Source organism: Papio anubis, chromosome 5 (assembly GCF_008728515.1).
Source record: "Papio anubis isolate 15944 chromosome 5, Panubis1.0, whole genome shotgun sequence".
NCBI classification, from domain to species: Eukaryota; Metazoa; Chordata; class Mammalia; order Primates; family Cercopithecidae; genus Papio; species Papio anubis.
In genome coordinates, this window is record NC_044980.1 from 150839326 (window position 1) to 150983504 (window position 144179).

The window sequence follows — 144179 nt, forward strand, 5'->3', positions numbered from 1 at the left end:
GCTTTCAAAGGATTGAAATAAGCCAAAAACAGAAACAAAGGTATATGGCAGAGCTGGTATGTGGTCTGCAAAGCCTAAACTATGTACTCTTTAGCCGTTTACTGAGTTACCTCACCCCCCTGGTCTGGCCCCGGGACTCAGAAGACTCTGCCCCGGAAACAGAGAAGTCTGGAGGGATTTTGGACAGAGTGCAGTGTCCCCCAGAAAATCAGAGTGATGGGACTAGCGCCGGAGCAGGATTGTATGAATAATACATCAGTTTAAGAGTCACCTATTCATCCTGAAAATAGTTTTTGAGTGCGAGCTGGGGAGACAGATCCGGTGTGACTTCTGACTACTCATGATGCTGGCCAAGTTATCAACCTCTGTGGGTCTTGGTTTCCCCACTTGTAAAATCGAGATGATAACAATACTTACCCCCTGGATTTTTTTTTTTCCGGTGGGGGAGAGGAGAATTAAATTCAATATGACATGTAAAGCTTTTAAACAGTGGCTGTCACACACCTGCAATAAACATGAGCTTTTACTGTTGTGGAGGACCTAGAAGCCCAGAGCTAGAAATAAACATGGGCATTTGCAAACCTGTAGTAAAAGACGGATTGGTCTGGGAAATAACAGTAAGCAAGTATCAGTTGCCATTATCATCATCATCAATAGGATTACTCCTTTGCTGTTGTTAGAAATTCGGAGACTTGTCTTGGGACCCCACTGACCTCATCTGTAAAGCACTTGGCTTGTTTAGATTCCTTCCAACTCTGTCTTTTAATTTTTTTAAATCAATTCCCTTCTTCTGCATTTGCCTCCCTCCCTTCTCTCTGCAGTTACAGGCAGGCTTAATTCTCTTTGCCATTTCTGACAGCCGAGTCATCTCACCCCCATCCTCTTAAACCCCAATTTTGTTAAGGACTGTGTCTATTTTTACCCTTCCCATTCCTGGTGCCTTCGTTGCCTTTTGCGGCCCCTCCCCTTCTGGGCCACACTTCCCAACAAAAGGGTGGCTCATTTTTCATGCGCTATCAGCCAACGTCACCCTCCCAGGCGTTTGTCCTTGTTTCTCTGAGTGTCGGAAGTTCTCCGTCTTCCCGCTAGGACTTCCTGAGAGCGTGGAGCGGGTCCCAGAATTTCTAATCCTCCCTGTTGCAGCTGAGCCCCTTCCCACACTCAGCTTAAGAAAAAAGGAAAAAAAAAAGAGATAAAAGGCCCATGGGGAGCGAGGCACGCAGGCAGGCCGGGTGGCTGGGCTGTGTCAGTGCTGGTCGTGTACTGCATGCTGCCGGACCTTGCACTTTCCTCGCTTTCCTCGAGGGGCCAGGGGTGGGAGAGAGATTACGGCCATCAAGATAAGGCAGAGCATATTCAAACTGGAAGCAAAAATGGGCTGTTTTTCCAATAGTAAGTAATCAGGGAACAGGAGGATGTAATTTGCAGATTAGGAAAGTGAACAAAGAACATAAAATTAACTTTATAGCAAAGAGGAGCGTGGTTTGTTTGAAGAAATAAACCTCCCTAAAGCATTATTGTTGATAAAATCGGACTGTTGATTTAAACTAAGTAGGAAATATGACCAAATCAGTGAGAAGAGCAGGACTCGGTGGAAGTTGAGGTTGAAACTTTAAGCAGGCATGGAAGGCTGGGATGGGCCTGAGAGAGCTGACCGCCTGGTGTGTGTGTGTGTGGCCAAAGTGAGGATACCTGTGCCAAGGGCACAGATAGGAGGGCTGTGCCTTACCAGGATGCCTAAATTGCCTTTGCGTAGGGATTGTCTTTCTTTTAAAAGTGGCCTTCACTTCTAAGAACTGGTAAAAGGCAAATATGCTCTTGCACAGATGCAATCACCCTCTTGCTTTCTCCTCCTATTTTTACTTCTCAAATACTCACAAACGCACATCAGAAACACCAGTGACTCTCCCCTCAAACACCAGCATTGACCTGGGTTCCAAAGCAAGAGTCCCTGAGCGATGCCTTTGATGCCGAGGTGATTGGAGCTGGGCTTCTGCCCGCTTTTATCACAGACAGGTTGACCGGATTAGGATAATACCTCTGCAGTGGGCAGTGAGCAATCCAGCTCTATGCTGTGAGAAACGCTTTATTACCTAAAGCAAAGTCTTCTTGGCCTCACATTGACCGGGATGTGAGACTTTTGTTGTTTTTGTTGTCTTTGACCTGCTGAGGCCAGACTCTTCCCAAGGACTGAAGTTCAGAGAAGCCTCCCTGCCTAGCAGTGTGCCTCAAAGTCTTTATTTACCACTCCAGGCATTCTCTCCTCTTTTTTCCATCTTGCTCTGGGCCCCTGGAAACTGCATCATGGGAATCCCTCACCTTCTGGCTTTCTATAGGGTTCAGCTGATGGGAGGCACCAGTAAAAGACCATGAGCACAAGGAGAGGGAGAAGTCAGTGTATTCATTCCGTTCTTGCCAGGCTGTGGGCTGGCAGTGGCTTTCTCTACCCAAATTCAGACCTCCCTTTCAGCTACAGCTACAGCCCCAGCTAGAGTGCTCTCTGGGTTTAGGGGCCTGACTTTGTCCCTTCAGGCATTGGGTTGTCATGAACCCACTGATGCTGCTGCGCCTCGGATGCTTCACCATCCTTTATTGCTTCCTTTAAATGTGCCCTCGCATCAAAACAGTTCCTTTGTTAAACTCTCCTCTAGTGCCCCCATTTGAGTGTGTCTTCCCTGAAGAGTCCTGGTGGATATAAGTGATGAGAGCTCCTATGTGGAAACCAGAAGGCCTGGGCTGCAGCTGAATACCTGTCACAAGTTCACCGTGTGACTTTGGGCAAGTTGCTTCTCCTTTCTGGACTCAGTTTCTTTACCTGTGAAATGGGGATGGTGATTAGGTGACTTTTCAGCTGGAACATGCAATGATTCTGTTTTCACTCGTGGTATAGTGAGCAGAGCTTTGAAAGAAAATAAACATGGATTTGAATCCTGGCTCTGACACTGACTAGGTGTGTGACCTTCACCCAGGTACTTACCCTCTCTGAATCTTGGTTGGCATTATTAGTAAAACAGAGACAATAACCTGTTCCTTGCAAGTTTCAGGAGTGGATTGAATGAAATGACATGTGTGAAAGCAGCTAGAGCAGTTCCCATAAAACAGGCATCATCCAGTCCACTTGGGAGCCTTTCTCTTCTTTCCCGGCTTTCCTGGTGGGAACATGCCAGCATGAGGGACGAGAAGTTTGTTGGCTCCAGAGGTTCCCATTTGTCCCATCTCTAATACTGCTTATTTGTTTTGCTGACAGCTCAGCCCGCAGACTCCCTTTCCTTTATCCTTTCCAATCTGTTTGGTCCTTGTAGACTTCTCACTGGAGTCATTCCTTTAAAGGGAGAGCGGGACTGTGGTTCACTGAGGGAGAAAGCCAGAATGTGGTGCTGCTTGGCTGGCCTGCTATTCCGACCAGCACAGGGGTCTTTTTCAGCTCAGTTCCCTGGGACAATTTCTCAGTTCCCTGATACATTTCAGGGACCTTAACCTTTGTGCTTTAGGCGGATATCACTTTTATAACAGAGGTAGGGCCCATATTTTTCATGGTAATTACTTGGCCCTAGATTTTAGGCCAAAAAGAACTCTAACCCAACTAGTCCTGCCCGGCCCCAAACTTGTCAGAAGTGATTGTATATAGAGATTTTTTTTTTTTTTTTTAAATATATATAGAGGGAGCTAGGCATGGTGGCTCACTCCTGTAATCCCAGCACTTTGGGAGGCCGAGGCTGGCAGATCACTTGAGGTCAGGAGTTCAAGACCAGCCTGGCTAACATTGTGAAACCCCATTTCCACTAAAAATACAAAATTAGCCAGGTACGGTGGTAGGCACCATAATCCCAGCTACTTCCAAGGCTGAAGCTAGAGAATCCCTTGAACTCAGGAGGCGGAGCTTGCAATGAGCCGAGATCATGTCATTACATTCTAGCCTAGGTGACAGAGAAAAACTCTATTTCAAAAAAAATCTTTTTAACACTTCAAAAAATATACTTTATATACTTTTTGTATATGAAGTGGGACTCTTGAAATGTTTGCTTAAAGTTTCAAAATTTAAGTGTGTGACCTGCTGATAGGCCCAGGTGTGGACAAAGCCATGAGTGAAAGGAAATTTGTCAATAATATTCTTCCATTCATACGCAGTGTCTTCTTTTTTCATTTCAGCATCTCAGTCTGCAGAGGCTCAACATCTGTAGCTGCCCATAGTTGGCTAGAGACCCCTTGCAGTGACTTTCAGGGTCAAGGTGGGGACCCGTAATTCTGTCCCCATTGAATATCAACATATCTGCCTATGTTTGTCAGTACCCACTGAATACTCCCAAGTATATCCATCTTCTTCTATCCATCTAGCCATCCTCCTATGCACAAAATGTTGTAGGCTTTCTATAGTAATTTCAGAAAAAGTGTCAGTCACAACTCCAGGCTTAAAAAAAGTAAAGTGTATTTGCATACTCCAAACAAAGACAAAATGTTCCCTCAAAATATCAGGTCAAGCAAGAACTAAGTGCCCAGTAGTGGTAATAGGCATTGTTGAAGTTCACAGGAATCAGAAAGCACAACGTGGCAGATAATAAAGACTGACTTTAAAGAAGAAATGGAGAAATTTCTTCAGTCTCCTTTAAGCTCTGAAAAATAATCAGGCCTTAAAGAATGAGTAGGGTTTATGTGCATAGAAAGAAGGAGGAAAACCTACGAGAGAAGGCATGGGGGATAGGAGAAATGACAAAGGCTAGGAAATAGAAATCTGAAAGTAGACTGGTTTGGCTAAAGTGGAGTGTTTGAGAAAGTAGCTAAGGTAAGATTGGAAAGATTGGTTGATGCTGATTTATGGAAAAAAGGCTGGAGCATGAAACTGAGGAACATAAGATTTCCCTGCAGGTAATGAAGGATTCTTGAAGGTTTTTCTAGCTGGGGAGAAGCATCTAGCAGAAGTATGCAGAATGACTTAGGCTATGGGTGTTTGCCTTATCTGTCAACTAATTCATAGATTCATTCAACACGAGTTGCATGAGCTTTCCTGTGTGCTTAATTCACTGGTCATGACTTGGCACTGCTTATTATTGTTATTTATTTTTTAAGACAGAGTCTCGTTTTTTTGCCAGGCTAGAGTGCAATGGCACGATCTTGGCTCACTGCAACCTCTGCTTCCCAGATTCAAGTGATTCTCCTGCCTCAGCCTCCCAAGTAGCTGGGACTACAGGCACCCACCACCTCACCTGGCTAATTTTTGTGTTTTTAGTAGACATGGGGTTTCGCCATGTTGGCCAGGATGGTCTCCATCTCTTGACCTCGTGATCCACCTGTCTCAGTCTCCCAAAGTGCTAGGATTACAGACGTGAGCCAGAGCACGTGGCTGGCACTGATTATTATGTCCTAGTTCTTTCTGAAGCCAAAGGAGACTTAGCCCTTGCTTTGGGGAGAGCTGCTTCTTCATCAAGACCAAATAATTAAGATGAAGAACAAGAGAGTAACCATTGCAGTTAACTTTTTTTCAAGAAAATATTTTTATTGTAAAATTAAACCCAGCTATAGAAAACCAAGCAAAACAAATATTTAGCTTATTGAATTATATAGTGAATACCATTGTTAACTACCACCCACATCAAGAAATAGAATCGCTGGCTACTTGTGTAACACCTTTACATGTCCCAGGCCAACACAATCCCTCCCTCCCTCTGAAAGTAACCATTATCTTGACTTTTATAGTAATCACTTTTTTTTTTTTAAACTTTAACAGTCTCTTATTACCAAACTCCGTGCAACTGATAACTCTAACCCAGCTAAGAGCAAAAATGGCATTGCTAACAAGATCAAGGATGGAGGGGCAGACCCAATAAAGATTGTCTCTTAAAACAAGGATTGGGAAAAATATATATATATATCTGCATAAGTGTTTCTTAAAAACTAAAACTTCCCAATGTTGCAGAAAAAATATCCCAAAGTGATTTCAATTCATTAAAATCAGCATTTGGCAGCTTGTGCTGCCTTAGAAATCTGAACTCAGGATAACTCTAGGAGAAAATCATCCCCTCCCATTAAAAGAATTCCCATTTTTCCTCTTCCTTGTTTAAATATCACTGCGTATTCCACAAAACACCCGAAGAGTAACAACAAGAGCCAGCTCACTTCTCTCAGCCCCTGTCTCTCTGTTCAGGCTCACCCCAAATATCCCTTAGAAACCTTCACCTCTACTACAATCAGGAAATTAAGCCCTAATTTCAGGGCTGGATTTCTAGAAACTTGTTTAACATCCTCATGCTTTCTTCACTCCTTGAAAGATCAAGGGAGCAGTGTACCTGGCAGAGACTGGAATGGCTGCTGGGCTGGCCAAAGGGGGCCTTTCTTTTCTTTTTTTTTTTTGAGACCAAGTCTTGTTCTGTCACCAGGCTGCAGTGCAATGGCGAGATCTCAGCTCACTGCAACCTCTGCCTCCTGGGTTCAAGCGATTCTCCTGCCTCAGCCTCCCGAGTAGCTGGGACTACAGGCGTGCGCCACCGCGCCCAGCTAATTTTTGTATTTTTAGTAGAGATGGGGTTTCACCATGTTGGCCAGGATGATCGCGATCGCTTGACCTCCTGATCCGCTCGCCTCGGCCTCCCAAAGTGTTGGGATTACAGGCGTGAGCCACTACGCCTGTCTGGAAAAGGAGGCCTTTCTAAGCAAACATGCCCCAATATCTTGTAACTGAAAGTCTAACCAGGCAAAACCAGGGAGCATCCGGCACCGAACTATGGCTGTACCTAAAGGTGCACATCTCCCCACTTTAGCCATACGGGTAAGGGAGGTAAAGAGAGGCAAGTGAGTATTTGACCTCACATGTCTTCTGAGAAAATTGTGTATTTTAGGCCAAAGCTGTGTTGCAGAGAAAGTCATTTGGTCAAGTGATAGCCTTTGCTGTGTCTGCCTGGACAAAGTTGCCATTCCTGGGCAGCCTGTTTCGTGGCTGCTTTACAGAAGCTTTTCATCCTCATGCAGAATACTTAAAATTAACAGGGAAAATTTCAATTAGACTTCACACCTGACAAATACTTTAACAGCAGTTTCTCAATAACTGTTAATGGAGACAGACTACCTCTCAGTTGAGGATCACAGCTCCTTCCGGTCAGTAGGCTTCTTGTCTGACCTCTCTAGCAGCTCATTGGTCTTAGAAAAGTATCTACATCCAAAGAAACCTCTATACACTGATAACAGGGAAGAATGAGCTGTTTGCAGTACATGGTACCGCTTCCTCTCCATGGCACTGTCCTCTTCTGAGCATAAGAACCCCAGAGCAAGAAGGCAAGGCCTTTGGAGTTCTGGTTTAGCCAGGACACAGCTGCATTAGCAGAGATTGCTCCCAGCCTCTCTCCTTATGAGAATTGGCTTGATGGGCTTGGTACAGTGAGGACAGCATTGAGTAAAACATCTTGTTTGACCCACCCAGATAAATCTCCATGGCTGGGATGAACAAAGCCGTCTATGTCTTTAGACAGCTCTTTATAAATGTTTTCCAAACTGGGCAGAGGTGGAACAGGTCTTTGAACACAAAAGGAGATCCATGAGCTTGGTGGGGTCCATGATGTGGATCCTGTCTTGGAATGACATCCTTCATATCTCTTATGTCACACATCTGGGTCCAGGTGAAGATTTGGTGTGGGAGAGGCTAAACAGTGTAATGCTTGCTTTCTACTGCAGCAGATCACATGAGCTTTATAAAATATGGTTTCCCAAATTCTTTGCTGAGGTGCTTCTTCCAATCTCACCAAAGCCCACGACCATGTTGTAGGTGTGAGTCTGAGCAGGGCTGTGGCCATGTTTCTCTGGACACAGATTAACTACTCTGCTCAGTGGTGAGGAGGGCAGTGTCCCAGGCTCACCTTGCCCAGCCTGGTCCTTCTTGGCAGGGCTGGCTACCACATGCCCACTATCCTCAGCTATGACAGCCACACCGGTCCCCAGGTCGGTGGGCTTGGGACTCTGGGAATGTCACTTCCTGGAGGCTAGGGGAGAAGAAGTAGAAAGTCTCCTGGCCGAGCCCAGGAGGGGACCCATGAGGCTCATCCTGGCTGTGGCAGTCAGCAGTTGGCCTACTTTCTTGCATTTATTTATGATTTTGTTATTCAAGTATGCATCCCTAAACTGTATAGTTTAGTCTTGCCCATATATATATTATTATATATAATATATAAATATATATTATATATAAGTATATATAGTATATAATATATTTATATGTATATATTTTTTAATGTGATTTTCAGGTCTCTCTTAATCTATGGTTTTCCACTCCACCTCTTTCTCTTTCCTATAATTTATGTTGACAAACCTGGGCTATTTGACTTGTCAGGTTTCCTGCAGTCTGGATATTTGACTGCTCATTCATGGTTCGGTTCAACCGCTTTTGTATTTCTTGCGAATTGAGACCTGGATTGAGAGGTACGATCTGACACTGGTTGGATCCCTTAATGAGGTTGTAAGTGGTGTTGGGTCTTGTGTCTTCACCAGAAGGTATATAATGTCTGTTTTTTGCTCTTTTCTGGTATTAGTTGAGGTAGATGCTCAGCATCTACATTCATTAATTCATTGGGAGTTGAAAAATAGTAAAATAGTAAAATTTTACTTCTATCTTTTGTTTTAATTTATTATCTGAGATACTTTTATAGAAAGACTCCTCCTTTCATCTATTTTCTTTCCCAGTACTACAGTTCATATAGAGTAAGTAGAATAAATATTTATTTCCTTTTATTTACCTAGTTTTAAAATAACAAACTGGATTATTGTTTCTTTGGAAGATGACCAATTAAAAAATGTATATATGCTATTATGAACTCTTGGTTTTATACATATTTGATGGGTTGCAATCTATTGCAAAGCTCAAGTCTTTGGCCAATGGAATCCTCTTCAAGGTACCTTCTGACTCTTTTGAGATGGAGTCATGTTTGACATGACCCATGTAGTTTTTGACAGTTTCATCATGGACACACTCCATAAGCTCATTATGGACACACTTTGCCTCAGACTTGAAATCAGTCATTTGTTCAAGAAATCCTGGTTTAGCTCAATGGGAAATGTCATGTGAAGACCAAATCTGATATAGAGAAACTCATTGCTATTGGATTGGCCTTTGTTTCTAAGTCTCTTTAATCGAAAGAGCTGGAGTTACACAAATACTTCGTGAGGTTGTACTGATACTTCCAATTAAGATTTGGATCTGCATGATATTAACATCTTCTATATTATCTCAGTAGCTCCTCAAAATCTTTGAAGGCACAGTTCTTAAGGACAATAGGGGATGATAGAATATCCCATAATTAGCGTTTGCATTTTTTTCTACTTTAGATATAAAATATTCTCAGAATACTAGTACTAGTACTGTAACAGGCATTTTTATTACTGAAAGCAGATAAAACTTTTTTCCATATGCTAATCATTTCCTCATTTTTATAAGTGTACTATAGTTTCATTCTGAATCATACAGGCAGTGCATACTACAGTCTCTTCCTTTTAACTCCTAATTACATATATAGTTATATTTACCAGCAGTACCTATCTGAGACTTGTTCTTTAGTAGATTCCTTAGGAGGGGCTCATGGGAACAATATTTTCTGAGTCTTTGCAGGTTAGTAGCTGTTTGTGACTTTCTGGATATAAAATCCTTAGTTCACATTTTCTCTCTTTGAATATCTTAAATATACTACTCTAATGTCTCCTGGCATAATGAATTGCTGTCAAAAAATTTGAGGATAATTAATTTTCCTTATTGAGTATATGCTCTGTTTGCCTAGATGGCCAAATAACTTTTTCTTTTAAATACAATAATTTTTCTAGACTATGTCTTGGTTTTGGTCTTTCTGGGTCAATATTCCCAGGTACATGGTATGTTCTTTCAATATACAGTTTAAACCACTTTTTTGTGGTATCAGAAAAACTATTTTGAACTACAATTTGTAATACTGTCTGTTTCCCTGAGGATCTCCTCTTCTCTTGTTTTCTTCTTCAGGGTCTCCTACTAGTGGTATATTGGATCCTCTTTGCCTATTTTCCAGTTAACTCTTTAATGTAAGTTCCAGTTGTTTCACTTTTTTGATAATTCATCAGAGATCTGAGCAAATGTATGCCTATTTTAAAACTGATTTATAATTTGGGGTAATGATTGAGAGTGGTTTTTACATATAATTTTCATTTTATTGGGGGCCACTAGAGAAGCAGAACTAAAATCCCCAGTGAACAGTATGCATTTATAGTACAACAGGAGGCCATTAGAAAAGACAGCTTGGTGCCCCTGAGATCATACAGTTTAAAAATCTAAGACTGGCACTGGAGGTAAAATCTCCCACTTTTATGGGGTTAGAAATCTTTTCTTTGCTCTTTCTAATTACTAAAACTTATCAGGGACAGAAAATCTAACTCTCATCAAGCATCTCAATTGATGGAGATTTTATTTATTGGTTTTACCATAATACCTAAAGTAGTGAGGATAAGGATGGCTTTCTAGGCAGGGGAAATTATATGAGCAAGTGTTTCAGAGGAAAACATGCCTTGTGGCTTAATGGAATACTTTTAAATGGAGAGGAGATAAAATAATTATCTCCAAATATCCTATGTTCTTTGTGGTTCAAAGTAAAACCATTCGTAATAATAGTGTAAGTTGCTGAACTCAGTGACCTGCGCTCTTATTTCTGAAGTATATTAGTTTTTGGATGCTGCTATAATGAATTATCACAAATTTAGTGGCTTAAAACAATACAGATTTCTTCTCTTATAGTACGGGTCAGAAGTCCAAAATGGGTTTTCCTGAGCTATCTAGAGTCAAAGTGTTGGCAGGGTTCCTCTGAGATTCTGGGAATAGAACTTCTTTTCTTGCTTTTTTCAGTTACTAATGGCCATCTGTATCTCTTTGCTTATGGCCCCTTCTTCCATCTTCAGATTGTATCACTCCACTCTCTACCTCCATTACCACCTCACCTCCTTTCTGTAGTCAAAACTCTGCCTGCATTTTGCTTATAAGGATACTTATGATCACATGTAAGGTCTATCTAGATAATCCAGGATAATCTTTCATCTCAATGTCTTATTTTTTTTAAATTTATTTTTTATTTTAGATTCAAGAATACACGTACAGGTTTGTTACATAGGTATATTGTATGATGCTGAGGTTTGGCCTTCTAATGATCCTGTCACTCAAGTAGTGAACATAGTACCTGATAGGTAGGTTTTCAAACCTTTCCCCAGCTCCCTGCCTCCCCTCTTCTGGAGCCTTCACTGTCTACTGTTCCCATGTTTGTGTCCATATGTACCCAGTGTTTAGCTGTCATGTATTAGTAAGAACGGGCTGTATTTGATTTTCTGTTTTTGTGTTAATTCTCTCAGGATAATGGCCTCTAGCAGCATCCATGTTGCTGCAAAAGACATAATTTCATTCTTTTTTATGGCTGCATAGTATTCCATGGTGTACATGTACCACATTTTCTTTATCCAGTCCACCATTGATGGGTAGCTGGGTTTATTCCATGTCTTTGCTGTGGTGAATAGTGCTGTGATAAGCATATGCCATCTCAAAATCTTTAGTCACACCTGCAAAATCCTTTTTGCCATATAAAGCAAGATTCACAGGTTCTGGGGAGTAGGACCTGGATATCTTTAGAGATCACTATTTAGGCCTACCAAAGCATAAGCTCTTTTTTTTTTTTTTTTTTTTTAAATCCAAGAATCCCTTATGATGGAAGGGAGTAAATTCATTTTCAGGGAGGTAATAGGGCTAAGCTCAAAATAGTCCCTGGAAACCTATAATTTCTTTGAAGACTAATGTTTCATCTTAAAAATCTGTTTGAATTTTCTGATTTACATTTGTGCTTGCTTTCTAATAAGAATAATCTCCCTGCCCCACTTTTAGGCACTGAAAGAAAAATTGGTCTGGGAAGGTGTATTATGATTTTGTTTCGTGGCTATGATGACACTGAGTACACCTTAGAGGTAACTGTGTCTAATTTGGATGGCACAGCATCATGTCATAGGAAAGAGTGCAAATTAAGAGGTGTCATTGGCCCTAACTCTGGCTGACTCAGGCCTAGCTCAATAACTTGGGGGTGAGGGAGAGTCCCATTGGATCTTTTTCACATTCTGATTGCCTCTTGCTCAGAATTCCCCATTCATGCCTGAGTCCCATGAGTGGAGCAAGGGGTCTCAGTAGGGTGGGAGGTAAAGGCAACCAGTAGGACTTGCTCTTTAATTAGAAAGTGAGTCCCTAGAGATTTTGAATACCATTTCCTCCACAGTGTTAAGAGCTAATCCTCAGAACACTCATCTATGGACAGAGTCTCAGAATGGACCTTCCCTGGCTTTCCTGACCCAGGATTTGTGGATGAGCTCTCTTTCCCATTAGAGGGCTTGCTGGGTACAGAATCAGCATCCTGGGCTTGGTTTCTACTGAAGGAGTGAGGAGCCCTTATTTCTGCCCTGCGGCTCTTTGCATGATAGGTCATGCATTGTTATTGTGCACGCTTTCTCTGAATCCCCCTTTCTCTCCCTCCCTCCAGCCCCTTCTGCTCTGTAACTGCTCAGAGTCCCAGGACAGTTGAAATCTGACCAGCCACAGTGCTATATTTAACTTCTCTGTGCATCACAGCTGAGGACTTGGCCCATACACACAGGTGCATCCACAGCCGCTGTTTCTTCCTCTCTGAGGATGCAGGCAAAAAACCAATGCCCCTGTCTGGAGTGGAGGAGCGTGGGAGAGGAGAGGCCGAGTCGTTCCTCAACCTTGTGGTCTGCCCAGCCCTGCTCACTGCAGCGTGTAGTGAGACAATATGGCAATTCATAAAATGTGACATTCGTGTGTGAGGCACACCGCTGTGAGTCTGTTTTATTCCATGATAAAGACTACATCTGTCAGACCCTATCTGCTCATGTTCAGGCCAGGAGGAGAATTGTATTGCCTAGATTTGCTCTCTCCTTCCTGTTACTAGGGGCAGCTTCTTCCTGTCTCCCACCAGAGCCAGCTGAGGGGCGCCCTGTCACGGGAGAAATCCATGGTGGACCTCTGCGTGTCAGAAGACTTCAAATTATTTCTCTCCTTAAGGGTCTTGCTCTAGAATGGCAGAGAATTTCTGTGACAGATTAAAAAAAAGGACACGTTTGACATATGTACATATAGATAAATTATGACACAGACATTTATGTAATATACCTATATATTTGAAAAAATTTTAAAAACTGACTTTGGGTTTGAAAGTTTTCAGTAGGCATTTTTGTTTCAGTTAATCACGTTTCTATTGCAGCCTGGGGACTTTTTAAAACATTCGTAGAACCCCCTATCTTGTTCCCAAAGGCTTAAGCATTATTTGATAATTAGCCTTCACAATTATGTTATACGTTTTGGAGAGAAGTGTGGGCTGGGGAGGGTGGGAGGAGAAAACTTGTGTGTGTTACTTAATGTGGGAGGAATGAGGGGTATTATCTGGGGATTGGAGGAATGCTTAGGAGAGAAAGAAGTTCACTCTGTCAAAATCGTGTTGGTTGCCAGTTCTCTGTGAAGCCCTCATTTAGGATACAGGGAAGGGGGTTGGGGGACGTTGGAAACTTTCTCACCTTTCCTAATTAAAATGATGTCAGAAAACAGGATCCAAGTAGAGGCCAGCTATATGCCATTTAAAAAGATACGCTTTATTACACTTTCTCTCCCTTTCCCGGAACTCACTATGGGAACAAGAGAAAGGAAGAATCCTTGTTAAAATTTTGGAGATAGTATTTTGGTCTTTACCCAACTGTGACCTTGATAGCACAATGAAGTGATCCTTGCTAAGATGACAGTTTTCCTTTCCTTCTCTCTGCCTGTGTTCATACACCGCCTGCTTCTCAATGTCCACACACTCACATCAGCAAACTGCAGCATCTCGTGTTCTTGGTTCATGCTCTCTCTGACTTGCTGGAGAAAACAGTGATCTTTTCACCTTCAAATAGGTATATTTGCTCTGTGTTTTTATTTTGTGAAAATTATTTCCTTTTCTTCTTCTTTTTTTTTTTTTTTTTTTTTTCCGAGATGAGTCTCGCTCAGTCGCCCAGGCTGGAGTGCAGTGGTGCGATCTCGGCTCCCTGCAAGCTCCGCCTCCTAGGTTCACGCCATTCTCCTGCCTCAGCCTCCTGAATAGCTGGGACTACAGGCACCCGCCACCGTGTCCAGCTAATTTTTAGTATTTTTAGTAGAGACAGGGTTTCACCATGTTAGCCAGGATGGGCTCAATCTCCTGACCTCGTCATCTGCCCGCCTTGGCCTCCCAAAGTGCTGGGATTACAGGCATGAGCCACCGCGCCCGGCGTTCCTTTTGTTCTTTAAGGAGAAATGTTTGTTTTTGTTTATTTAATCAGATTCCAATAAAGTTGAGTATATGGCTTATTTAGAGAGAGAGAGAATGAGAGAGGGGGGTGTGTATTGTGTTTTGTTGTGTTTGGAGTGTGTGTGTATGTGTGTGTGCGCACACACAGAGGACATCTGAAGGTTCCTACCACAAAAAACGATCCTCAGTCAAAATGTTAAAGTAAGTGATGGTGTGTGCCGGGGCCATTTCTTCTGTACCACTTTTCTTTCAAATCCAAGATGTTAGAGGACCACAGTACTTCTCCAAGATACAATGGTATTTCAGGCAGTGCCAGACGGTGGGAAAGCCTTTTTGCTTTGGTTTGTTTGCCTGCTGTTTATTACTATTATTATTAGCTTTTGATGGAGAGGGGATGGGAATTTCTGGTTTTGGGTACTTCTAGAATCCAATCATATAGAGAGCTGCCTGAGGTTAGTTGTGCTACATGGTTTAATGTGGCTTTTGTTGGGTTGCTTTTTTTGTTTGTTTTGGCCAGGAGTAGGAAACCGGCTGTAGAGCAGGATGGTTTGGTTTGGATGTCTGTCCCCTCCAAATGTCATGTTGAAATGTAATCCCCAGTAGTTGGAGTCAGAGCCTAGTGGGAGGTATTGGACCATGGTGGGTAGATCACTAATGAAAGGCTTAGCACCATCCCCTTGGCACTGAGTGGGTTCTTACTGAGTTCATGCAAGAGCTGATAGTTTAAAAATGTGGCACCTCCCCTAGCCTCTTGTTCCTGTTCTAGCCATGTGACACATTGGCCCCGCCGGCTTTGCTTTCCGCCATGATTGGAAGCTTCCTGAAGCCTCACCAGAAGCAGATGTTGGTGCCACGTTTCCTGAACAGCATGCAGAACTCTGAGCTAATTAAACCTCTTTTTTTTTTTTTTTGTTTGAGATGGAGTCTCGCTCTGTCGCCCAGACTGGAGTGCAGTGGCCAGTCTCAGCTCACTGCAAGTTCCGCCTCCTGGGTTCATGCCATTCTCCTGCCTCAGCCTCCCGAGTAGCTGGGACTACAGGTGCCCGCCACCACACCCGGCTAATTTTTTGTATTTTTAGTAGAGACGGGGTTTCACTGTGTTAGCCAGGATGGTCTCGATCTTCTGACCTCCTGATCCGCCTGCCTCGGCCTCCCAAAGTGCTGGGATTACAGGCGTGAGCCACCACGCCCGGCCAAGCCTCATTTCTTTATAAACTACCCAGCCTCAGGTATTCCTCTACAGTGATGCAAAAATGGACTAACACACAGGAGTTACAGTTTAAAGGCCTGTAGGGGCCATGACTGTGATGGAGATGATTGAACCCATCTGGGTGTGAGGCGGCTGGGACAGAAGGGGACTGTGCATACGGGAGACGGAGCTACCCCACTCCAGCCCACTGCTGCTGGGCAGGGATGCAAGCCCGGTGTTGGCAGACCTTTGATTTTTTTCTGGATTCTAGTGTAAAGTTTCATGACTTTAAAATGTTTATCATGCATTCAAATTAGGAGGGAAAAAACTCTACTCACGTCCTGCACAACCTTGGAAAGTTCCGTTTACTCCTTTATGAAACAAAAGCATTAGACTGGATGAGCTCAAAAATTTCTACTTGCCCAGACCCTTTAGGATTCTATGATTCCCGAATCCTGAGTTCCGACCTTCAAAATCCCTTCATTTCCTGTTTTTTTTTTTTTTTCCCCCACAAAGAGGTGGGCAGATGTTCAATAGGAGAAAAGAGGAAACAAGACAGATGTAAAGAAGGATCAGGAAGGTCTAGACAGTGGGAGGTGGTGCCTGCTCAGTGCCACTCTGTTTTTCGGAGAAAAGCTTCTTTCTCTGAATTCTTTATGAAAGCTACCTTTCCCTCCCCTGAACCATAATAGTCCTTTTCCAATCCTCTTTTCAACAGATATACTTATTTAATATATTTATTAATTGCCTGCCTTGGGGCAGGCATACTTTTATGACTTCTGTAATTTTTCCACTTGTATTATAGTTATTTGAGTAAAAGGATGGAGAGAACTTTATTTTCCAAATTTCTCGGATACCAGGAAAGGGGGCTGGTCTGTTGCAAGTGCACACTGTGAGAGAAGCAGGGTGAGAAGAGGCGGAGCAGGCAGGGCTTACGCTTTACAGAAAAGCGTGCATAGTGAGGTGGAGAGCCTGCGAGGTGGGTCACCTTTTGGAGAGCCCGTGCTTTGGGAGCCAGCAGAGTGAGGTGGAGAGCCATCAAGACAGCTGATGGCTATGTGGTATGAGATGCAATTGCCCTCCACTGTCCTCAGTGCTTCCACAAAGTTACCCAAGTTGTGAGGTGCTGGCGTGTGATCAAGGTAACAGGCACAGGTGTCGCAGCAGAGCAAAAAGGCCAGGAGTTTGCAGATGTCATGGGGAGAACTGTGGATTCAGACAAGCCTTGAAATTGTCTGAGCCAATTCCTGAGATGCAGTGAGGTCCCCAGGTAACATTTGGGTACATTTGGGCACATCTGGGCCCATTATTGCCTGAGCCAGATTGCGAGCAGTTTGAGAGCAGGATCCTTGTCAAAGTTGTCTCTGGAGGATATATGGGGACAACACAGTGCTTTTGCATGGAACGGATGTCAGTAAATACTTACTTAATGAATGATTGAAGAAAGGAAGGCAGGCAAGAAGGAACGAGATAACTGTTAACTGACAGTCCGTTGACATGGAATGCAGGCTTTACCTGGAAAGACAGACTAAATAAACCAGTTTGGAGAGAGTTAATTTCTGCCTTCAGCATTCACAGGAAGGATAATGTATGCTGGGGCAGAAAAGCATTAGTTTTTCCCTTTCTGAAACCCCTAAAAGATTTGTCTGAAGCATGTATTTAAATGGCAGCATACAGGTGTTTTCAGAGCTGCTCCAGCCCCAGAGAAGGCCTCAGGGCAAACCAGAGAAGACGGTACTTGGTAAGGAGAAACACTCCTCAGCTACTCTGCATGCTTCAGTGGGAAAATGCAAATCAACTCATTCCCGCTTTTGAGGACAACTTCAGATAAAGGGTTCCCCAGGCAAAGTAACCCCTTCAATGTGCCTGTCTTTCCCCATTGCTGTCTTTTCCTGCACTACCTGTAGTGTGAGCTGTTGGGGGTGGGGAGGGGTTGTGGATGGGCTGCACAGGAGATGGGAAAGGAGTTGCATAGCAATGAGGAGGTGGAGGAGGAGAGAGAAGGAAGGGGCTTGGGCTTTCATGTGTGAGTACAACTTTGTGGAAAAGGCCTTGAACTAGGAGACAGGATTACCTCTAGTTCTGCCTCTGTCAGCTACCAGCTGTGGGTGACCTTGGGCAAGAAGTGGGATTTATAGGCAATCAGAGCTGAAGTGAATAATGTTGGAAATCATATCAATTTCACCAACTAGTTTTTTGTTTTTGTTTTTTAACAGCTGGGAAACTAAGATTGAACAAGATATTAATGGAGAGTAAGTGGGAGGCTAAGTTTAGAATTCAGGTCCTCCAGCTTTCGGGAACAGAGCCCTTTCCACCATCCCAAGTATCACACTGAGAGGTATCAGTACCAGCAGACATGGGTTTCCAGATTTCATAATTTGAATATGAAAGTTGGGGTGTGTCTAGGGGCTCAATTAAGACTTTCAAAACCTGAATATCTAAAAAAATTATGGTGACTTTCCCCAACCCCCAGTGTAGGTAAAGTTGATCCTTGAACAACATGGGTTGGAACTGCACGTGTCTACTGATTTGTGGATTTTATTCTGCCTCTGCTGTGCCTGAGACAGCAAGACCAACCCTTCCCACTCCTCCTTCTCCTCAGCCTAGTCAGTGTGAAGACAAGGATGAAGACTTTTTTGATGATCCACTTCCACTTGATGAAGAGTAAATGTATTTTCTCTTCCTTATGCTTTTCTGAAAACATTTTCACATCTAAAATAGGTGTTAATTGACTATATTATTGATAAGGCTTCTGTTCAGTAGGCTATGAGTAGTTAAGGTTTTGGTAGTTAAGTCAAAAGTTATATGAGGAATTTTGACTGTAGGGGAGAGGAGGTTGGCTCCCCTAATCCCCGCCTTGTTCAAGGGTTAACTGCAATTGAAAATAAAAGCAATGCTAAATTGTTACACAAGTATAAGCAACTAGAATAATTGTTTTTTCTCATGATGACTACTCTGATGGTTTTCAAATAATAAATTCAATAAAAAATTTTTATTTTGGGTGCCCTTGTTTTAATGGTGATTTGGGCACATGTTTTTCGGCATATTGGGAAATCCATTTGATGATCCTGAATGTCATTATGTACTTATTTTTGAGTGAGTGCATGAGCGAGTTGTGTGAACACATGTTTGGGCAATTATCTTTTGTTATTTTTGTGTTCATGTGATTTTCAATGATTTTAAGTACTTTTTTTTGGTGCAAATATGTATGTGTATAAATGCAGATTTCTGTTCTCTTTTTTGTAAAGAGTGAGGCAATCAAACGATGGCTAAAATTGTCAGGCTTTAGTTTGCTAAGTGAGACAATGTATGTTACAAGAGCCTTTCACATGGCATGAAGGCCACTTTTTCTTAACAAGTAAAAGGTACGATCACTCCAGATGCATCTCAGTCTCAACTTGAAATGTAGAAAAGCATCTGGGATCTGAATTTCTAGAGAAAGTGATTGTGTCAAAGGAGTCAAAGAATGGGCAGGTTTGCTTTAGGCTTTATTGATTTTCATACTTTGCTTTTTAGAGGTTTGGTCTCAGTAACTTTCAATGTTTCCTTGATCGGCAAGGAGTTTACTGTAGTTTTTCCATGTTTATTTATGTGAGACTTGTGTGTATGGTATGCATATATTAAAAACATGACATAATATATGTTTTGATACATAAACACATAATATTTCATATTGGTGGCTCTTTTGGTTTTGGCTTGGCTTGTCTCTCCAGGGGCCTGAGCTTGGGGCTGGATGTGAGATGAGTGCTACATATCTTGGATATAATCCATAACCTGGTGTCATTTTAGCCTCAGGCAAATGCTCCCTGCCTGCCAGTAAGACTTTGGCCCTGTCTACAGAAGAGCTCCCGCATGTCATTGGGAGATCCCCCTCAAACTGAAATCTGGACTTATTCCCTGTAATGATAACAAGAGTTGGAGGAATTCACTGTAGAACACCCTGCATTCTTTTTCCCGAGTGGCTTCTCATCTGTGTTGCCAGTTCATTCGCAGAAAAGATTACCGTAATACTAGGATCGTGTTTGTTGAGTGTTAGTGTGGGCCAGTGTTCTCAGGAGTAGCAATGGTGTCTGCTATACCTCCTCTAGCCACCAAAGGATATTTGGTAATGTCTGTAGACAGTTCTGGCTGGTAATATCTGGAGACAATTTTGGCTGTTCTGGACAGGGGAAGACTGCTACAGGCACCTAGTGGCTGGAGGCAGGGATACTGCAAAACAGATTATAGTGCACAGTGCAACAACTCTGTCCCCAACAAATAATTATCTGCCCCCAAAAGTCACTACTGCTGAGGTTGAGAAACCTCGGTGTGTGCTCTGTGTTCCTTTGTTACAGGTGTGTAGGTACTAATGTCTGCTGCCCATGCTAGAAATAAAAGGCACTATGGCTTGGAGTTAAGAAAGTACATGACCAAGGTGTAGACTTGCATGGGAGCCAGGTCTGTCTGCTTCTGGATCCGCAGCTTGAAGCACCACTCTTGTTGCAAACATCCTCAGGCCTGTCTGAGCAGTATCCCAGAAAATGAGCTAGGATTTGCACTCAGTGCACCAGCACCCTTTACAGATAGAGGTGAACTGTTATTATACCGGAGAAACCATGTCTACCTTTTTCATCCTGACTCGCGGGATAGTGGGTACTGTGCAGTAAGTTTCCTGTAGTATAAAATTTGTCCTTGTTTAGCCGCCTCCTCTTCTCTCTTTCCTTCATCTTATCCTTTTGATTTTGCTTGTGTTGCCTCACGATAATCTTATTCTCCTTCAAAACTACAGCCCCTTCCTGAAAGGGATCTCCAGTAGCTCACGGGTCAACTTCATTCATTGCCTAATTGGATGTTGTCTGTGGGGGTGAGGTTGTTGATTGCTGACACCAGACAGACCAGAGAAAAGGACAGAGGACAGTTTCATCTGGAACTGGACATTCAGTTTTAAATTCTTGTGATGAAAAATTCTCTGGTTGTTCAGAAGCTAAGGAAACTAACAAATAAACCTGAATTTAGGTTTCAGATTGTGCCAGGATTTCATGGGAAAGCTTTTCCTCCCACAAAAGCCTCCTGAGGAATTCCTTTATCAGGAGAGATTCCTGGAGATCTCATTAGGTAAATTACTCTCAGATTAACATATTTTATTAATTACCTATTATGAGATCCCAAAGCTAAACAATCATAAAAACAACAGAAAGAAGTACATATAGTTCTCAGTGACTAATAGATGCCATGAAAGACATAATCAGTAAAATCAATTATATACATTATTATAATGAAAGGTACAGTTAGTGCTTTAAAATAATAATTAGGTTATTGGCTAAGAGGAAACTAGCCCCCCTCCATTACCCTGAAGCAAGCCCCGGAGGCTTCACTCAGAGGCTTTTAGTATAGAAATCATTGGTTTTATTGGCCAGGCAAATTAGTGACTCCATTAGCTTCACCAGTGGGGGACCCTGGTGTTCCTAAGTCACCAGGTGCTTTTGATCTGGTTGTGCATTTTCTCAAATGGAAAAATATAAGGTTGGAACAATGCATCAAAATGTGTACGAAATATATGTCAAGCTACGTGGATGGTGAAGGTAGGAGCTGAGGCAGAAGCAGTAAAATAGGTGGTGAAGGTTTGGCTGTGTGTGAGTGGAGTGTGTGCCGCCCGTGTGTCCCACCCAGTCCACACGCATGTGTCACTGGAGGGCTGATCAACAACATTTCCAAATCCCTTTCCAGAACTCAACTTGCCCATCTTGCTTTGTATGTAAAAATATTCCACTTGAACCTGTAGCAAAGCCACCTCCAAAGTGCTAATAAATAATATATGCAAAGCTTTTTTTTTTTTTTTCCTTATCAACATAAAGAAATGTGGAGTTGTGAGGCTGGTGAAAACTCGCATTAGACAATGTAATGAAGTAGGAATTAGAACAGCGTAGTTCCTCTGGCCATTATAAATGAGGACGGCAGCTACCTGGAGAATGGGAAAACTGATGAGTACAGTCTGTTGGGGAGAGCAGGAGGAAAATTTCCCTCAGGAACACATTTCAAATTACTTATTTATGAACTGATGAACTGGGAGACCACCTATCGAGACATCGGTGTAAGCAGTCTGCTGAAGACAGCTACAGAACTCCAGCTAATTTGTGCGGCTGTTTTCTGTTAGAACCCCTGCTCTCCAGCTGGGCTTTGGAGGCAAGAGATTTAGGCTCTGACTAGAAGTTACACTTTTCCTCTTTCTTGTCCGTGTACATATATACATACATATTTTAATACACTTGAATCATTTGGTGAGAGCCTGGGACAAGGCTCCTGCCATTGGCCTGGGAAGGGCTGGCATAGACAGGAGGTTGTGGTGTTAAGGGTCCTGCAGTCTGTGCCTTGTGGTCGGGGTGTGGGAGATGGAGTTTTGGGCTCCTGCGTCAGCTCCCCAAGGCAATTGGATCAGGCCATGGAGGGCCACACCACCTGCCTCCCCTTTTTGGTCAGCATCTTCCTCCCCATCGCCATGGTGACAGGGCATTGTGTGCTTCCTCTTCGCTGGGCTCTCTTCCATGATTTACATGAATGATCTCATTTTATCCTCATGAGAACCTTGTGAAGGTAGGCACTGTCATTATCCCCATTATATAGGTGAATAAACTGATTCAGAGAAGTGAAGTGACTGCCAAGGCCATGAGCCCAAGTCCTTCTGATGATGGGCCTCAGACCCCGAATCATCTCCCAGAAGATGGTACATGTTCACTGGGAAGGAAGTAGCCTCTCCCACAGAGGTGGGCCATGGACTTATTCTCTCTGCTGCAGGAGTGTGCTGAGCAGAAGAGGACCAGCAATCAGGAGACTTAAGTGTTGTGGGGAGACAGCGTAGCTGATGGTTAAGAGCTATGTCTCTCATTATTATCTTCGCTTTAGAGATGAGGTGACAGGGCTCATCAAAGCGAGGCAAACTTGCCCTAAGTCACACATGCAAGTGGAAGAGCCAGGGTGTGAACTGAGCCTGGGCTGTGAGCTTCTCACCGGGTAGGGAACTTCTTGAGGGTGGTGTCTGAATCTTATTCACCCTTTAATTCCCATTACCTGGCAATATACTTATAGACATGGATCTTCAAAATGTGTTTGCTGAATTAATTCTTTTTTTTTTTTTTTTTGAGATGGAGTCTCACTCTGTTGCCCAGGCTGGAGTGCAGTGGCATAATCTCAGCTCACTGCAGCCTCTACCTCCCAAGTTCTAGCGATTCTCCTGCCTCAGGCTCCCAGGTAACTGGGATTACAGGCACACACTACCACATCTGGCTAATTTTTGTATTTTTAGTAGAGATGAGGTTTTACCATGTTGGCCAGACTGGTCTCGAACTCCTGACCTCCAGGTAATCTGCCTGCCTCGGCCTCCCAAAGTGCTAGGATTACCGGCGTGAGCCACTGCACCCGGCCTGAATTAAATTTTCAACCCCAAATTCGGGGAGCTTGTGGAGCTCTTGCAAAGGTCCCCATTCCTTGGCAGGCACTGCAATAATAACAGCATGTAATATTGATTGCCCATCTAACTGCCGGTTCCTACTCCACTCCAGTACACGATCATCTTCTTCAGTCCCTACAGCCTGATGAAGCAGGGATGTTTATCATAATCCCCAGATTATAGGTTTAGGGCATTGATGCTCAGAGAGGTTAAGTCAGTGGTTATCAACTAGGATCAAATTGCTGCTCCCTGCCTCCCTTCCCAAGGGCCAACTGGCAATGTCTGAAGACATTTTTGGTTGTCACAGCTGGGGGTGGGGTGCTCCTGGCATCTCGTGGGTAGAGGTTAGGGTCACTGCTAAACATCTCACAATTCACAGGATGTCTCCTCACACCAAAGTATGACCCAACCCCAAATATTAATATTGTCCAGGTTGAGATAATCTGAGTTAAGTGCTTTCTCAAGCTATTAAGTGGCAGAGTCAGATTCAGACTTCCTTGTCCTATTCCAGAGCCTGGGTGCTAATCATACACTACGTGATTTTCTCAGTCTCTCCCTCCTCGGGTAGCCTAGAGTTTGCTCAGAAGACAGTTACATTAGAATGTGAGTCACGGGGCAGTAAGTGACTTGGGGGAATGAATAGGGAGCCTCCAATGTGGATCTCTATGCAAAGTAAGTCCTCAATCTCATCTTGAGAGTTGGGTCCTGACTATATCAAATAAGTAAATTTGCCTGCGTGGCAATTCTATTAGGGCCAGAGGTAGCTGGAGCCGGGAGGACTTGGTGGAAAGACAACAGGGCTCAGTATCCCAGGTTCCAGGCTGATGTCAGTAATTCCTGGTGTGTAGACTCTGGAAGGCCATGACACTCTCTGAGCCATCATTTCTTTAGCTATGGGACCAAGAAGCCTCTGCTCTGCCCGCATTGCAGAGCTCTTTGTGAAAAACCACGTGAGAAAATGGCCATCTAAGCCTTTTGAAAAGGTTAAAGGGCTTCATGTCGGCTGAGTTTCCCTTCATTACTTCAACAAATAGATGATAATAACAGTGACAGTTCGCACCACTGCTGTTGAGCATTTACTGTTTCCCAGATACTGCTTTGAGGACTGAAATGCTCCTCTCATTTAATCTTCAAAACAATTCCATGAGGAAGGCACTAAATTATAAGGACTCTAAGCCCTTTTCAGTGTTCGGATGTTAAACGTTTTAAAATTCTTAACAATATTTGAACAAGGGGCCCAGTAGTTTCATTTTACATGGGACCCTTAAAATTATGTGGTTGGTTCTTCCTTTAGAATGTCTGCTTCTAGCCCAGGAATGCAATAACCACTCCGTAGTGAAGCTATCAGACCTGGCCCGTGCCTTCACTGGATTCAGCAGAACAAAGGTTATTGAAGTTGTTCTGAACGTTTTCTAAGTTTTTTGCTTTCCCTATGAAAAGAAGCAGTGCCATTTGCCATACTTGTCAACCAGTTCCATCTACACATGGATCAGGTAGAAAGGAATGAGAAACTAGACCAAAACAACAAAATAACAAAGAACTGGTGAAGTAGTCAGGCTCTGGGGTCAGATGGCATCACAACAGCCATGATAAAAATAACAGAAATAGTACTGTCCACAGCAAATCTTCTTGAGGTCTCCATGTGCAGAGCCCTGTGGCAAGCGTTTGACATGTATGATCTCATTTACTCCTCACAATAATTCACGTGGTACCCATTATTATTATTCCTATCTTTCAGATGCAGAAGCCATGGCTGACTGGAGTTAAGTGACTTACCTGCCATATCATATACCCTAAGGGGGAATCCCAGCTTCATTGGCTGGCTGTAATGCCTTGGGCGAGTAATGCAACCATTCTATGCTTCACTTTCCTTGTGTATAATTGGGAATATAGCATACTCTATAGAGGTGCTACAAATTTCGAGTTAGGTATTGTAACCAGGAATTTAAGAGTAAGGGTCTTGTCCATTTTGTTTGCTGCTATATATACTATATTTTAAAACAGTGCTTGGCACACAGTTGGCGTATCAGTTATCTAGCTGCTATAATACTGTATGACAATCACTCACAAAACTGTAATAGTATATAATAATTAGTAATAAAATGTGGGTTTCTCTCCTACATGCCAGGAGTCATTTGGGCATTGGCTAGGTCTGCTGATCTTGTCTGGCTTGCTTATGGGTCTGAGGGTCAGCTGGTTCTTGTCTGGGTGCCTGGGACAACTTAGATCTGTTCCACGTATCTTTCACCCTGCAGAGGGCTAGGCTGGCATCGTCTCATGGTAAGGGCAGGGGTACCAGAATGCACATGGAAATGCACAAATGCTTTTTCAAGCCTCTACTTGTTTCACATCTGCTAACATCTCACTTGCCAAAGGAAATCGCCTGGCCAAACCCAGAATCAAGCGGAGGGACACGTCACCTTGCCCAAGGTGGAAGAGTGAAGAATAGGGGCCAATTTCGCAATCCATCTGACACAGTCGACTCAAAACAGATGTTTGCAGAAAGGATTTGAAAGTGTTTAGCACATGATAAAAGACAAAAAAAAAAAAAAAAGAAAGCTCACAACTTTAATAATAATAATAATTATTATTCTCAGATAAGGTATGGTGTTTGTAAAAGGGTTAACCCAAAGGAAGGATTTGACCATACATGCCTTTGGCCCAATCATTTCTTTGTGTTGTTATTTTTCTTTAAAGCTTCCAAAATATTTTGGGATGACAACTGGATACTGTTTCACTTTTTCTTTTAAAAAGGAATAGAATTTCACAGGTCATAAAAGTAACAGAAAAAACAGATTCTCCAGAAGCAAGGTGACAACAGGGCTCTTTGAATTTGTCAAAATGAATCCCATTTTCAGCAAATTTCCCCTGATGCTTTTTCATATTATGGCTCCATTCCTTTGTTTTAATCCAACAGGGAAGGGACCTGGGCTTTGAGAATAGTGATTGTTTAAACCTTCCTTTCAATGACTCCTGACAGCCCCCAGGGTGGAAGCCACTCACCTCCAGCCTGATTTGGCCTGGTACTTCTCGGCATGCCCTGTCTGTCTGCCCCTGGGTGCTGGTTTACAGTGATAGGCCCCCCACTTGTAATTTCTTGCAATGGGTTGAAGAGCCTGGCTCTCATTGAGCGTGTGTGTGTCTCTCTGTGAGCTGCCACTGCGTGCAGCGACGACGATGACAGGTTGGTTTAATGCAGCTCTTGCCAAGATTAAGGGGTTGTCAGACAAGTATCACGGGAGACTGAGGGATTGCTCTGAAAAGTCATTCTGAATTGCTAACTATCAGAGAACTGGCACTTGGATGGGGGTGGGTGCCTTGTATTTGAGGAGCTTCAGAGAGGCCCTTAGCAGAGCTGACTTCTCTCCTCACTCCAATGACAGTTTAGGTGGGCCACTGAGATGCCTCCATCCTGGATTTATGGGCCCCAGGGAGGTCCAGGATTGGACAACAGAGGACCCATCGACCTTGTAAAAGCATGGAAAAGTGTATGCTCATAAACGTGTGACCACATTTTTCTGAAGAGATAGGCCATAGCCTTCATCAGAATCTTAAGAGTCTATGACCCCAAAGAGTGGTCTGTCTTGTTCAGCCGTTTCCTAGTCAGAGCTACTGGCAGGGCTCTATAGGCAAGTTTAAGGGGTTTTGTCTGGACACCAAAAGTAATGAATAGTCATTAAAGAGCTTAAAGAAGTAAAGTGATATAGGTAGGTCTGATTTTCAGAAAACTTAATGCTAGCTATAGAATCTAGCTCTAGAATTGGGACAAAAATGGCATAGCTATAGCTATTTTCCTCTCATTTATATATTCCATAAATAGATATGCTGAGTGTCTACCCTGTGCAATGGGCAGTGAAGAGGATACTCAGAGATTATGGCAGTTAGAGTGCCTGCCCTCATGGAGAAAAAGTAAGCCTCGGGGGACTGCTGAATAATTTTAATACAGCCAGACATCCTAGCACAGCTTGAGAAATGCTATTTGATCACCCGTTCATTCATTCATTTAATAAATACTATGTGCCAGGCTCTGTGCTAGGCCTTGTGTATATCAGAGAGAGAATATACAAAGGCAGTGAGGACATAGGAGTAATGCACCCAGCGTAACCTCCCAGACTCAGGGACGGTGAAGGCTCTCACACCATTCCAAATAGGGACAGAGGGGACACACTTATTGGGAGAAGTCCTAGCCTCTCTAAGAGCATTCCCTACTTCGTAGAAATCTGAATATCTTGGACTCATTGTCTTCTTGTTTACCAATAGGGACAGGGACTTGCTGAGGACAGAGTGGAGAGGGCTGTGTAGGGTTAATAGTCCAGCTCCTGCACCATGAATTGGATGTCAGAAGCCTTAGGTTTAATCCTGTTCGTACTTCTTACTGGCTGTGTGACCTTGGGCAAGTCACCTCATCTCTGTGAAACCTCCAGAGGGGCCATAGCTTTCGTCAGACCACTATTTGGGGGTCAATCCCCCAACTTCATCTGAGAAACAGGGTTGATAATATCTGCCATGCCGATGTCAAAGGAATATTATGAGTATCCCTGTCCTACCCACACAAAGGCTGCTATTGCTCCACAAAAAAGGGTCTGTGGCTCTATTGTCATAGCTGAGGAACTCCTCCAGGCTCTGCCTTCTAACCTCCACTTTGTCTCTCCTTATCAGGTTAAATGTGCACTTCATTTCTCTCACCCTCTCTGACTTCTTTAGATTGGTGAACAGTTTTACTTTCACTCTGGCATGCTGCATTCCAGAACACCCACCTTAGTTTTACGTGCCGTTGTTGACACCTGACCCCATAGCCCAGGTAGGCTTCTGGGACCCGAACAGTCCAACTGGAGTCCATATTCCTGGGCTTCTGCCTGTCTGGTAGGAGGACTGGACACAACAAATAAAAGGAGATGTGGAAAGATCATGCCACATTCACCAGACTGTTTCCTCTTTGTGGGCATGCAGAAAGATTACATTTCCTAGCCTGCCTTGCAGTAAGTTGGGGCCATGTGGTTGAGTCTGTCCAGAAGAATGTGGGCTGGAGTAATGTACACTAGTTCTGGGACTGGACCTTTAAATCCTTATGGGTAATACTCCAACCCTCTCCTTCCCTGCTGTGGGGACCAGAGGAGGGCTGCCTAAGTCTTGTGGACTGTGATGTGAACAAGAAATAAACCTTTGTGTGCTAAGCTTTTAGGGCTAATCTGTTGTGGCAGTTTGTGTTAATAACCTAATGCAGGTTATAACATACAAAAGTATCTTTAAACTTTAAAACAACTTACATTTTAATGTTTTAATTCTTATGCATATTCTCTCACTGACAAATGATGTCAGATGTTTGTCACATTTTCCTAATTGCTCCCATTTTACCTCTTTCAGTTGCAAGTGACAGAATCCCACTTAAATGAGCTTTAGCAAAAGAAGGATTTTTTTTTTTTTTTTTTTTTTTTTGTGGGAGAGGATGCATATGGAGTTTAGTTTCTAAATATTATCATGAGACTTGATTTCCTCCCGTCTCTTAGCTCTCCTTCCTTCTGATTGACTTTATCTGCATGTATACCTTCTCCTCATGGTGGTTGGTCCCTGGCTGCTCTAAGCTCATGTTCTACCAACTAGGAAGGATAACAGAAATCTGAGACAACTTTTTCATCAGTGGTTCCAGCAAATTTCTGGGGAGTACTTTTCTGAGTTAGTGTGGGTCACCTGACCATCCTCGAACTGGTCAGTCACCGTGTAGTTACTTGATCAGGCCTGAATCATGGACTCATCCCTGAAGACTGAGTAGTAATGGCCTACCGAGATTGATGTGGAAATGTTCCTCAAAAGAAAACTGGAGTGTTAGTATCCAAAAGGGTAATAGATGTCCACTAGCATCAGATTATAATAATGAAAGGTAATTGTATTAGTCTGATTCTTCTGAGAGACAACCAAAAAGATAGACAGACAGACAGACACATAGACAGACAGATAAATAGATAGTTAGATAAATAAATAGATAAATAGGACAGAGAGATAAGCAGGGATTTCTTACAAAAATTGGCTCATATGATTATGGAGGCTGGGAAGTCCTATGACCGGCTGGTGGTGAGCCACTGGTGTGGCTCAGTCCAAGTCCAAAGGCCTCAGAACCAGGGAAGCTGATGGTGTAACTCTCAGTCTGAGGCAGAAGGTTTGAGAACTAGGGGGCTGCTGCTGCTGCAAGTTTTGGAGTCCAAAGGCAGAAGAACCTGTAGTTATGATGTCTAAGGGCAGGAGGAGAAGATTATCCCGGCCGCGCAAGAGACAGAATAAATCTTCTGCCTTTTGTTCTCTCCAGGCCCTCAGCTGATTGGATGGTGCTGGCCCACGCTGAGTGAGGGTGGATCTTCCTTTCTCAGTCCACTGATTCAAGTGCTGATCTCTTCCAGAAACACCTTCACAGACACACCCAGAAATAATGCTTTACCAGCTTTGCCTTAATACAGTCAGGTTGACACCTAAAATTAACCAGCATAATAATAATATTTAATAAGTGCTTGATGGGTGTTAGAGATGGTGATGGGCACTTTCTGTATATTATCTCACTTTTACCTCCCAACCTCCCTAGGAGGTAGATTCTGTTATCTTTGGAGTAATAGCAATGGAATCATTGGTCACTTTCCATAATATGAATTTGATATGTATTAATACATATATTTGAGTACAAACATGATTGCAGGGGTGACTGTACCCATTGGTAATCTAGTTTCTCTTGCAATAGGAGAACAATGGAATTCCAAGGGGAAGAATTGTTTGGTGTAGAAACGTTCTTGCTTTACAGGAAACCATCATTCTGAGCAAACTATCGCAAGGACAGAAAACAAACAGCGCATGTTCTCACTCATAGATGGGAATTGAACAATGAGAACACTTGGACACAGGAAGGGGAACATCACACACTGGGGCCTGTCGTGGGGTGGGGGGAGTGGGGAGGGATAGCATTAGGAGATATACCTAATATAAATGACGAGTTAATCTGTGCAGCACACCAATATGGCACATGTATACATATGTAACAAACCTGCACGTTGTGCACAGGTACCCTAGAACTTAAAGTATAATAAAATAAAATAAAATTAAAAATTAAAAAAAAGAAATGTTCTTGCTTTAGTGGTTTAGGCCATTCTAATGAACAAGAAATATGGGGCTTACACTGTATTTATTCGTGGAGAGATATTAATATAACACTGTTCCAGTGTCATCAATACAACAGTAATTCATGACTCTGACAACAGAGCAGTGTATTCTGTGTTGTCTCACCACTGGGGAAACCTGACTTTGAAGCTGAAGCTACCAAAATAAGAGTCACAAACCACTGATACTCAAATTCTCCTTATTCTGACAGGTACAATCTTAACATTTCAGGACAAAGGAGGTGGAAGGAACTAACACCTCCTAAATTCTCCCCTCTAATTGCATATCAGATGGTCTGGCACACTTTGAAGCTGGTCATGGTGGGCAGAGAGAGATGGGGAAAGGGTCAAAGCTGGGCTGCTCAGCAAAGTTACTGTGAGATGGAGACGGTTGGAGGGTGTGGAGACAGAAGTGACTCCATCTTGAATGCTAATCTGCCGTGTTGACTTCTGATTAACCCCAGTCCTGTGAATGCCTCTGTGTTTCTACGTTATTTACTTCCCTAGTGTGAGAACATGTCAGCCTTGATGTTATTGTACTAATTATAGGCTATGATGCATGTAGCATTCTTGCCTGACCTGGAGGGTTGCCTTTAACTGTCCATATAATTACCCCCTTTCCTTATGGTCTATAAGCCCTGGGTCTGGGAGTAACAGGTTGGAGAACTACCTGTCTTGTGGCTGCCCAAGACCATGCTTCTGTCTGTAAGTTTCCCTAACACTCTTTGCCGAAAAACTGGATTTGTCTGTCTCTTTTTTTGGTTTCTCGGCTCCTTGGCCATGTGGGGGTCATTTTGCATATATGGCCCTTTCATGGAAGAGAGTGCCCCTTCACAAATGCATGAGAAGAAACAGCGCAAACAAGGCAGCTTTCTCTCATCTACAGGCAAGGCGACATTCATTCTCTCCTTGGCAATGAAGGGCACGCTGTCCTTAGATGTTTGCCACAAATTTTCCCTCTGAATTCCTGTTTGGAGAATTGAGTTTAGTGACACTTTGATTAATGTTATTACTATTTTCTCTGAAAGAGCAGTAACTTTTACTTGGGGCCATGTATTATGTGCTTTCCCCAGCTCAACTTCAGAATTCTGGCAGGGGGCAAACGCTGGTTGTGGCAAAGATGGATAGTAGTCCACCAGAAATATGTTATCCTTTTTCCATCCTGTGCACCTAGCTAGCACTAAGCGGCAGTTGCCTGGCCGTGGACTACATTTCCCAGCACCACTTGCATCCATGTGTGGGCACGTGACTAGTTCTCCAGTGGAATGTGAGTGTAGCCCTTTTTAGCTGAGTTTCCCAAGAAGTCAGTGTATCATTTCTGCTTTTTCTCTTCTCATCTACTGTTCAAACATAAACGCCTTCAAGGCCCTGTAAGATGCTGTGGGGCTATAAAATTGAAGTTGCCTCGGTCCTGAATCACCACATGGAGAAAAAAATGCACTCCAACTAGGAAAAACCACCTTGGATTGTTACATGAAAAACAAATTTGTATCTTGTAAAGCCACTGAAATGTTAGGGTTTGTTGGTTATAGTAGCTAAGTTACCCTAATTAATACATTGGCTGATCAATGAACTAGTAGATAATCCTTATGATTATTTTTTCACTAGCAAAAGAAGATATTTAACTGATAGTTGTTATCCAATCATGATCTCTTTGAAATTCAGTGCTATAGAGAAATAGTCCTGAGCCTGTTATAAAATAAACAGAAACAGTTAAGCATAAATTTAATATTCTTTTGATAAAACAGACACCAGCCACTAATGAAGACAGTTAAGTAAATAGTTTTAGCCCGGAGCACAATTGTACAGTTCCTGTTTTCAAATATGTTGATCCTTGATAAAGTATCTGGACATTAACCTTAAGTCTTGACACTTACAAACATAATTAAAATCTTTTACAGTGAATTCCAAAGACAGTTGTAATTATTTTGCTATGCTGAATTTGATTGTATAATATACAAGTGAAAACATCTATTAAATATTTACGGAGTACCTACCATGTACAAATCACTGTGTTTGATTCCCTTCTCATTCATTCAACAATTTTTAACCACGTATAACATGCCAGTCACTGTATTTTCTCCCTCTGTCTCTTTCTTCAACAGACATTTACTTGTCACCTCCCATAGGCCAGAGAAAAATGCTAAGTGAGCACTGGAAAGATGAGGAAGTCCTCAGGCCACCATATTAAAAAACACTATGACAACAAAAACATTTTAAAATTGTGATAACGTAACATGCATATTAGGGGAGTGAGTGTGCTTATAGGCCCATTTTATCATCCCTTTCCTACATGGATAGGTCTTCCAGCTCTTTCCAGACATGTTTGAGGAACTGTGTCCTGCTGGGATCCCATAGGCCTTTCCTTCGTTACCGCTATATATGTTTGAGGAACTGTGTTCTGCTGGAATCTCATAGGCCTTTCCTTCGTTACCACTATATGATATAGTTTCTTTTTCTCTGGCCTTTCTTTATTGATCACTTATATAAATTGCTATCAACAATTTTGAAAACCTATTCTCTGATCTGCTTTTATTCCTCTTCTGTAAAACCAGTCATAATGCAAACTTTTAGGACACAGAAAACATTCTGGGGTTTTGGGCATTTGAACCCTAGCCCCCTGAATTCTATAGTCTCTTATCAAGACTTGTGCAACCTGGAAACAATACTCATTCAAGACTTGCACTCTTCAGTATGGTAGCCATTGGCTACATGTAGTTACTTAGATTTAAATTTAAATTAATTAAATGTAACAACTCAGTTCCTTGGTTGCACTAACCACATTTTAACTGTTTAGTAGCCATATGTGTCAAGTATATGGGTACCGTATTTGATAGCACACAAATATGAAACATTTCATCATTGCGGAAAGTTCTATTGGACAGTTCTGCTCTAGATCATTGGGAATCTAGAGGTTGAATTTATTTAGAAGAAATAACAGGGAAGCCTGTGAATAGTAATAGGGCCTCAGCATCTGGGCTACGATGTATTTATTTTTTACTTGTCTCTCTTCTTGCTAGAAACCGTCAGGGTTTTAGAGCAGGAAGTACCTCATGCACCTTTATATTGCTAGTATTTAATATATAGGAGACACTCAGGAATGTTTATTGAACAAATGAAGGAAGCCTAGTTATCAGGATAATTCGGCAGAGATGATGGGGGAAGTACAAAAAGTTGGTTGCTGACATTACTGAAGACCTTGCTGTACATGCATCATGAGGATTCATCCTAGAGAGAGAGCCAAATCGAATGGTTTTAGGCCAGACAGGGGAGAGAGAGACCAGACACTAGACAGCATTTGACATGATTCCAATTTCCTCAAGTTTATTAGGTCACTGGCTGCTAATCTGATAAATTATTTGAAATGACCCCCTGGGTAAACTATCTTAGGATCTATGTTGAATTTCTAAACAGTAGGTGCTTGGTATTTGTTGAATGAAGACACTTCATCAATATCATATTTATTTCTTTGCTTCTTATCTCCCAGCCCTGCCATCCACCCTTCTACTCCTCAAGAGATTATAAGTTTCATGAGGGAAAGGTCTATGTCTATTTTGCCTATTGTTGCATAGTTAACACCTAGAATAGTGCCTAATACATCATAGCTCAATAGATATTTCTGGAATAAATGAAGAAAGAACCTTTAATAACTTAACCCAAAGGACTACACAAAGGTGGAAATTTCAGAGATTGTGGCAAGGGGGGGGGGGAATATTTTGGGGACAGGAGAGACAGTTTTGGGGACTCTCAACCTCTGTAAAGATTCGCTGCCTCTGCCTCTGCACAGGACTAGACCAACCCTCAAAAATGATGGGCCTCAATTTGAAATTTAAATCCCCACAGGACTCTAGGTGCATACAAGGCATAATACTAAATGGTTGATAACTCATGACATTTATTTCCCCACATGAAGAACCACAGGACAGCATCTCTTGTCAGAAGGGAAACAGATTTGTCAGAACGGAAACCAGCCGTCCTATGCTCTTTGTATTTTTATGATTTATGTATTTATTGGATGCACCTACCACTTAACAACCTCTGGGTGCTTTTATACATTTCATAGACAAAAGGCAGACACTGCTATTGTGGATTATGAGGTGGAGAGGAACCAACAAAATAACATCTATAAATCCCAAAGCACATCATAAAATCATCAAATGCTACAGAAGCTGTACTTAGACTCCCTAAGTAATCAGACACCTAAATGGAAAACTCTGAAGTCCTGAGCTTTAGTCCTGGCTCTGGCACCTATTAGATTTCACAGCCTTGAGTATGTTTCTTCATCTCTATAGGTTCATTTTGTTCATCTCTAAAATGGACATAATAACAATAATTGCCTGGTTTACCTTGTACAGTTGGAAGATCTAATGCTCACGACTGCTTGTGAATCACAGAGAATAACCAAATGTAATAGATCAGCATTTAAAAATTTTATTTTTTATTTTACTTTAAGTTCTGGGATACATGTGCTAAACGTGCAGGTTCGTTACATAGGTATATTTGTGTTATGCTGGTTTACTGCACCTGTCAACCCATCATCTAGGTTTTAAGCCCCAAATGCATTAGGTATTTGTCCTAATGCTCTCCCTCCCCTTGCCCTTCTCCCCACAACAGGCCCCAGTGTGTGATGTTCCCCTCCCTGTGTCCATGTGTTCTCATTGTTCAACTCCCAGTTAGGAATGAGAACATGAGGTGTTTGGTTTTCTGTTCCTGTGTGTTTGCTGAGGATGATGGTTTCCAGTTTCGTCCATGTCCCTGCAAAGGACATGAACTCATTCTTTTTTATGGCTGCATAGTATTCCATGGTGTGTATGTGCCACAGTTTCTTATCTAGTAATAGACCTGCATTAAAAAATAGTAACTCCACGTCTGTGTGAATTTGAATTTCCTTGCTGCTGTCCGTGATGTAAGCCTCCAAATGATGTTTCGCTATTACTCTGTGTTGCGATCTTCCTAAGATGTGATCCCTGGTACCACTTTGAGAACATTGGTTATTATCTTTCACTTGGAATTTCTTTTCCTGATAATTCTCAATTGCTAAGATCTTCCAGAGAAATTTGAGTTTAGCCTCTGGGTTCATACCTGAACTAAAAGAGATAAAACATAAATAATCATACAAATAGCTATCATTTATTAAGTCCTAACTGTATGTCTGGCATCTTGATTTTATGTACATCAACTTAGGTAATCCTGACAAAAACTGTATGAGTGGATACTATTAGTATTTTCATTTTATGAGTGAAGAAACTGAGGTTTAGAGATGGAAAGTAACTTGACCAAAGTAACATAGATAATGACTGGCCAAGTCAGAAGTGGAGCCTAAAACCTGTGTTTTTCACCTTTACTTTAAAATGCCTGCTTCAATGAAACAAAAGTTGAATGAGGTTTTGATGTGGGATAGTATTACACATAAGGAACACAGGTGGTATAACGTGATAGTACAAAATTGAGCATTCTAGTTTCTAATTTTGTTTCTACACAGATGTTTTCTGTCTTTGGTTACATAATTTAATCTCCATAGTCTTAGTTTCTCTATCTGGAAAATGGCAGCTCAGTTGCAATTGAAGTTGATTAGATAATATTGTGGTCTTCTTTATTTCTAATACTCTTAATCCTGTCTTTAAAGAAAAGCAAAACACAAACACTCAATTCTTTTATTATGCCAGAATATTGGCAACATGAGTATTAATTTTTTAGGTTTCAGTGGAATTGGATAAACAAACCTCTTTTATCTGAGAGATTAACTTGTTCTATCACTTGGACAATTTTAATAGCCTCCAACAGGTCTTCCTGCTTCTACTCTTGTTCCTCATGGATAATTCACCACCCACATAGCTGCTCCCCTTTATACCAAACATCTCAGAAGAGTTTCCTGTATTGTACCCACCATGCTCTTCTTTCTCTCTAATCATACTTTAATCTCCCCTTCTCTCCGTGGAGACTTTCTTGTCAAGGGCACAGTGGCTACCATCTTGTTGTAATCAAGGACTGGTAATCAGACCCCATCCTACTCTACCTGTTAGCAGCATTAGTCACAGTTGACTTCTCTTTCTTCTTGAAATACTTTTTTCACAGAGCTTCTGCTATGCTGCAATCTCCTAGTGTCCCTCCTATCTCACTCCCTGTCCTTTCATAGTCTCATGAGCTGGCTCTGGGAGTCTTTCTTTAGCCCTCTTTTTTTTTCCTTCCATTCTCACTCCCTAGGTAGATGGATCTAGTCTCATGGCTTTAAATGTCGTCTCTATACTAATGATTGACACATTTCTATTTCTAAACTTAATATTTCTTTTGAGTTCCAGACTCATACAATTGCTCTCGTCATAGGTCCATTTGGATATCTATTAGGCACCTCTAATTTCACATGGCCAGAACTCTTGATTTCCCCTTCACCTCCAACAAAATTCCCATATCTCCCTCAGTGTGTCCTGCCTCAGAATAGATGACCGCCATTCCCTCAGTTTTTAATCCCCAAATCTAGGAATCACCCTTGATCACTTCTTTTTTTCACAGCCCCAAATTTCTCATCTCTATCAATACATACTATTGCCTCTGCTTTTAAAGCTTTTACCCTCCATCAGAGATAAAGAAATAATCCTTATTTTAATACCCTTCAATTTTATCATGTTAGGACCAGTAGTTACATGACTGGAAAGCAGATATCAGCCTCTGGTGTAAATAATTTAGGAAATTTGGAGGTGAAATGCTTTTAAAGCTTTGGATGATGTGAAGCAGCCATGTCATTTCATGCAGATCCAGGTATGATGGCGATGGCAGGAGAAGCTGGACCTCATTTTTCTCTTTGCCACATTCAGGGTGTTGTGCTAGTATTATAATATCATTTTTGTTGGGGAGGTCTGGGAAGTTTTGAAACACTCACCAGTTCACAGGTTGGATTACAGAAGAGGCGTGTGCTTAGGGTAGTCAGGGAAAGCTTCATGGGAAGAGTGGGAATTGAATTAGCCATCGTATATGGATTAGAATCAGTTCTCTCTCTGAGAGGGAGAGTATTACAGTGAGAGGGCAGTTCTGGGGACAAAAGTACAAAATGTGGGGATACCCAAGTAATATTTGGGTAGCCCATGGGAGAAACAGGAAGGCTAGAGTGAAAGGTTTAAACAAGTTATAGGCGAAAAGATTCACATTGTAGATTTGATTTTTTTAACCTAATATTTATGGAAAATGTGCTACATAGGTAAGCACTGTATGTATTAAGTGTTTATATGTGCTACTTTATTTAATTATCACAACTATCCTATGATATGGGCGCTATTTTTAATCTCATTTGCACAAGAGGAGACAGTGGCTCAGGGAGGTAAAGAGACTTCTATAAGATTATGTAGCAAGGACTAGAACTGGGGCACAAACCCGGGCATTTGGATCCTAGAGGCCCTGCTCATGATCGCTATGAAGTCTCTTGAAGCCATTTTAATGCAAAATGGTAAAGGTGTAGAGGGAGTGGAGCTTTGAGATATGCAGAAGGTGCTTTTTTGGTCTTTAATATTACTACAAAGAGACAAGCTTAGATTATCTTCAGCAATAGAGTTTATTGTAAAGGTTACTGACCCTCAGTGAACAAGATATCCTGGGTTCTAGTACTTTCAAAACTGGGATATATTCCATGCTCCATGGCTAGCTCAAGATGCCTCACTCATGAGTCATACCTTCCAAGAGACAGGATCTAAATAAGCCATTTGTCACTACTCAGCATGAGGTATCTGTTGGGTGGGGTTTCATATCAAGCCAATGGAGGCATTTTTTGTTTCTTTTTTACTTTGTTTGCATTCAACCTATAACATAGATTCTTAGTCAATTGGTCCCTGTCTACACAGGCACCAGAGTAACCTCATGACAGCAGTTGCAGAGACAGTGCCTACATGGGGCCAACAGTTTACATCAGCGTGTCAAGGAGGCCAATGGAGACCTTGGGGACTGAGGAGGTGGCTGTCGCTCCACTCTAGCTGATTTCCATGTGAAAATAGAGGGTCAAGTGATCTTCAAGAGATGTAAAATCCCTAGGAAATTTCAATACTGACAACAGACTAAAATAAAAACAGTAGCAGCACGCTTTGGGTCAAAGAAAATGTTTCAGTTTGCTACTGCTGACTTGAGTATGCCTCTTTGGTATTGGGAGATACTTGGCTTTTCAGAAATGGCTTTGGGATTAGTTTTTCTGGGAGACTTCTTAATGGAACATTGAAGAGTGACTGAGAGATCAGCTTGGCTTGCCCTTGGAGACCAGATCAGATGTATCCAAAGCCTTCCTGGTCTTAAAGGTCACCAATTCTCCTGCATCCTTCAGCCCACCTGAACTCCTGAATACCTCTCTGTATCTGAGGGTGTTTGGGGAGTCTGGAATCGATGATCCAGCAGTGGGTTTCAGGAACATCACATTTGAGTGAATCACCTTCACTTGCTTTAACAGATCCGTCTTCAGGGGAAGCTGATTGCTCCCCTATCCATATCATACTTTGATTCATTTATACTTAAGTGATGAAAGTGGTCTTTTCTCCTCTCTCTTTAAATGGATACTAACCCAGGAGGGGCTTGGGGAGTTGTAAAGGGGAGTGCTGACTCCTTGGACATATTCTTGGTTGCATTCTCAAATGGCCCACTCAATTAGGGGTAATATTTCATTGACTTGTGTGCCTGATGGCTCCCTAGCCAGCAGTGTTTTCTAAATGGTCCTGAGGCAAGACTTTGGGCTTCAAAATCAGCCCTTCATCACCTTTATGTCTGGGGCTGCATTGGCATAGGCCGGATTGAAGCAGTTATTTCCATCCGGGAAGCAGCCACAGTCTCAGACTGGGAGGTCTTGACTTGGACTGGCCTCACTTGTCAAAAGAATGGGTATTCTGACACTTTCTGGGGCTGGACTCATACAGCTTCCTTATCTGCATGTTGAATCTGACCACTATGGTGCCTGTCTGGATTTTCTATAAGGGAAAGAGATGGTTGGATTGGAAAACAAATCAGGCTGTTTACATGTTTTCCTGGGTCGGCATAGAAAGTGTAAATGTGTTCAGATAAACAGTCTTATTTTTCCAGAAAGCTCCACGTCAGGGAATGCTACAAATTAGTCTTAGCTTCAAGGGTGAAACAAATAGTTGCTTTGCTTGATATTTGCATCAATAGCACAACTTTTGTTAAAGAAATTTAACACAATGGCAGGAGATGTGTGTGTGTATGTGTGTGTATCTGTGTACTGTAGTCCCTAGGTGCTATAGGCACTGGTGGAAATTTTCCTAGTGACTGGAAGAATACATGATGTAGATGACCTTTTACTCTAATTATAAAACTGGCTTGATCTGAATCTTTGGAAGTAATTGATTTGGCTCAGTGATGAAATATTCTCAGTAGATCAACCTCAAACTTCCTTATACGATTACACCTTTGGCTTTAAATTAGTGGCTGGGTATAATTTGTAGCAAATACAAAGTTTGGAAACTAGTTGTCTATTTGAAAAATGTGGAAGACTATATGGCAGCCTGGTAAGGACAGGAACTACAGCAATAATTGCTAAAATAAATTGAGGATACCAGGTACAGTCACCTTTCTGATGACATTGATACAGTTTATCTCTGTGAACTCATTGGATTCTCACAACAACCCTATGAGGTGGTTGCCATTATTATCCCTATTTTAGGGATGAGAAAACTGAGGCATGGAAAGACAAACCACTAGCTCAAGGCCGCAACATTAGAAGAAATAGAAAAGCTTAGATTTGAAAATGGGTGACTTAGTTTCAGAGTTTATTTTCCTGCCTACCTTGCAATCATGCGTTTCTCATTCTATAGTTGAATACCTCGGTCTTGCACAGTACTTAGCACCCAGTAGGTATGTTAGATAAATTCTAATGCTTAGATAAAACCCATTAATAGACATGAATTTCTTTATAAATGTCAGTTTTTATTGTTACTGTTGATTCTACTACTATTAGTAATTGCAATAGCTGCTATTTATTGGATACTTTCTCTGTACCAGGCTGCACTTTGCATGCATTATTTCATTTCTTCCTCATAACAATTCCATATTGTAGATAGGAATACTGAGGCATTGAGTAGGTAATTATTTACATTTATAAGTCATTCTGCTAGAAAAGAGCAGTGTCAGATAGAAGTCTGTTCTTACTCCAGAGCTGGTTGCCTTGACTATCAAGGCAATAAAATGTCATCGCTATGAAAGCCTCCATTTTCTTCTTCTTTCAAAAAATATTCTTATTGGGGTTTTCTCAGGATAAAACAAAGCAAAACCACAATGATGATAATAAGCCAAAAATAGAATTTGAGATATACTCAAACGACAATATTTACTGGATAATGAAGGAAGTCTTCATTATCTAGGGCAGTGCTTTCCAACACTTCAGTCCTTGCACATGGTCTTTATGATTTTTGCCATATCTAAATTCCACATTAAGTTTTAATATTTTTCTATATTAATTAACTTTTGGAAACTAAAGTATATTGATATTTAATAGTTTTTTTTTTCTTTTTGTTTGTTTGTTTTTTTTGAGATGGAGTTGCGTTCTGTCACCCAGGCTGGAGTGCAGTGGTGCGATCTCAGCTCACTGCAACCTCCACCTCCCAGGTTCAAGCATTTCTTCTGCCTCAGCCTCCTGAGTAGCTGGGACTACAGGCATGTACCACCATGCCCAGCTAATTTTTTTAATTTTTAATTTTAGTAGAGATGCGTTTCACCATGTTGGCCAGGCTGGTCTCGAACTCCTGGCCTCAAGTGACCCTCCTGCCTTGGCCTCCCAAAGTACTGGGATTACAGGTGTGAACCACTGCACCCAGCCTTAATAGTCATATTTTGAGAGTTCGTGTGTGTGTGTGTATATATATATATTTTTCTAGAATACATAAAATAACATCATTGCTACTAAATAGAAAATCCTTTCTATATAATAGACAGTAATGTTTGCTATTTAGTACTGATTTCTCTTTAGAAAATATCTGTACTACCTCCTAAAGTCATCTTTCACACCTCCTCTAGTTCAGTTACTACTCCATGGGATACAAAGGTGTACAAACACTCTACAGGCAAATAAACCAACCTCAGGCTCATCTATGAAGCAAGAAATAGTTTGGGACCATTTCCAGTCAGGAAAGGGGACCATGTATGCTCTAAATGGTGCCACCCAACTGTCCCCACTCTGAGAAGGCAAGACATGTGACACAATGATGGTCCAATTAGCAAGGAGGGAGTTCAGAGCAGGCAGACGACTCTGTGGGCTGGATAGGAGAGCTTACTGCAGGAACTTTCTTTGAAAGGATGCACAGGATTAGCGTGGAGAGGTGAAGTGGGCACATCCAAGCGCCTGTAGGGGCCCAGCTCTCTGCTGTCTAGTTACCAACTTCCAGGTCACACCCGACCCCTTCAGGGTATGCAACTGTGAGCCAGCATCACAAATCAGATCTGAATAGGGGTCTTCATGGCCAACGGGGCGGGGGGGGGGGGGGTCAGGTTTCAGGTCCTCTCACCTCCAAGTTACACTGAAGCTGACCTTTTTCCACTTTTGCTGTGTTTTCTTAAGTCTATAGCGCATACCATCTGTTTTCAATTTTGTGAAGAGTAATAAAAAAATCTAATCCAGTTTTTCAAAACACTTAATTTTTTAAGGACAAATAGTCTCTTCTTTCATTTTAGTACTTCAGCGCTTAACAAATGGTATTTACTTACCAACACAATCTATGCAATTTCCCACCCTGATAATGCGTCTGTTTTTCTCCCGTCCATTTTAACACTTACTGTCTTCTTGTGTTAGCTATTAAAGACTGAGAGGAGTTAAAGATGTAAGCCAAAGCAGGTAATTTCCTGAAGAGAAGAAATGTACTTTAAATGATTTCTCTTTGTTAGACCTTTTTGTTCTCCTTTCATTTGGCTCTTTCTGAAAAAAATAAAATAAAATAATAAAGGTGGGGTTGTTGAGGGTGGGGGAATTAGCAACAACTGTCTTTTGGATCCAAAGAGGTGACAGGAAGCCTCTGAAAGCAAGAACAAACCCTAATTTCCTGGAAGCAGAGTTGGAGCTGGCCTTTTAGCACTGTTGCACATTAATGCAGCTTCCCCTCCCATTGGGAAGCTAAGGCTCAAGTGGCAGTCATTACTGCCAATAGCACGGTTACCCAGTGGATTCCCGGAAGGGCTCACTTGCAAGATTCAGTCAGATCATCTCCAGGGGCTTCCAGTTCCCATCATCTCAGGAATGAAATATTCAGTATCATCTTTCTGCACCTGAGGCTGCCATGGATTAAATTCTTGCTGCCTCCATTACTGGGGAAGCCAGGAGGTTGGGCTGTAGTGATTGGATATGAAGTACTTAATGACTGCACTTGGCTAAGAAAAGGCAAGAAAAAGAACTGGCCAGAACCATAGTCTCTACTGGTGGTTATGGGCTGGAGAACAGACCCTCCAGAGATGCTGTAGCTCAAGAATAATTTAGTTGAAAGACCTCCCCAACCTGCCCCAGACACATATTTTGAAATCACATGCCCCATGACCTGTAGTAACCCACAATGACAAACAAAACTGTACAAATGGTGTTAGTCTTAACCTGGACAACTTCACATTGGTTCCTCTTTTCCTGTCTGCTCCTCATAGTTTCCCCAAACTGCTGGGTTCAGTCTTCTGCTTTTCACGCTCTATGCCCTCTTTTTACATAAACTCTCATCAACTATGAGCTATGACCATGAGTCCCAAATCAACTGCTTTGGTGCAGTTGTCTTCTTGGGACATATTAACTGCTTAATAAACAATTATTGAATGGTTGAATGAATGAGTGAATTGAACTCATGGATTCAATTCACTTACTGACTTACGAATGTCATTCCCACCAAGTTCTAGATTTACATTTTCTTTCTTTCTTTTTTTGTTTTAGACAGAGTCTCACTCTGTCACCCAGGATGGAGTGCAGTGGTACCATCTTGGCTCACTGCAACCTCCGCCTCCCAGGTTCAAGCAATTATCCTGCCTCAGCCTCCCGAGTAGTTGTGATTACAGGCGTCCGCCACCATGACCGGCTAATTTTTAAATTGTTTATATTTTTAGTAGAGATGGGGTTTCACCATGTTGGCCAGGCTGGTCTCAAACTCCTGACCTCAAGTGATCCACCCACTTCGGCCTCCCAAAGTGCTGGGATTACAGGTGTGAGCCACTGCACCCAGCCTAGATTTACATTTTCAACTGCCTATAGAACATCTCTTCCTGAATGTCTATGGTAGGCTGAATAATGACTCCCCCAAATATGTCCATCTCTTAATTCCTGGAAGCTGTGACTTTTACCTTATATGGCCAAAAGTACTTTGCCTGGATGATTGTGTTAAAGATCTTGAGATGGGGAAAATTATCCAGGCTTAACTGGGCAGGACTGATGTAATCACAAGTATCCTTGTAAGAAAGACACAAGAGGTGTTAGGGACTGAAAATAACCATGTGATGATGGAAGCAGAGGCTGGAGTGATGCAGTCCAAACCCAGAAATCCCTGCAGCCTCTAGAATCTGGAAGAGGCAAGACATGGATTCTCCCATGGAGCCTTCAGAAGGAACTAGCCCTGCCAGTACTTCGATTTTATCCCCTTAAGACTCATTTTGGACTTTTCATCTCCAGAACTATAAGAAAGCAAATTTGGGTTGTGTAAAGCCATAGATTTGTAGTAATTTGTTACAGCAGCAATAGGAAGCTCATACAATGTCTTATGACAACTCTAACAACAAATTCGCTATCCTCTTTCCCAAATCCCAGCCTTCAGCCTCAGCTAATGGCTGGCTCATCCTCAGTGTCCCGGACTAGGCACATCTGAGTCTCCTTCAGTTTTTCCCTGTCCCTTTCCCTTTCAGTCAGGACTGCCAGATTCTGTTCATTCTGTACCTGGAATGTTTGGCAAGCCTATTCCTTTTGTTTGTGTCTGTAGCAATGTTGCTAGTAGCTAGAACACTGCCTGGTATGTTGTAGGCTCTCACTAAATGTTGAATGAATGTGAGTTGCTACTCTCCTCTTCTGATTCCTTTTAGATGTTCTTTCCATGGTGTATAATTTCTATTATGGAATCTCTGAGGGTGGGGCAGCATCTTTTCCCAGCATTCCATCCGGGTCTGGAACATACAGTCATCTGTGCATGGTGAATGAATACATGGACTTACTCCTTGTCACCACCCAATTATTGAAAAATGTCAGCAGTGGTGACAAGCACCAGGTAGGGAGTCAGAGGGCAGTGACTTTAGAGCTGTGCTCTGTAATTATCTCTCGCTTTCTCTCTCTCTCTCTCTGTGTGTGTGTGTATATATATATATATATATATTTTTTTTTTTTTTTTTTCTGGCAAGATGCAAATCTTTTCAAACCATAGTTTGCTCCACTATAAAATGGGGACTCACTTTTTGGGGTGTTGTGAGGAATACACCGAGGTCTGGCTCAGGGTATCAGATAGCTGATAGTTCACATCATTATTTTCCTGTTGACAGGGAGTACCCAGGTTAAGTTCTCTGTATTAGCCAATGGCTGGAGTGTGGCTGCAAATGCACATGGAGGGGATGCAGGGGCACTGGCAGAAAAGGAGGGCAAAGAATGGGGATGGGGAAGGCAGAGAGGCAGGCGTTTTGCATTCTATAATCGAGTACAATTTGGAAACACTTGCCTTGTGTAGCCCTCAGCTGCCTGTGAAATTCATCTGAATCTTGTTCCGTTGGCCTATGGGGTATTTTCAAATACAAATTAGGTTGGCCAGAATTCCTTTTCTGCACCAACTCTCCTGGGTGCAACTTAGAGGTTATTAAGATGCCTAATAAAAGGAGAGAGCACATTTAATAACATTACCATCAGCTCGACGGAGCTGAGCTATGTGGGCCCACAGTGCCCCAGAGCCCGCAGCCTCCCCCCACTGGTGCACTTGCTTAGAAGAGGCCCTATAATTATCCACATTTAAAAAGCACCATTAAATCCATCGAGGCAGTCATGTCCCATTTGCAGGGCCTTTCTGCCCACGTTACTCGGGAGACCCAGGCCCTGGCTTTTTTTGGCGGGAGGAAAAGGGGGAATAGATGGAGGTTCTTGGGCTAAAGTGATGGCTGGTTAAATTCACAAAATGGCAGTCTGCTAAGTGCCCTTGTCATTCTTGCAGGAGCTTTTCCTCCCTTTATTTTGTGGATTTATTTAGCAAATCTTTCATGAACGCTTGCTGGGTTTCAGCACCGTACCGCCCCTTCTCATGCGGGACTCCATTGAATCCTCCCAAGGACTCCTGTAGTAGATCAGTGGTTCTGAACTGGAGGTGTGCTGGGAAGCATTTGGCAATGTCTAGAGATGTTTTTGGTTGTTACAGCCTGGGTGAGGAGGTGCTACCAGCATCTAGTGGGCAGAGGCTGGGGATGCTGCTAAACACCCTACCGCGCACAGGCAGGCCCTTACAGCGGTGAATTGTCTGGCCTGAACGTCAGTGGTGGTGAGGCTGAACAACACTGCAGTTGATGCTGCGCTTTTCCTCCTTTGCAAATGAGGAAACCAAGGCCCCAGAGAGGTTAGGAGATTTCTGTGGTGTCACACAGCCGGTGAGTGGTAGATCCATCAGAACCCGAGCTCTTAACATTGTACTAGACTGCCTCCTGGTGTCTCACTCCGCACCCATTCTTTGCAACTAAGCTCCCTCCCTGCCCCTGCTCTAGACTGGCTGTGAGCCCTCAGGAGCCACTCACAGTTATACTTACTGGGAGTAATATGATGTTTGCTCTGGTGGGAGATATTTCCTATAAAGAAGATTCCTTTGAGGAATGTAAAATTGTCACATATTTTGAATAAATCAATAACCTATGCAAGAGCGGAGTCTACATGTAGCTTAGATCTACGTGAAATGTGAATAAAGTGCTCTTTTCCAAGCACATGTCCACGTGCAGTTTCACTTTAAATAAAGAGCCTCTAGTGGTTTTAGAAGTAGTGATCTGTGGGAGGAGCAGTTGGTGGCCTGGAGCACAGAAGGTGTGGTGTGCTGGAAATGATGGGGATCTGGAATCAGGAGCCCTGCCCTGTTCAACCTCAGGGCCTTTGCACAACTGCTCCCTCCCTCAGGAAGACTGTTCTTTCCTCTCTTCTCCTGGCTCTTTCCTTTTACTCCTACAGGTCTCATCATTAAAAATCATCTACTATTGGGAGGCTTTGCTCAGATCTTGGTTAGGCACCTCCTGTGTGCTTCCTGACACGCTAGCTCTTTCAGATCGGTTCTGTCCAAAAGGAATATAATGAACTGTATATGTAATTTTAAATCTTCTAATGGCCATATCATAAAAAATTAAATAAGGGCTAGGAAAAATTAATCTTAATAATCTATTTTATTTAACCCATCTGTCCACAATATGAACTTTTCAATATATAATCAAATTATACAAAAACTGTGAGTGAGATATTTTACATTGTTTTTTAACAAGGTCTCTGAAATCTGGTTTGTGTTTTACACTTACAGTTCATCTCAGTTGAGATGCTTAATTTTCAATGATTACAGTGAAATATATAGTCCTCATAAAACAACAAAGCTACATTTAGTAGAAAAATACTTTATACTGTTATAATTTTTAAGTTTAAATATTAATGAGTTAAAATTAAATTTAAAAATTCAGTTCCTCAGTGTCACAAGTCACATTTGAAGTACTCAATAACCACACTAAGCACTAAGTTCTAGATTAAAAACTATGTTAAATTGAAGCTGCCTGTTAATTTGTCTTTTACTCCCACTAGATCATAATCTCATTGAGGTCAAGGATTATGTCATGTTCACCAAATTTGTCAGTGTCTGGCACAGATTTTGGCATATATCAAGCACTCAATAAATACCTGTTTGATGGCATGCGAGAATACTTCTAATCCTGGTGCCTTTGTAACCTTGATAGTTCAGGTTCTCCTCTAATAAAGTGACATATTTGGAATTTTTGAAAATCTGTTCCACTGTATGGTAATAAATGTTATGTGGTCAAAGGCATTTGTGGTCCAACAAGTGTGAGAAAAGCAGAGCTCGAAACAAGTAGCAGGTTCCTTTATTGCAGAACTTCTCAGAGCCTTGTTTGTTTCAATGCATTGTGACTCACCAAAAGGAGGCTCCTGGATGTCCTATTCCCTCAGTGTATGTGATCTCAGAGCATTTGTGGGACTGGTGGTCCCTGGAACACAATCCAGGAATGGTGAGGTGGCCATAGGTGCTTTCAGCTCTGACATTCCTCTAGATTTAGTTCATGTTTTGGGAGATGGTCTAAAGGACTAGTGACAATGAACACCAATTTCCTTTCAGTTTTATTAGATTTATCCCTTGACAAAGAAGGATGGTTGTATTAGTTCGTTTTCACACTGCTGATAAAGACATACCTGAGACTGGGTAATTATAAAGGAAAGAGATTTAACTGACTGATAGTTCCACATGGCTGGGGAGTCCTCACAATCATGGTGGAAGGCAAGGAGGAGCAAGTCACATCTTACATGGTGGCAGGGAAGAGAGAGAATAAGAACAAAGCGAAAAGGGTTCCCCTTATAAAACCATCAGATCTCCTGAGACTTATTCACTACCATGAGGACAGTATGGGGCAAACCGCCCCCATGATTAAATTATCTCCCACTGGGTCTCCTCCACAACACGTGGGAAATGTGGGAGCTACAATTCAAGATGAGATTTGAGTGGGGACACAGCCAAACCATATCAATGATAGAGAAACAACTCATTCTTGGCCATCAAGTGACTCAAACTCAGTGTATTATCTTATTCAAGAACAAGTTGTTTCCAGATTAGACAGTAGAATTTCTTCAAATACTTTCTCATTTTCAAAGGGAAGCCACCTCCCATTCTGCCTATTTCCACCTCCCGTTCTACCTAAAAAGGCACACAATGCAAATATGTGAATTGCCCTTTTCTGAACAGCCAACACAGTATTTGAAGTGGAAAGGCAATATTTGGCTCATATTAGGGATCAATTATTAGACTGAACTATATGAATTTACTGACATTCAACTGTTTTTGACCTACAAATATGACAACTTCATGTGGTTCGAACTACTAGTCATCATACATCTCTCTACCCTCATACGAATTAGAGGGAATCCAAAGTAAAATTACCTTTCTGGAGAATAACAGTTTGGAAGCATATAGTAAAGGTTTAAATGTGCTTATCTCTGACATTATTATTATTATTATTTTTTTGAGACGGAGTCTTGCTCTGTCACCCAGGCTGGAGTGCAGTGGCCGGATCTCAGCTCACTGCAAGCTCCGCCTCCTGGGTTCACGCCATTCTCCTGCCTCAGCCTCCCGAGTAGCTGGGACTACAGGCGTCCGCCACATCGCCCGGCTAGTTTTTTGTTATTATTTTTTTAGTAGAGACGGGGTTTCACCATGTTAGCCAGGATGGTCTCGATCTCCTGACCTCGTGATCCACCCGTCTCGGCCTCCCAAAGTGCTGGGATTACAGGCTTGAGCCACCGCGCCCGGCCTATCTTTGACATTATAATCCATATCCAGGAATTTATCCTAAGACCTTAATGGAAAAGTATACACAGATGGATGTACAGAGATGTCTGTTGCAGTGTTGCTTATAATAGCAAAAACTGGAAGCCATCTAAACTTCCAATTGGTTAATAATAGTATATTTATACAGTGGAATTTTATGAAGGCATTAAAATGATAATGTGTATTTACACTTACTGACATAGAATGATGCCGAAGGCATATTTTAAAGGAGAAAGTAAATTTCAATTTGAACATGAGTAATATGATCTCATTAAATCAATATTTTTGAGTATATGTATGTATAGAAATATATTTAAAAGGATATATATAACATATTAATAAAAATTTTACCTGGATAAGTATAAAAAGATTAGTTTCCCCAAGGAGTAATACTTAAATTATTTTTCATATGTAATGCCCTGTCATGTAATAGATATTTCCTATTGTAGGAATTTTAAGGCTTTTGACTCAGAAAAGTTGGGTGAAAGGGTGATGGAAATACGTTTGTTTAACACTATGGACTTTTGACTTCTGTTCTCTGAGTGTTTAACTTATGGAAGAAAACTCTGGGTTGACTTTATAATCTTGGAAGGAATTCTGCGTTACTCCAATATATAATAATACTTTACATGAATTCTAATGTCTTACTTTTCAGCTAACTTTTCAGCGCACTACCACGCATGTTATATCACTTCCATTTACTGAGTGATTGTTAGGTAGTCATGCATAGATATCTATTTTTACGTAATCTCTACAAGGTAGGAATAATTTTCCCCATTTTGCTGGTAAGAAGACTGAGCCTCAAGGAGGGCAAGAGGCACAAGGTCCCACTGCTAGTGAGGACAAACCTAGGCTGATGTTCTTTGCCATGTTTTGTCTTTGCATTCGTTTATTCGAAATTACCATGTACATCTGACTCTCCTACCTCTGAGTCCTCTGAGAGGCCTCCAAACTTTTCAGCCAAGCATAGAGAAGTAAAATTAACACAGTGTTGCAATGAAAAGCCTTACCTGTGGGGTCAGACTTCCTGAGACTGAAGCCCACTCCACCACTTTTTTGCTATGTAACATTTAACCGTTCCAGCAACATTTTGCCTCAGGTTTTCCTTCTGCAAAATGTGGATAATGATAGTCATACCTACCTTGCAGGCTTGTGTGAAGACTGATTGAGACCATTTAGGTAGTCACATAGCTCAGTGTCTGGCTCACTGTAAGCGAGGGATAAATGTTAGCAAGTGTTGACTTCCTCTTCTTTATCATTATCCTTACAACAACTTCACGTGGGCCAGGGAACTGAGACAGAGGTCACGTGCCTTGGCTAAGGTTGTACAGCGAGATGGAGTAGCTGTTTTTAAATCTTCCCATTCTGCAGAGGACACATATAGATTGGCCTGGAGGGTAGAAGATATGAGAGGGGGTATCAAGGTAGAAGTGTGTTTCGCCTCCTGCTACATGCAGTGGGTGAATGGGATGAAACAGCAACTAATCCAACCCAGCCCCAATCCACAAATGTCAACAGATATTTTATAGTGGGGTAGGTGCCAATGAACATGTGACATGCTCTTTTGAAAATAAATGAAGCCACATAGGGACTCTAAAGTAAAAAATAAGAACTGGGCTGTTTATGGATCTCCTCTGGCTCCAGTTTATGGTATTCTAAATGCCATGGCAGGAAAAGGCACCGTAGAAGGAGCCTTGGGACGCAGTCGAGAGGTCAGGGGATTGCATTGTTGTCTAATTGCGTCACTATGAGCGAGTCATTCAGAGCCTCTGCTGCATCATTACCAGCGAGGGTAATACAGTGCCTGCTCTTGGGTGTGCTAGGACGATTTCAGGATTGGAGAGTTGGTTTTACTCCCTTCGAAGCTGCATCTCAAGAATGTACTTGAATTTTATTTTATTTTTTTCCCCTTGTTTCACTTTCAGACAAGAACGGGACCTACTTTTCTTGATTTGATTCACACCTGTCACCTTCTCAAATAAAATAAATGTGGTGGTCAGTTCCCCAGAGGTTTTGACACCTGCTTCTCTTTGGAAGCCATGCAGGAGGAGGTGCAGTGTGTAATCAGAACAGTAAGCCTCCTTAGAGATTATCTAGTGTCCCCAGTCCGCTGGTTTTCAACTTTTTTTTCTCGGTGGTAGAGCTCTTTCTGCAGAGGAAATTTCATATAGAGCCTCAATATATAAAGCATCTTGTTCTAGTCGAAACAAGAGTGCCACCTACTTCAACTTTGTCCTCCTCCAGAGGCCATCCCTGTGGTCCTCGAGAGAACGAAGTGCCCCGAAAGGCATAATTTGAAAATGTGCTCTTAAGGTTTGGTGGGCACAGCCTCACTGCTGGTTACAAAGCAGATGTCTGGGCCCCACCCTAAAACACCTCAGTCGGAATCTAGGTTTTCAACAAGATCCCTAGCTCCTCCCTGAAATCTGAGAACCATTGGCCTCTCCCAATGCTTTCATTTAACAGGTGAAACTGATACCCACAGTAGAGAGGTTCCTTGGCCACGGTCACATAACCAGTGTGAGGGGGCCAAGCCCAATGAACAGGGCTCCTGGCCCCTGCTATCCTGCTTGCATAGGCTCCTAAGTTGGAATCAGCAGAACCCTTGGCTAAGCTAAGCAGGAGAACTTATTGGAAGGCTATTTCATGGTTCATAAAATGGGAGAAAAAGCTTAAGAATCAAGAGCCAGGGCAGCTCCCCTGGAGTTGATGGCAGAAACTAACAGAGGGTCTCTTCAGAGTACCACTGCTGGGATAAGTTAGTTTCCACCATTTTTCATCCTCACGACACTTTGTTAATAGTCAAAATCTTGGGAGAGAGCGTCTGATTGGCTCAGCTTGTACAAGGAGCCTTCCTTGGCCTGGGATCACAAAGAACCTTGACCAGTGGCCTCATGAAGACCTCACCCAGTGGGTGTGCAGGAGTTCACTGAGGTGATGCTTTCAGTAGAAAGTAGAAATAGACATTAGGAGACAAAAGCTGACATACGCCTGTGAACTCTGCCACCTTTTCCACCAGTGTGGACACTGTTCTATCTTCCTGTTAGGGTCCATGCTTCACAGGTAAAAATCCAATTGAGACGAAGGAGTTAAGGTAAATTCTGTGGCTTAACTATCAGCCAAATGACATTTTAACAGCCTTTTTAGCATAGCCTGGCTGGGCTGAGACCTTCCTTGCAAAATGCCTTAATCCTTGGCCTCTAAATAGAGAGTTATTTTCAATTTCTCCAGTTCCTAGCGTTTTAAATGGAAGTACTGTTCCCCTTAGAGCACCCAGTGGCTGGCTGGAGACCTTTATTGATATATATATAAATTACTCCAATCCCCTCTGCTGCCTACAGATCCAATCATATTGAACTAATGCGCATATAAATAAAAACCTGGAAGTGTGGTTTATGGCAATAAGTAGTGCAGCCGAAGTTTATACCATTCTGCAAAGACACCTTGATACATTGCTGATAATCTTCATAATGTGTTTAAAGAGGCAGTGTGTCAGCTCAGGCCAGAGCACCCTTGGAACTGAATGGGAAATCTGATTCCCAAGTTTTTGATTGACCAAGAGAAGAATCTGCCCTGCCACCAGGAGGCCCACCCCAGGCTGTAAAGGGCTGAATGGCTAGAAATCTTTTCCCAAAGTCACCAGGCTGTAAAGAAATGGGCTTTTTCTTGCAATCTACAATGTGTGGTTAATTCTGATGGCAGCCTGGCTGCAGGGGATTCACAGAAGGCCTCAGAATACTGAGGAATAGGCTAGGAATGTTCTTTAGAGCAGAGACATTTTGCCCTGTGAAGATGTTCCAGGCAACAATCTGGCAATGCTTCCACTCCCAGAGGAAAGTGCCCAGGTAATGTAACCTCCCTTATCTGCCTTCCTACATTGCCCTCTGCACACTACAGCCAAGCCATCTTTCTAGAAAGTGAATCTGATCATGGCTATTCTGCACACTGTCTGCCTCAATGACTCAATTCACCCTGTAAGCTTTGCAGGGTTTGGGCCATTACCATTGCTACAGCCCTATTAAGTTCTACACTCCTTAGACTGCCTGCTGCAGCCACTGTGGCTATTCTATCTTTCACTTTTATTGTAAGTGTTGTTCTCTCTGTCAGGAATGCACAGTCCATGTACCAACTCTCACCTGTTGACTCTTATCTTGCCCATATTTTTTGTCCTCTTTAGGAAGTTCCCCCATCTCTTTGCCTTTGCTCCTCAGTACTCTCTGGGCCTGAGGTGCATCTCCTGCTTTTTCTGAGTTCTGCCACTGCCCTGGATTCAGCCTCCTTATTCATACACCTTCCCCTGAGCCTTCTAGCTGGAAATAATCTCTCCCACACCTCTCTTAGTGACCTAATCACTTTCAACTTAACAACATATTGGTTAATATATATGAGTTAATTCCCTTCCTAGTGTGGGTATGCCTGGGACTGATTTATCTTTGGATTCTCGGTCCTGCCTATAACAAGTGCTTAGTGTTCTGTTCATTGGTTGTATGAATGAATGAATGAATGCACGGGCATTAGCCACAGCAGGAGATGCCAGTCCTGGACAAGGACTCAAAGCGGGGACTTTAGGTAGTAGGTATGAAAAACCCTAAAGGTATGGGTATGCCTGGGAGCTTGGGGAAGTGGGGTGTAGTGGGCAGGGGCTGGGGGGTAAGGATGGGAATGGGATGAAGGTAGGGGTGGGGTTGAAGGTAGGTAGGGAAGGGTGTCCCGTTCCTGGACATTTTGCCTAGGAAAAATCCTGAAGCTGAGCCCAGAGAGGAAACAGAAGGAAAGAAAATAAGCAAAACACATTGTTCTCACTTGGGGTTATTGAAAGTGGCTGTGTCTCAGCGATTGAACACAACAATCCCACTGGAGTTTGGGGAGATATATTCGACTTTGTATTTATATATAGTTCTCATTAAAAGTTTTCATTTTTCGATGTTTTAATATCTAATAGTGTTGTGATATATGTATGAAATTTGAAAATAAATACATACATTAAGCTATTTATAGATTGGATTGGATGACACAATTTTTAAAAAACTAATGGAGCGTATAATCCAAAAAGTTTACAGGCTGTAGCTTTAGAGGTTCAATCCCTGTGCTAAGCCAGAGACGGCCGACAATCTTCCAACCTCAAGCTGATGTTGAACAATTTCATCTATTATTTAGGAAAAACATAAGAAGGGTCCTTTGGTTTACTTTTATTTGTATGCTGTCTTAGGAACAGCTAAAGTTCAGTGTATTGTCATAATAAAGTACACTGCCTTGGGATCGCTAAGCCCTTGTTTTTAAATTCTGGCTTTGCCACACAGTAGATCTTGGGCAAGGCAGCTTCTCTGGGTCTCAGTTTCCTCATCAGTAAAATGGGTTTAATATTGGTACCTGCCTCATAAATGAGATAATGCTTGTGAAACCCTTAGTAAAATACCTGGTATTCAATGGGTGCTTATACATTGTAGCTACAAAAGGAGTCCAGAAATATCAATCAGCTAGTGATCACTTCTCCATCCTGTGACCATAGCAGACGTCACTAATTGATCCCAGCTTTTTTGCTTTCTGGACCTAGACTAGACCTCAGAATTAGGTCAAATAATAAAAATTTTTTCCCGGGGGCAGTTGCAGTCTCTGCAAAGCATTTTTTCCAAAGCTGCTAATGTACAGAAGCAACCTTGTGGCCCTTTCCAGCAGCAGGAGAGATCCCAGTGAGACTTGAAGAAGAGCTTTTCCTATTTAGGATCCCAGTGGGATGTTATCAGGAAGGTCTTTGAAAACTTTTCTCTAGGGATTTTTTTGGGCTATGGCAACAACAATGAGGATAATGCCACACATTTTGAACAGTGCTTTATAGTTTTCAAAGCACTTTCATGCACATTTTTTTTAACTTCATCTTCATAGCAACCCTGCCTGACAAAGCAGAGCAACCATTAGAATCAGACAAATAGCATTTTTTTAAAAAGTGAAAAGAACCCTAGAGACTGTCCAACCTCCTCATTTTATAGACAAAGAAATTGAGGCCTAACAGGATGACTTGTTCCAGGCAAGATTCTTGAAGTCCAGACACTGATATTCTACTCCTTGGTATCACTCAATGTGCTTAGTACATGCTTAGTAAAGATTAGTTGCAAAAGGAATGAATGAATGAACAAGTAGATAAATGACTCTGTGAATGAATGTAGTCTCTTAGTGGCCAAATCAAGACCACTAGAACCTTCTTTCTGTGATGGGGAAATAATTTTTTTTTCAAGAAGCCTTCTATAGCAAGAATTCCTATTGCCTGTATTTTCACCTGGGAGTCCCTGCAGGTTCCAACTATGAGAAATGGTCTAACTCAGATTTTGGCTTTGACCGGAAGCTGTAAGCTTTTGGGGAAGGGAAACACTACCCCTTTGGGAAAAAGTGCAGATGGGGAGACTTAAAACTCCATGGTATCTGAGTCTTGGATGAAGAAGGAACATTTGGTGGTGACTATTTTAAAATGTTAGGCTCGGCCGGGCGCGGTGGCTCAAGCCTGTAATCCCAGCACTTTGGGAGGCTGAGATGGGCGGATCACGAGGTCAGGAGATCGAGACCATCCTGGCGAACACCGTGAAACCCCATCTCTACTAAAAAATACAAAAAACTAGCCGGGCGAGGTGGCGGGTGCCTGTAGTCCCAGCTACTCGGGAGGCTGAGGCAGGAGAATGGCGTGAACCCGGGAGGCGGAGCTTGCAGTGAGCTGAGATCCGGCCACTGTACTCCAGCCCAGGCGACAGAGCGAGACTCCGTCTCAAAAAAAAAAAATGTTAGGCTCTTGAAATTTTAATAATCCTGTAAGATTGAAGTTTGCTTTACCTAGGGTTATAGCAGTGCCTTCGTCCTCCTCTTTAAGGCTTACCCCAGCCCTTCCCCACCCCCAGGTCACAGGACATCCCCACCTGATCCACTTGGTGTTTTCATAAGTTCCTCTTTTGGGGGGAAGTGAGCCCACATAAGTCTGGCTTTGAGGGAAAGCCTCACTTGGGTTGGCTCTATGGTATTAAAGGGTCACATGGAAATAATGAGTGTGGTTTCTTTGGTGTTTGAGGAGATGGCCTGACCCGTATTTTTCCTGGGAGCTAATTTGAGTGAATTTCTTCCTTTCTTTGATATTGAATGCAGACTGTCTCCTTGGCCTTATGGGTACAGAATTTATAGACAGTCAGGAAATGATTGGGAAGTGAGGTAGGACATCCACAGGTAAGATAATTAACTGAAAATTTGTAGATTTGACTGAAGTTATTAGAAAATGAGTCACAGTTATAGCAGTAGGAGGTTAGTAAAGGAGTCACTGGGCTATAGCATGGAACTTGAACTGGATGCAAAAAAGTTTTATACGTATATGTTTATATTATTTAACAGATGTTATAATAGCACTTACTACATGCCAAGCCCTATTCTTGGTAATTTATAAGTATTGATTTATTTAATTGTTGTAACAAGCTTATAAAGTAGGCACTATGGTCATCATTTTGTAGGTGAGGACATCACGGTAAAGAGAGGTTCAGTAACTTACAAAAAGTAGAGGTAGAATTTGCATCTAGGCAACCCAGTGTCCATAATCCTATGCACTGTGCTGTGCTACCTCTCTGCGTATGTGATATTTGGAACACAGAAGAGAGAGGCAAGGTGTGGACAGTATATGAGGAAAGAGTTGGTATTGACAGTGTGCCTTGGTCTGTTTGTGCTACTATAAGAAAACACAGACTGAGTATGGTAAAGAATAGAAATTTATTTTCTGGAGGCTGGGAAGGCCAAGGCACCAGCAGGTTTGGTTGTCTGTTGAAGGCTGCTCTCTGTCTCCAAGATGGCACCTTGCTGCTGTATCTTTCAGGAGGGGAGGAATGCTTTGTCCTCACATGGCAGAAGGTAGAAGGGCAAGTGAATGGAATGCTGTGTGAAGCCTCTTTTATTAAAGACTTTAATTCCATTCATAAGGAAGAAACCCTTCTAGCCTAATCACCTTTTAAAGGCCCCACTTCTTAATACCATCACATTGGCTATTACGTTTCAACACCTGGATTTTTGAAGGGGACACATTCAAACCATAGCACAATGGGCCCAGTCTATTCAGGAGAAACAGCTAGGTTGGAGTGCAAGAGGTTAAGCTGGAAATACCAGCTAGAAATGTGAAAATAGGTCAATGTGTTAAGAGTCTGATAATAGGTAGTTTTCTTTTTCTGGAGATGAGGTCTCACTTTGTCACCTAGGCTGGAGTGCAGTGGTATGATCATGGTTCACTGCAGTCTCAACCTCCTGGACTCAAGTGATCCTCCCACCTCAGCTCCGCAAGTAGTTGGGACCTCTGGTGCGTGCCACCATGTCTAGCTAATTTTTAAATTTTTTTGTAATTTAAAAAATTTAAATTTTTTGTACAGATGAGGTCTCACTATATTGCCCAGGGTGGTCTCAAACTCTCAAACTCAGGAGGACTTGTAGAGACCAGTGCTCCTGCTTTGACCTCCCAAAATGCTGGGATCACAGGCATGAGCCATCACTCCTGTCATGATTATAGATAGTTTTTGGTCACACAAATTCTTTGATATTATTCCCTTCAAGAAATGAAGGAATATGATATGAGATGGGCTTAGTGACTCACTTCTAATAGAATATAGCAGAAGCAGTTGGGTGTGATTTCCAAGACTAGGAAGTTTCTAGTCTAAAGGCATCGTGGCTTCCTCCTCTTTTTCTTTCTCTAAAGTTTCTCACCTTGGGAAATGCAGGCTGTATGTCATGAGGACACTCAAGAAGCCCTTTAGAGAGATGTCCATGGTGAGGAAACAAGGCATCCATCAACAGCCATGTGAGTGTGGCATTTTGAAAGCAGATAATCCATCCTCAGTCAAGCCTTCAGATGACTGAAGCTCTGGCCGACAACTTGACTGCAACCTTGCTTTAATTCCTAAGTTTCTGGATTCCCAACTTACAGATACTGGAAAATAATACTCATTTGTTGTTTTAAGCTGCCAAATTTTGGGGTAACTTGATCTACAGCAAGAAATAACTAATGTGGTCCTCAGTACTATGCTGAGAAGTATGGAATTTGTTTTCTAATTCTAATACTTTGCCTAGTACCTGGTTGAGAAATGTGTCCTAAACTGGGTTGTTGATACTAGAGAGGTGCTGGAGGTTTTTGAGCAGGTGAGCAACATGATAACAGTAATCTTTGAGAAAGGCTAATAAAGAGTGGGTGGGCAAGATGAATTGGGGAAATAGGGGGTGCTTGTGGTAGGGAGGCAATTCAGGATTTTGAAATGGCTCTAGAATGTAAATGGATTGGGCCAGGGTGAGGCTTAGGATGGGGAAAAGAAATGAAGCAAATATAAGTTCTGTGAGAGCTGGGTCCTTGCATGGCTTTTTTTTTTTTCCCCCACCAGAGCCTTGGAACCTTCCATACTGCATGGCACATAGTAGGCACCCAGTAAAATTTACTGCATGGATGATTGAATACGTGAGTGAGTGAATAAAAAAGATGGAAATGTAGTGCCCCAGAAAACTTCATTTCTGCTTTTGTTTAGAAATGAAAACCCTCCAAAGATTGCATAGGTAATGTCTGAAGTAGACTTCAGTTACCTCAAACTCTATTTTCAATTTCCACGATTCTGATTGGGAACAGTCTGTTTTCAAAGCCCATTTCCATTCTGAAGTTGATTTTAAAACACTCTTTTTCTTTCCACATCATTCCTGCCACAAACATTTATTGAGCATCTATAATATGCTTGGCATCGTGATGGGCCCTAGGGGAGAAGATGAGTGAGAAATGGTCCTGTGGAGTGTCAGTATTTCTTCCTCTGCTTTTATCTCCAGGCATCTCAGAAGTTTATTTTTGAAATAAAGATTCATTTTCTAAGTGGAATTCTAAAGTGGGGAGCGATGAGATGAATTCGGGCTTTTAGGAGCTGATTTTAGAACTTGTGGATGACTTCGACTGTTTCCTGCTCACCCTTGCTGATATGCCCTATTAATATTCAAAAGCTGTCACTTTATTTTATCTTTGTTCTTTAGTAGACTAGACTGCCGGCTGAGAGAACCTAGTTTGTCTGGTTTAGTCTTGTCACATTTGTGGGGTAGGACAAAAAGAGACATGGCCCAAGGTTGTTAGGTTTTTTTTCTTCCTCCAATTTTGGGGAGTTTCTGCATATTTCTCTTGGCTTCACACTTTATTTAATTGACTTTTGTCCCTTTTTCTTGTAAATAAAATTTGCTGTTGCTAGGAAAAAAATCCCAGACATGAGCAAGACCTGCTGTTGAGTGGATGGTTGCTACAGGATGTACCATTTGGATTTGAGGGAGTCCAAGAAAAATCTCTAGGACTGGCGATAATCTATTACAGGCAGAGTCCCCTTTACTAGCAGACATTGCCAGGAATGCTGTGTTTGAAAGGACTCTGATGCGCATTTGGGCTTAGCAGGAAAGAGGAGAGTGTGGCATTACGGATGACTGTCACTGGTCATGAGCTGGGGACTAGCAGAGCATGTGTTTGGAGTAACTGTTGAAAGGCTGGGTCTCAGCTTAGGTGTTCATAGTAAGAAACCAGATGCATGGAGGCTGAGACAATTTCATTTTCCTTGGCTCATCTTTTCTCCATCTCTTTCCCATTCTCTCTGTCATCATTTCCGTCTTTCTTCTCCCACTTCCCTGCTCGTTCTTCTCCTGCCTTATTGTTTCTCTTTTTCTTCTCCCTTTGCCACTGCTTACCTCTCTTTCTACTGACGTGAAGGGCACCTTTCCATACTCACCCTGGTCACACACCTTAGAAAGCTATGGCTTTTCTCTGCTAGTCTTGGTACAGTTCAGAACTACTTAGTGCTTAGGTTGATGGGTGGATGGCTTTACAACTGCCAAGGCTTCATTTTGCCTCTGATCCTTCTGGTCTTCTTGACATGCTGGCACAGGCACTAAAGGGGCCCTAAGATGTGCGAGGCCACAGCCACATACCTGGCCAAGAAGTTGCTATCAAGACAAGGAGGATGTACAAATAGTGACCCTCTGTTTTCTCTCTCCATTTGTACCCACACTGTGCATAATCTCTGTGGGGTGTTCCTCCTGGCTCTTCTCATCAGAAGTAAATTTGTTTAACATTTAAAAAAATCTAAAAATATTCAGACACTCGACGCTAAAGGACAAACTGTGTTTCATTTAAATTTGCCTTCCATTTAATTCAAGGCGAGCATGCTCGAAGCTGCTTCCTCTAGCTGTGGCAGACTCAACTATTATCATAATGCTGTCTCCTTTTTTTCCCTTCTCCCCATTTGATAACCACGTTTTACTCTTAAATATTTAGTTTTCTTTTATTCAACCTTTTAGGTTACTATATTGGTGCAGAAGGGAGGGGGGAGAGAGTCTTTTTCTCTTCCCAGTTGATATTCATCTGTCTGCCTAAAATTATTTTTTTCTTCTTTTTTCCTTTTTCTTCTTTGTCATTTACCACCATTTTGGCTGGTGGGTGTAGGGTATGTGTTTTTTTTTTTTTTTTTTTTTTTTTAACCTCTAAGCACATTGAACGTCTTTAGCTTGTACATTAGACAGGAGACTGATAGGATAATGATGATGGAATGTTAAATGCTATCTATGTAAATCAGCTCCTTCAATGGGTACAAGATTCAGTTACTTTAGGTCTTTTTTTATTTGACATACATTTTCATTTTTTTAAAGGAGAATAATCTTGGATTGTTATTAACCTACTTTAGAAGAATCTTTGCATTACCAGACACATTACTATTTTGCATAAAGTCATATTAAATTTTGGTATGATGTACAACATCATTTTCTCTTAAATGTCGCTGTTAACCTCCAAATAGTTTCTTTTGTATCTTTGGTCTAGGATTGGGTTCTTATAGCCAGATCGCAATCAGGAAGTAGGAAGGAAGAAATGAAGATCTTTACATGCTCTCTCTTGGCAGGGGAAAGGAACTGATCTTTTCTCCATTTATTTGAGGCATGGAAATCAGCTGGCTAGATTCTCTAAGGGTATGTATATTTTGAGGTAATAAGGGAAACCCCTGGTATATCTTTGAGTTCTAGAACAAAGCTGATGAGAGCCCAGCTTGCAATAGGATTGGATTCAATTAAGGCCATTAGAATAGTTATCATGCGTTTGGTTGCCAGTGAAAGACCCAGCTCAGATCTGATTATACACAAGGATGCAGGTGGTCTCAGGGATGGCCTGGAACCAGGATCTCAAGAGACCTCGTCAGGTTTCCCTCTTCTCTTCTTTTTCCCACTCTTCACCCTCACCCCTCCCATCATTCTTTTTGTATCTGTCTCTCTCTGTATATCTTTCTCTCCTTTTTCCATTTTCTCCCATCTCTTTCCCTCCCTCCCTCTCTCAATTCCCTATCTCCTCACCTCTCCCCTTATCTCTCCCCATCTCTCCTTCCATCTTTCTCTGCTCATCACTCTGTACCTTGTCTCTCTCATTTTTCTCTCTCCACTTTCTCTCTTTTTTCCTTCGCTCACCCCATTTCTACTCCCGTATTTCTCCCTCATCTTTCTCCCTCTCTCTCATGGATTCTTTGTCTCTTCCCCATGTCTTCTCCCATGTCTCTATTTTTCCATGTTTCTCTTACTCTTTCTCCCCAAACCCGTTCCCATATTTCTTTCTATCTCCCCTCCAACTCATCATCCCTCTGCCCCACCTCTATCCCTCTCCTCCATACCTTGCCCCATCTCTTGCCTGCTCCACACAGACCTGTTTAGTAGCTCCCTGCACATATTGGGAGACATTGCACAGGCAGCTCCAGTTTTACATATTCCCACCTTGGCGGCTCCGGAGAAAGGACTGTGCTGTTTCCCTAGGCTTCAGTTTTATGTAAATTTCAATGGAGATTTTAATTGACCTCGCTTGGGTTTCCCATCCACTTTTTGGGATTAATTCGTTTATGCCAGCAAAATAAGAAGCTGTCTTGCTTGCTTGGGTCAAATGCCCATCCATATGGCCATTGGTGAAGGGGGTGAGTGTAAGGTATTAGGATATGTAGCTTCACCATAATCATTTGTAGTAGGAAAGGAGTTGTTTTATTAAACACGCGAGGATGTTACCAACAGAAGAAACAGGAAATAGACTCTGGGCAGAGAGCAGCAGCAGATATCTACTACAGCCACCAAGCTAGGGGTATGGGAAGAAGAGAACTGCCCTCCATACCACTACACTGTCCTGTCCAGAGGGTGTATATTGATAGTGGGGTGGGAGAGGTACGTCTTTCTAGTGGATATAGCTGACCCTTTCTCATTTGGTTGCAGGAATCCTTCCAGTTGGTTGGAAAAGATCCATTTAAAAAATCCCTTTAGTAATCTTTTCTCCTTGTCACTAATGTCTTCCACTTCCCAGCCTGTTATGAGGGGGGTGCTGCAACTGAGTCAAAATAGCCACACATTTCTCACCCTTGGTTTCTTTCCCCAGGCTTCTTATCATTCTAACTGTACCAACGCTATACTGTTTCCTGGGATGCCTCAATTCCCACAGGAGACATGGGCTAAACCCTCCTTCCCATGGCTCAACCTGAAATGGGTAGGCGTATTTCAAACAAAGAAGCAAAAAAAAAAAAAAAAAAAAAGAGAGAGAGAAATGAAATAATCACAGGAAGGAAATAATCATCTAATATAGGGGCACTCAGAATTGCAATGGGAAACTTGGGCAGCTGACATGTAAAGGTGCATATTCAGCCTCATGGTGCATCAGTGGTTTTGGATTGATTTATAGAGAAGGAGATGGAATCTATAACAAGATAGGAGAGAGAGAACAGAAGAGTGAGGCTGGAGGGTGCTGATGATACATTTTGCTTTCTTTATGCTAGTTTGGAGGTGAATGTCCTTTGCTCAACAGAAACATGCTAGGATTTGGGAGCTTGGGTGGGGAGAATGACAAGCACACCTTTAATTAGGATGGAAAGCATTTGGTTAGATTTACTTGCTTCAAAATACTTTAACTGAAGAGAGCCAACCCCAAAGTTGAGTTGAAGCCAATTCAATTTCTCCCTAACAAATAGAGCCAGGAGTGCTGATGATGTGTGTCAATGGAGAAAGCAACCTCATGGGTCCTTCTCAACATGCTTATGGAGGAGGTCATGGGGCAAGAGGGGAAACTGGGCTCAGCAGGGTGGTGCTGAGAGCTCTATTTCCTCCACCAGGCTGTTAATAGCAGTTTCTGGCTGAGCCTGTGGCTCAAGCTGCCCATTTTGAATTTGGCTGGCGACTCCTCTGGGCAGACTCTGCGCCTCTGCCTGTTTGTGTTAGAATGCGACACATGGACCCAGCAGTCAGCCAGGTGCCAACCATGTAATCCGACGCCATATGTTCCCAAGTCAGGAGAGAATAGAGCAGATTTTTTTTTTCCCTCAATTTTGGAAGTAGGTTAATTACATTCATCTACATTTTCAGCTCTAGGGGTCACAGATGCTAAATTATTTCTGACATATTTAGGTGGTCATTTATGACCAAAATTATTAAGTGTGAACTTTACCATCTATGGGAGGGTGCAAAGTGCATATTCCTAAAATGAGACCACATCTCAAAAAGATGTTCCCTTTGTGAAAATGTTTCTCATTGGCACGGCTTTAAAAATGGATTTAAAGTGTTGTTTTGAGGGGAAATTGGTGCTTCTCATTTTATCAGCCTATTCCTCTGCCCAGATGTTGGTTTGTTTGTGGTATTTACCCAGTTTTCCAGTGGATGTTAGTGGATGGAGCCGGCTGTGTCCTTTCTCTGCTGCTTTACATTCTTCAAGCTTTAAGTACAAACCCCTAACTTTTGAGTGAAAAATGCCTGTGTGAATCAGGGTATTTAACCAATGCAAGTGAGAAGCAGTCTTTCACATGGCTAATATTTATGGAGCATTTGATCAGTGTAAAGACAGTGCTGAGATGTTTAAATGCAGTATTTTATTCAATCCTGGAACAAGTCATGTGGCTGGAACTCTTATTATCCCTGTTTTGCAGTGAAGACATTAGATGTGCCTATTACCTTCCATTAGCCCTTCCAGATGTGGACCTCACACTGCACCCTGCTCTGTGTCTCAGTAGGCTGATCAATATGGATTACATCTGCAGTCCCCTGCCCTCTGGCTTATTTTTGGGTTTGGTCACTGAGGATCTCGGACAAGGAGATTGGAAAGATAAAGGGAGGAGAGTGGAGTAGAACTAGGACTAGAACTTGACAGTTTGCATATATATCCAATCCCTGTACTTACAAGCTATGTTCTCTGACTAAGTTTCTTAGCATCTTTGATCCTCAGATTTTTTTCTGTGAAATGGAGATGATGATTCTTATTTCTTGGATAGTGGTGGAGGACTATTCAGTTAGATGATGTACATAACAATACCTAGCCAGATTTCTCATTGTAAATATGTGTATGTGTGTGTGTACATATATATATATTTCCTTTGCATTTTGAAGTAGTCTGTGGTGATGATACTTTGTTACTATAGTCTATTCTGTAATGCATCAGATGCCTATATCCTGCCCAGATCCCCCTCACCCGTCTGGGAGGTCACCTGCATACAACGAACCACTGCCACAGTCTCCCCGCCCGAGGGAGTGTGCTTTGTCCTCAAGAGGAGTATGCCAGGGATGCCCATGTTTCTGTTGATTCCTGGATTTTAAAGGTTTTCTTAAAATCTGAGATTTTTCAGATTTTACAAAAATTTGAATTTTGTCAACTGCTTTCTCAGTGTTTATGGTTCACATGATTTCCCTCTTTGATTTATTAGCATGTTGAATTACATTAATGGATTTTCTTGTGTTGAACTCTCTTTGCATGCCTGGAACATTATTTTAATTGGCTATTTGGTTCTCTTTGCTAATATTTTATTTATTGTTGCATCCATATTTACAAGTGAGATTGGTCTGTAGTTTTTTGATACAATCTTTACCAGATTCAGGTATCAGTATCATACTTGCCTCAAAAGGAATTGGGAAAATTTTATTCCTTTTTAATTCTCTGGAACAGCTTAAGTAGCATTGGGATTACTTCTTTTGGGAAGGTTTGGTACAGCTCGTGTATGAAATAATTTAGGTTGAGTGTTTTTTTATTGTTAGTTTTTGTTTGTTTCAAAGTAGGTCTTTGATAATTTTGTCTGTTTCTTGTAGGAAGTTGGTATGTTTAAACTTTCTCTAACTGGAATCAGTTTGGGAAATTGCCTTTTAAAAGAATTATTCATTTATTTAGGTTTTTAGATTTCTTGAGCAGAGTTACACAAAGTGTTTTCTAATGTCTTCAGTTTTCAGTTTCGGTAGTTGTTTGCTTCTTGCCGTTTCTTTTTTATGCATTTGTGCTTTTTCTCCCATTCTTTTCCTTGACTGAGTGAGCTCATGCTTTGTCTGTTTTGTTGATTTCTTAAAAGACCAGATCTTTAACTTGTTTACTAGTTCTGTTATTCAGTTTTATAAAGCATTACATTCTGCTATTTATTTTCTTCCTTCTGCTTTGTTTTGATTTACTTCATTATTCTTGTTCCAACTTTTAATTTGGTTGTTTAATTTATTTTCATTCTTTTATCTCTACTGGTTTCTGCTTTAGTTGTGTCTTATAGATTCTGATATGTAGTTTTTAAAAATTATCATTCTAACATTTTCGTTAGCACATATTAAATTTTTATATATACTCAAGTTTATTCATGTTCTATCTCATCTGTATCATTTATGTGTCTACCTATTTTTTCCAGAATGAAAATTTTTAAGTCATTGTAGCTGTATAACACATTTGCTATGTAACATATATAAAGCAAGTCATTCTTCATTCCCTTCTTTTTCTTCATATTTGTTTATGTGATTTTACTTGTTGGTGAGTAGTTTTACTAAAATTGACATTTACAATTACTTGTCAAATTTTATTGGGATTGCATTGATTATGTAGATTTGCTGGGGAGAACAGATACGTTTATAATATTGAATCTTCTTACCCCAAAACAAGTTATATCTCTTCATTGTTTGTTTTTTAATGTCCTTCAATAGTTTTATTTTTACTTTTGCACATGTTCCACTAAACTTTTGTTTTATTTACTCCAAATTTTAGGCTTTTCGCTCTTTATTATTATTCTTGTTATTATTTTTGCTAGTGTGAATGGAAATTTTTCCCCTCTATATTCTTTAAGCATTTACTATTCATTTACAAGAATGGAATTGATTTTCATTTATTTCTTGTGTAACTGACTTTATTAAATGCTTTTATTGTTTCTATGATTTTTTGTTATCTTATGCTTTTTAAGTATATAATTAGATTAAAATAATGATAGCCGGGCATTCATTTTTTTGAATAGTCATATCTATTATTTTGTTGCTTTTACATATGCTGACTGGCACTTTTAGAACAATATTAAATAACAAATGTAAAAGCATGCCTCACATTTATTGCTGGCTTTAATGGAGATACTTCTAGTATTTCACTAGTTAGCATGTTTCTTAATTTGGGAGGTTACATATGTCTTTTCTCAAAAAGGAAGCTTTTTAAAGAGGGGGTATAGCTCAGTAGCAGAGCATTTGACTGCAAAAAGTAAAAGTCAGTTTTTTTTTTAAAGTTATAGATGAATTTAAATTTTATCAAATGCTTTTTGACAATTTTCTAGGCAGTCATATTTTTCTCCTTTGACTTATTAAAATGATGAATTTCATTAATGAATATGCTAAGATTGAAATATGTTTGAATTCCTGGAAGGAATCAATTTGCATAATATGTTGGATTCTCGTTGTTAATATTTTATTTAGGATTTTTTTACATAGATATTTAAAAAATTAGGTTGGTTTGCCTTTTTATCTTTGTAATATTTTAGTATCAAAAATTTAACTCTTAATGAATTTCTAATAGTCTATCATGTGAATATGCCATAAATTAATGCCTCAAATTATTTCTTCATGTATATATTTAAGGACATTTATTTTGCTTTCAGTTTTTACCACTGTAAATACAGTGACAATGAATACTCTTGTTAATTCCTCCTACCTTTTAGGTCTCAGCTTATTCACTACTTCCTAAGAGAATCCTTCCTGGCCCCTTCAGTACACTGAATTCTCCAATTGCATAGAGGTATGTTTTATTCACTGCACTTTTTTTTGCCAGGAATCAACATTGACTGTGTTTATTTGACTGATGTTTGCCTTTTTTGGCAGATGGTAAGTACTGTAAAGTCACGGATCATGTCTAATAGTGCTCATCACTACATACTCCAAGGACTTCTGTTCCTGGTCCATTGTATATGCTTAATAACTGTTTGTATAGAACACTGATTACTATCTGTCTGAAGAGGATAGTCCTGTTACATAAAAGAGAATATATGTTTTTTTCCCTGGCTACTTGTGTATATTGAGATGGCAAATTTGTTAGTTGGAGCTGGGGCTGGACTGAATTGTTTTCATAATTTAGGAGGGAGGAATTTGGTTGGAGTTGGAATGATGGAGAAGGGTCAGTGGACAGGATTAGAAAGGCTGAGATGCATGATGGGGAAATGGAGCCAGAGGCTCTGGAGCTGGTATGAAAGGAATAAGGAGCTTCAGAGAGGGGATTTCCTTTTTTTTTTTTCTTTTACTTTAAATTCTGGGCTACATGTGCAGAGAGTACAGGTTTATTACATAGGTATACATGTGCCATGGTGGTTTGCTGCACCTATCAACCCGTCATCTAGGTTTTAAGCCCCGCCACCCTAATGCACATTATGCATTAGGTATTTGTCCTAATGCTCTCCCTCCCCTTCCCCGCCACCCCACAACAGGCCCCGGTGTGTGATGTTCAGAGAAGGGAATTTTCATATGAAATTCTATATAATGGAGTCCTTCTGTATAACTCCAACGTCTTCAGCAAAGCCTACGGAAATCTTCAAGTGCTTAGTTTACGTAGATTTCTAATGAAAATCATTGTTTTGGGGCTCAGGCAGGGTTATTCGCCAAGCACACAGATGTCCACTATCATCTGAGCTTCACTAAGACTAAATTTAACAGACACAAATGTAAAGTCCTGTATGTGGCTTAAAAAATGTCATATACACAAGTAGACATTTTGAGGAGACTTGACTTTGACAACTCTCGTTTTGAAAAATGCAGGCAATTATCTGAGTATTACATGAGCCAGTTCTATGTAATCACTATTAAAACCAAAACAATGAATGTAGTCATTAATAGTGCAGGATTCTATTCAAGGTAGATCATAGTTGCACTTCGCTCTATTGATCAGACCACACTTAAACTATTTTTTGTAGTGCTTTACTTTAGTCATTGGCAAATTCTATAGCACCCAGTGCCTGCTACTCAGTTAAAAAAAAAAAAAAAAAAAAAAAAAAAGACTGGAAGCCATGGCTTAGGAGTAATGGTTGATGGAAAAGGAGAAATTTAATCCCAGAAAGAGAAGACTTGAAGGCCACTGGATACCTGTCCTCAAGTATGTTGAAAGAACATGTTGAAGACAGAGAGATTCTGGTTTATGGGCTGCAGAAGGCAGATCTGGAACAATGGCAGATATTATAGGGCAGAAGAAGTAGACTCAGTATATGGAAATGCTCTATGATTAAACTGTAATGTACTGTTATTTGAAGAAGGAGCTTTCTGGACTTGAAGATTCCAGCAGAGGTTGCATGACCATGTGAATGAAAGATTGTAGAGGAGATTTCTGCATTGGGTGGACTGGATTACATGACTTCTTCATTCCTTTTCAATGGAGAGTCTGTGAAAAAGGCTGGTCTTATTGCTTTCGCTCTTGTTATTTCTACTTTAATATATGCCTTGCCCTTCAGGCTACAAGCTCCGTGAGGATAGGACTATGTCTATCTTGTTATCAGGGCCCAGCTTAGTTAGAGCTTTGCACTGCCTAGGTGCTTGGAACTACTTGGTGACTTGAAATGAATGACTGCCTTACTCAATAGCCAAGGCCAGTGGAGTAGTTTAGCCAGTGAAGCAGAGAGAATTAATCAAAGGGATTGGGTCAGTTGATTACGTATCTCCCTGGAACCTATCCTTAATGTGCCAAGTATTGAGCTGATGGGACACCTGGTCTTACTGTCAACATCACTGTTTAGGTGTAGACTTCCATTTCTCCATTTATGACATGATAAAGAAGCAGTATGATGGAGTTGTTAAGAGCACAGTTTCTGGGGTAAGACTGGCTTGCATTACTTGGAAGTTATTTAGTCTTCCCATATCTCAGTTTTATCTTTGTAAAACAGAGAAAAGAATAGTACCTTCCTCACAGGGTTGCTGTGAGGATTATGTGTGTGTGTGTTTGTGTGTGTGTACGTGCACATGCACGTGTAAGTTGTTATAAATCGGTGTGCACATTTTTCCTTTAAGTTAAGCTATTGGAGCAAATAGAAAATATAATAAGACTCTATGTAATATTTGTGAGGATGATTCTTTCTATATGTAGGCACTTATGAAGAAGCCTTCTCAAATTCTTTTTTTTTTTGAGAGAAGGTCTCACTCTGTCACCTAGGGTGGAGTCATGTGATCTCACCTCACTGCAGCCTCAACCTCCTGGGCTCAGGTGATCTTCCCATCTCAGCCTCCCAAGTAGCTAGAAGTACAGGCATGTGCCACCAGGCCTGGCTAATTTTTTGTACTTTTTTGTAGAGATGGGGTTTCGCCATATTGCCCAGGCTGGTCTCAACCTCCTAAGCTCAAGCAATCTTCCCACCTTGGCCTTCCAAAGTGTTGGTATTACAGGCGTGAGCCACTGCTCCCGGCCTCAAATTCTTATCTGTTCGTACACATACCAAAGAAGTAAGGAGGAGGCAGGGACTGAGTTTCAGTCTAGCTTTGCCACATGCCACGATCTTCGGCAGGCCATTCTCCTTTCTTAAATACAAGTAACTTGGGGCTGAGTACACCAGTCTTGATCTTCTTCCAGTGGACTTGGAGCATGAAATAAAATGAGCTAAAACATATGGCAGGATCTAGCTAACTGTATAGAATAAAATGCATACCTTCAGGTCTATTATTGCTCCTGTCTTTGGCCCATATACACACTTTGTTGTGGGGGCCTGGCCCAGCTGCTAGTCTGCAGGGAAAAGATTTCCAGCCCTTCCAGGTTAGCTCGCCTACTCATAATTCTTTCCTGGGAGAAGGAAAGGAGGGATGTTTCCTCTGTGCTTTAAAGTTGATCAGGATACTCAGGTGCAAGGTCTTCGATCAGAAAGAAAAATTGCTGTTTAGATTTTTATCCCGTTTCTTCCATGCTGTTTCTTTCACAGTCCCTTTAGAAATTTCCCTAGTTCTCCTGTGGCATAAAATGAGTCAGAATGGCAAATGAAACATGCAGAAGACATAAATTCCAGGCATAAAATATAAATCAAATATACATCTATCAATTGGCTTTATGCTATCCGAGCTGCCCCCAGGGTGTCAGTGGATCAGGTGAATGGATTTCTGCCACTGTGGGTAATTCCATAAGGTAATAGGGCGGGCCCTAATGCAGTGGAGAGGTAATATTCTCCAAGTTATATATCATGGTTTAAGAGGGGAATTTGTATATTTTGATTTTGCGAGTCAATGAAGTTGAGTCCCTAAGGCACTCTCGGAGCTCAGCCTCTCTGAGACTGTGGAGAGAAGCTGGCTCAAGGCCAGGAACACGGCCTGAGGAAAATGAAGCCACCTAGGCTCCAGAGGCCTGGTCCAGAAAGACTCCATCCTATGGCCTCAGGGAATGCTCAGGATAGAGAAAATTACCATATAAATATTATATGTTTTTTTTTTTCATTTAATGGGCTAAGTTAACTATTATACCAAATAGTGAATTTGTCAAACCAAGTGGGAAAAAATTCAAGCTATTTGATTGACAACACTCAATCAGAATGGTCAATCAATTAGTTCTAGTAATTGTGATGATGGAGCTCTGTGATGATGTAGTGAGAGAGAGAAGAAAGATGGAGAAGGAAGAAACACAGGAAAGGCTAACACTCACTGAGCTGACATTTTATTTTCCCAAGTACTGGGTTTAGCAGTTTTCATGCACAAATTCATTTAATCCTTCCTACATCCCTATCAGATAGGAACTATGACTTTCATTCACATTTTATGATTGAGGAAATTAGGCATCAAGATGTTAAGCAACTTGCCCAAGGACCACCAAGTTAGTGGTATAGCAGGGATTTGAATGCCCTCTTAACCACTATACCATGTCACCTTCAAAGAAGAAAAGTTATTTCCAATTTGGAGAATAGTTTTTTAGGCTCCAGGAAGTCTGACAACTTAGGTTTAAAAAAGCTAGATCGGAAATGAAAGTATTAGAAATGTGCCTGAAAGTAAGTTACTGCTCCTGAATACATCAATATGCTTAAGAATTGTTTCTACAGCTCTGCAAAATTAGTGGGAGGTAGGAAATAACCTGTTTTGACCTCATTTTAGATAAAATCTGTTAGCAAAACCCATGTTTGGACCTGAGTTCAAGTAGAGCTGTAGAGATCTGGTGAGCTGGCTTAGATTTAAGTGTTTTTGAGGTTCCAAAGTAGGGTCCTAAAGAAAGATGCAGACTTCGATTTGATTACCAATGTAGAGCTGTGCTAAACATTTCCAATTGCCGAGGAACCCCAAGTCCAGCCCGTATTATGCATATGGCAATAAGCAAGATACAGTAAATGAATAACTATTATCCAACCCCATCTTCCTAACAGAACTCAGTTATATTCAATCAGTTACCCTTCCCCCATGCAACCATTTACCTCAGGGATGTTGATCCCCATCTCAGTCCCCAGGATGGCCTGATTGAGTTCACAGTAATCTAATCCCACTAGCCTAAGATTGGTTCAACAATTGACATGTGACCTAGTAGTGACCAGTTAAAAGTGGTGGAGAGAAGGGGAAAGTTTGAGACTTTGGGGATACATTTTCTTCTATTTAAAGAGAAATCCCAGAATGAGATCAGCTTTCTCTTTTCTCCAGAAGTAATTGTGTCTGTGTAGTGATAACTATATATCACAGTGCTTTGAGCCATTTCTGAAATACCCAAGTAGAATCATCTTTAAAAATAAGAGCTTATTTTCTAATTTATCACAACAAGAAGTTCAGAAATAGGACAGTTCTAGGGTTGGTTAATTCAAGGAACACAAGGTTCCTTACATCTATTTACTCTTTGTGTTAATACCTTTCTCCATGGTGACAAGGTGGCCATAGCAACTCCAAGAATCACCTTCTCACTCAGCTCTGTGCAGAGGCAGTAAAAGGGCAAGTTCCTGACTTGTGTCCCTTTATATGAATATAAATGTTCCTGGAAGGGCCAAGGCCAACTTCCCCTTACAATGCCAAGATTTTGTGAGATGTGCATTATTTAACTGATTGTGGGCGGACCAATGAAATATCCATAATTGGCTTAGATCATGAACACCCACATTGGGAAGGAGTTAATGAAGTACACTAATCTGTGATACATGAACAAAACTGAGCTTCTGTTAGAAAGGAGGAAGGTGGAGAATATGACTGTTGGGTAGACAACCAATAGGGTCAACCAATGCCTGCAACAATTACAGGGAATGGCTGCCAGTTTGAATGAAGCTAACACGAAGGATGGCAGAGTGGTGAGAGAGAAAGAATCTGGGTCTTTAATGACATAATGAGCTGCTAAATCAGACCAAACAAGAAGCCTGAGCAACTATCTGTGGACCTCCTGTTAACGTGTTGTAAGAAGTTCCTTTATTATTAAACCTGTGTGAGGTTTCTGTTATTTCCAACTGAGATGATTACACATGGAGTTTGGTGAATGAATACGTGATGTAATGTTTAAGTTCCTGGGATGAAGATCTCGTTGTATCTGACTTTGGGATAGGCAAATTTATAAAAAGATGAGGATAAGTAAACTTTTGATGTATTGAGTCATAGTTTAAATGTATCAGGAACACACAGTGAATTCTTTTGAAAAGATCTCATCTTGTATTTTATTTATCTTATAAAGTTATTCTTTTAAAAAGAGTTAGTGCATACCTGTGGTCATTAGGGTTGAGAGGAAGTATCTCTGTGAGTAACCAGGCCTCTCCCGGATGGAGATAAAGTGGGGAGATTATTTGGGAATGCTGGGGAAGTATTCAGTTTACACATTCTCCAAATATTTGTTGAGTGCCTACAATGTGTTGGGCACTGTGCTTGACTTCAAGGATACAACAATGAACAAGGCAAACATGATGCTGGCTTTCAAAATTTTGGAATCTGATGTAACAATAATTTCCTCTATGTTTTAGGGATTTAGACCCGGAGATCCCTAATCAATCCTAAACATGTAGAGAATATTAGTGACAATTTTGTTTTACTAAATATTATACTAATTTAATATGCAATATCTGCTGGCTATATAGCATTTACAAAGAGCAAATTTATAAATCACATAATAGTAATAAATATTGTTGAGGACTCATTATGTGTCATGTGCTGTTCAAAGTGTCTTATACATTGTCATGTCCTCCTATAATAATCCTGTGTGGTAGATATTACTAGTCATCTCATTTTGCAGATGAGAAGCCTGAGAGATATTAAATATTTTATTAAAGTTACACAGTTAATAAATTGCTGAGTTGAGACTTGAATCCTGGTTGTTTTATTCCTGAGCCTATTCTCCTTATCCCCACTATATGGGCATGTATCTTACTACCCCATTGTACAGATTTGAATCTGAGGCTCAGGCATAGGACATGACTCACCTTTTTTACTGTTGAGAAAGTCTGCGCCTATCTCACAGGGTCTTATGAGGATTAAATGAGACAATATGTAAAAAAAATAAATTAACATGGTGCCTGGTATGCAGGAAGCCTTCAAGAAATGCAGGGCTTTGGTTTGTTATTGTAAAACCAGGTCTTAAGTTTTGTAGTCTATTGCTTGAGATTATTAGAAACCTCTGAATTTTAAAAAGTCACAACATCTTTAAAAATACCATACCCAGTTCTTTTAAACCCTCTGTACTTATAGGAATTTATTTATGTTGTAGGGGAAATTGGAGATGGAGATACAGATACATAAACAGTATCAGAAAGTCTCTACTACCTCCTTTCACTCTTTTCAGTACAATCATGGTTTGACCCAGAAATCCAGGACTGGGGGCCACTGGGTTCTCTATCAGTTTTCAAAAGGTGACGTCATAGAATCATAGAATGTTAGAATTGGAAGGACATGGAATCTAATTTCTCATTTGAAACCTGAACTCCTTTTTGTTTTTTTCCTGGATGACACTTTCTGAAATTTGGGTTTGGGCTTTTGCGTACACGTGAAGATATTTACCACTCCTTTATCACATAGAGAAAAACAAATCAGGCTAACTCTTTAAAAAAATTGTTTGCACTATCACATACATACAGAAAAGAGCACTAATCACATAGCTGTATTGATTTTCACAAAATGAGACAATAGAGAATAACTGGATGAATTTTCACAGGAAGAACACCTGAGTAACCAGCACCCGGAGGAGAAACAGGACCTTATCTATGTCCCGGAAGCCCCGCTGTGCCCTCTCCCGATCACTAACCATTAGAAGGAAATTACTATCCTACTTCCGATGCCATAAACTGATTTTGCTTGTTTTTGAATGTAACATAAATAGAATCACACAGCATGTACTTCTTTGTTTCTGGTTTCATTCTGTTAATATAACATTTAGGAGATTTATCCATGTTGTTTTATGAAGTTACAGCTTGTTCATTAACTCATTGCTGTGTAGAACTTGATTATATGAACATACCACACTTTATTCATCCATTCTTCTTTTGATGAACAATTGGGTTGTTCTCAGTTTAGGTTATTAATTACAAGGCTTCTGTGAACTTTCTCGAACATGCCTTGGTGAGCATTTCTTTACACTTCTGTGGGGGTATATACCCAGCATTGGAATTGCTGGGTCATAGAAATTGTATGTTTTCAATTGCAGTACATTCTTCCAAATAACTTTTCAGAGTGGTTTTCTAGTCTAGAAAGATTATATTTAACTTTTTTATGGACAAGAACCAGGGGGAAGCATTGGAAGTCCCATTGTATGGGCCTGTAGCATTAGAAGCATCTGGTTAATAAATTGATTGCTCAATGTGTCTTGATTGAGCTTTTACTATGTGCTAGACACTGTGCTAGAGGCACTAAAGACCTTATGGACTAATGGAGGGAGATAATTTAAACATATAGTCACATTATTGACTATATATTTACAAACTGCTGAGTTGAGACTTGAATCCTGGTTGTTTTATTCCTGAGCCTATTCTCCTTATCCCCACTATATGGGCATGTATCTTACTCCCCCATTGTACAGATTTGAATCTAAGGCTCAGACATAGGACATGACTCACCTTTTTTACTGTTGAGGAAGTCTGCACCTATCTCACAGGGTCTTATGAGGATTAAATGAGACAATATGTAAAAAAAAAAATTAACATGGTTCCTGGTATGCAGAAAGCCTTCAAGAAACGGAGGGCTTGGTTTGTTATTGTAAAACCAGGTCTTAAGTAAGTGCTATAAAGGAGTACAAAATGCCATAAGACCAACAGACTAGTGTCCTTTCCCTTTTGATTCTTTCTGAAAGGAAGGGGAGAAGGGGGAAAGCAACCTAACCTCTAACTGTAATAGCCTTAATTGTGAACCAGCTTCTAAGCTATCAGGTTGGAACCTAATTAATCACTGAGGGTGGTATAGAATTGATGAATTGCTTTGGTGCTCTTTTACTAGTATAAATCTTTGATTTAATGATTGCTGCTCTCTGATTCATACCACACTACCCTGGTGATCAATATGCATGATGAATGGCTGATTTTCAAGAACCACCCACTTTGTAAAGCTCCTTTACATGTACAGTGTGTGTATGTATGAATTAGTACTCTAGACAGATTTCTGACAAAGAGGCAGAGGGTGAGGTAATATTATGGGTGAGGAGGAGGGGAAGAGATGGGGGAGACGAATGGAATTTGCTCGCAGAAGTTAGGAGGAAATGTTCAGAACAGGCGAAATAAAGTACTACATGAGAGGGCTCCTCTTCTGCGTTGACTTTTTGACAAGTCTCTATTGGCCCAATCCTTGGGTTCAAGGATCTGCTGTTGCTTGGAGGAGACTTACTGTCCACAGCTCCTTCAGAGAGAGAAACTTTTTGTAGGCTAAGAGCTTCATGTAATTTACTAGCTCTGAATTTCTGGGCTTTATTTCAGAGTTTCTAATGCTGAGTGGGGATGAAGTTGGAAAGTTGATTGTAGTTTGCAGAGGTCCAGGAAGACTTGTTTTGTGGTTTGCTCATTGGTTCCTTCATTAAACCCAGAGCTATTTATTGAGTACCTATCATATTCCAACCCCAAGCTAGTCACCAGAAACACACTGGTGAGTCAGACAGGTATACCTCTTCACTCAGGGAACTTTTTTTTATTTAGAAGGATATGCCGGACTGCCAGGCTTCCTTTGGTCTGGTGGACATGCACATGCTATACTTCATTGTAGATTTTTCAGGATACCTGGTTTTAGTTTCTGGGAGCTATCTTTAGGCCTCCCTCTTTCTCATGCTCTTTTATACACACATACGTTTTGTGACTGGATTTCCTTATCTGTCAAAGTTTGCTTTCTCAAATTTACTAGGGAAAGCTCGGTGTCTCTCATGTAACTATGAAACAATCAGACCAATTTTGATGTGATTTTTACAGAAATCAGCCTCTTTCTTGCCATCCTATGAATATGACACTAACTTGAATAGTAAAGTATTAATATTATATACATGTGAGGTGTTTTGAATGCCCAGTGACTTTTATCTGGAAGACATAATCAAAGCAATACTAAAAGGCTTCCTATCGGACCATTGTTTTTGATTCAAGGAGTTGGAAAAACTTAAAGGTCTATCATTGGAATTATGGTGAGACACGATAAAATGACTCCAAATCATCATGTAGATTTCTGTTAATGTAAAAATAAGTTCACATCATTTTATTGAATAAAAAATGGTCAAGAATAGCATGCATAGTTATGATCTCTGAAACATAGTAGGCATTTGTTCCATAAACTAATAATCAGATTTTTATAGCTGTCCTATCAGCAAAAAGAGGTGCGTGGAATGATGCCCCCTAAAACATTAGCAATGAGGAGTAGTGGAACATCAAGTGTCAAAAAGACATTTGAAAAGAAACTACCATCAGAGTGAACAGGCAACCTACAGAATGGGAGAAAATTTTTGCAATCTACTCATCTGACAAAGGGCTAATATCCAGAACCTACAAAGAACTCAATCAAATTTACAAGAAAAAAACAAACAACCCCATCAAAAAGTGGGCAAAGGATATGAACAGACACTTCTCAAAAGAAGACATTCATACAGCCAAGAGACACATGAAAACATGCTCATCATCACTGACTATCAGAGAAATGCAAATCAAAACCACAATGAGATACCATCTCACACCAGTTAGAATGGCAATTATTAAAAAATCAGGAAACAACAGGTGCTGGAGAGGATATGGAGAAATAGGAACACTTTTACACTGTTGGTGGGACTGTAAACTAGTTCAACCATTGTGGAAGACAGTGTGGCGATTCCTCAAGGATCTAGAACTAGAAATACCATTTGACCCAGCCATCCCATTACTGGGGATATACCCAAAGGATTATAAGTCATGCTGCTATAAAGACACATGCACACGTATGTTTACCGTGGCACTATTCACAATAGCAAAGACTTGGAATCAACTCAAATGTCCATCAGTGATGGACTGGATTAAGAAAATGTGGCACATATACACCATGGAATACTATGCAGCCATAAAAAAGGATGAGTTCATGTCCTTTGTAGGGACATGGATGCAGCTGGAAACCATCATTCTCAGTAAACTATCACAAGAACAGAAAACCAAATACTGAATGTTCTCACTCATTGGTGAGAGTTGAACAATGAGATCACTTGGACACAGGAAGGGGAACATGACACACTGGGTCCTGTTGTGGGGAGGGGGTAGCGGGGAGGGATAGCATTAGGAGATATACCTAATGTAAATGCCGAGTTAATGGGTGCAGCACACCAACATGGCACATGTGTACATATGTAACAAACCTGCACGTTGTGCACATGTACCCTAGAACTTAAAGTATAATTTAAAAAAAAGACATTGGAAAATATATTTTAAAAATAACTTGATATTCTTATAGCAAATGTAATTTATGTACATACCCAGAAAGTACATGCTATTTTCATTATTAAACAGCAGTATTCTGAGTAAGAACACCTTCTATTTGTCAAAAGGGAGGCTAGAAACTTCTCTTCTCTGGGATCTGATCTTCTTCAGCATGTGAAAGAATTAAGAAAAGCGACTCCCAGGCAAGCAGTAGAGTCTCTTTGTACAAGGCCTGGAGGGCTGATTCTGTTAACCAACCCCCTCCACCCCCCTGGAGAAATTTGAGCGATTCTGCATCTCTCCTCCTGGGAGGTGGTCTGCTCCCCTCTCCTGAAACTAGGGGATTCTCACATTTATTACCACTGTGGCTTCTCTTCCCCTTCACTTATCCATCTCACCCTGGTGGGTTTCTTGTTTTATTCGGCACCCAGTAGAGCTCTGCTGAGCTGTGGGCCTCTCTTTCCCACCAATCCTCATCCAATTAATTGATAAAAAATTAATAATTTAACTTTAGGGATGGGAATTATACACCATTCTCCAAGCTCCCTCTTCACCAGACCTCCTCGAGTCGCCTCACACAGACAAGCACCTGAAGCAAGAGGAAGGAACATTTTCCATATTTTAAGTGGATTTTACCACTGGAGCATCCTTGATTGGAGGGCAGGAGAAAGAACGGGAGGCACAGAGCAAAATTGGTCCCTCTAGAAATCAGGAGGTTAAAAGGAAATTGGTAGGAAAAAATCACATTTGTTCCCTCTGTGCTTTTGGATGTATTTGGGACTTTTGCCAACCTACTTACTTATTTTAACCCTGAACTGCATATATGTGACACAGCTCCATTGATTTTGCATTCATTTAAAAGCACGTGCTCTGAAATTCAGACAGTCTTCACTAGCGGTGGGACCTTTGGCTTCAGTGTTTTTTTCCGTAAAATAGAACAACCTGCCTTCTAGTCTTGTGACCATCAGTGAGATAAAACACTTATAGCACTTAGCATGGCAACTGATGTAACATAAGGGCTCGAAAGTTTTAGATGTAATGATGACTATTGTTTCTGCAAGCCAGTATTAGTGATTATTTCAATAGAGGCTTAGCTGAAATTTACCGTGGTGCTGGGAGGGTATGTTTCTTCATAAACCAGTATTCGTTTAGGAAGGAAGTTTTCTTTGATAAAAGTTGCTGTTTAAGAATGATATAATTTGGGAGGCCGAGGTGAGCGGATCACCTGAGGTCAGGAGTTCGAGACCAGCCATGGCTAACATGGTGAAACCCCATTTCTATTAAGAATACAAAAAATTAGCTGGGCATGGTGGTGCATGCCTGTAATCCCAGCTACTCAGGAGCCTGAGGCAGGAGAATCACTTGAACTCAGGAGGCAGAGGTTGCAGTGAACTGAGATCATGCCATTGCACTCTAGCTTGGCCAACAAAAGCAAAACTCCATCTCAAAAAAAAAAAAAAAAGAATGATATAACATGATTACAATGTTTAAATGACTCATTTCAAGTCCCTTCTGGTGTCTTAGACACACCGCTTATAAGCAAATGACATAGGCATGACATTATTCTTAGTAGGTTATACAAATTTACCCTCTGTTAAATGTCCTATCAAATATAATCTGAGTTACAAGATTTTAATACTACTTCATTAAATATGCTTCTAAATTGGATGTTTACTGAAACAAAGGTACCTTTACTTATTTTGAACAAATTGGGGATGTGTTAGTGTACAGTAGAATTGGCAGTTTAGATTGCATCAAGATGATACAGTGACTTAAAGCAAACTCTTTTGGGTTTGGTTCATGTAAATTTCATGGTATGAAGAGCCATGAAGTTCTTTGTAAGTGTCTCATATCTCCTTTGTGCTACAGTAAACCCATAGAGGTTAATAATTGCTTGCTTCTCTTTTTATCACACATACAGCATTCGTAGCCTGGTGTTTAGTATAGAGGCTCAATATATGTTGAATAAATGATGTCCAAGAGTTTGTGTGAACACTTATTTGTAGGGCTAGTTAAGGGGAAGATGGTCTTAAACATGAGTACTTCCTGTCAGCCTGTTTTTAATCTCCCACAAAGTGTATAAAACCCATGTGCTCACTCTGTGTTTTGTATTTCTTTTGTGTCTCTTCTGATGACACCTAGGATGGTAGATAGTTGGTGAATACTTACTGAATTGGACCAAATTAAATATAGGGAGCAAAAGTAAAATAGGCTGCTACTGATCTTAAACTGGGAAAGCAATTACTCTGATTTCAGCTCGTCAGTAGAACTTTTGTGAGCTTCCCAGCTTTCCAGTGCGTGGGCACAAAAGTTATCATCCATGGGAAACTGGTCATATCCAGAACGGAGTCTCGTCTCAACTTTTTGCACAAATAATTGTGATTTATTAAAGAAAGTCAACTGTTAATGCACAGTTTGAATTTTATAGCCAACTGCCATATTTTCTCAGACCTTGCTTTCAGCTGGGGAAGGACTGTGGAGCACAGTTACCTGGGTGAGTGTGTTTATCTAGCTCCTCCTCAAATGGAGAGAGAAGAGCTTTGGGGAAACATTTGCCTCCCTTCCAAACTGGGCTTCCTCTGCCTGTGAAGCAGAATGAAGCTATAATTTCAGTCTCATAGTCAGAGTCTCATGACAATTACTCTAGCATTGGAAGGATATCAACTTTTCCTCCCACCTACAGGTGATAATGCTGGTTTGTCTAGAGATCTTAAGTTTTCATAGCTAGGAAGATTGACGCTGGAGAACTGATAGGAGAAGGAGTTGAGGGTGGAGACATGGGAGTTGGCTGGTTGAGGGGCTGAAGAGAATGGTTCATCCTCAGTGATTACAGAGAGGATGACCCTCCAAATCCCACAATAAAAATCATGTGCTGTGTAACAGGGAGAGGCCATTTCATTCGTGAAAAATAGCCGAGAATAGACAGGCAATGGGAGAGCAGCACTTTGGAGGTCAGAGCTTCTGGATGTTTTTCTCTCTTCATTCTTAGACAGGAGATAATGTGGAATAGTTTGATGTGGAGTGAAGAAGCTACTGAGTTGGATAGCAACAGCTGAGTGCATGCAGCCTCACAAGCAGTACAAAGCTCACCAGCCAGTGTAGCTTTCATGACAGCTGCAAAAGCAATGGCTACATAAACTTTCTCGAGGGGAGGGAGAAAGCGGAATGTAAGAGACGCTCTTGCAGTAAGAAAAACATAATAAATCCAAGAGCTACATATAGCCTGGGGTTTTTATGACCATAGCCAGGCATGAAGGAATGACTGAACTTAACTAAAGCTGTTAATTACCTGGGTGAGATCAAAAGCCCAAGTAAGGGAAGATATTTATGATGCACCGTACAGGATATGCTTCAACTTCTTACTTTTTTTATTAATTGGTTTGATTAAATAGATTTAAAGAGCCTGGGCAGAGCCCTTTAAATCATATTCCATATTGATCTAATGAAATAGTCAATAAATTTACCAACATAGCCCTTTTCCTTTGCACAGTCTGGAGGGAAATGCTTTACTGAATGGTTATAACTCAACTCTAAACCTCACTGCTATTCCCACAGTGACTCAGAGAGAGCAAGAGGATGCTGGGAAAATCTTTTAGGCCATTTGTGAGAGTGCTTGAATAAGTGGTTTAACACCTGTTTACAGACTACTCACCACACTGCATCCTACCTCCACCTCAAGCCCTTTGGTGGACTTTGCTTGAGCCAGCCAGGGTTGGGTGCCTTGCAAATTCTATGCATCATTTACCAACTTTACTAATGCACGCAGCCATCTGTTATATCCCTGGCTTTAGGCTTCAAGACTCCAGTCATATTTCAGAGCCTTTGATTTCTATTCATTTGTCCATTTAGCTTTTTAAGTATTGACAAAATGCAGCTCATAAATACAATAAAATGTGTGCAGGTAAATAAATCTGTAACAAAGAATCTTTAATTTCTTAATAAATCTGGACTAAATCATGGGAAACTTTCTTAAAGTCAGTTTTTTTGGTGTCCCTTTTCTCATCTCCTAGAACAGTGAAGGGAATCTAGGCAATAGAAAGCACATGAATAAGCGTATTTTATATGAAATTTTAGACCCTAATATTTCATGAATTTTTTCCACTGAGTGTGGAATGGAGCATATTAAATTAAAAAAAAAAAGAAAACAACGACAACAACAACAAAAACAGGCCATTGGCCTGAGGCTGTCTCCCTACTTTGAGTTTGTAATGAACTGGGATCTTAGTACATACACAAGCCTAACTTAGAAGTATATTATTTGCAACAGATAGCTGGGTCTCAGCCAATCACAAGCAGTCAAGCTTCAACCAATTACAAGCTGCCAGCTAATCAGACCATGTCAAAATAAGGCAAACTCCAAGCTACAACCAATCGAACTATTTTTGTACCTTACTTCTGTTTTCTGTCTGTAAATACTGACTGCCAGGGTTGCCGAGAAGAGCTCTCTGAATCTCTTGTGGTTCAGAGTGCTGCCCAATTCATGAATAGTTCTTTGCTAAGTTAACTCTGTTAAATTTAATTTGTCTAAAGGGTTTCAATTAACAAGCAAGATGTACATTTGCTTTATAGTCATTAATGCTAAAGGCAGATGTAAAAACAGTATTCTGGGGACATGATCTCCTTGGGCTTAGAGTGTCAAGTCAGCACAGAGGTGACAAAATTAACTTTAAAAATCCCTTAATGTGCTCATACAGGCAGTGTTAATAGTTTTGTGCCTACAGCCCTGCAAATAATTCTTGTTTACATTCAAGTATGAGAACCTGCAAACAGGGACAGAAACAAATAAATGTGCAGCTATGGGGAATTCAAACCATCCTGTCATGAAGATGACTGTCTAATTCTTAGCTGTGACTTGGGATGGGTTGTGGTTCCTGAAGTGGTCCTGGTTGCCTTCAGGCTTTAGTCTACACAGTTTTAATATTAAACCTCTCTTAACCTTAATGCAGTTTCATATATTTATTTGTGATTGTGAGACTTAAACCAGGAATCATATCTTGGAGGATGGGGCTGGTGAAGTGTGGGTATCTAGGTTTGAAAGTCTGGAAGCCTAGGTGAAATTGGGCCTTGATACCCCTTTACTGTACTTGAGAAAGCAACTGAATTTAGTATCTCAGCTAAAGCAGTTTATGGATGTAAAACGATGTTAAAGAGGAAATACCATCATGAATTGGAATGTTGAACTCATTTGGAGTGATGGAGAACTCTGTGTAATTGAGGCCTTTCCTTCCCCGCCCACCCCTACCTCATTCTATCTTCAATTATCTGGGTAATTTGGTCCTGAGGGCATAAATTCCTTTATAACTCAAATCCATTATGCAGAGAAGAATCATCAGGAAATTACTCAGATTGCATCCCAGAAACCGTGCCTGAGGTTTTGGAGCAGATCTGGCCTTCCATTAGCCCAGCACTGCTCTGGATTTTAGATACGAGCCTGGAGGCTGGACATTCACAGCTCTTGCCTTCGTCTCTCTTTGTTTCAGCAAGAACTGCCTGTAGGGAAGCCCCGTGCTGGTGCTGGCTGGCGGTGGCTTCTCTCCGCCCAGGGCCACTGTCGCTGCCAGCTTTCCTTGGCCGATGTAGATGCATTCATTCCAGGCCAGGGAGAGCTGCTGCCAGGCGGGTAGGCATATGCTTTCGCCTTGTCTAGCCATCTCCAGGAGCCAGGGACACAGGCCTTTTAATTCAGCTAAACCTCAGGCCTTCTGGTGGAGAGCTGATTTTCATGTTTGTGCCCTGACAGGAGAGGTCTCTGTGTTGTTGATGGTCAGGAGCTGCCTGCCTTTGGGCTTACATGTACCCACGCCAAATGCAAACATTTTTCAATTTAGACTTTGGATGAGGACGTTTCAGTGTTCTGAGCAGACTCATATATCTGGCTTTACTTTTTCTAGATTTCTGGTTTACTAGGGATACTCAGCTTGGGTTTGGGGTATGCATGCATTTTCCCTTGTATTCTTTTTTTTGCTTTCACAAAGTGATGACTCAGAAGTGATGACTCCACTTAGCATGTGGAAGGGTCTTAGATTTTGGTGTCAGGGAGACACATGTCTGCTGCTTAGTATTGTCTTTCCTCACAATTATATATGTGCCATTTGAACAGATATTTTGTTCGTCTTATTTTCTGCTGTCTCCCAGTGCCTAGCATAGTGCCAGGCATAGTAGGTGCCCAATAAATAATGTGAGGGAGTGAAAGAGCAGGCTCAGATTCTACTCCTGACTTAGAAGCTTTGTGATTTTTGGTGAGATTTTTAACCACCCTCTTTGTCAGTTTGTTACTTGCAGAATGTGTAAAACTACGTAGAAAGTGACTGCCACAGTCCTGTGAGCAATAAATGTTCTTCAAGGGCAAAAAATGGGTGTAGGATTTTTGTTGTTGTTTATTCAACAGCTGTTTATTATAGATCTATTTTGTGCCAGGCACTATTCTATGTACTATAGATACTACTGTGAGCCGAATACATAGAATTCTTATCTTTATGGAGCTTACATTCTAGTAGTGAAAAGCAGACCATAAATACATAATTAATATGTAGTATGTAAATGTATACATTTAATGATGTAATGCTTCGTTTTTTTCCCCCACAGCTTTGATTTAATCAATGGAAGAAGCTGGTCTTATTACTCTCCATATTTCAAGGCCTAGCACAGCCCCTGTACATAGTAGGTGGATCATTTGGAACTGTGGATTATATGGATCATTTCAAATGGAGATTAATGTTGGAATTTCTTCTTTTCAGCCAAAAAAGATCCTTCACAGGATAAAGTCCCAGGCTTAGTGGCAATTAACAGAACATCATTCTTTACATATTTGTAAGGTTTTACATTTTATATATAACTTCTTGCACCTTTGTAATGTTATGGTATTTGACCCACTCTGTGAGTTAAGTACACCTGCCACCATTTCACCCACTCAGCAGGTAAGAAAACAGAGGCAGAGCATGGGGATTTGCTAATGTCAAAAAGTTATTGTAGTGGCATACACGTTAGAAACCACATGTCCTGGCCCCAAGCTCTTCTCACTGGATCATGTACCTATGATTATTGAGCCTAAAGGAGGATCCAGGTGTTTTCCACCTTTATTCACTCTGTCAGTGCTGCTTATTGGCAAAATCTCCTTGCCTTGTTTTTTTCTGGTTGTATGACCTGAAGTTTGTATCTATCACATCATTTACAAATTGCTCTAAACTCTCTTTTTTATTATTATTTCTGACATACAGTCAATTTCTTAGCTTACAGCTCGATTAATCATGCTTGAGTAATTTTGAAGGGAACTTTTGTGTAGTTGGAATTTGGAAAGTGTTGAAGAATCAGTCTTCTAGCTTTCATCACTACTTTCCCCAGATGTAAACCAGTTGAGAAATTCCACTTCATTTACCATGATAAGATGTCTATCTCAATGTTCATGAGGATTGGAATCATTAATGATATCTCTAGTTCAGGAAAAAAAGAAAGAGAAGTATCTCTTTGTTTCTGTCTCAGAATAAACTTTCCTAAAGATGATCTTATACTGGCAATTTGAAGCCTGCCTTTTTTTTTTAAACTTCTGGTAAAATAACATGTAAATTGCTCACAAATCAACTGTGACATATGATTTATTTACTGTTGACAATTCTGGTCCTGTCCAAAGCTACAAGGAATGATAAATTAAGTGCTTCTTCACTTGGTGCTGCTGATGTTCATTGCAAACCTTTTTTAAAATGATGTTGAACATTTTTACAAAGGGGACGTAGCCCAACACTATAGCCTAGTGAGGAGACAATTACTGGAAAGGAGGTACATATATATATTTTTTCTTTATACAGATGTGCATGTGCACGCACACAATCTGGGGCCCCACTAGCCTCATCCTGCTTTTACTCTACATGCTGCTCATTTACTTCATTCGCGGTGGTCTTCCTGCAACATACCAAGTTCATTCCTACTGCTGGGCTTGTGCAGTTTCTCCCTCTGGAATGCTTGTCCCCAAATCTTCACATAGCCTAGTGATTTTCAGGCAGGGGCATTTTTGTCTCCCAGGAGACATTTGGTAACGTCTGGAGATATTTTTGAGTGCCATGACTTGGAGGTGGAGCTGCTACAAGATCTAGTCGGTAGAAGCCAGGGATGCTGCTTGACATCCTACAAGGGACAGGGCAATTCCCCAACACAAAAACTGATCCAGTCCAAAATGTCACCAATGCTGAGGTTGAAACACCCTAAGTTATAGCTGACCTTTCTCCACATTTGAGAATTAGTGCAAATGTCAACTCTCCTTCCAAGAGAGGCCTTCCCTGCCACCCTCTCTAAAGCAATCTTATTTTCTAACGTTACTTTTTTCTTTCCTCTGTGACTTCAAGCATTATCTGAATTTTTAAAAAATACATTTGTATACTTGCTTTTTGCTTGTCTCCCCTCTGTAGAATGTACACTATACTTGAGGGATCTTACCTGTTTTTTGTACCACTGTCTTCCCAAAGCCCAGAACAGTGCCTAGCATATAACAGACTCTCAGTATATATTTCTTCAAAGGAAGGAAGGAAGGAAAAAAGAAAGATAAAAAAAGATGATAGATGATCCGTAGTGAATAAAGACTGAAAAAACCTTAACAACATAAAAAAATACTCCCCTTTGAAATGATATGTGCCCAGAATTATGTAACAGACAAATGCCATTTGACCATCACATGTAATTGGTATGTTGTCATAAGAAAACGTTTGGCAACAGTTCCTGATAAATGATGGATGTATATACTGTGAATAGCCATCAGCGTAGTACTTAGTTTTCAGATGAAGCTCAATGAGTTCATTAACACTGGTTTTCAGTCTGAAGGAGTCATGGGCTCCATTTGTTTGTTAATAGCACAGCTGGAATCAAGAAGACTGATTTTGGTATCTAGTCAATCAGTATGTTTGTCTCATTGGGACAATCTGAGATTCTTTTCTGTGTATTTGTTCTGAAAACTATAGGGGTTTTCTCCATTTATTTGCTTAGTTATGGCTGTTCTTAATTTCCACTGCTTTGTTTTCACTGCTGCTGGTCATTACTTCCTGACCTCTTTACATGTTGAGACTGCACTTTTGGGCTTGGCTGCAGCATTTTAGGAACCTCTCTGTTTTTTGGCATCATTTATGGACAGTTCAATCATATATTAAAAGACAATTACCATTAAAAAGCCACCTGGGTTATCATTTTCAAAATAAAGTTAATGCAACGGAATGCACTTAGTGCTGATAATTACTGAACATAACAGAATGGGTATTTATTTGATGACCGGGAAAGCAACTCAGGATAACAATGGCCTCACAACCATCACAATGCATTTGAACTGTCCTTGCCCCACAGATGGGTGAGAGTGCTATGGTCACAGAGAGATTCCCTGTGTGCGACGGCGAACGCATTTATTCTACCATGGAAAACACATGTTTCGTGAAGACATGACTTTATCGACTTTTTCTCTGGCTTCCTACTGAGCCTTTAAACTCTGGAACTTTCATCATGCTTCCATCCCCCACTCCCAGCCTCTGTCTTTATCCTCTAATTACTTGAGCTTAACTTCCCCTGACCTACAGAGAGTCAAGAAAAACTGGCATATAAAGCTCCGTTGTGTTTTGGTCTGACCTATGGGTCCTTTAAATGAAGCCAGGATACAGTGTGGGGGTTTGAGCTGCTAATGTCTGGACGCTTTTAAGAAGCATAAATCTCTCCAAACCCAATGGGGACTTGAATGTGGTGATTTCCAACCCTCTTGGATTTGGGACACCTTATGGTTTGATTTGCTGACACCTTCTTCCCCCTTTTTAAAAGTAACAGGTGTGTCATATGTTTATGTAAAAAATTAAATAAATCATCATTTACACTTTTTTATTATTTAGCTTTATTTTTGAGGGTGAGGGAAGAGGGAGGCACTTTGGAGAATTTTTTATACCCGTAATAGCTGTGTTCTTCAGGGCTAGCTGAAATTTAATCCTGTTTGTATCCCCAAGCCTATTGCAGTGATGCTAGCTAATTTACCCTTGCTTTTTTTGAACTGTTGTTTGTATTCTCTTGTGTGATCCTTCACCATATGCTCTTCCATGTTGTTCTCAAATTGCTTCTAGCATATTCTATAGTCCCAGAAATATTATTACCCTTAGATCTGACCCAGTTCAAAGCATAGAGTAGATGCACAGTAAGAAATCAATTGAGTAATTGCAGACATCTTTGTTTGGGGCTGAGGCACAACCCAGGTTTGGAACACAAACTCTCAGTGCTTTGAATAAGTTATCAGAGAAGACAGAAGCAAATCTGCTCCATCATGGAGTAAGTACAGGTTTTCCCAGTTCCGTGGAGAGAGCAGGGACAGCCACAGCATCAGCCACACTTGACGGAAATTAAATCTTGCAAAATGGAATTCAGAGGGCATCGAATGAAGGAATGCCATGATGTAGCCTACAACTTTTGGTTTGTTATTCCAGCTGCTTGCTTCTCTTCTTTGATTATGGGGGAAGGACAACCGTAGCCATCCTGGCTATCTTGGTATCTCACCAGGCATCCTCAATGGTCATGGCCTCTATTGCTCCTCCCCTATTGCTTCTTTGCTCACAATGAGGGTGTGAGGAGTACTCTCTCCCTGCTAGTGCCTCAGTCCTTGCATAAGGATCCCAAATGGTGTGGTCTTAGTCTTTCTCACCTCTCAGTTTTACAATTTTGTATTCAATTTATTTCTTTAGCTTTCATCTCAAGGATTCTGGGACAAGTTTTTGTCAATGAGGTTGAATTGGAGATCTGTGAGAAGCATCCCATTGGGTACCATGCTGAAGTCTTTCTTGACATCTATGGTTGGTCAGTGACCTGGGGTTGAATCAGCATCTCCAATCCTTCTTCTTTCAGGATGAACTTTCCGTGGGGGGATCTCTCCAAATAGAGAGTGAACATTCCGCTTACTCTTATTTGAAAGCTAAACCCAATGTTCTAGGGGCCTCCCTTCACTAGAAAGCTCAGCTGGTACCTCCCTACCCACAGTACTTGCTGAGAGAAACTTCCTTACTCCCGTACCTCCCCTCAGTAGTCACAACTGGCTAGATTAGGGATGGCTACCTGACTCAAGGGTGACCCATTAATCAGCTTTCCAGTGACACAACTCAGTGTGAGAAATAAGCAGGAAAAATCCAAATCTTCCCCTTAGGAGTTTGAACTGGGGAACTTGAAGAGCTCAAGGCAGGTAGAAGCAGGCACAGAAAAATGTCCCGTGTTAGAATCATGGCCAGGCAGAGGTACATGTGAGTAGAGAGCAGAAAGTATGAGTAAACAGAAGCATCAGTTGACAGATAAGGAGAATGGTCCAGAAATGCAGACAGAAGCTAAAATAAAATGAGAAAGAGACCATGAGATCTGTGTGAAAGGAAAGCTGTGGAAAGTATTCAGCCCCTAGATATGACTCTATTCTTGATAACTTCCCACTTCTACTCAATACATATCTTTATAATAAACTCCCCCCTTTCATGAGCTTATTTGAGCCAGCCTTTCCTTTGATACCAAAAATGCCTAACCCTGTCACTCTCCCGATCCTCACAGGCTGTATGATTACTTTTACCTGGGAAACCCCTTGGCTTCTTATAAAGGCGTGACTTCTAGTGACTGACCCTGGCATCCTAGATTCCTCCAAAGGGATGGGTCAACCAGGTTCCTGACTCTAGGTATGTTTGAAAACATACAAAACAATATTTTAGTTTGAACGAACAGTGTCACTTTTTACTTGTGGAGAATACAAAGCCTCCTATGAAATTGTTGCAGCCACAGTCACAGTTCTGATCTCTTTTTACCATTTTTCTACCCATTGACCTGCGGCGGCCTAGCCTTGTGACTTATTTTAGCCAATGAAATAAAGCAAAAGTAGTAGAGTGCTAGCCTGAGACTAGGACTTAAAAGGCATTGCAAGCTTCCATATGTTCCTGTTGGGCTTCTGCCATTGCTAGGAGAAGAACGTGCCTCATGGCGCTCACTGGTCCCAAGAGAATGAGAGACATGTGGAGCTGAGCAGCTATAGCCAATGCCTGCAGCCTGAGCAAAGCCATTGTAGCTGACCTGGGAGTAGGTTAATATATGCTTGTTACCGCATGTAACTGAGATTCTGTGATTGGTATGTAATCATAGCTGATTAATAATATCTATATTCTGCAGCTTTCTCTTTCCTTTGACAGTACACTTCCTCTTGATTTTGCCTTCCTTTCTGGCCACTCCTTCTCAGTCTTCTTCATGAGCCCCTCTTCTGTTACCCTTCAAATGCTGGTATTGCTCAAGCTTCTGGTCAAGACCTCTGTTTTTTTAATATACATTTGATATATTGATGATCTGCATAGGTGAGTTCAGTATCTTTTACAACCTGATGATCTCAAATTTGTATCTTTGGTCTAGACTCCTCTTCTTTACATTGGATTCATATGTATTTATACAGATGCCTGTTGGTCACCTCCTTCTAAATGCTTCGCAGGCTCCTTGAAGTTCGTGTTTCAAGGGAAGTAATCATCACTTTCCCCATACCTCAACTTATTCCTTCTTCTATATCCTTTCCCAAGTGACGAGCACTATAATTTGCTTAGTTGTCCAAATCAGAAGCCAAATTTCACCTTGTTTTTTTTTCTCTCTAGAAATTTTTCAGTTTGCTGTGTACTCAGTCACCAACTGCATAGATTTCTGCTTCCTGAATGTCTCTCCTACCTGACCATGATTCTCCATCCCTAGTATTTATGGTTGTAGATCAGGCCTCCACCCTTTCTGACCTGGCTCAGAGGAATCATTCCCTAAGTGGTCTCAGTGCTGCTAGTGTGGACCCCTCACCATCTATCCTCATCGTCTGGAAGTCCATTTCTGATGTTGCTGATATGAACTTTCTGGTGAGGCATATACGAACATGACAAATGTCTCCAATAGCTTCTTTCTATACCTTTAAGGATAAAGCCCAAACTTTTTAGCAAGGCATATAATTTCTAACTTGGCCTCCTCTGCTTTTTGCTGTAATAATAAAGACCCAGTTTCTGTCCTCAACCCTGAAGGGAATAATGCATCCACAGAAAAGTACTTGGACTATAAGCAGTAAGAAAAGGGTGCTGTCACATAAAAGGGGCCATCTAATTCATGGAGGGTAGAGGGAGATGGAGAAGGTTTCCTTGATCCCCCAGTGTGAACCAAGGCCTGAAGGCAGAGAGCACATCAGCCACAGCAAGGGGCAAATGAGCTATGGAGAGGGAGAAAGAGGGGCCCATGCAGAAGGAACTGTGTGGGCCAAGGTTTGTGTTTGAAGAACTAAAATAATCAGTCTGGTAGAGGATTAAGTATGGTGGTGCTAACTGGGACTTTTGGGTCTTTCTTAGGAGCTGTATTAAGTAGCTTGGAGGCGATTAAAGCAGCAATTGACAAGCAGGATTAAATTGTTGATCAAGCAAAATCACCTGTATAATTACTAGAAGAATTTCTATTTGGGGGATTCTTGGGACAAATTTGATTGCTTCTCAGCTTTGTAGTTTTTTTCCGGATCATGCAGTTGAGGTTACTTTAAAACGAATTTTTATTGACTCTCTGAACACAAAGGTGAAAGAAATCCCCAGAGGTCATTGAGATTTTACCCCTGCCTTCAGGCAGAACCACACGTAAATCTTTCTAGACAGATGGGTGTTTGTTGGCAAAGGTATTCAGCCGCAAAGAAGTAATAGCTGCTTTTGTTGACAGATTTAGAGATGTTTTGCCAAACACTATCTTAAAATACTATGATTAGATGTAATTTTGCAAAAATGAGTCCATAATGGAGATGATTCGCTTGCCGTATCAGCTTAGGAGTATCTTCTATTTACAGTTTATTAAATTTACATTTGATTAATTTACACTGAGTGCAAGCAGTTACTCTGTAATTATCTCTTTGCCTGCATCAGAATACATGCAACATTATGTTTGGAAAATTGTGAAGTCAGAAGATGTTAACATTGGAAACAGCCATTAGTGATCTCTTTTACCTCCTTACCATCCAAACAAATGCTTTATGCGTTTAGATTCATGAGGGGTGCTTCAAATCTGTATTTCCCACACATTCTAACACAAAATTTTATTTATCTTCCATTTCATAATTTAATAGCTAATCTGTCACAAGCAACAATTTCTGTTTGTTTGCTTAGTTCTGCTGAACCCACCATCATTAGGCAAAGCCATTATTTAAAAAATATCTTTCAGGAAATCATATACATGGATATCCTACGAACTTCTCATAAATAAGAGCTATGTTTTCTTTAGTCGTTTATTCTTCAACTTTTCAAATATTTATTGCACACTTGAGACATTGTGGTGGATGGCACTTCAATATACATTTAACCCCAAATAATGTAAGCCACGGGTCAGCGAACGATAGCCTTTGGGCCAAACCCAGCATGCTGCCTGTTTCTGTTTGGCCTTTGAGCTAAGAATGGTTTATGAAATGGCTGAAAACATTCAAAAGAAGAATACTGACATGTGACTGTTATATGAAATTCAAATTTCAGTGTCCATAAATAGTTTTATTGGAACATAACTATACTCATTCATTTACATATTGTCTATGGATGCTTTTGTAACACAAGGGCACATTGAGTAGCTGCGGCGGGGACCGTATGGTCTGCCAAGCCTAAAATATTTACTGTCTTGCTCTTGACAGAAAATGTTTGCTGATCCCTAGCCTAAGGTAATCATGGTAATCTCATTTCCTTTGTGAATGATTGGTTTGGGAATGAACATAAAAACCTAATCCTGGAAAAATGAATATCAGAGGTCTGAGGGGGCTTCTGGAAAGGTTTTTTAGCTGCTCTTACGGAGGCACAGGAAAAGATGGCTCCTTTCTTTCTTTGCTTTTGTTGCCCCTGGATAAGGAGCCTGAAGATGTGTGTGGCTGCCTTGTTGTGGCTATGAAGGCTGTGGCTATAAAGGCTCTGTACTGAAGGTACGGCCACCTCACTGAGTAGGACAGCAGGGAGATGGGAAGAGCCAGATTTCTTATGTGAGTATGAAGCCATTAACTGAGGCCTGGATCCCATTCTGCCTTTGAACTTCATGTTGTATGAGGTAACATGATTGCTTCATATTTAAGTCATTTGGAGGTGGGGGTGGGGTAAGTTTCTGTTCCTTGGTGCCAAAGCTTCCTGCATGGCCATCTACAATACACTAGCCACTGTGCCAGGTGTTGGGAATACAATAATGCCAAAAATAACATAAAATAAAATGTTCCTGTTCTTCACCCGCTTAGTGTAATAGGGAGACTTTCTAGAAAAATAGGATAGGGAACATTTAAGGCTCTCTTAAGGAATCACGGTGAAGCTCACAGAAGTACTAATGCTTGATCTGAGATTTGAACGGTGATTTGGACCTCAGCAGCCATTTTATAGGACACCAACAATCCAGGAAAAAGAAGAATGTAGAAAAAGAAGCAGGATGGATGAAACAGTACGGTGTTCGGGGATGAGTAGAAGCAGTCCAGTATGGCTGAGATGCTGAGGATGGAAGAAGGGGCTCGAGTTTCCTTAGCATAGAACTTGGATGCGCTGTTCTAACAATGACTACTACCGTTGATGCTAGTACAGAAGCAATTTTTACAACTATTTTAAAACTGTGACAGGTACACCTCATTTTATTGCACTTCACTTAATTTTGCTTCACAGATAATGCATTTTTTTACAAACTGAAGCTTTCTGGCAACCCTATGCTAAGCGAGTCTGTTGGCGCCGTTTTTCCAACAGCGTGTGCTCACTTTGCATCTCTGTGTCACATTTTGGCAATTCTCACAATATTTCAAACGTCTTCATGACTGTTCTATTTCAAACGTTTTCATGACCGTGATAGTGGTCTGTGGTCAGTGATCTTTGATGTTACTATTGTAATTGTTTTGGGGTGCCACGAACCATGCCCATAGAAGACAAAGAATTGAACTGATAAGTGTTGTGTGTGTTCTGACTGCTCTACTCACTGGTTGTTCCCCATCTCTCTCCATCTCCTCAGGCTTCCCTATTCCTAGAGACACAACAATATTCAAATTAGGCCAGTCGATAACCCTACAATGGCCTCTAAGTGTTCGAGTGAAAGGAAGTGTGGCACATCTCTCACTTTAAATCCAAAGCTAAAGATTATAAAGCTTAGTCAGGAAGGCATGTTAAAAGCTGAGAGAGGCTGGCAGTAAGGCCTCTCCAAACAGTTAGCCAAACTATGAATGCAAAAGAAAAGTTCTTGAAGGGAATTAAAAATGCTACTCCAGGAAACACATAAATATGATAAGAAAATGAAACAGCCTTATTGCTTATATGGCGAAAGTTCTAGTGGTCGGGATAGAAGATCAATGCAACCACAACCTTCCCTTAAGCCAAAGCCTAATCCAGAGCAAAGCCCTAACTCTTCAGTTCTATGATGGCTGATAGAGGTGAGGAAGCTGCAGAAGAAAATTTGGGATCCAGCCGAGGTTGATTCATGGGATTTAAGGAAAGAAGCCTTCTCAGTAACATAAAAGTACAAGATGAAGGAGCAAGTGCTGATGGAGAAGCTGCAGCAATTTATCCAGAAGATCTACCTAAGATCACTGATGAAGGTGGCTACACTAAACAACAGATTTTCAGTGTAGATTAAACAGCCTTCTGTTGGAAGAAGATGCCATCTAGGACTTTCATAGCTAGAGAGAAGTCAGTACCTGTTTTCTTTCTTTCTTTTTTTTTTTTTTTTTTTGAGTTGGAGTTTCACTCTTGTTGCCCAAGTTGGAGTACAGTGGCACAATCTCGGGTCACTGCAACCTCCGCCTCCCAGGTTCAAGCTATTCTTCCACCTCAGCCTCCCGAGTAGCTGGGATTACAGGCACCTGCCACCATACCCAGCTAATTTTTTTTATTTTTAGTAGAGATGGGGTTTCATTATGTTGGCCAGGCTGGTCTCAAACTCCTCACCTCAGGTGATCTGCCCACCTCAGCCTCCCAAAGTGCAGGGATTACAGTTGTCAGCCACTGCGCCTGGCCTGATAAGTCAATATCTGGTTTCAACAGGAAGTCAATATCTGGTTTCAATGCTTCAGAGGACCGGCTGACTCTCTTGGGTAGGGGCTAATGCAACTGATAATTTTAAGTTGAAGCCAACATTCATTAAGCATTTCAAAACTCCTAGGGCCCTTAAGAATTATGCTAAATCTACTCTGCTTATGCTCCAGAAATGAAACAACAGAGCATGGATGACAGCACATCTGTTTAAAGACTGATTTACTGAATATTTTAAGCCTATTGTTGAGATCTATTGCTTTGAGAAAAAGATTCCTTTCAAGATATTACTGATCATTTATAATGAGTCACCCAAGAGCTCTGATGGAGATGTACAAGAAGATGCATATTGTTTTCATGCCTGCTAACACAACGTTCATTCTGCAGCCCATGCATCAAGGGATAATTTTTACTTTCAAGTTTTATTATCTAAGAAATATATTCCATAGGCTATAGCTGCCGTAGATGGTGATTCCTCTGATGGATCTTGGCAAAGTAAATTTAAAATCTTCTGGAAAGGATTTATCATTCTAGATGTTGTGAAGAACATTCATGATTCATGGGAGGAGGTCAAAATATCCACCTTACCAGGAGTTTGGAAAGTTGATTCCAACCATCATCAATGACTTTGAGGGGTTAGAGACTTCAGTGGAGAAAGTGGAGCCTAAAGACACAAGTGAACTGATGCAATCTCATGTCAAAACTTTAATGGATGAATTATTTATTCTGGATGAGCTAAGAAAGTGGTTTTGGGGATGGAATCTACTCCAGGTAAAAATGCTGTGAACATTGTTGAATTGATAACAAGGGATTTAGAATATTACACAAACTCAGTTATAAAGCTGCAGCAAGATTTGAGAGGATTGACTCTAATTTAGAAAGGAATTCTACTGTAGGTAAAATGCTATCAAATAGCCTCACATGCTATTGAGAAATCTTTCATAAATCAATATGGCAGACTTCATAATTGTCTTATTTTAAGAAATTGCCACAGCCACCTTAGCCTTCAACAACCATCACCCTGATCAGTCAGCAGCCGTCAACATTGAGGCCAGACCCTCCACCATCTGAAAGATGATGACTTGGTGAAGCCTCAGAAAATTGTTAGTATTTTTAAGCAATAAAATATTTTTAACTAAGTTACGTACATTGTTCTGTTACACATAATGCTATTGTACACTTAATAGACTACAGTATAGTGGGAACATAACTTTTATGTGTACTGGGAAACCAAAAAATTTGTGTGACTCTTTATTGTGATATTTGCTTTTTTGTTCTGGTCTAGACCCAAACATGCAGTATCACTGAGGTATGTCTATATACTACTAATGTATTGGTATTAATAACCAATACTTACCCAATACATGATATCAACCAATATGTTAATATCATTTGATGAGTACTTACTAGATTAGGCACTTTAAGTGTATAATCTCATTTGATTCTCATCAGAGTTCTGTGGGGAGAGTCCTATAGTTATCCCAGTTCTAAAGATAATTAACTAAGGCAAAATGAAGTTAAAGGATTTGTCCAAAGTCACACAACTAGTAAGTATAGAAGTGGGAACAAATCTTTGGTCTTTGTGATTCAAAGCCAGTGTATTTGAATAAAGACCATATGCATAAAGCCTTTGGGATCCTGTAGGATAGAGTTTGGTTATATCTTGTTGCATATTTCATATCCAGTGAATTCTATGACTCTTGCCCATAATACACAACCATTATCATGGTTTTCAGGAGCTACAATACATTTGAGTTTCAAAGATGTTTTTATCTTTTAAAAAATACACATTTGGAAGTGAAGTGAATATGAAAATTGCACACACACACGCATACACACGTACACATATATATGTGACCTAAAATGAAAATTTTCAATACCCTAATTTATGAAATAAAATTCTGAAGTTCAAGGAGAAAGAAGACAATTGTAGAATTCAGAGGTAGTGGCAAATAGCTGGATCCAATGAAAAGCAGAGCAAAGACTGAACTGTCAAATATCAGGGTGTCAAAGGCAATTAAGAAGAGTGGTTTCAAATGAGTGAGGCTGATGGGAAGGTGAAAAGGAAGAGGGAGAGTCTCTGGGTTCATATGGGAGTAAAGTTACAAAGAAAGGGGCCAGAAGAAAGGCAGTGGGAAATACAGGAGGTCACTTGTGGTTGGATCTGAAAAGCATGGGGTGCATTTGCAGATAGGGCAGAATCCAAGTGGGAGTGAAGGTGAAGTCTGTAGTTGTGTACAGCCACCTGGGCTGTGGGTCAGATGGCCAGCATCCAAATCCCAGCTCAGCCACTGTACCTCCTAAGGCGGGCAACTAAATCTTTGAAGTCTTATTTCCTCATGTGTAAAATGGAGATAAAAGTAGCACCTAACTTGTAGGGTGTTAGGAGGATAAATGCAATCATGTATGTTAAAAGTGCTTAACACAGTGCCAGACACACAGTAAAGTGTTCAATAACTTTACTGTTGATATTATTATTATCCTGTCAGGATGGAACTGATCAATCTTCCAAGCTCCATGCAGAATCCTCTCCACAAGGCAGACTGGCGGTGCCTGTCCAGGATAGCCATTTAAAGTCATCTGTTGCATTAATGAATGACTCTTACCCCTTGAATTGTTATTATTATGTTTTTGGTTGGACGACTTCTGCAGTTGATTTACCCGTCCTTGTGCAAGAGTATACAGTGGTGAGAATTTTAATGCATGAGTGGTTTGGGCAACAGCCTCAAAATGTCTTATTTTTACTACGTATTATTATAGCATTACATTCATAGGCAGGGGTCAGCTGCCATTTCCTGAGGTTTATAACATGCCTGTTTTAATTAACATCAAGCTAAATTTTGGCATACAGGTGGTCAGCCCAGATGTGAATGTTATTTTTAAAAGTGCCTTATGGCTGTTAAATCTCTTTCTTTAAAATAGCAAAACATATATGGGTGTGTGTATGTGGTGGGGGAAGGGGGGGTGGAAAGCAGTAAAAATATGAAATACTGATTATTTCAGGCCTTCTTTAGACAAGCTTCAATGACGAAAAGATTTCTTCAAAATTGTTAAAATATGCTTACATAGGCCACAAACTAATACATTGAATAGAAGCCAGAATAACAATAAAAATGAGGTGGCCACACACTGGATAGATAAAAGAGAGTGTATGGAGGGTTGCATATGCACTCTGCAGTTTAGAAACATAAGCACGGGGCCTGAGTAATATGTCACAGGGATGCGGTTAGTAGAGACGAGAGGCAGATACAAGGTTCCTAGCTTGTAGGGGCAAAACAGGGTTCAAACCTTTAGTTTATCTAAATAGTATATCCTGGATATGTGCGTGTGAACACACAGCATACGCATAAATACTTTGTCTTTCTCTCTTATACACGCATGTCACACATATACACACCATATACATATCATAACCTCGGTCACTAATCGATGTTTGTTAATTTAGGGAAAATTAATTTACTCTCTCTGAACCTTATTATTTTGTTTGCATCTAGTGTGCTGATGATCCATGCAAGTCATCATTGATACCCCCTTCTTTTTTATCCCTATGTCCAACCTATTGCCAAGGCCAGTTAATTTTACCTCCTCCATATTAATCAAACCTTTCCATTTCTCTATCTCTATGAGTGCTTTCTCTAAACTACTGCAATCTCAGTCTGGGCCACTGCAGCAGCCTCCAGCCTTGTCTGACTACGTCCACTCTTGCCTGCCTCCACATCTATTTTCCACGCCACTTCCAGGGTTATCTATTTGAAATGAAATAGAAATATATCACTACTTGGGGTAGGACACTTCAGTGGCTTTCCACTCATTGCTTTTGGATAAAGACAAAACTCTTCACCATGGCCTTCAAAGTCTTGGCCCTCCTATTTCTGCTACCATGACCTTCTGAATGTCTATGCTCTAAATAGAAATCTGAATTTCTTCTATTCTCTCATATTTCTCACATTCCCTACTAACACAGAGCCTTTGCACAGCCTGTCCTTTTTGCCTAAAATGATTTCATCCTTCTTTCTTCATTATTCAATCAATTGGACCTAAAATTACTTAAACTGGGGACAGAGTCTTCCTCTTTGCAGTGAAAAGGCCTGTGCGAGTGCAAATAACTATGGGAGAAGGAGCATGCTGATTATATAAAAGTATAAATGACATATCTTGGTTTTCTGACAGGGAGCCTATTTAGGTAGAGGAAGTAAAAAATAGAATCACTGACTAACCATTACTCAAGGACATCAATGCCATAAAAATTACAAGTTATATGTATCTCTCCTCAGGATCCTATGTGGTCTACACTATGAGGTAAATGCTATTATTATCCCCATTCTATAGGAGAGGAAACTGAGGCTTAGGAGAAGTTGAATAACTCAAGCACACTCAGTTCCTAACTAGTTGACCTGCATTCAAACACAAGTTCCATTTGATTCTAGAATTATAGCCCATTCCTGTTATCGCTCAGCTACTTCCATGTGGAAGAACGAAAATGTACAAGCATAGAGGTTTAGGCACCAATGCTAATAACGATCAATATTCAATACAACTTCTAGTGTCTAGCCTTGCAAATCAATTGTTTTTCCAGTGTTAAAGGAACGAAGTCTAATAAAATTTGACCCACTGGCAGGGCATCATCATTAGTCTCCAAAGTTTACTGTGTAACTGGAAATTGTTTCCAATGGAACTTCCCAATGGAAGCTTCTACATCCTTGGATGATACTCTGGAAACAGCAAAGTAAGCAGGTCCCACCCACAGAGAAGGTAACCCTGGCTCTCTTGCCATGTTTATGGCAAACATTCAGTGAGTCTGCTAGAATTAAATGGCAAAATTCATCACAACTAATTTCTATTTGTCATCTATTAAGCTACATTGTTTTGTCCTCAACGTCAGGTTAAATAATGAACCTCTTGCAATGGAGTAAATTAACTTCCACTTTATGTTCATGTCATTGTCAAATGGAAACATCACTTGCACAAATGAAAAAGATTCATTAGTAACACAAATGCACAAGCTCTACTCTAGTAAAAGATAAGAGCGATTGAGACCTTGTCATAGTGCGCTGTCGCTGAGCCCCTCGTTATTTATGACGCCTGCCGTAGTCTTTGGAGATTATTTTCAGCAATGGCAATTAGCCCACCGTGTATCAGGGGCAATTACAGGGCAGAGTCTGCCTCTGACAGGTATGCTGCCTTGGCTTCCAGGGACTGTGATCTTTGAGAAATGCATTCTCATCTGCGTGCTGCCAGGAGAGACTGGCATCCCTGCTTTCTCATCGGTGGAGGGTAGGGAAGGGAGCTATGCATGGCCAGCTACTCCTAAATGCTCAGCTGCCTGACATGAAAGGCCCTTCTTGATCACACTGCTGCCTGATTCGGGAAAGTCACAGCCCTTGATCATAGATAGGACCAGGATAATCTGTCACTTCACCTGAATTTATTCCTAGCTCGTCAGTCCAAACATTTCTCTGATGTTCAGATCCTGATTGTCTAAATGGTCATTTATTTGGGTCCTTTACTTCCCTTTACTGTTTCATTTGCCTCCATAGGCTATTTTATTACATGTTCACCCTTTGATTAGGAGGCAAATAAAAATAATAATGATAAAGCATCCACATATAGGTGTGAACATACATTTGTACTTCCTTTCTGAAAAGTGGGTTAGCAAAGAAGATCAAAACTTCAAACAAACACACAAAATTTAATCTAGGTATCTCACTTCTAAGAATTTATCTTATGGAGTCAAGTGTGAATGTGCACAAAGATTTAGCTACGAGTTATCTTTATATTAGAGTGCTTAAGACAGGGAGAGAATAACAGGTTACCATATACCTCTTTTTGCAGTTTAATTTTTTATACTTTTAATTTATTATGGTTACATAATAATTGTATATCTTTATGGGACACATTTAATGTTTTGATACAGGCATAGGATGTGTAATGATCAAATCAAAGTAACTGGGGTATTTATCATCTCAAGCATTTATCATTTCTTTGTGTTCAGAACATTCCAGTTCCACTCTCTTAGTTATTTAAAACTACACAATAAATTATTGTGAACTATAGTGACCCTATTGTGCTACTGATTACTAGAATGCTAGATCTTATTCATTTTTTCTAACTATATTTCTGTACCCATTATGGCTACTTCTTGGTTGCTGAGGTAGAAGTTTTCTTGAACACACAATTTTGGGTGGCTGCTCAGCCCATAGCAGTTTCCCAGCTGGTTATGTTTATGCTAGTTCTCTTTCTTCTTCCTGGTAATATTCTCCGCTTCCATTGGCTGTGGGGTGACCATGTGACCCAGACGTGGCCAATCACAGTTTCCCTCTTTCTGGCCACAGAAATTGGTCCATTGTGGGCACCCACCCAAATCCCTCACTCAGGTTTCCTCTCTGAAGTTTTCAGAAAATGAAGGTGGGATGGATGCATTCTCCTTCTAGTTTTGTTTGTAGAATTGTAAAGATGTGAGCTATCAGTTGTCCATTTGTTTTCAACCTTATGGGGAAGGCATATGATGACCAACGAAACAACACCTTGAGTAGAGTATTTGCAAATGAAATATGTCTGACGCAGTATCTCAGTCAGTGGTATTTATCAGGTCTGTGATTTAAATGAGCCACGCTGTTCCTTAATTCCTCTTGAAGTGGGAAATTGGAAATGATGGCATTCCCATCTTTCTTGAGAAGGTCCTCAGTTTATCCATATTGTAAAATGAACTCAACAATACCAATCTGTTTCCACCAAGGGGTGAAGCAAGGTTGTGTGAAATGAGAGTTCATCGCATACTTTGAGATCCTGGACTGAAAAAAACATCTGAAGCTCTAAAGTGCAATTAGCACTTCCCTCTTTCTTTTCTTTTTTTCTTTTTGGCATGAAGTTTGAAAAAGTTACTTTAAAACGTTCTGTTAAATTGATTTTCAGGATCGTGAATGCTGGAAGATTGACAGCTCTGGGAAGAGCGCCATCTCTCAAGTGTGCATTTTACGAGGAGCAGTGAGTTGAGATTCCCCTGCTATGAGGCCTCTGCTGAGGTGACGTGCCCAGCACTCAGCGCAGGAGGGAAGCGTTTCTGTGACTTCTGTAGCTTTTGCTCTATTCACCATTGACTCCAAGTTACTGTGACTTCACAGCACATCTTCATGAATGTGAACTGAGTCACCTCCAACTTGTGCCGTCTGGGTCACTGAATGTGGTAGCAAGGGAGAACTGGGAAGGAGGTCCAGCTTACCTTCAACCTCAGCTGTCTGACTCAGGCAGAGATTGACTGCAAACACCAGAAACATAAACATACCCCAGCTGGCAAAAGTAAAGGAGAAAGTGGAGTTTTATTGCAATTGGCCATCGTATGTTTACACAGGAAGCAAAGTACAACTGAAGCCCTAAGAGAAATCTAGGAAATGAAGGGCCTCTCTTTGCTTTTCAAAGGTCCCCAAGTCTCTCTCATTATTGCTTTTCTCGGCTCCAGCTCTCCTTTGCTTGCACACAGTCTGAATGGTCACCTCAACCTCACTCAGCCTCTACTTTCTCAGCCTCTACAAATCCCCTCAGACATCTAACTGATGAGGCTCTGTGTGTTTCTTGGTTTACATGAGAAAAATTCGGAGAGAAAGAGAGAGAGTGTGCAAGTACAGCTGATGGCTTGGTGAACCTATAGAATGGATTTCCTGGTCATTCCTAGTGTATTCCAGAGATGATCACAGCTGTGTGGGTAGGAACAGGGTAGAAGGGGATGGTGGTGGATAGGCAAGACTTGGCATTACTAGTCCATTCTTCAGTTGATGAATGGCTTTGTAATATAGCAACTTGACTAGGCTGAACTGCATGTCCCAGAATTCCAGAATCCCTTTCCTGATGTGTTCCCATTAGGGTAGGCTGCAGAAAGATTCTTTGCATGAGACCTGGAGCCTGGAGGTGAAGCAGTAGCCATTTTGCAGCTTCCACACATTGTCAGCTGTCTGCAGGCTCCCCTCTTTGGCATGAGGCAGCAGCTAGGCGGGTCTGCATAGCTTCTCCAACTTTTGGGCTACGTGTGTGCCTAGCTCCAAGATGAAGGGCTCTGGTCTCTGTAGGAAAAGCAGACCATCAATATCAGAGGCGGTGATTACTGACATAGGTTCCAGTGCATCCTTGTGAGCATCAGCTTATGCAATGGCTTTCAGCTTCTTGCTCTCCTTTGCTTTACATCCATCTTCCCTTTCCCTGACTTGCCCTGCAGGCCCTAAGCTCCAGTATGAGATGGGAAGACAAAAGCCTTGAGAAACTACTTAACCAGTGCCACAATTAAGTGAAGTCAAATCCCTATAAGAAATCCTTTCATATGCTTGTATACACATCCCTTCTAGTAGTTTTGCCTCTCTGATTGAGTCCTGACAGATACAGTAGATCCTCAGCCCTTCACCTAGCTGATAGAGTGATTCCTTTCTTGCTAGCAAGATGGTAAGTGATTCTGTCTTCTTTTTGGTATCCAGATCCTCTGCTCAAAACTGTATTCTTCGGGTGGAAATTTCTTGTATTTTTGATCTTCTTTGGATTACCCTTTACTGATGGGTGCAGTAAATTAATCACACAAAGGTGTTAGCAGCTAGAAGACCATTGGGTGATTAGGGACAACCCCCTAAATGTCCTCCTAGCCTGCCTTTATCTCCTACTGCTTCTGTCTTTGCTCATGACAGTGCAGCTGTTATTATCTTCTCCCAGAGTCTTAAATATACCAATATGATTTCATATTTGCCACTTCTTCATGTACTGTTCCCTCTACCTGGAATGTTCCTCCTCTGCCTCATCATATGTCTTCTGTCTTCACTTTATCTTTAAGTCTTATTCAAAATGTGCCTTTCTTGAAGGGGCCTTCCCAAATCACCACATATTACATTGAACCTGTGGAAGGATTAAAGTTATTTGGAGCATTGTCTTAAGAAGGAGCTAGAGGCTGTATTTGGGTTTGAAAGGAGAGTGTGTGGTGATTGATTAGCAATGTCTGCCATGGGTATAGGATATAGAGCTGTGGGAATGTTTCTGTGTATTTTCTCTCTTCGGCTTAAAGGATCTTGCATTAACTAAAACCCCAAATTCTAGTGTTGCTGCTGACTTGCTATATGTTCTTCACTTAGTCATGTGACCGGTGCATAACCTACCTCACCAACAAGTCCCCACAGTTAGCTCATAGATCACTAACACATGCAGGTAGTGGTGGGTGGGTGGGTGGGGGTGGAGGAGGCTGTCCAAAAGATAAATGTGAATATTCAATGACATTTGAAGTTCTTAAGGAAGCAAGACAATTTTAGTGTCTTATGTTTAGAAATTAAAAAGAAAACAAAAGAAAAATCCACATGGAAATGACTTCTGGTTGCCCATTTTCTGAGGGAACTAAAAGGAAGGAGGAAAGAAAGGGGGTATCTCACAGTGCTGGTTGTGCGGTTACTAACCAGCACTGTGAACTTTCAGCAAGTCCATCAACCGCTCAGGACATTGGTTTTCTGATCCGTAGCAGACATATTGCACTCACTCTAAGAGTCAGTCAAACTTTCTATAATAAAAATGTTGGCAAGATGGAGAGATTCTGAAAGTGGTGAAATTAAAGGATAGGAAAGAGATTCTCTGGGGAAAATAGTGGGCTTGCTGGCTGCTGATGCAGGACTGCAGCATTGCTTTAGGGAAGGGGGGAGTCTTCAAATCTCTTTCCCCTGATGTCTCTCCCCAGTTTTGATCTGTGACTTCAAATTAGTGTGTGAATGACAAGACACTACAAAGAAACATTAGGTATTTCTGCAGGCATCCTTCGTGTGTCCAAGGGAGGAGAGAGGGCAGAGGTGGGGATCGGCGTTGGTCCAGAGAGATACCACTGCCTGCCAACTGCCCCTTGGGGAGCTCAGCAGTAAGCTGGGGAGTTACATGACTCCAGGCAAGTCTGATCAATAAAGGACATCCTTACTATAGCAACGCAGCACGGTGGCGGGGCTGCCATTGATCACGTGCCCCCTTCCCCCGAAGCTGTGTAGTTTGGAGCAGGCAATTAGAACTTGGAGGCAGCTTCTCTCGAAGTTTGAAGAGCTGGCAGATGAGCAAAGAGCTTTCCTGCTCCTCCATCCCAGTGTAGCCATGGAAAGCTTTTAGCTTACTCACCTTTGGTATTAGCCATTGTTGGGTTATATCAGAAAAATCACAGAAGAGGCTTAGGAATGAGGCTTAGCATGGAGAAGTCACCAAAAGAAGAGAATTCTTTTAAATAATAGCAATCGCAATAATCATAGCTAACTTGTATTGTTTGCGTGACTATCTGATTAATATCTCCCCCTCTGGACTGGAGTTGCTAGTAGTGAAGAGAAGACAAGTATTTTCACATACTCTTATATCCAGTGTCTTATGGCCCTTCCATATTTACTGAATGAATGAGTCAACTGTTAATTGTGAGTTAGGCACCACTGGCATAGATCCTCTTGTTCAGTTCTGACAGTAATCCTCTAAGCAAAGACTGTTATTACCCCCATTTAATTGACAGAGAAAAAAGAGGCAGCAAGGGTTTTATAGTTATTAAAGCAGGGTTTCTTAACTCTGACAACATTGTCATTTTTGGTCAGATAATTGTTGTGGGGGGCTGTCCTGTGCATTGTAGAATGTTTAGCAGCACCCCCTGCCTCTACTCACTTGAAGCCAGCAGCACATCTTCCCCTTCCCATTTGTGACAGCAAGAAATGTCTCTAGATGTTGCCAAATGTCCCCTTGGGGAAGAAATAATCCCCACTTTTTAGTAGGAAAGATGGCATGTCTTGCCTGCCCTTCACCGTGTGCATGAACGGTGATATGTGCTACATTTATTGTAGGTGATGTGTTGCTCTGGTGCAGCTTAAGTGGGGGTCTTTTGTTAGGCTGCTTGAGTGTGTTTGAGTGTGTTTTTGTGTATGTGAGCAGGGGATGGATACTCAGCCAGGAGGCATATCAGGTTTGGGTTCTGGGCTCATGGCACATCAGTGATAAACTGGGCAGGTCCCTCAGCCTGAAACCTGGAAGAAGGGAGAAGACTCCAGGGAGTCTGGGAGATTCCTTGTGAGAATCAAATTAGGTCTGAGAGAAAATTGTATCATCTGTCCTGGAATGATTTTTGAAGGCAGTCTAATATATGTAAACAGCAAAGACTTAGGAGACTTTTAGACTCTGGTGTGAATGCTTGTGCACAGGTCATTTAATTCCTCTGAACCTGTTTCACATCTGTAAAATCAGGGAATCTGGGAGGACTGACTTCAATGATGGTCAGTTCTGTGGCACCCAGGCTGACAATGGCTCCTACATGGAGCTACTGGTGTGTGTGTGTGGGTGGGGGGGGGGGGGAAAGGAATAGGCCAAGCCAAAGTTTCCCCAGGTACGACATCCTTATCTCTGCTCCTATCCTCATAATTTGTAACCTGCATTGGGCATTTTCTATGTGCCAGACACTGTTCTAAGAGTTTCATGTGTATTGATTCACTTAATCCTCATAATCCCTGACAAACACAGCCCTCTCTAAATGCCCAGCCAGCTGATCACAGAACTGGATTTCAATATCTTTCCTTCATTGACATTGTTTAGAGAGCTAGTGGAAATTCTTATTATCAATGAACTCCAAAAAATAAAACCAGAAAACACATGATTTTAGTTTTGATCTGCTGTATATGGAATTTTGGGATCCATGATGTTTTTTATTTCACATAATATATATAGGAGGAGTGTTTCATAATTATTCTTAAAGCAATTTGGGACCTCCTTGCTGATGGTAGAAGCAAAATAATTTCATGTGATTTCCCCCACAATACAATACATATTGCATAATTTTCCTATTTGGAAGAATGATGTTTTCCAGATGCAATCATATATAAACCTAATTATGAAATGTCCAGCAGGGTATAATTTAAATTAATTTATTCTACTTTTTTTTTTTTTTTTTAAAGCATGTCTTCCATACTGAGATATTTTATTTATACTTTAGAAAACTATAGAATTTGAATTTTTAACTATTATGCTTAATTCCTCAAAGGAAGATAATTGCTTTCTGAAAATTCTTTTTTTTTTTCTGTAGCAAATATCCTGTTCATTTTGTCATTTTGTTCAAGTATTTCTATTCTTTGGGTTTGGAAGTTCAATAGTCCAGGTAAGACAGTTAGGTTAAGTCTTCCATTTGTCAGCATAAGCTTGTAGTGTACATAGACTTATATTTTAATATATTCTCTTCTACCAGCTTGTTTAAAGAAACTGTTTATAAACTTTTTGATGTCACATCACCATCAACATTTTTCTAGCATGTATCCCTAATGTGTGTACAGTTATTTATAAATTATATACACTCTTGTTGTGTATTAATATCAGTAAAGTTCTGCTTGTTTCCTTTTAAAAAACTGAAATGAAGATAACTACACAGTGTAATGTTTCCATATCCACATGAGTCATTGTCACACATCCCATTTGGGAGTCCACTGTGACAGGAAAGAGTTGCATAGTCTAGTTTCTTATTTAATAATGGGAGATATTATCCATCCTGCTTATCTCAGAGAGATGAAAGAGCATCAAATGGAATAATAGTGATTAATAGAACTGTAATTAATAGAACTGTATCAGTTAGCTATAGCTGTGTAACAAACCACTCCAAAACCAAGTGGCTTAAAGGAATAATTTATTAGCTCACGATTCTGTGGTTCAGCAATTTGGATTGGGCTCTGCTGAGTGCTTCTGTTATTGGTTTTAGCTGGGCTCATCTTGTGGTGACACATCAGCTGGTGGCTAAGGAAGGGCTAGATAAGATAAGATGGCCTCATTCACCTATCTGGGGCTTGGTATTGGCTCTTAGATGGGACCCCCTCTTCATGTGGTTCTTATCCTCAAGTTGGCAGGGTTGGGCTTTTTCACATGGTCATTAGAGTACTCTGAGAAGATGGGAGCAGAAATGGCAAAGCCTCTTAAGGCCTAAACTTAGAACTAGTATGTCTATGTGTCTGTCACTTTTGCCACATTTTGCTAGTTAAAGGAAGTCACAAGGCCAGTTCAAATTCAAGGGTTGAAGATAAAGACATAGTTTTTTGATGGGAGTTGCAGAGTGCTTGAAATGGGGTTATTTTAATGATTCTTAAAAATAAACCTAAGAGTTTAGTACAATTAACATGTTCATTTTATAGACAAGAAAACTGAAGTGCACAGAGGTTGGATTATGGCCTTATCAGTATATGGTGCTATTATTCTATTTAACAGTTGTGAAAACTGAGGCTTAGACCCAACTGACATATTCAGCATCACAAAAGAAATAAATAGTGGAATGGTAAAGCAACCCCAATCTTCTTCTTCCTGCAACAGCCTGGGTTGGCAGCAGAAGTAATTAGTTAGCTAAGTATTTTTGTCTAAAAGCCTCAATGTGTAAAGCATTGATTTGGAAGTCATACCCCATATTTCTTTCTTTTCCTTTTTTAAGAGTTGAGTTCAGGCCGGGCGCGGTGGCTCAAGCCTGTAATCCCAGCACTTTGTAGAGGCCGAAGACGGGCGGATCACGAGGTCAGGAGATCGACCATCCTGGCTAACATGGTGAAACCCGGCTCTACTAAAATACAAAACTGGGGCCGGCGTGGGTGGCGGGCTGTAGTCCCAGCCACTGAGGCTGAGGCAGGAGAATGCATGGAACCTGGGAGGAGCGGAGCTTGCAGTGAGCTGAGATCGCTTTACTCGCACTCCAGCCTGGGTGATACAGCCAGCGAGACCTCGCCTCCGCCAAAAAAAAAAAGAGTTGAGTTCTTACTCTGTTGCCCAGGCTGGAGTGCTGTGGTGCTATCATGGCTCACTGCAGCCTCAAACTGCTGGGCTAAAGCAATCCTCCTGCCTCAGCCTCTTGAGTATCTGGGACTACAGATGCATACCACCATGCCTGACTCCCATTTTTCTAACTTAAATGTAGACCCATGTTTTCTAAGCATTTTGGATCATGCTTCCTATACATAAAAATAAAAATTCTAAACACGAACCCCCAATCTATATGTATTTATATATAAATTATAATGTCTTATTATTGTTCCTTATTTTATTCATTGGTATAGCTTGATTTTCTTCTTATTTTTATAGACAAAATAAATAGATGTAGAAAAGAACATAACTTTCTTCCTTCATTAAAGCAAATTGTCTTGCACTTCTCCCGGAGTACATACTCCCTATTTTGGAGACTGCTAGAGTAGAATAAGGCCCATTCATTAGCATGGCAACAACTATGTCTGAGATAGCAGAGAGCAGACCACCCCTCAGGGACTCTGCAGTAGCTATTTCAGATCAAATTGAAAGCCCAACAATACCTGCATTAACTTCAGTTAGCACTGAGCTACCAAGGAAAGGAATGCATGTAGATTTTATTTGACGAAACTCCATGACCCAGCACTTAAGAACGATGTAGTTTTGGATACGTTTACTTAATTTCTGCATGCCTTGATCTGTAATCTGTAAAATAAGGGATAGTAACATAAACTACAGCACCGAGTTGGGAGAATTACATAAACAAATGGTAAAATAATGCTTGGCACATTGAAAGTGCTAATGGATGTTGGCCGTTGTTACATTTCAGTTCCAAATGATTGACTATGATTCTCTAGAATGCCATGCTGGATTCTGAGACCAGATCTGTGCTCAGCAACCAAGAGTCCCCTGATTGATTTGCAATGCCTATTATGGACATAGGCTAGGGTTGAGATGGTATGTACCAAGCATCTTATATGAAAAGAGAAATTCTTCCTTTTTCCCTGGTATAAACAATTCATTTGGGTCGTTGCCTTTTTTTCTGCCCATGGATTGTGTGTGAAGATGGCTGAGTCATCATGGGGGAGATGTCCTTAATAGTTTGGTTGTATCTCTGGGTTGAAAGGCTTCACGTAGTGGAATTATCATGAGTTTTCAACTGTGCCCTACTATAAGGTTAATTCTTCTTTGTATCACACTGTTAGAAAATTTAAAGCCATAAATCATCATCTAGTTAAAACTTTTCTTTGACACGTGGTGAAACTGAGGCCCATGGACATTTTTAAATATAATCATTTAAACCTCGCATACTCCCCAAAGACCTGAGGAAGACTGTAATAGAAAATACAGGTATTACAGAGTGAATATATGGATACAATTTTTTTTTTTTTTTCCGTGAGACAGACTCTCACTCTGTCACCCAGGCTAGAGTGCAATGGCAAGATCTTGGCTCACTGCAACCACTGCTTCCCGGGTTCAAACAATTCTCCTGCCTCAACCTCCCGAGTAGCTGGGACTACAGGTGCATGCCACTATGCCCGGTTAATTTTTGTATTTTTAGTAGGGACAGAGTTTTGCCATGTTGCCAGGCTGGTCCTGAACTCCTGATCTCAAGTGATACACCTGCCTTGGTCTCACAAAGTGCTGGGATTACAGGCGTGAGCCACTGCGACCAGCCTATGGATACAAGTTTTTAAAGGAAGATGAAAAAAGGAATGAGTCAGAAAACACAGACTGAGGAAAGCTACTGCAATTGGGCATAGTATAGGCTCCAAGCTTGTGAGCAGCAAGGACAAAAGGATAATGTGTCTGCACAGCTTTTTTCAATCCAATAAAATATAACAGGAGACACAAACTTTTTATTCCCTAAATTTGAACTTAGGGAAGAATTTGCCTTGCAATTTTTTTTTTTTAATATCAGAAGCATCATGTCTTAATTGCTGTGGTTATTATGAGAAATTCTACATATAGCTTTTTTAATGTCAATCCTCCATGAAAGAGAATTATGCAGAGAGCACTATTATAAGTCATGTTCTTAAAAGGCAATCTTAGATCCTTGTGGTGTTTAATAGCAGGCCACATATATGTCAGGGGTAAAACTTTCTGATGATCAGATATGATATGGGAATAAAGGCAGAAAATATTTTAGGGGTGAAGACTGAACATACCTTTTAAACTATTCCTCTACTATATTGCTTGTAACTGGAGTGGTGTGTCAGATAGCTAAGAATTGAGGTTAATAGCTACTACCTAAAATGTGGGTATCCTATATTATTGATTGAAATAAAACCATATGTCTGAGAAAGGGAACATGAATACCGCAGAATATATTTTATTATGAAAATTAAAGATCTGATTTTTGTCTGACTAAATGACTTTCCCTCATAACCACTACCCCCACCACACACATATAAGAAGCTAAAATACCTAAAAGGCCAATACTTTCCTAACATATTGCATAGGATTACTGATACAAGTTTGGGGGACCAAAGTCTGGCTATTTGTATGGTCTGAAAAACGCCAAGTTAAGAATATACTGTAAAATGATCTGTGTATGCTAATGCCCCAAGCATTTGATAAAAGCAGATGCTAATCATTTCTGAATAAATATACCGTGACTTAGACCTCAAAGAGTAACCACAGATAAAAAATTTAAAGACTGCAATGTCCCACTCAAAATCACTAAACACATAAGGAAACAGGGTATTATGAATGAGTTGGGAGGAGCAATAAGCAGCAGAAAAAGACCCCCAAAGACTTCAGATATTGTAACTACCATATACTGAGAATGAAATCAGAATTTAAAATATTTAAATAAATAAAAGAGTAATTAAAAACAGTAATGATAAATCAGAGACTGTAAAACTCTTGAGTAAATTTGAAAAATAAAGCAAATAAAATTTCTTGAAAAATATAATTATTGAAAAAAACCTTAATAGATGGGTGAAATTACAGATTAGATACTATTAAAAAGAGAATTAGTAGACTGGAGGATGAACCTGAAGATACATAGAATGCAGCACAGAGAAACAAAGAAATGGAAATGTTAAGAAAAATAGAAGATAGAGTAAGAAAGTTGAATCTGCACCTAAAAAAAGTTCCAGAAGAAGAGAATGAGAGAGAATGTAATATTGGAGGAGATAATGACTGAACATTCTCTAGAATTAATGAAAGACATGGATTCTCAGATAAAAAATGCATGATGAACAGAATAAATAAAAATAAATTTATGACCAAACATACAGTGGCAAAACTTCAAAATATCATCACAAAGAGATTCTAAAGCAAACAGGAAAGAAGCCTCTGATTATCTATAAATGAGAGGTAATTAAATGAAGATTGACTTTTAATACAAACAATGGAGGCCAGAATGATTTCTTCGAAGAGTGAAAGGAAATACTCATTAACCTAGAATTATGTATCCAATGAAACTATCTTTCAGGAATGGATGGCCAGGTGTGGTGGCTCACACCTGTAATCCCAGCACTTTGGGAGGCTGAGGTGGGTGGATCACCAGGAGCTCGTGACCAGCCTGGCCAACATGGCAAAACCCCATCTTTACTAAAAATACAAAAATCAGCCAGGCGTGGTGTCATGTGCCTATAATCCCAGTTACTCGGGAGGCTGAGACAGGAGAATAGCTTGAACCTGGGAGGTAGAGGTGTGGAGATTGTGGTGAACAAAGATTGTGCCATTGCACTCCAGCCTGGGCAAAAGATCAAGACTCTGTCTAAAAAAAAATTTAAAAAAAAGTGAAATAAAGAATCTTGCTGACAAGCAAAAACAAAGTGTTCACAAGCTATCTATCATTCTTAACAAAATAACTTCTAAAAGATGAACTTCAGAAGGAAAAAGAAAATCTCAGAAAAAAAGAATGAAATAAAGAATACAAGCAGTTCAAAAAATACAAGAAAGGAGAAAAAGGAAATCCAAATATATAAAAACAGGACAAATAAAAAACACTAAGGTAGCAATAAATCCAAATATAATTGTAGTAATTTGATCATAAAGTGGACTAAATGATCTAGTTAAAATACAAATGTTTTCAGACAATTAAAGAAAAACAGCACTAAAAGCAAAGCAAAACCCAGATTACTTTGTTTAAATGAGACTAATCTAAAATAGAAGGGCATAGAAAGGTTGGAAATATCAGGATAGGAAAAGATATAGCAGACAACCAAAAGAAAGCTTGTGTAGCTATGTTAATATAAGACAAAAATAGGGCTTAAAGATTACTGCTAATAAAGAACACTACAATTGAGATGGAAATGTTCCAATTCATTGGGGAAAGATAATATTCTTAAGTTTGTGTGCATCCAGTAATAAAATTTCAAAATATATATGGTAAAAATGGTCACAATTACAAATAGAAAGTAACAAACATCACAAAGGGAAATTTAATAAAACTTCTCTCAAAAACTTATAGATCAAACAGACAAAATAGTAAGAATACAGAATATTTGAATAACATGACTAATAACATTAATGTAAGTATCACATATAGTACTATCACCTATCAATCAAGAATACTCATTTTTTTGAGGATACATGTAACATGAAAATTGACTTTCTACTGAGTCATAAAGCATGTTTCAATGAATTTAAAAGAACCAACATCCAGAAAAAAAAAATCTGGATCATATAGATACTGATTCATACAGACCTCATTCTCTTACCATAGAAAGAGATAAAATGAACCTTGTCTTCAAAACACTTTATATATAGATAGTAAAAAAAAATTAGAAATAACTCATAGGTCAGAAAGGTAAATTATGGTGGAAATTAGCAAATTCTTGGACCTGAACAATAACAAAAGCACTACATATAAAAATTTGTGGGCTATAAGAAAGGTGTTACTAGAGGAAAATTCAAAATTTCTATTATATTTGTTTTTAATAGAAAAGGAAAAAGGCCAAAATTCATAAGCATAGCATCTCATTTAAGTTAGAAAAACAATAACAGAAAAACATAAAATAGAAGTGAGAAACTATTAAAGCTAATAAAGATATTAATTTAGAAGATTGCTTTGAAATTTTTTCTAATGCTAGCTGTGGAGGTAGTCTCCAGTGCTGTTCATTGGGTATTTCTGCTTCTGGACAAATGGTAAAGTGACATTTCCCCTGGTCTTGGAGCCACATGTGGCTTGCACTGAGGTTTAGAGCTAGGATCTCTGCTAGTAGTGTTACTTTGATTTCTATCTGTAATTACTACTTGAACATATATATCCCCAGAGCTCTCGGTGGGAGGATGCCTGTGGTTTGATGGTAGGACTAGGGTATTTTAAGATTCCTTAGCCATAATATTATATAGTTGGAGGCCAAATAAACCTAATTTCTAACACTTTTCATCAGTGTAATTCTCCAATTTAGCTAGCCTAAGCTCATGACTGATCTCAGTAGAAAACATTTATCTTTGTTCCCAGTATTGTCAAACATGAATTAGTTCATTATCAGCTAACATATTTTGAGTGCTTACTATTAACTAAGCAATATCGTAAGCATCTTACATGAATTATATAATTTAAGTCACAGGAACCCAATTTTAAGCAGATTCTATTATAGTACTTCTTTACAGTGGAAAGCAGGAAGTTTAAGGAACTTGCTGGTAAGTAGAACAGTTAGCAGTGCATCATTTCTCTCTGACTCTGGAGATGGTGCTCTAAACCTCTATGCCACATTGCTTATTGTATATCTTAGATTGTAATCATCCCATTTTTCTTTTAGGACAGTGGGTGGTGGTGGTTTTCTTATGGTGGAAGATGTACGCTAAGTAAAGATGCATCCTAGGAAGAACTTGCCATTCTCCTTTACTCAAGCTTATCTTGCCTGAAAACAGCAATTTGAGACACTGGTTCTTAGTATGTATCTTCCCTCCTCAGAAGTCAAACTGGGAAACTGACCTCGTGTGGCTGCAGTGCTTGTTTCTCTTACAGGAAATACAAAGCCTTTGGTAGAACCTCAGGGGACATCAGATAGAAAAGCAAGTACGGGCTGATTTGGGAAATTGGTGCTATAAGCTCCTCAGAATCACAAACGTAGGGTTTCCTTAATTAGAGAGGTGGCCCTCCAATCAATATTCTTGCTATTCCTTGCTATGCCATTCTCCTTGCTTTCCAGCCAGTCACTCTGGGGATTTTCAGCTGACGGCGGTGCAATTCTCCTGGGGCTACACAAGGAACAGAGGGGGAGAGAGAGCATAATTTGTTGGCCTGTTATATGGGGTTGCTAAACCACAGGATTGCATTCATCAAAGCCAGCATTGCTCCCTCCAATTTTATATGCAGAATGCATGTTACATGGTTCACTTAGGAGTGACGGCAGGGTGCTGCAGCTATGCTGAAGCATTGGAAATATTTAAGCGTTTTGAGTCTTTTTCCTTTCGCTGTAAGAAGAGAATATCCAAAACTCCAAGTAGGAAACCACTCTGTCCCAAGACCTGAACTCTGCTCAGATGTCTGTTAGCTGCTGCCTAGGAACATGCAAGTATTTGAGGAAGAACAGTGGAACTTTCCTATTGCTATGGGAATCTGAAATTAGTTTGAACTTTGTTTATCTGTCTTCCTACCCAATAAAGGAAGCAGAGGTAAGAAGAAGGAAAACAACACCACATTTCTTCCTAATATTTATTTAATATCATGTTAGGCACTAAATGATAATGCATTATCTCATTTAATTTTCAAAGCAGTCCTACAAAGCAGTTCTGTGGCTGTTGCATCCATAGCCTACATGTGAAGAATTGAGGATTTGAATGGCAGAGTTCAGTTGTCCACATTCCCACAGGAATTGAACTGTGGTCTTACTTGGGAGCCCCTTTTCTGAACCATTGATTCCAGTTATGTTTCCATGGAATTAGGAATTTCCATTCCAGATTTGATTAATCAGGATTCTCTCACGATCCCTGCTGCTGGTATGTGTAGAATAAAACTAATTCATCTTAAGGCATGGTTGAAATAGGTCACATAGGCTATATTTACAGGGATAATGTAATTATAACAATTTTCAGGAGTTGTTCAGCCTTCTCTAAAGTAAACATTAGTGAGGAAAGATAAGTTAGGGGCCTGAATTAGCCAGATTGGATCGGTTTCACTGGCTTGATGCATAATTCTCTAGTTCTCTTTTCTTAAGTAAACACAGCTGTGATGTACCAGCACATGCCTTGGTATGCCAGAATCCAGAGGTAAGATGGAAGTTCTTAAAGAGAAGCCTAGAAACTGTGTTTATCATCTTGTCCCTTGCTACCTTGCCTTAGGACCATGTGTTTATTTGGCATAAAACTGAAAAAGAAAACACAAGCTCAGCTAAATGGTTCCTTTGTAACCTGGAGGCAAAGACCTTGAGTAATGACCTCAAAAGAGTTATATCAATAAAACAATCCCTTAAAATACCTCTATAACTTGAGTTCTTTGCTGTTGTTGTTAAAGAATGAATTGGCATATGATTTCACTTGCTCCCCATATTGGGATCATGAATATCCTAATAAAATGTCAGTTTACTTTCCCGAAGAGTATTGTCCAACACTGAACACATATATGATTCCTGAAACTTAGTCTTCATTTAGGAAGTCAGTTAATGCTGATCAAAGAGCATGTCAAGAGAAGCAGTGAAGAGAAAGGAAAACAGAGGGAATTGAGTTGGAATAGGGATGAATTTATACACTTCAGCATCAGGGTTTGAAACTGTGAAATTCACCAACTATTCATTGAGGACTTCCTCAATGTAAGGGATTGATGCTCTGCATTGGGGATAAAAACGTGGGTCTGTTGGCTCTCAGTGACTATATCCTGAGATGAATGAAGTTTACGACTGAGTAGTTTAGCCTAGTGCCTATTTTTAAAAAGCATTTACAGAACTGTCTGATTAAAGAGTGTTTTTCCCTGTGCTAATGTTAACATAGGCAAAAGAAGAAACCAGTTACATATTGAATGGCAAATAGAATTCCTTTCATGTGATAATACTGATCAATTGATACAGTCAGTTTTGAAAAGATGATTGAAGCCAGTCTGGGCTTGATTAGTGATATCTATCGTAGGCATAGAAGGGGAAGGTAGTGGCATGAAAATAATATATTTGATATCCCTGATGTAAATTGTATGATTTGAGCTATGTCTGTTTCTCAAAGAGCTTTTTCACTGTTTCACAGCAGTACCTGAAACTCTTGCCCTTTATTTACTGATTGTTTTATATTATTATTTTTTCTTAGTAATAAAAGCTAACATGGATTGGGTTCTTAGTACATACCAGGAAGTAAGTTAAATACTTTGTATACAGCATTGTATTTATTCCTATTTTACAGATAAGGAGAGTGAGACCTATTCTCTAGAAACTGAACCAAGGTGCTTTGGTTTCCAAAGTCTATGCCTCGAATCGCCACATTTTTGTGATGCACTCTTCTTGGGGTTCTATGAAACGTTTCATGCTTCTTCTTGTTATGATTTTAGGAGAACATCTCTCCTGAGAAACCAGAGAAATATTGAAGGACCCTTATATAACAGAAACACGGAGAACCAAAAATGCAAAACACAGACCTAGAGCAAACTTGACTGTAATTGTGCTGCTAGCCACAATTTCCTAGGTTCAGTAAGCCACGGGCTCATCAAAAGGCATTGGCCTACTTAGTGAAGGGCCTTCTTGAAGATCTATTGTATATCCTAAGATGTGGAGATTTAAAATTTTGCTTTTCTTAGGAAATACCTTAAAACCGTAGAGGACACAGAATGGGGATTGTCTTAGTTCAGGCTGCTATAACAAAGTACCATAACCTGGGTGGCTTGCAAATGATAGAAATTTATTTCTTAACAGTTCTGGAGGCTGGAAGTCTGAGATTGGAATACTGGTGTGGTTGGGCCCTGGTGAGGGTCTTCTTCTAGCTTGTAGACTGCTGATTTCTTGTCATATCCTCACATGGCAGAAAGAAAGAGAGCTCTCTGGGGTCCCTTTATAAGGGCGCTGATCTCTCATGAGAGCTTCACCCGAATCATCTAGTTACTGCCTCCCATGCCCCCAAGGACTCTACGTCCTAATACCATCACATTGGGGGTTAGGATTTCATTGTGTGGATTTTGGGGGGATACAAACATATCAGCCCATTGCAGAAATATAGTGATGGTGGAGGGGTGCTTAGAAAGCAACATGCCGCGGTGAACACAGGTCAGAGGAGAACACGGTTGTCACAGAGGGAACAGTGTTCATTCACTTCTTTATTCAATTGCTCATTTATCCAACAAAAACACACGGAGTACCTACTTTGCTCTAGACACTGTGCCAATGCTGGGGATATAGGTTCCTGTTCATAGGGAGGTCTCTGAAGGGAGGAGGCAAACTCTAAAAATAAATGATATATTTACAGATTTTGCCTAAGGTTGCTCTGACTCTCACCCTTTCCACTTAAAGAGTCAGCTTTCTTCTTATTTGATATCTTTATTATTACGACACTCAAATCACCATTCTAATTCTAAACTGCATTGATGAGACATGAAAATACATATGCATCATATTAAGTAAAGAAAGGTCAAATACAATATTTTATATACAACATGATCATAGGCCTGTAATAATTATATGCATGGAACAGGATGACCTAGCTTGAAAATGTTTCTGAAGATGTTGAAACATTTATGAGTAGAAGCTTGAAAAAAATAACCTGTCATTTAAAAGCTGCAAAGGTTTTCTGTCTCATAAGAAAGTCAGCTTTCCAAACTTCACGGGTCAGACTGCTGCTTTATTCTAGAAAAATCACTGAGTTGTCTTAATGCTATCCATAGGTAAAGCAAGAGCCCAGCTGTTATTTGGAAGGCTTGCAAAATCACAGGTGGGAAACCAAAAGCTCTGTGTGGTCATGTACATTTTTCTCTATATATGAAGCAAATCTCCTTCGGTTTCTTATTTCGGTGTGAGCTAAGACAACACTGTGCCCTGACTCTGGTTACCTGTATCTGGGGTGGCCTGGGGATTATTATTTGAACTGCTGCCTCCCAGGGAAGTGACTACAAGGAGTATATGCGGATAGGGTCTTCCTCTCATGCTGGGAGAATCAGACTGGGCTGGGAGTAGTTGATACCCATTCCATCCCAACACAAACCTCACCCTCACCCACAACCCAGAATCAGTGCACTTCTCAAAGTCTGGATCAGCAGATCTCAAATAAGACACCAGGACTGGACTGGACTGGACTGTTGGTGTCTGATTTGAGATCTGGTGATCCAGACTTTGAGAAGTGCACAGATTCTGGGTTGTGGGTGAGGGCGGGGTTTGCATTGGGATGGAATGGGTATCACTGCTGTTGATCATCCTGGTAAGGAATGCATCTCCTAGGAATAAAGATTATGGCCTGGGCTGAGGGAAAACATCTTTTCTTCCTTGGAGACATGGCTCTGAGATCTGGACTATAAGAAAAGGAGATGCGTTTGACTACACTCTCAGTTGAGATCAGGTTGGGAGGTATCTTAGGGGTTCCCAGAAGCAGGATCTGGGCCTCATACTAGGTCTAGAGGAAGGTTTTTCTCTGTGTTGTAGTTTCCTTCTGTTCTTCCTGGACTTCACATACAATCTTGTTAATAGTTGGAGCCAGGTCCTAATACTGCTGTAGGAAATTGAGGGAATTAGTCCTGAATCTATTAGTCCTGAATCTGCTTTGAGGATTCAGGACTAAAGAGGAGGCTCACCTCTCCTTTCCCTCTGAAGCCAGTGTGTTGGAGGCAACTGCAGCCAAAGAGACATCTGGGGCCCTACAACTGCAGGAGGGGCAGGCTGCTGTGAAAGCTCATGTAATTGCCACCTCCTCTTCCCAACCCTCCACTACCCACCAATTGTCCTAAGTCCAGAAAGGTGAGGGAACCTTCAGAAGGAGCGGGATAGATGCTAAGATCTAGCAGTCAAGCTAGGAAGGGTTTGGAGACCTGGATGGGCAAGAAAAAAAAAAAAAAAAGACAGAAAGGAAAAGAAAGGGATGGTAAATGAAAAAAAGTAAGAGGGTTTATAGAGAACTATTTTTGCCATTTAATTTCTATAGTTATAATATTGGTTTTACAATAAATCAAGAAGGCATGGTGACACTATTATTGTTACTCTACCATCTATAAATGTTGTAGTCCCTGGGCAAAGAAGGGTTAACATTTGACATTAACTCGGTCAACTAAAGTCCAGCATAAAAACTGGAGGTGTGTCATCTGTTATGATCTCTTTCACATCAACCTACTAATTGAATTTTTTTCATGCCCCAGGTGGGAGCTTCTTGTGTTTTAATATATTCCCGAGGCCCTTTGTATAGTTCTTGTGAGTCTCAGCAGGGGAGCATGCTGGTCAGTTAGCACCGCCAGCCTTATGAAGAAAAATCACTGAATTCTTACTATGATTTACACAATAATTTTCATTTTATTTCTTTTTAGAATACAAAGAACATACTTGTGATTCTAAATTAAGAGATATCAAAGGTAAACAGTGAAAACACTGCCTCTGATGTATTTCCAGCCTTCCAGCTTTCCTCTTCAGAGACGATTCTGTTACCAATTTGTCATGTATTTTTCCAAAGGTAGTTTACGGGTACATAAGCAGATTCCTCTCTCTCTGATATTCTGCACATTGAAATGTTCCTCTTGAGCCTGGGACTCTGCTAAGCATTTTACATGCTTGGTGTTATTCAAATCTCATCATCAACCTATGAGTAGTTACTCAGGTAATGTTAACTGAGACTCAGAGATGGTGGTCTGCTGGGCTGGCTTCTACCAGCTTGGGTGAGTCAATAGTTAAACTGTTAGGAATATTGTGATCTGGGTTGACCACAGGTTAGTAGCTTGAAACTGGCCACAGTGGGAGCATTTGCATCTGTGGAGATTGGCAAGTACTACAAATTGCATTCCCTCCCTCCACAGCTGGTTGTTCCATGTTTACCAGCACACTACTTCTTAGAGAGGTTAAGTGACTTGTTCAAAATCACAAACAAAAGGTGGCAGATTCTGGATTTGAACTCGGCCATCTATGACTCCAGGTCCTGTGCTCTGAGCCAGGATCACACTGAAAAGTAAGAGCAAAATGAACTTGAACTTCCCAGTGCCAGTCCTGGCGTTTTTCTCTGCACTCTCCAGACCCAGTCTGCCTTAGACAATCTCTCTCTCTCTTTTTTTTTTTTTTGGAAACTGAGTCTCACTCTGTCGCCCAGGCTGGAGTGCAGTGGCACGATCTCAGCTTACTGCAAGCTCCGACTCCTGAGTTCACGTCATTCTCCTGCTCTAGCCTCCCAAGTAGCTGGGACTACAGGTGCCTGCCACCAAGTCCGGTTAATTTTTTGTATTTTTAGTAGAGAAGGGGTTTCACTGTGTTAGCCAGGATGATCTTGATCTCCTGACCTCGTGATCCGCCCGCCTCAGCCTCCCAAAGTGCTGGGATTACAGGCGTGAGGCACCACACCCAGACCTCTCTCACTTTTTAAACACTTTCATTTTTATGATTAGGGTCTTTTTTTTTTTCCCGAGATGGAATTGCGCTCTTGTCACCCAGGCTGGAGGGCAATGGCGCAATCTTGGCTCACTGCAACCTCCACTTCCTGGGTTCAACTGATTTTCCTGCCTCAGCCTCCCGAATAGCTGGGGTTACAGGTGCCTGCCACCACACCCAGCTAATTTTTGTATTTTTAGTAGAGACGGGGCTTCACCATGTTGGCCAGGCTGGTCTCAAACTCCTGACCTCAGGTGATCCATCTGCCTTGGCCTCCCAGAGTGCTGGGGTTACAGGCATGAGCCACCATGCCCGGCCGGTTAGTGTCCTAATACTTTGTTTTCTTCTTATCATAAAACTAATCCTTGCTTATTGCAGACAAGCTGTAAAATGGAGAGACATATGAAGAAGATAATAGCCACTACCCAGGAAATAACCAGTGCTAACATTTTGTCACCTTCTATTGACTTCGACCTTTGTGTTACTGTTCACTTGAACTTGATCCCTATTTGGTGCCTCTGTTTTGCCTTTGGACTTCTTCCTCTCTGATTTGCACCTTGATGTTCCTTAGTACCTTTCACCTTGTCTGTACACCTGGAAGTCCTAGCTGTGACATGGACTGCAATTAACCCCATTTTAGAGCAGTCATGTCAGGGATCAACATGTAAGGTGAACAGACGATGTAGTCAGCTTTATTCTTGACCCATACCCAGCATGGCGAGAGGCTCACAAAGTAGGAGGCGCCAGGAAGCCAAAACCAGGGGAGGAAACCACTGACTCCTGCAGTCTGATTCACCATCATTAGGATGTGTGTGTCTCTTGAGTGGAATGGAGGGCAAAATCACACACACTATTTAAATTGTTATTTCTCTCCCTCTCATTATTCACTCCCCATACCAGCTCATGCACAGTCATTGAATTTATGTAATTTAAATGTGCAAATGATGTGTTTTCTCTCTCATAAAGCAGAGAAGCCAGAAGAGCGGAAACACTTAGCCTTCTGAAACATTGACAATGGGTTGCTCAACATTAGTGTATTGTTAACTGTAACAGCTAGCAGAATATTATATTTTGCCTCTGGAAGCATCTGTAATACAATATCTGGTTGTGTGTGTGTGTGCGCGCACACGTGCGTGTGTGTTTCACTATATATATAAAATCAGAGTAACTAATTCTGCATCGGGTAAATGGATTAGGAGGAGTTAGAGGAGCCATTTTCTTCATGACATTTCAACAATGAGCACAGGCTGTCCCGAGAGGCAGAGCCTGTCCTTGGCTCTGGGCTATGCGAGCCCTCTGGGTTCTGAGCACCAGTGATACAAATTGTGCCAATCTGCTAAAGCAGACCTAGCTTCCCAGTGGTTTTGTGACTGTTGCCTGCCTCTGCATCTCTTATAATGAAATGGTTCTTGGACAGCTGGGTTATCAGCAAAGAGCTATGTAGGAAGTGCCCTGCCCAATTAATCAGATGTCATTCTGACCAGATTTCTTTAGCACATTGCTTCATGGTAAACAACAGAGTATTAATAAACTAAAATCAAAAAGAGACAAAGGAGAAAGGCATCATTTTTATGTATACTTGTCTTAAGGCGTATTTTTCCATTTCTGAAACTTGAAAAATAACCATCTGGAAAGAATCATATTATAGACAAGGCATGTCATGACATTTATAGCAAATATTTTTGCTGTGAGGATCAGTATTCTCTCATTGCTCCATCAACTGCCATATAATCAGATACCCATAAAGTATTCAATAAATAGAGAGTTCCAGCAATAAATCAATAGTACAGGAATATGTTTTAAGTGTTCATATTTTCCTTTGTTTATCCTTCTTTTTAAACACACAGTTTTGCATCTCAAACCTCCTTTAGCATTCGTATTTGTTTCTTTGCCTTTCAGCCACCTCTCAGGCAAATGACATTAAACTGCACCACTGCGAAGAGATCCCTGGCATAAATAAATGTATCAGGAGGTCAAGAGGTCAAGAGCATAAATGAGGCAAAGATTTCAAAGAAATCACCGAACAAATGATTTATAAATCATGGGAAACACTGCTCCAGCCATAAAAGAGAAATTAAATTTATACATCATGAGCTTCAGGATGCTTTGGGTTCTGGTGGGTAACTGGGTTAGAAATGGAAGAGCTTATGTCATCCTGTTGTTGGTTCGGAGCCTTGTTATAGCAGCATTTACCCCAGGACGCTAAATCAGGAGGACTGAGATTAAACCCTCCCTCCCTCCTTCTGTGTCTCCAGAAACATTTGCTTTTACCTCTGACCTGAAATTCCCACTGCACCAGGCTCAGCTCTGGAGTGGAGTGGGAACCAATTCACTGCTGGGCAGAAATGATCATACCTGTGTGTGAAGATGGGCACTGTCATGCCTCCCATCTGTTGGGGAAAGGCTGACAGCCTCCTACCTTTGTCTTTAGGAAAGCAACACAGAATTATAGCATCTGCCCTGGCTGGCCAAGGAAGCTGTGAAACCACAGACTGCTGGAACCTAACAGCCCAAGCATCTATAGGAGAGAATAAAAACGAGCCAGGCTCTGTAAAAAGAACAATAATACTTTATGCTATAATGATCTGTAATGGGAAGCTGTCCAGAACTTTTACAACTTAAAAATAAGCCTCCTTTTTGCCATATTTTCTTGAAAGATGTGCTATCTAGCCATTCCTCTTTTCTACTCCCCCTCCACCTCTTGTCCTATTATGTTTGGGAAAATATCAGACTGGAAACTGTAAAGCTTGAAAGTGTCCATTTCTTTTAGCTTTACATGAATTCATGAAATGTACACAATGATCTCCATATAAAACTGCAGTAATTTAATGGGGAACTTGCCGAAAACACACTCAATTGGGAACGTCACTTCCGAGTCAAACAGATGTGAAGCAGCAAATGACACCATGAGCAGCCATCAGACTTTGGAATTGATTGCTGTTCTTTATGACCTAACCGATGGAGACTTAAACATGGGGCTCATTTTAAAGTTTTCCTGGAAACAAATTTTGCTAATCCCACTCAATGAAAACAATATGCTAGTTCTGAGCTTGAAATACAGATTTGTGGTGATGACAGAGAAAAAACAATATACTGTGTCAAGATTCTTATGCTTTCACAATCCAAAGTAGGATTTCAGAGGAGCTCTAAGTTTCTTTCCTTCCTCTCTCTATTTCCTTTTTCTTTCTTTCCTTCCTTCTTTTCCTTCCTTCCTTCCTGCCTCCTTCCCTCCCTCCCTCCCTGCCTCTGTTCCCTGCCTCCCTTCCTCCCTTCCCTGCCTCCCTATTTTCCTTCCTTCCTTTCCTCCTTCCTTCCTCCCTCCTTCTCTTGCTTCCTTCTTCCTTTCTTTTTCTCTTTCTTTCTTTTTTTCCTTCTCAAGCTTTTCTCTTTAGCTTTTAGGTATTTGCAAGAACGAGATCTTTGGGGGGTCAGTAAATTGTTGGTCATGTGCTTTACTTCTTAAATGTCTTAAGACACTATTTACTGAAGCATTTGGGAGAAGGAAATGTAAAAGGCATTTTTTTCCTTGAGCTTCTTTTTCTAGTATTCTAAATTTAGGCATATGTTAAAGGACATTTAATCCTCAGCTTGTGGATGCATTTATGCTTAAATCATCAAAATTGGATTTGGAGTCAACTTGCTTAATGATGAGTCTCTACAATCCCCCTTTTCTTTATAACTGGGAAGTTGAGTTTCATGGGTGAGGCCACAAACTCATGTTGTGTTTGGAATTCAGGTTCCTAAGAATTGGTTGGCAAAACCTCCACTGTTGGAAAATATTTGCAAACTATGCATCCAACAAAGGCCTAATACCCAAAGGTCTAATATCCAGAATCTGTATGGAACTTAAACAAATCAACAAGCAAAAACCAAACAACCCTATTATGGTCATTACCTGAGTGATGAAATAATCTGTACACTAAACCCCTATAACACACAATTTACCCATGTAACACACCTGCACATACACCCCTGACCCCAGCCTCCCACCCCTGCCAAAAAAAATAAAAAGAATTATGGAGTAATGTCATGCAGACTTGGGTGAGGCAGGCTCTATTGAAGTAGCTGTGGTTCAAGTAGACATTGATAAGCATGTCTATTATGCTTCTAAGTTTCTAAATCTCCACAGTGTGTCTAAACCAATAGTCTTAAGACTTTCCACTGTAATTCCTAGGAATAAATACATTTTAAAATTTCATCCCAACATTCATATATGTGTTAATTATTGAAGCAATGCTTCCCCTTATTACATATAATACACTCTAATATTTCCTTTATTATTTCTTTCTATCGCAATTCATTCCATTAAATAAAAGCATCCTGGTCTTGGCTCACTAAAAAAATAAAATAAAATAAAATAAAATAAACCAACAACCGACCAAACAAACTTTCCATGTTAGAAGGATACTTTGTTTTTCCTACCTTGGAATCACCCTACATATCCCAAGGGTCCATCTATTCTTCAAACCATTCCTTTTCACAAATGAATTGCGTATATAAGGATTATAAAAATAAATTATCTCACATCAGCTCCATCTACTTTTCTCTGTCATTTTTTCACTTTAAAGAGAAGCAAGTCTGAGAGAAATGTTTGAGATTTTGCAAAGATTTGAATATGACACTGAGAATTTTCCAATGGGTTTTCAATTTTCATAGCAATTGGCAGAATTATGTCTCCATTGATTAATAAAGTCAAAAAAGGAGTGTGTTAATTCACATCTTAGCAAAAATATATAAAGTATATGTTTGGGAAGAACCTGTTAAACATAGGACCAGGCTAGTGATTAGTACATTTGCATTTTCGGAGGAATTATTAGGAGTTTTGAATGGTTTCTGTAGAGCCTAGGTTGGTTGTCCTTTTAATGTCATCCCACACAGGGTACCAGTATTTTCAGACTCAGATGCATATCTCGTTTGAGCTTAAATGTAATGTCTGTTGCGCCAAGGAAGTGCAGAGACAATCTCTGCGGCCACTAAAAGAAACTGCTGACGTTGTTACATTTAAATTTTTATTTGTTTTCACAGAAATGAGCAACTTGTACAGCCGTATTTGCCTTTTCTGGCCCATTGGCTTTTGATCACATCTCATGACTTCTTCAGCCCATGACATTTTGCTTACACTGATGAAGTTGTAATCTTAAACAAGCAAATGGAAAGAGGGTTGAGATCTCTTGTAAACAGACTGTGTGATGGGGTCCATCTATTTTTAAATGACTGTTATGGAACATGTAACACACACATGACGGGCAGAGTGACCATAGAGTGAGAGCCTGAGTACAGAATAGGTAATGAATAGGTAATGTAGTAATTCAGTAATACTCTCTGACTTCAGAGATATGAGACATAATTCCTCAGGGCCTGTTTTAAAGAATAGAGAAAAACCTTTTATATTTAGGGTATCATGTACTGAGAACTGAGCTTTAAGAGTTCTCGGCATTATGTTTTTCCTGTTGTTGTCTAACTATGTGCTCCCTCAACTTCCCTTTGTCCTGCTGAGAATCTTATCTGATTTGTAGTGAAATCAACTAGAAATAAAGCCTCTGCAGTTCAGAGTTCAAATCCTCTTTCAGCCACCGAGTAACTGTGGGACCTTGTGTGAGTGACCTGAGCTCTCTGTGCCTCGATTCTCTTCCTTGTAAAATGGTAAAAACAATATTATCCACCACACAGACTCATTGAGATTGAAGTACGTGAAAAGCAGAAGAGATGTCTGTATAGGGTTAACACTTACTAAATGTTAGCTGCTCCAGTCATTATTATGGTGATGGTGGTTTAGCAAAGTGGGCCAGTCCATTCTAATATGATTCTAAACTGGTTAAGTGTGAATTACTAAAATTACTAACATACTCCCAAATTAAGGCTTTGACATCCCAAAGCAAATCACAAAGAAAAGCATCTAGTCGTGTATTGGGTGGTACTGGTGGAAGCACCATTATTTTATTATTGGAAAGCGGAGTGAAAATCTGATATGGAGGGAAGAACGCTGGATTATGATGAGTTGGATCATGTGCCACTAAGAAAAGTGTGACCTTGGGCAAATCATATGCCCTCCCTGAATCTTGTCAGCCAAGTGAGAGTGGGAGTGATGAGACCCACTCTGTGCGCTGCCCAGGGTTTTATGAGATCCAATTAGAAGAAGCATGGGCCCAGGAAAGCACTCTGAAAAGATGAATGTGCTGTTCAGGCAGGAGGTGATGCAAGTTGAATGACAGAGCAGATTCCTGCCCATCAATCCTGTACTTCCGCTGGTTACTCTTCCAGCCTGGGATGCTGGAGGATGGCCCGACTGCAAATTCCAGGGCACGCACATGGCCTGTTGATTGCAGTGGTGCCTGCTGTGCAAAAGGAGCCAGGGTGCATTTGTATGTGTCAGTTCCAGGTAGGCAGATAGCTTTGCTTTCGAAATACAAAGGCTTTCCTGGGTGAAATGGGACAAATGGGTAGACCCCAAATACTCCAAAACAGCATCTGAGTGTTTGAAGCATTGTGCCCTTTGTTGTCTGAATGATACTCTAGTAATTTTGTGACGGTGTATTCCTTAGTCAGAGCTGCAGAGTTCAGCAGCCACCCCCTAGTGCCCTGGCAAAGGCAGTTTCTGAAAATGCCAGAAGAGAGAGGAGTTAATGTACAAAGTGGAAGAGCGAAAGCCCAGGGAGCCCAGATCCAAGCCAGGAGACTGTTTTCAACAACGTGAGTGAGAGTGTGCAAGACACAGACAAACAAGGAGGACCAGAAATCGCGCCTATGCCACCAATCCAGACGCAGGAATAAGAGGAGGTAGCCCTGTCGGGGTCCTAATCCATCACTCTTTGGAGGCTGCTCAGCCTGGCTCAGGCAGAGAAGTCACGAGCCTGGCACCAGCCGCTCTGGGCCACCTCCTGGCCTTGGGCAGCAGAAGGGCCTCGGGCTGAACTGTGCCGCCTGGGCCCGCGCTCCTTAACAGATGGCACTGTAAATCTGAAATATTCCACAGGAGAAAGACAAATGGGAATCCGCCGAGAAGTCTTGGAGCCTGGCATACGGAGTGGAATAAATAGAGGCCCAGCATCCTTACCAAGCCGTTCTTTCCTCCTGCTTTTAAATATCACACTTCTGAAGTCATCTCCCCCTGAAACTCCCAGCAGCTGAATAGGCTCATAAACACAGTGCTCTCTGGGCAGAGGGAAACCGAGAACTGAGCCGGTTGCCCCTATGAATCCAGCCGACAGTTAGGTGTGGGGGTGTTTGTCTTGAACTTTCAGATGATTTCACACCTACCCCACTCTAGCTGGTGATTCTGTGCCCTGACCCCCACCGCCTCGTCATTCAGATGTACACAAGCCCTTATCTTCCCCTTCTGAAACATTTGTTGACTGCAGGCCGTACATGAGGCACTGTCATGCATCCAGTCCCTAGCCATGTTTTCCTCCTTTATCGGACACCTCCTCTGTACCATGGGCTGTGCTAGGACTAAGGCCATGAAGATGAGTATGATGGTGTCTTGCTCTCAAGAAGTTCAAAGTTGGGGTTATGGATAGACACTAAACAGTCTTACAAGGTCAAATAAAATGGTTCAAGGGCTCTCCCTGCAGCATGAGAGAGAAGCTCTGCATGTACCAATGAGATTCGGAGGCCAGGATCATCCTTTCAGTGATTTGATGACCCCATTTACGACAACTTTCAGCGGGGAAATCTCTGGTTTGAGACTGATAGACATGGTTTTTAAAAAACATATTTAAAATGTTTCTATTGTACACATGCAGAAGATAAAGTTCATCTCTTACCCCCCGTGTGGCAGCTTGGCCTGCCTCCTAGAATGCCAGCAGAATCCTTGTCTTTGGAACATCATGCACACCATTCCAGCTTCGCTGAATGCTCTGCCCCTGCTTCTTGTCTAGGTGCCTCACTGCAAGCTTTCAGCTATCAGAGTAAATAATATCTCTCCAAAAAGACAATATAGTGCAGTGGTTGAGTGTGGACTCTGGAGCAGGTCTGCTGGGGTCAAAATTTGAACCTGCTAATTGCTAGCTATGTGTCCTTGGGCAAACTCCTTAATCAGTTTGAAAACTCTCTGTTAATCAGTTTCCTTATCTTAAAAATGTAGGTTATTACATATCTACCTCATAGGATTGTTAAGAAGCTTAAATAAGAAAATATATGTACTCAGAGCAATACTCAATACGTATTAGCTTTAATTATTCCCTAACATATATCAGTTGGTTCACTCCTATTATTCTCTATTATCTTCTCTTTTAGTTTTCAACATAGCATTTACCACCCTAGGTAATTATGCATGTGTTTATTTACTTGTTAATTATCTGTCTTCCTCAGTAGAAGCTAAGCTTCCTAAAGGCAGATCTTTGGTTCTTTTATTTACCAAAGTATCCTCAGCACTGTACCTGGATAACTCAGTATTGTACATGGATATAGTAAATGCTCAATAAATATTTGTTGAAGACAATAGCAAAGACGTGGAACCAACCCAAATGTCCATCAATGACAGACTGGATTAAGAAAATGTGGCACATAGACACCATGGAATACTATGCAGCCATAAAAAAGGATGAGTTCATGTCCTTTGTCGGGACATGGATGCAGCTGGAAACCATCATTCTCAGCAAACTATCACAAGAACAAAAAACCAAACACGGCATGTTCTCACTCAAAGGTGGGAATTGAACAATGAGAACACTTGGACACAGGGAGGGGAACATCACACACTGAGGCCTGCTGTGGGGTGGGGGGAGGGGGAAGGGATAGCATTAGGAGATATACCTAATGTAAATGATGAGTTAATGGGTGCAGCACACCCACATGGCACATGTATACATATATAATAAACCTGCACATTGTGCACTTGTACCCAAGAACATAAGTATGATAATAAAAAAAATTGTTGAAGAAGTGAATTAATGAAGAAATAAATCAAAGCTCAACCCAAATATTCTTGAGTAGAGGGTATATACAGAAGATATAATTAGAGAACATTGTAATGGATATGAGTTTAAAAAAATGGGTTGATCTTCGAAGTATGGGGCTTAGAAATCATTCGGTCTTGGTTTCCTAATAATGGGAAGTTCTGTTTGCCACAGATTCCCCCAAGTTTTGACATGATGAAATAGTCTTCTGGACATATTCCATTGGGACAATTGTGAAACACAGCATATCACCAATGGGAAAAGTATGTCTGTAGGAAGGTGGGAAGGTTGTGTTGAATCTTCCTAATGAAAATCAATAGCCTAAAAATTGAATTAAGTTGATGCAACTAACTATTCAATCCAACTTGCTCATTAGCAAAAGCACCCAATTTACTGCAGGGATCCCTGTTGCTAAGTTGCCTCAAGAAACAAATTGATTAATGGATTTTCTTTTTTTTTAAAGGCCTTTCAAGTAAGCAGGTCAAGTTGCTACGATTTCATTATCGCCACTCTAGTCAGTGATAGCTGTGCAATTTGGTTCCAAACACTAGTCAGTGATAGCTGTGCAATTTGGTTCCAAACACCCAATTTATAGATTGGTCCAAGCCCCATGGAATCAAGTGTTTGGGGGACTTTGGAAGCCCCGAAGATAGTATTGTCATTAACTATCCTTAAGGCATTTGGAGTCAAGAAGGGAAACAGAAAGCATTGCTAAGAAGCAAACACTTGCTCATTTTATTCAGTGAAATAAACACTGCGGCCAACACACCATACTCCCCTTGTTGCCATAGACTCTCAAAACCCCAATGTGTATTAAAATCATTTGTGAACATCAGTAGTTTTCTGACAAAAACTTCTTACATGGAGATGTTGGTTGGGAACCAGCAAAATATAGTCATATGCTGAACAGTGGTCTGGAAATAACAAAGGAGACTATGGTAAAACCCAAAGGCTGAAATTTGTTATGGAAAAGTCTATTTTTGATAACCAAGACTTCTCTTTTTATTTTTTAATTAATTAATTAATATTTTGAGATGGAGTCTCTCTCTGTTGCCCAGGCTGGAGTGCAGTAGCAGGATCTCAGCTCACTGCAAGCTCCACCTCCCGGATTTACACCATTCTCCTGCCTCAGCCTCCCTAGTAGCTGGGACTACAGGCACCTGCCACCTCGCCCGGCTGTTTTTTTGTATTTTTTAGTAGAGATGGGGTTTCACCGTGTTAGCCAGGATGGTCTCGATCTCGTGACCTCATGATTCGCCTGTCTCGGCCTCCCAAAGTGCTGGGATTACAGACTTGAACCACCGCACCCGACCGACTTCTCTTTTAAAACTTAACTAAGTTTTGAACTGTCTACTTCATCTACTTAAAGTACCAGCATGACTTTACGGGTTTATAACATTAGGACAGTTATCTGACTTTAGTCTATCTATCTGACTTTAGTTTAGTGTTTGTGTGTGTGTAAGTGCATGTGTGTGTGTGTACACTGCATACACATAGTTGTGGTACGTGTTGTAGACCAATATAGTAAATATATATAAGACCAGGGAGTAAGGATGGCTGAAAAAAATCCCAAGACTCTACAACAGAAGATGCCCAGAGCTAGGTGCCTCCAGGATCCAGAAAAACTTGATTTTATAAGATAAACCAATATCAAAAAACGTTCCAGAATTTAGAGTTTTCCTCTGCATCTTCAGGTATGGTGGAAAGTCAATAAATGGCAAACTGAAATTTTAACCAAAGAAACTCGAAAAATTTACTGAGGTAGCTTTCTTTAAAGAATGGATAGGCCGGGCGCGGTGGCTCAAGCCTGTAATCCCAGCACTTTGGGAGGCCGAGGCAGATTGAATCCCGAGGTCAGGAGATCGAGACCATCCTGGCTAACATGGTGAAACCCCGTCTCTACTAAAAAAATACAAAAAACTAGCCGGGCGCAGTGGCGGGCGCCTGTAGTCCCAGCTACTCGGGAGGCTGAGGCAGGAGAATGGCGTAAACCCGGGAGGCGGAGCTTGCAGTGAGCTGAGATCCGGCCACTGCACTCCAGCCTGGGCGACAGAGCGAGACCCCGTCTCAAAAAAAAAAAAGAATGGATAATATCAGGTGCATTTTAAAGCTGTAATATCGGCCGAGCGCAGTGGTTCACTTCTGTAATCCCAGCATTTTGGGAGGCTGAGGCGGGATTGCTTGAGGCCAGGGGTTCAAGACCAGCCTAGGAATATAATGCAAGCTGGTCTCTACGTAAAAAAAATTAGCTGGACATGGTGGTGCGTGCCTGTGGTCCTAGCTACTCAGGAGGCTGAAGCATGAGGATCACTTGAGGTCAAGGCTGCAGTGACCCATGACTGTGACTCTGCATTCCAGCCTGGGTGACAATGTGACAGGATGAGACCCTGTCTCAAAAAAAAAAAAAAAAAAAAAAAAAAGCCCTGCAATAGATTTTATGAGGCTCAACTTTTTTTTTAACTTTAATAAACTTTGAAATATTTAATAGTTTCTGACAGAAAAGCTGTAAGAATATTCCAGAGGGTTCCCGTTTATACCACCCTCAGTTTCCCACGTTGTGAACATCACTTTAGTACATTTGTCACAACTAATTAACTAATACTGATACAAGATCTCCTCATTTTGCAGATGAGAAAACTGAGTCCCAAGGGGTTAAGTGATTTGCTCAAGGCAATGGCAGGGGAGGAACCAGGACCCAATTGTTTCAACTGTGAACCAAGGTCTCTTTTTAATAAACTGTGTTTCTCTATCTTGTGATTTCATATTCTTCTCTTTTGTTACAGATGAGCCTTTAGAAACAAACTTAGTTCAGAAATTCAAGGTGTGAAGTAGATAAAAGCAGAGCCACATTCTGGTTGAAGTACACCCCTCCCCATCACATTCCCTCCCACGGGGCACCCGAGGCATCTTCCAGCGACTCTTAGGGATCAGAGGAAGGGAGTTTGGCAACCTCTCCGCAGTTTGATTGCAGAAGTTGTTATAAGTTTACCATCTGGCACCATCTGCCCTGCGAGGCTTGAGGTGGGGCTGTGACAGAATAAATCACGAGGCAGCCTGAGAAGGGAGGCAGATCAGGTACACAGTTCATTGGTGGGTTGGGCTATTTGATAAGAAGCATTTTCTTAACGCTTTGAGATTAAATTGATTAAAGAAAGGAGTCCGATGAGCATCTTCAAGTTCATACAACTCTCCTAGTTGCATCTTTAGTATTACGTGTTCTGAGGGTAAGGGCGAGATTGGTTGAAAGCAAATTTGAGTACTCTGCAATGTGTCTGCATAGCTGACTCTACCTTTCTCCTTCCTGAGACTACAATGACTTCTTCACCTTTTTAGGTTTTTCCTTTTACCAGTGTGGACTAGAGGAAAAGTGATCGACAAAGTGGCAAGGAGAGAATGAGAAACAGGAGTTATGACATAGGGCCTGACGTGGGAGCTCAGAATCAGAAAATTTGGGGTTCAAGTGCCCAGCCTTGCCTTGTACTATTATAACTGTGTGATTGTGAGAGAATTACTCAACCTCTCTGTGACTCAGTTTCCTCATCTGTAAAACAGAAGTGGTAATCATGGCAACTGCTCTAATATGTTGCTTTAAGAATTAGGTGAGATAATGCAGCTAAACTGTTTTGCCCTGGGGCCTGGGACATTATAAGAACTTCATAAACATTGATGGCTATTACTTTCATTAGTACCATAACTGTCTGTATTATTACCAAGAAGGGAGTTAAAGCCCAAAAATGCATAAGCAATCGTTCATAGGGCAAACCTATCAATCTTCTGCTTTTAGTGCCTTCCCTAGAATGCTCACCTTTTCCCAAGTACTTGCTGTTTTCTTTGTATCTTTTTGATGATTTCAAAATTTAATAATAATGTAACAACATCTCTTATTTATATTGTGTGGTTAAGTTGCCAAAGAAGTTTAACTAATTTTATAATTTTTTTTTTCAAAAGAGAAACATTTGATGGCTGGGTGTGTTAGCTCACACTTGTAATCCTAGTGTTTTGGTAAATTGCTTGAAGTTAGGAGTTCAAGACCATCCTGGGCAATAGTGAGACCCCGTTTCTACAAAAATAAATAAATAAAAATATTAGCTAAGTATGGTCTGTAGTCCCAGCTACTTGGGAGGCTGAGGTGGGAGGATCACTTGTGTTCAAAAGTTTGAGGCTGCAGTGAGCCATGATTGTGTTACTGCACTCCAGCCTGGGTAACAGAGTGAGACCCTGTCCTTAAAAAAATAGAAAAAGGAAATATTTGACTTTTAGCAATTTTTAAAGTCAGTCATTTATTAAGGAAGTATTTATTGAGTGCCTACTGTATGTCGGCATTGTTGTAAGCGCTTGGAACACAAAACAAAGAGCCATGCCTTGAGGCTTATCTACACCTAAGATAACATGCTAGTAAATTATAGTATATGTTGGAAAGTGGTTAAAGGCTGTGGAAAAAGGAGGGCAGGGTGAGGTGAGTTGGGAGCACGCAGGCTGGGTTTTGTTTAGTTCTGTTTTTATGTACCAAATGTGACCTCCTAAGAACTCCTGGAGCTCTATGGGGCAGGCTCAGTGTCTGGGGAAAGATCACTGGATGCTGAAATTGCTGATCTTTCAACTTCTGCTTCCGGAGTCTCTGTTCTATTCTCGTCCAATTATGGGGGTCAGCTTTCCCTGCTCTAGCCTCCTGTCCAGCCCGGCTAGTCGACTGTCCCACACAGCCTCGTTCCTGGCTGCCCAAGGGGTCTGCTACCAATCTCAGCAGATCCATTCTTTTTGACAGGTCAGAACCAGGCCCACCTAATTATCACCCATAGCCCAGCCAGAGGCAGATGAAAAATACCATTCTAGAGCATGGACAATTCCCGTCCTGCCTGTGGTTTTCTAGGATTCTGTGGGCAAATGAGGGAACTTCTGGGTGTTAAGTGGAGGCCCCTGGGTTTTCTAACCCCCTCTTCTAGGAATTCCAGCTTACATTCCCAGGTGAGCTACCAGAACACTCAAGCCCAAGGTAGCATTATCATTAATCTCCCAACCAGGGCTCCTATTAATGTGTCACTGAAACAACCCATTTTCTTATACCAGTCCCCACCCCTTTGATATACTGGACATGTGTCAGAAAAATCAGAGGCCATCCATATCTTATCTTACATTAGGAAGAGTCATGTAGAAATGTCCCTTCATTACCAGGACAGTCATGTCAAAAAGAATCGACTTATTGTCAACGTTTCTAACCTAACAATGTTAATGGAGCCTTTAGACATCCTTTCTCCTCATTTGTTTCTTAGATGCCTATCAAGGAGACAGTTGCAAGAGTTTCCGAGCTCTGGGGAGCCCTGTGTATGGGTATTAAATGACAGCACTCAAGGCTGCTTATTATAAAAGGATGCAGGGCTACATTGGAGGATTGAGATGGTGGGGAAAAGCATGCTTTTGGCATGGTGCCAGGGTGGTGAGTGACTCCAAGCAAGACTTCAGGCTCCAAAGATAGCTATTGTTTCTCCCTCTTCTGCTCTCTCCTTCACAATTTCCTGGCACTGTGTAACAAATATATTTACCGAGTGAAGGCAGCTGTGCCCAGCAGTGTTTAAAATACCTCTCTCAATTCATACATGGAGCCACTCTTTTTTTTTTTTTTTCACCCTCTGAGGCAGAGGAGGCTCTAGGGGAAGACACCAGTGACTGGAGAATTTTCTGGAGCTCTCAGAAAGTACCTGGCACTGGGCAGGAGGATTTTCAGGTCACAGCCGACCTTTGAGGAACCAGCTCCTTCCCAACATGCTGGTGGCCAGCCAGTGCTGATCAATAGTAACGAGATGACAGGTTGATATTAGTGTATAAAGCACTAAGCCATTTCCCCTGTAGAAGTTACACAAATGCCTTGTCCTAACAGCATGAAACTATTGGAATTTTTCTAGGAAATGCCCATGGGCTCTTACAGTAAATCTCTTTTGAGTGTGGATAATTCATTCTTCTTTCTTTTAAAGCACAATGAATGTGCTCCTTAGGTCTGTGGTCATCATCAGCCCTATTCACAGGCAGTTGAACTCTGCCCAGTCAGCATGATTCAGAAAGACACAGCTATCCGTGGTGTGCGAAGTACTTTCATATCCTTCGGTGGGTATTTGGCATTGGAGGACTGCTCGGCACCCACATACCCCTCCAACCTAGGGCATGGAGGAAGGCAGTGCTTGCCTCCCACTTTGGAAACTGACAGTGTCTCGATTTCCCTCTCCCCAATCCCTGGCAGCTGGAGAGTAGTCTCATGATCTAGGCTCAGACAACTGGATGTTCCTCCCTGGGCCTTTGGGTTATGAGCCAGGATGTAAATTCGGAGGGAATTAATTATTCATGGTGGTGGCTGCAACTTTCTGTGGTGAGGGCCTTGGTGTCTAGCAGTGACTATGTTCTGTGCAGGCGTTCCTTTTGCAAGTAGCTGTGGGGCCCTTGGATACTGTGTTTTCCAGCCTTTGGGTTGGTAGTTTGAGTAACCTGATAACCTTCTAAAAATACCTTTCTGCTTAAGTTATCCAGAGTTGGTTTCTGACCACTAGAAATGCTTTATCTTATTGAAGTCCCATTCAGCACAGAGGGTGTAGGAGGCCAGATATCCCTTTCTAAAGGACAAAGCTGAGGCTCAGTAAGCCCAGTGACTTGCTCACATTTTTGCCAGGCAGAGACAGAACTGAGATTTGAAGTGAGTCTGTGAGATCCGTGGGGGAGGGCCCGTGTCTTTTTTAATGTAATATGTCCAGAACCTGGCAAAAGATCTTGCAGGAAACAGATTCGTGAGAATAATTCGACTCCATATTCAGCCTGCAGGGTATATTATTATCTCTATTTGGTGGGTGAGAGACTATGTTCTACAGTACATCAGGACATTTCTGATATGAAAATGATAGTTGTTTTTCAGGAGACTAGGCTCCAGGCTGGACTCCAATTATAACTGGGCCTATTTTTCTCTCCAAATCGATCCTATCATTCAGCGTTTTTGAAGGGGAGCATAGCATGGAAGAGCATGGTAGGGAAGTGGAATCTAAAAAGGAGAGACAGTGGAATGACACGTATTTAATTAATTTATTTAGTTTTCAACCAACATGCATAGAATGGTTACTCCATGCTAGTAATATGCTAGGCACCTGACATCTATTTTATTTCATCCTAACGATGGTTAATGATACGACACAGGTGCTATTATTGCCCTGAATTTACAGATGAGGAACCTGAGACTTAGGAAGGCTAAGTTCCTTGCCCCAGATCCACAGCCAATAAGCCACAGCACCTAGTATACCTGACGTCATGGCCCAAGCCCCTGCCAATATATTATACCAATGGGGCTTGTTGACATTTGGGTCTGGGGTTCGTTGATGACGGTTGACCGCTTTTGACCACGTTTCACTACAAAAAAGGGTCTAGAATTGCTTATGTAATTCCAAGATCATGGTCTTAAAAGAGATATACCTTCCTCCAATATTTTTATTTTTTGTGCAGAAAAGTTGAAATTTGGAAGACTTGGCAAAAAGAGTGTTAATGTGCTAACATCAAATGAATTCCATGGATTTTCTATTCATTAAGGCCCATTTCCCTGCACATAACTCACCTCAGCTTGGTTATACTACTCCAGGGTTTGCTAGTAAAAGGAGGAAAAACAGGGAAGCCAGCCAGAAAGAGGTGTTTTTGGCTGCAAAAATCAACTTACACCTACCAACAAAGTAAAACAGAAAGACTTTGCCAAACAGTAAATATCAAGTTCATTGCCTAAGCCCCAGAAGAACACATATGAAGCAATTTATGATACCTTTTGGAGTCTATGGTCACCTGATAGTGCTTGGCTGTGAATTTTGGGAGTTGCAATTCAGCAACTGGAAGCTGAATCCAAGTAGAAATTCTGGTCATTTTATAGCTTGGCTAGACCATTGGGGGATGGCAAGATATGAGTTCTCCTTTGCCCTAGATAACAAAATGTGCATTTATTTATTCATGCTCTGACTAATTTGCTAAGCAACTACTATGTGCCAGGCAATCTTAGCACTACAGATAAATCAATCACCTATACTTGAAATATCCCTCTCTTGCAGAACTTACATTCTAGCCAGGAAAAATGTATAGAAATAAGAAAATGAATAAAGGAATGATCTCAGAGAAGGTTAAGTGACTTAAAGAAAAGAAGGTGCCGTGATGAGTGGAGGGTGACAAGTGGGGAGGGAGTAATTGAGGTTGGATGGTCTGGTAGGTCTCCCTCTGGCTCAACGTTAAGAAAAATCCAGACATTCAGAGGTCTGGAGCGGAACATTCTGGAGAGGAGGGTCACCAAGTGCAAAGGACCCCAGGGAAAGGGAACCTGGTGTGTTGGAGAACCAGAAAGAACTGTGGGCCAGAACACAAGGAGAGGAGGGAGTAAGAGGGGTTGAGGTCAGAGGTCGGCACAGCCAAATCTTGCGGGGCCTCAAGTCATCATCTGTTCCTCATCCTAAGAACACTGTGAGGCACTTGAAGGTATTCAAGCGGAGCACTGATGTGTCTGATTTACAATCACTGAAGGCTTCCCAGGAAGTCTAAGCAGAGGATGGTTTGGAGATGCCTAGGAATAACAGCAGGGAGAAGGGATAGAACATAGTAGCCAGACCACAGTGGGTAAGTGTTGCTGGACAGCAGTGTGCGTCCAAAAGGTTACATCCAGAATGTTTTTTTCACTCTGCCTGCACATTTGAATCACTTTAGAAACTTTTTAGAAATATAGCTGTCTGAGGTTTACCCTTGGATATTTTGACTCAGTAGGTCTGGGAAAGTCATCTGTCTTTTAAGAAACAAAACAACAAGAGATTCTGAAGCACAGCCAGTATTGAGAACCACTGGTTTAAAGCATTTTCACATTCACAATTTCTTTTGATTGTCCTGTAATCTGTGAAGTAACTGTTGTTGTCATGCCCATTTTATGGATGAGGACACTGAGGCTCCGAGAGAGTCAGTGACTTATTTAGGGTCACATAATTAGTGAGCGGAAGCCAGAATTCGTTTTCTATGTGCAAATCTAATGCTCTTTCTCTGACCCTACCACATATCCCTGAATGTAGCCAGCAATTAGGTTACTGTCTTTAAAAAATTCAAAATACAGATGGGTGTTTACCATCAGGAAGCAGAAAGCAAAATAGAAATCTGGAAACAAAGTGGGAGCCCATGACTGAAGGGTGGAATGTGGAGGCACCCCTGCATGTTATCATTTACAAAGAAGGATCTGATGGCAAGGAATCTGGAAGAGTGGCGAAAACTGTCAGGTCTGAGGGGATGCGTTGGGGACAGTTGGGAGAGGTTGTGGTGGAGATGATTAGGTGTGAGGAGAGGAAGATGCTTCTATGACTGAATATTCTAGTGGATACCTGTTGGGTTTTAGTTGCTCAGCATCCATTCCAAAAAAATGGGCAGGGAAGAAGAGGAGCAGAGGGGTACAGATTTCTTCTTCATTGGCTCCTCTACCAATGATTTGGAGTTGCTTGGACTCTGTTCATTTTAAGCCTGGTTTTGCAGCCTTCCCTTTGATCCTAGGATACCTCCACATCTTCTAACAAATTCCCTTTTTGCTGTAGGTGTCCAGAATGAGTTTCCTTTGCTTTAAAAAATTATTCTTCTTGCTATTCAATATGGTGACCATTTAGAGACGATAGACTGGCTGTGCAATTCTCTAAGTTGGCAAGCAGGCAAAATTTACCTCCCATCTGGCCCTCTCCCATCACCCAACCTCTCTGCACCTCTCTCTGTGAAGACAATCACTGACTTCTTTCCCTGGATGCATGCCCTCCCTTTATCCACCATGACTGTCAACAAAGAGAGACACTGGATATTTGAGAAAGGACATTCCTCCAATCTATTCTTTATTTAGCAGCCAGAGAGATCTTTCTGAAATGAAATCTAATCATGGCATTTCCCTGCTTAAAGCCCCCCAATGCCTTCCTATTATTTCTAGGATAACGATGGCCCATGAAAGTGGTCTGTGAGGCCCTAGGAGATGTGACACTTAACAGGACTCAACCTCATCTTGCCCTGCCTTTGATATCTATGCTGCAGCCACACACATAGTATTGCAGTTTTATAAAAAACTATGCTCCAGCTGTTTCAGAACCTTTGCACATTCTTTTTCCTTCACTCAAAAAACTTTCCTTTCCCATTTAGCCTAGTTAACTCCTTTAGATTTCAGAACTGCATCATTTTCTCAGGTCAGCGTTGTCTGACTATCCTGGTTAGATTAAGTCCCAGCTCTTCCGCACTAGTCAATGCACATTATGAAAGGAAGTCCCTGTCTGTTTTGTTCGTAATTGTATTCCAAATCTACTGCATAATGTTTGGTACATAATGATAAAAATGTGACAACAGGCCGGGCGCGGTGGCTCAAGCCTGTAATCCCAGCACTTTGGGAGGCCGAGGCGGGCGGATCACGAGGTCAGGAGATCGAGACCATCCTGGCTAACACGGTGAAACCCCGTCTCTACTAAAAAATACAAAAAAACTAGCCGGGCGAGGTGGCAGGCGCCTGTAGTCCCAGCTGCTCGGGAGGCTGAGGCAGGAGAATGGCGTAAACCCAGGAGGCGGAGCTTGCAGTGAGCTGAGATTCGGCCACTGCACTCCAGCCTGGGCGACAGAGCGAGACTTCGTCTCAAAAAAAAAAAAATGTGACAACAGTAGCAATCATTACACCGTATACTAAGTCCCTTCCATATATTAACTCCTCTATTCTTCCCAACAATGTTATGAGGTAGGTTCCACCATTATTTCCATTTAAATATAGGGAACCTGATACAGAGAAGTTATGTAACTCCATAAAGGATACACAGGTAATAAGCTTTGGAGCTAGGATGAAAACCTAAGCAATTTGTTTCCAAAATTGGCACTTTAAATTATAATGCTATCCTTCTCTGTACATAGTAGGTGCTCAATAAGAATTTGTTGAATGAAGAAATGAGTGAGGAGATGAATGAATAAACACATGGATTCAGAAATCTGGAATGGAATTTCCAGACGCCAAAATTCAGGTCCCTACTCTGTGACTGACACCTCCATGTAATTTTGTGTCTGAAGACCTTTACTCCCCCTGTGTGAAGGAGGAGAACTGAGACAGACAAGCATTAGACACCAGCAGTCTGTGACTCCAAGCTGGCTTGACTTAAAAGGCCACATCTGGATTCAGCTCTTGGGTTTTGAAACCTTAAAACAAAAAATGACCGTGATGGAGAGCTGATTCTTTAGATCACAAGAGAATTCATGGCTCCTGGGAGATGAAACAATAAAAGGAAAGACCCTATGAATGGAACTTACATCGTGCTTACAGACCAAGCAAAGAGGAAGTCGCCGGCCCCTCTCTGCCTATCATTTTTGGTACTGCATGAGGTGGGATTTAGGGGATAATTATCGACAATCACTTCCTTCTTGTGATATATTCATTATTAGCAGTTGTGAATGCCTGCTGGAGAAACCAGAGTTAATTTTTTTTCCTTTTCCTAATGTAGTTATACGAAAGTCTCATTGCATTAATACTTTTGAAATTGTGCTGTAACTGAAGCCACAGAAAACTGCTCACCAGGGATCCTGAGCCTTGCAAACAAGTCTCTCTAAGCCTGCATGAAAAATGCAGACATGCCCCTCTGTTGCTAGTTAAGCTTGCTGGGACTTTAATGCATGCCTCCTACAGCATTTTAGACCCAGGCCCCAGGCCCAGGCTCCCACCCCTACCTCCAAGGCTGCCACCAGGGTCCTATGTGCCTCCTAAACACTTGGCTGCTGCACTTGGGACATTTTATTGAGGCAGCTTTACTGGAAGGATCCAATTACAGGGTATGGCAAGTTAGATTCAGTGCCCCGGTTAACAATGCTACAGAGAACACTGAGGTTTCTTTAGCCCTTCCTGGTCTGAAAGAAATGAATAGAGGTAATGACAAACAGTCCCTGAGATGGCTGCTGCTTCTGGACAGGAACACTCCATTGGGTTTTTAAAAATCTTTATGTGTGTATTCATGTATAAAAAGCAATACGTCATAGTTGCAAAGAAAAGAAGTCAAACAATAGGAAGTAGAGTAAAAAGCAGGACACTCCCCTCCTACCCTTATAACTTCCCCCGAGGTAGGCACTTTTTTCAGTTTGTTGTATATCCTTCCAGATCTTTATTACATTTACAAACAAAATCATATTATAGTTAAAAAGTTTTCCGTCCATGTTTTTCTGCAACTTAATTTTTTTTCTCGACAATAAATCATGGATGTTTTCAACAACTCATACAAAGTTACTGTTTTCTTTTTAACTGATGCATCGCAGTGCCTAGTGTGTCTGTATTACTATTCTCTTAACCACTTCCACTGTTGACACATATTTAAGATGTTTCCAAAATTTCATCTATTACAAATAATGCTGCAGTGAATATCTTTGTAGTTTCTTTGAACACACTGCACACATGAAAGAATTTCTATAGGGTAAATTCCGGAGAGTTATTCAGAGTGTTAAATAAAAATATTAGTTCTAGGACATTCAAGCGCAGCTTTCCCCAGAGCTCAGACAAACCTTCTGAGGGGCTTGTTTTTTTAAAAAAATATAATTTAGAAAATAAATAATGCTACAATCAAATGACATAGATTCACATATTCTCTCTTTCATAACTCTCCCTCCTCCAGTCAGTTCAACAGCCAACCCCACAGGTAACCACTGTGATTAGTTCCGTAGGTTTTCTTCCAATGCTTTTTATGTATAAACAAGCGAATATGAATGTACATTTATTTTCCCCTATGTTTATGTAAAAAGCAACACATTTTTACACTGTTCTACCTTTGCTGTTTCCTCTTATCCGTGCATCAGATAGATCTTTCCATATAGATATATAGATTTCTCATTATTTAAAAAAATTAATAGACACTTTCTAGGGAAGTTTTTTGGTTTCCAGAAAAATCGAGTGGAAATATTTATTGCAACTGACAAGTCAGTATTGATACATTATCAGCAGTAATTTACATTAGGGATAATTTACATTAGGGATCACTGGTGTGCTGTACACTTTCATGAGTTTAGACAAATGCATAATGTCATGTATCCATTCTTGTGCAGTAGCGAACAGAACAGTTTCGTTACCCTAAGAATCTCCTGTGTGTTTCACCTATTCGTCCATTCCTCCCTCACTCCAAATCTCTGACAACTAGTGATCTTTTTACTGTCTCTATGGTTTTTCCTTTTCCAAAATATCATCTAGTTGGAATCACATAATATATAGCGTTTTCACACTGGCATCTTTCAATTAATAACCTGCATATAAGGCTCCTTCATGACTTTTGTGGCATAGTATTTTTTTTGGGTATTACTGAGTAATATTCCATTGTATGGATATACCAATTTCTATTTACCTATTGAAGGATATCTTAGTTGCTTCTAAGTTTTGGCAATTATGAATAAAGCTGCTATAAACATCCATTTGCAGGTTTTCATGTGGACATATGCTTTTCACTCATTTCCGTAAATACTAACTAGTGTAATTGTTGGATCACATAAGATGAAGTTTTGCTTTGGAAGAAATTGCCAAATTGTCTTTCAAAGTGACTGCACCAGTTTTCATTCCCGCCAGCAATGACTGTGAGTTCCTGTTCTTCCACATCTTTGCAGCATTTGGTGTGGTCTGTCTTTGGGAGGTTAGCCATTCTAATAGGTGTGTAGTGGTATCTCACTGCCGTAATTTGCAATTCCCTAATGACATACGATGTGGAGTATGTTTTCACATACTTATTTGCCTCTGTGTAGCTCCTTTGGTGACACATTTATTCAGATCTTTGGCTCACTAAATTTGTTATTTTATATTGTTGAGTTTTAAGAGTCCTTTTTTTTTTTTTTTTGAGACAGAGTCTTGTTCTGTTGTCCACATTGGAATGCAATGGTGTGATCTCGGCTCACTGCAACCCCCACCTCCCAGGTTCGAGCAGTTCCCCTGCCTTGGCCTCCTGAGTAGCTGGGATTACAGGTGCCTGCCACCATGCCTGGCTAATTTTTGTATTTTTAGTAGAAACGGGGTTTCACCATATTGACCAGGCTGGTCTCGAACTCCTGACCTCAGGTGATCCACCCACCTTGGCCTCCCAAAGTGCTGGGATTATAGGCGTGAGCCACTGTGCCTGGCAAGAGTTCTTTATGTATTTTGGATATAACTCCTTTATCAGATATGTTTTGCAAACATTTTCTCTTAGTATATGACTTACCTTTTCCTTTTTAAGTATCTTTTGAAGAACAGAAGGTTTAAATTTTAATAAAATCCAACATCCTTTTTTTTTTTTCTTTCATGGATTTTGCTTTTGTGTTCTATCTGAAAACTCAAGGCCAAAGTTAAGGTCACTTAGATTTTCTCCTATGCTATCTTCTAGGAGTTTTATAGTTTTTAATTTTACATTTAGGTCTATGGTCCATTTGGAGTTAATTTTATAAAGTGTAAGGTCTCTGTGTAGATTTATTTATTTTTGTATGTACATGCCCAGTTGTTTTCACCATTTGTTGAAAATCATTTTTTTTTTTGTCATTTAATTACCTTGGCTCCTTCTTCAAAGATCAGTTGGCTATATTTGTGTGGTTCTGTTTCTGGGCTCTCTATTGATCTATAGGTCTATTCTTTCATCAATACCACATT

The 144179-nt window shown here is 41.0% G+C and overlaps 2 long non-coding RNA genes and 1 pseudogene across 2 annotated transcripts; 2 read left to right on the plus strand and 1 right to left on the minus strand.

The window, feature by feature from the left end:
* Positions 1-6830: 6830 nt before the first annotated feature.
* Positions 6831-10148, minus strand: LOC110743558 (annotated as a pseudogene).
* A 5320-nt stretch (positions 10149-15468) lies between these two features.
* LOC110743559 lies at positions 15469-62074 on the plus strand. Its single transcript, XR_002522831.2, has 2 exons — positions 15469-17227; positions 60343-62074. It is a non-coding gene; the product is annotated as an uncharacterized LOC110743559 (long non-coding RNA).
* An 8104-nt stretch (positions 62075-70178) lies between these two features.
* Positions 70179-74026, plus strand: LOC108586503. Its single transcript, XR_001903903.3, has 2 exons — positions 70179-72106; positions 73846-74026. It is a non-coding gene; the product is annotated as an uncharacterized LOC108586503 (long non-coding RNA).
* Positions 74027-144179: the final 70153 nt, after the last annotated feature.